This window comes from Carcharhinus amblyrhynchos, chromosome 8, assembly GCF_965287045.1.
Source record: "Carcharhinus amblyrhynchos chromosome 8, sCarAmb.v2.hapA, whole genome shotgun sequence".
Classification (NCBI taxonomy): Eukaryota; Metazoa; Chordata; class Chondrichthyes; order Carcharhiniformes; family Carcharhinidae; genus Carcharhinus; species Carcharhinus amblyrhynchos.
The window spans coordinates 49,984,234-50,093,475 of record NC_137331.1 but is presented as its reverse complement, the minus strand read 5'-3'; the positions used below and the strand labels follow the sequence as shown (position 1 = coordinate 50,093,475).

General features: G+C 40.1%; 1 protein-coding gene across 1 annotated transcript; it reads left to right on the top strand.

The window, feature by feature from the left end:
• The first annotated feature begins 13,451 nt into the window (after window positions 1-13,451).
• Window positions 13,452-104,131, top strand: zc2hc1a (zinc finger, C2HC-type containing 1A). The gene is made up of 9 exons (XM_080194055.1): window positions 13,452-13,517; window positions 16,472-16,539; window positions 20,749-20,865; window positions 38,618-38,759; window positions 50,082-50,224; window positions 56,515-56,614; window positions 57,702-57,819; window positions 94,132-94,245; window positions 95,612-104,131. The coding sequence occupies exons 1-9, from the start codon at window positions 13,493-13,495 to the stop codon at window positions 95,778-95,780; spliced, it is 996 nt and encodes a 331-aa protein (XP_080050181.1). The 5' UTR covers window positions 13,452-13,492; the 3' UTR covers window positions 95,781-104,131.
• The last annotated feature ends 5,111 nt before the right edge of the window (window positions 104,132-109,242 follow it).

Here is a 109,242-nt window from a genome sequence, read left to right as displayed (position 1 = left end):
CTAAATTACCTTATGATAACTGCTTGATCCCATTAGTTCCATTCCCAAAAACAATGCAACTACAGGGACTGTTGGAATATTGTTTCTCTGAAAGGAACATTAATAGGCTCTGCATCAAACTTCTGCCCCTCCACACACCCACTACAAGTAAATTGAACTCTCAAAACCCCAGTATTTGAAATTAAGGTAATTCATAGGGAAGAGATAGGTTGAGGCTTTGAACCTCAAAGTTATAGGGACAGGTATCCTTTATCTGTAAATCCAAAAACTGAACACATTCGAACACTGCACCTTTTTTCAACCTCATCGATCTTTAGTGCGGTAAGTCCAGTTGTTTGTCTGCACAGGTTATCTTGCGTTTAATGTGATGAACATGCCAAAAAGAAAATTATTACAGATAACCCTGCATTTATTATTCACTGATACATCTTACTTTTTATCCATTTTATTAATATTAGACTATTTTTAATGGGCATTTTTGACAAATATATGAATAGGATGGGAATAGAGGGATATGGTCCCTCGAAGCATAGTGAGTTTAAGTTCAGTTAGGCAGCATGGTCGGTGCAGGCTTGAAAGGCCAAAGGGCCTGAACCTGTGCTGTAATTTTCTTTGTTCTTTGTTCAATGGTCTTTTTCATGTTGTATATTTGTTTCTACATACGTTTTAAAAATTATATGAATTGTTAAATCCCATGTTGACATTTATAATGAGAAATGGAGGGGGAAAATCCTGTCCAGTGTTTTTAATATATCACAACCTCCCATGATTTTTGAAATTCATTTTACAGGACGTGAGCCAGTATTTATTGCCCATCCCTAACTGCCTTCTATTTCAGAGGACATTTAAGAATCAACCACATTACTGTGGGTTTGGAGTCACATGTAGCAAATTTCCTTCCCTAAAGGACATTAGTGAACCAGATGGGTTTTTACAACAATCAACAACAGTTTCATGGTCATCATTAGACTTTTTAATTCTAAGTTTTTATTGACTTCAAATTTCGCCATCTGCTATGGTGAGATTCAAATCCCGGTCCTAGATGTTGCCTGCATTATGAGTCCAGTGACAATACCATGACACCACTGCCTTCACTATGGGAAATCAAAGCATATGACCACTCTTATCTGTATCTGCTGCCTTTGTGTTGCTCGTTATTTTCTGTCTTTTCTCTTTTTCTTCTGTCTCTTTTTGTTTCTACTTTTCTTCCCTGAACTCTTGTTTTTTCTCTTTCCTTTCAGGTGGAGGGACGTTGATATTAAGGCATATAGCAAGGAAAGAAGGGCCGAATGACTGTAGACCACCTTTGTCATGGAAAAAAAGCACTAAGGACACATAGAAACATAACATAGATTCATAGAAGATAGATAGGAACAAGAGGAGGCCATTTGGCCCTTTGAGCCTGCTCCACCATTCACTGTGATCATGGCTCATCATCCAACTCAATAGCATAATCTTGCTTTTTCCCTATAACCTTTGATCCCATTCACCCCAAGTGCTATATCCGGGCAACTCTTGAATACATTCAATGTTTCAGCATCAATTACTTCCAGTGGCAATGAATTCCATAGGCTCACCACTCTTCAAGTAAGAAATATCTCTTCACCTCCATCCTAAATGGTCTACCTTGAATCCTCAGACTGTGACCCCTGGTTCTGGACTCCCCCACCATCGGGAATATCCTCTCTGCATCTACCCTGTATAGTCCTGTTAGAATTTTATATGTCTCTGTGAGATCCCCCCTCATTCGTCTGAATTCCAGCGAAAACAATCCTAACTTAGTTAATCTTTCCTCATACATCAGTCCCACCATCCCTGGAATCAGCCTAGTAATCCTTCGCTGCACTCCCTCAAGAGCAAGGACATCCGTTCTCAGAAAAGGAGATCACAACTACATGTGGCCTCACCAAGGCTCTGTATAATTGCAACAACACACCCTTACTCCTGTACTCGAAACCTCTCACAATGAAGGCCAATATGCCATTTGCCTTCTTTACCACATGCTACACCTTGCGTGCTTACCTTCAGTGACTGGTGTACAAGGACATCGCACTGCATATTCCCCTCTTCCAATTTACAGCCATTCAGGTAGTAATCTGCCTTCTTCTTTTTGCTTCCAAAGTGAATCACCTTACATTTATCCAAATTAGACTACACCTGCTATTGATTAGCTCACTCACCCACTTGTCCAGGTCATTTTGAAGAATCTCTGCATCATGATCACAGCTCAGCCTCCCACCCAAGTAGATATCATTTGCAAACTTTGAGATGTTACAGTTTGTTCTCTCATCCAAATCATTAATGTATAGTGTGAAAAGCTGGGGTCCCACCACCAATCCCTGTGGCACCCCACTAGTTAGAACCTGACAATTTGAAAAGCACCTATTAATTCCTATTCTTTGTTTCCCCTCTGCCAACCAGTTTTCTATCCATCTCAATACACTTCCTCCAATCCCATGCACTTTAACCTTGCATGATAATCTCTTATGCAAGACTTTGTCAAACACTTTCTGAAAATTTAAACATACTACATTGACTGGTTCCCCTTGTCAACTCTGCTAGTTACATCTTCAAAGAATTCCAACATATTTGTCAAGCATGATTTTCCCATAAATCCATGCTGACTCCATCTGATCCTGCCACTGCTTTCTAAATGCTCTGTGATAAAGGCTGTGATAATGGATTCAAGAATTTTCCCCACTACCGATGTTAAGCTTACTGGTCTATGATTCCCTGTTTTCTCTCTACCTCCCTTTTTGAATATTGGAGTGACATTATCTACCCTCCAATCTGCAGGGACTGTTCCAGAGTCTATAGAATTCTGGAAGATGACCACCAATGCATTCAGTATTTCTACAGCCATTTCCTTAAGCACTCTGGGATGTAGACTATCAGGCGCTGGGGATTTATCCGCCTTCAATGCCAGTACCATTTCTCGAATAATATTGATCTCACTCAGTTCTTCCCTCTCACTAAATCTTGTATTCTCCAACATTTCTGGCACCTGATTTGTGTCCTTTTTTATGAAGACAGAACCAAAGTATGTATTCAGTTGCTCGACCATTTCTTTGTCCCCTATTATACATTCTCCCATTTCTATGTGTAGAGGACCTAAATTTGTCTTCACCAATCTCTTTCTCTTCAGGTGTCTATAGAAACACTTACTGTCACTCTTTATATTCCCTGCAAGCTTACATTTGTACTGTATTTTCCCCTTCATTATCAATCCCTTGGTCTTTCTTTGCTGAATTCTAAACTGTTCCCAATTCTCACTTTTTTTTGGCCAATCTGTATGCTTCTTCCTTAGATTAAATACTCTCTCTAATTTCCTTTGTAAGCTATGGATTGGCCCTCTTACCCATTTTGCTTTTGTACCAGAAAGGAATAAACAGTTGCTGCAGTTCCCCCATGCGTTCCTTGAATGTTTGGCATTGTCTATCCACTGTCATCTCTTTAAGTAACTCACTCCAATCTATCAAGGCCAACTCACACCTCATATTCTCGTAGTTTCCTTCATTAAAATTCAGCACCCTAATCTCCGAATCAACTACTTCACTTTATATCTTGATAAAAAACTCTGTCATGTTATGGATCGCTCATCCCCAATGGGTCTCGTACAGCTAGATTGGCAATGATTTCCTTCTCACTATGCAGTACCCAGTCTAAGATGGCCTGCTCTCTAGTTAGTTCCTCCACATATTGGCCAGGAAAACCATCCTGAATACACTCCAGGAATTTCTCCTCAAGGGTATTGTGGTTAATTTAATTTGCCCAATCTATGTGTAGATAAATCACCAATGATCAGCGATATTCCCTTATTGGATGCATCTCTAATTTTGTGTTTAATGCCATTCCCAAATCAACACTGCAGTTTGGAGGTCTATATATGACACCCACTAATGTCTTTTTTGCCCCTTGGTATTTCTACCTTACAGACTCCACATTGTCAGAGCTAATATCCTTTCTCACTATTGTGTTCATTTCCTCTTTAACCAGAAGTGCCACTCCACCACCTTTTCTTTTATGCCTGTCCTTCCTAAATATTGAATATTGAAACTAATGGGATAAAAGGCTGACAGGTTCCCTGGACCTGATGGCTTGTATCCTAAGCTCTTAATAGAGGTACTCTCAGAAATAATGGATGCATTTGTTGTAATCTTCCAAAGTATCCTCAATTCTGGAAAGGTCCCAGTAAATTAGAAACTGCAAATGTAATAGCCCTATTCATGAGAACAGGGAGACAGAAAGCAGAAAACTATAGACCAGTTAACCTAACATCTGTCATTGTGAAAATGCTGGGATTCATAATGAAGGAAATAGTAGCAAGATAGTTGGTAAATCACAATAACATCAGAATGAAGATGGTTTTATGAAAGGAAAGCATATTTGATAAATTTATTAGGGTTCTTTTTAGAATTTAGCAAACTGGGTGGACAAAGGGGAATCAGTAAATGCGGTATATTTGAATTTTTAAAATGTGCTCAGTAAAGTGCCATCTAAAAGGTTACTACATAAAGCAAGAGTTCATGATAATGGGATAATGTATTTGCATGGATAGAGGGTTGGCTAACTGGAAATTGAGAATTAGGATAAATGGATGATTTTCAAGTTGACATACTGTGGGGTACAACAGGGATCAATGTTGGAGCTTCAACTATTAACAACTTGATGTTAGGCTAAATTAGGATAATATAAAACATATAGTCATGGATTTAAGAAGGCTAACTCAATACTGACTTAAGAGTGAGTGATCTTAAGAGTGCTGATGAGAGCTGTCATTATAGAAGACATCTCTAACTGAATAACAAGTATTCTTCATTTAAACATGGATTTTGAAATTATAAAATAGTTGCCGTTTGCTTTTCGAATACATTTTGTGAAACTTCAGCCAATGGCAAAATACAGCAGGGTGTGATGGGATGAGGTAGCACCAGGGCTCCCATTCCACGGGACAATGTTTCTATTAAATACGGCTACTTTATCAGCAGTTGTCAGGAATAAGGCGGCTACCAATGCCAGTTTGACGAATAGAACTATACGACTCCAAGCTGATAACACAGGTGCAAGGCAGACATAAGGATTTTCTCAGAGTCGGACAAATGTCATGTGAGTTTGAGTCTATGAGAATTATTCTCCCATGTCATTGTCCAGCATCCTGCATTGCTGGGCAACAGAAGGGAGGTAACACCTGTAATTAATGACAAGTCATATCCCATGAAGTCAGGATGTATATTGTTATTGGCTGGAATTAATGACAGTGATGATTATTGACTGATTTGTGTTAATGTTAACAGAATTATGCCCACTAGAAAGATGGAAAATATGGAAAAATGCTCTTTCAGAGGCATTGTTTTTCAGAGTGATATTGGACTGCCCACATTCTCTACCTGGAGTGCTGGACTACTTTATATCATTCCCCCATTCGATTGTTTGGTTAATAAAGTCACATCTTAAAATCAGTACACTGAGTTTCATCTGTCTCTGTACTTAGCTTAAGTTAAACAATACTTAGCCTCAAGAGAAAACTCCCATCAACACAATCTATATTAATGACTTGGATGAAGGGACAGAGAGTATTGTGGCCAAATTTACTGATGATACAAAGACAGGTCAGAAAGCAAGTTGCGAGACGTAAAGGATCTGAAAATAGATAGGTTAAGTGAGTGGGCAAAAATTTGGCAGATGGAATACAACATGGGAAATCGTAATTTATCCACTGTGGTAAAAGAATAGAAAAGCAAAATATTATTTAAATGACGAGAGACTACAGGATGCTACAACACAGAGATCTTGGTGATCTTGTACATGATAAAGGTGAGGCGGAAGCATTTGCAACAATCTTCAGCCAGATGTATTGAGTGGATGATCCATCTAGGCCTCCCCTGGTCCATATGATGTGAAGAAACTGCTGAAGACAGTGGTTATGGCCCTGACAATATTCCAGCAATAATACTGAAGACTTGTGCTCCAGAACTTGCCGCATCCCTACCAAGCTGTTCCAGTACAGTTACAACACTGAATGCACTTTTCGACTCACCCAGGAATCAAGCTCTCCCACCTGACTTGCTGATTGATTCCTCTCTGCAGCTGTCCTTTCTTTCTCATGTCAGCCTCATGGTTTCAGTATTTTATCTTTCTTGTTAATAGTTCTGCTTGCAGGTCAAGGTTCATCATGTCACATGGATCAGTATTCATTATATCCAAAAGTTATAACTGATTACTTCACAAGTGATACAAACTCTTAAAATTCCTATGCAACATGTTTTAAAACAATTACAGATTCCCCAAACATTTTAAAGTAATTATAAATTTTCCTGATTGTTATTGCTTCCAATGGCCATCGCAATAAATCACAATTAATGGGCTGATGAGACATCTTCTGAGAGATGTAAGATTGAGTAACTGTGTTTCTACAGGGCTGATGCTGGAGGTGCGGCACCAGGCAAAGGTGCATCCTGAGGATGCACAAGTAAACAAGTAAAGTACATCTTCCATCAGAGCATACATATACTCCTCAGTGAGATCTCGCTGTGGTTAGAATAGGTAGCACAAGGTGAGCATCATGCCAAACGTGAGAAGGAACAGGTGATGGAGGCAGTGGCAACTGGAGGTATTCCCCAGTGGAGGAATGAGAGTTGCCCCATCTATGCTCACTTGGCCTGAGATGTTGTGCCTAGGGTTTCATGCACAAAGTGGATGCTTGTGCAGCAGCAAAAGGAAATCATAGAATCCCTACAATGCAGAAGGAAGCCATTTGGCCCATCAAATCGGCACCAAATCTCCAACAGAGCATCTTACCCAGGTCCACCCCTTTGCCCTATTCCCATAACCTAATCCCCCTGCTAATCCCCCTAACCTACCCATCTTGGGACACTAAGGGACAATTTATCATGGCCAATCCATCTAACCTGGACATCTTTGGACTATAGGAGGAAACTGAAGCACCTGAGGAAACCCATGCAGACAAGGGGAGAACGTGCAAACTCCACACAGACCATTAGCCAAGGCTGGAATTGCAATGTGCAGCCATCTGTCAAAGTTTTGTAATGCAGTGCTGAGCCTTGGGCTGAGAAAGAAGTAAGCATTCATGTCTCAGGTTATGAATACATAAGTTCTTCTATTGAAAAACTAACCAAATCAATGGAGAATCATATGTGGATGTCCATCAAGTCAATGCAGGAGCAGCAGACTGACATGTATCAAATGCATAATACACTCTGCAGCATTGACCACTGCATTGCAGTGAGATTGTATAGATGCATGGACAGGCAGGCCAGTGCTCTACTGCTCCTGGTCAATGTAGAGGTCCAGGTGGGCTTCTGAAATGGTTGAGGGAGATAGGGATGATGTACATGTTGTTACTCCTGAAAGGATTGCATCTTCTGATATTGTCCGTCTCAATAGAGGCCAGTATCTTAAAAAAAGTCTGAAATCCTGGTTAGTTACTAAAAGAATGAATCCGCAACATTCCAAATTTAAAACATAAAAACTTTTACTACACAAGAATCAAACAAAGGAAATACTATATTCTAAAATTGAGAATCGACGTAAGTTACAAGTGAATTAACAGACAAATTGTGATTGATTATAAACTATAAATGTTACATTAAGTAGCAGATACAATGAAGACAGATTTTGCAAATTGGTTGAACCATCCACCCAGTTATCAAACAAAGAACAAAGAACAAAGAACAACCCAGCACGGGAAACAGGCCCTTCAGCCCAACGAGCCCGCGCCGCCGCATCTTCCTACACCTACCCTGCCCTGTGTGTATGTGAGTGGAACCCCTAATGTAGCCAGATTCAGGGGAGAATAGTGTCAATTTGGTACACCAATCAGCCTAAGAGCACATCTTTGGGGTTTGGGAGGAAACCGGAGTGCCTGGAGGAAACCTACGCTACCACAGGGAGAATGCGCAAACTCCCACAGACACAGGCCCAAATCCATGTATCTGCACAGCTAGCAGTGATAGTCACTGAGCTGAAGTGGCGCCCATCTGCTGGTCCAGGATTAAGCACACACAATGACACAAAGTACTAGGCCACTCCTGGAACCTCCAAGAGCAGCCCACGCACGACCCACCGTGTGCATGCCCCTCGTTTGACAACAAGGTGGACCGACCCTGTGGAATAAAAAGACAAAAACGTTAACATGTAATACTACATTTCCGGTGTCGTCCCGAGGCTCTGACCCTATTGAATACCCTCTACTATAAACCTCCATCCTTGTTTCGCTCATGAGTCTATCTAAGTAAACTTTAAACAAGTCCAACGTGCCTGCCTCCACCACCCTACTCGGTACCGCGTTCCATACCCCCACGACCCTCTGCGTGAAAAACCTTCCTCTCATATCCAAATTATACTTCTCCCCCCTCACCCTTAGATCGTGACCTCTCGTAATTGTCCCCAATCTAGGGAAAAGCCTACCACTGTTGACTCTATCTATTCCCTTCAGTATTTTATATACCTCTATCATATCCCCCCTTAATCTCCGTCTTTCTAAGGAGAAGAGCCCCAGTTTCTCCAACCTTTCCTCATAACTCAGTCCTTCCATGCCAGGCAACATCCTGGTAAACTTCCTCTGCGCCCTCTCCAGGGTCTCCACGTCCTTCTGGTAGTAAGGTGACCAGAACTGGACGCAGTACTCCAAATGCGGTCTAACCAACGTTCTGTACGACTGAAGCATTAGACGGCAGCTCTTATACTCTATACCCCTTCCTATGAAGGCTAGCATTCCATAAGCTTTCTTCACAACCTTCTCTACTTGTGTCGACACCTTCAGAGACTTGTGCACCTGCACTCCCAGGTCCCTCTGTATCTCTATACTCTTAATCGGTCTACCTTTTATCACGTAACTCCTCCCTGCATTATTCCTTCCAAAATGCATCACCTCGCATTTGTCAGGATTAAATTCCATCTGCCATCTATCTGCCCAATATACCAACCTATCTATATCCTGCTGTGTCACCTGACAGTCCTCCTCAGTATCTGCCAATCCTGCCATCTTGGTGTCATCCGCAAACTTGCTGATCACGCCCTCTTCCAAGTCGTTTATATATACTACAAAGAGGAGAGGTCCCAGTACTGAGTCCTGCAGCACACCACTGGTGACTGGCCTCCAGCCCGAAAAGGTCCCCTCGACAACTACTCTCTGTCTCCTATTGCCCAGCCAGTTTTCAATCCACCTAGCTACCTGTCCTTGTATCCCATGTGTCTTAACCTTTTCTACCAGCCTACCATGAGGGACTTTGTCAAACGCCTTACTGAAATCCATATCGATGACATGAACGGCTCACCCATCGTCAACCGTTTTTGTCACCTCCTCAAGGAATTCCACCAGATTCGTAAGGCAAGACCGCCCCCAAACAAAGCCATGTTGCGTATCCCTAATCAGATCGCAACGCTCCAAATGCTCATACATCCTATCCCTAAGAATTTTTTCCAATAATTTTCCTACCACCGATGTCAAACTCACTGGTCTATAATTACCAGGGTTATCCCTACTACCCTTTTTAAACAGCGGTACCACATTAGCTACCCTCCAGTCTTCTGGGACCTCACCTGTGTCCAAAGAAGAGACAAAGATTTGCGTCAGAGGCCCAGCAATTTCATCTTTCACCTCCCTAAGCAGCCTGGGATAAATACCATCAGGCCCCGGAGCTTTATCCGCTTTTATGCTACCTAAAAACCTCAGCACTTCCTCCCTCGTAATGGATATTTCCTTCCACTGATCTACAGCTCCCTCCAAGACACTACACGACACCAAACCCCTCTCCTTCGTGAATACCAACGCAAAGTATTCATTCAGGATCTCTCCCATTCCCTCAGTCCTGATACATAGCTCCCCTCCTTTGTCCCTAAGAGGACCAATTTTCCCTCTAACCACTCTCTTGCTCCTAATATAAGAGTAAAATGCTTTTGGATTTTCCTTAATCCTATCAGCCAAAGCCATTTCATGCCCTCTTTTCGCCCTTCTAACTCCCCTTTTTAGCTCCCTCCTACTCTCTCTATATTCCTCCAGTGCACTCTCCGTTCCCAGTTGTTTCGACCTAACATATGCCTCCCTCTTCTTCCTGACCAAGTCTTCGATACCCCCTGTAATCCACGGCTCTCTAATCCTGCCTTTCCCATCCTTCCTCTTTACCGGCACATGCCTTTCCTGCAACATTTTCAGTTTGCCCTTAAAAGCCTCCCACTTACCAAACGTGGACTTGCCAGCTAACAACCCCTCCCAATCAGACTCAGTCACAAGGTCCTTCAAAATCCTGTCTTCCTTATGAAGAGTTTCATCCTTCTAGGATGTACCCAAGGTGAGAGCAGCGCACAATCAACCCAGGTTCCACAGGCAAGCTCTTCATCAAAAATGGCAACACTTGCAGAACCTCCTCAATGCTTTCTAGATGGAATAAATACACCAATGTTATCTTCACGTAACAGAAACAGCTGCAGTAATTAGATATTTGCTTATTCTCAGCTTCTGGATGTAACATCACTATTTTTCAGCTTGCCTGTGTGTACTACTGGACTCATCAAATTCTCAAGAGCCTTGATTGATGTGTTCCCTTATATGCTTTCAACACAGGTTCAGTCCCATAGAATCATAGAATAAGATCATAGAATTCCTACAGTGTAGAAGCAGACCATTCAGTCCATCAAGTCTGCAACAACTCGCTCCGATAGAGCATCTTATCCAGACTTCATCCCCATAACGTCATGCATTTACCCTGCTAATCCCCCTGACACTAAGGGGCAATTTAGCATGGCCAGTCAACCTAACCTTCACATCTTTGAACTGTGGGAGGAAACCCCATGCAGATACAGGGAGAATGTGCAACCTGCACACAGACAGTGACCCAAGGTGGGAATTGACCCCAGGTCCCTGAAACTGTGAGGCAGCAATGCTAACCACAGTGCCCCTTGCCGCCCCCTCACATATTCTTCTCATAAGTTTTGGTTTCCAATTGCAGTTTCAGTACTTGTTTCCTTAGAAACTGGAAGGATCAGTTTCCTTTCTCAGTTTCCCTTTTCATTTCAGGTCCGTTCTCAGAAAAAAAGTGAACTTTGGCCACACATTCCATCACACCTCTTCTCTTGAGAAAAAGAAACCTGTACTGCAGTGAAAGTTTCTTTATAACAGTTTTAAATAGTGAAGGATCACTGCGAACATCTTAACAAATTATTCATTACATACAGTAGAGGTAGCCCTTCTCATTTTTCACAATATTATGTTATATTTATGAAATTATGAGAGTTTAACCAGAGCAAAAGCAAGTCAAGGTAACAATTAGAATTAGCAGCATTCAAACATCATAGAATTATAATTCAGAGCTTGTCTTCTCTCCTACACCCCTCCTTTAAACTCTGGACAGGGCATCAGCAATTACATTGATTTTCTTCAAATTGTGCTCAATTCTTAGACTGAATAGCTGCAGCATCAATATTCAGTGCAACAGCTGAATGTTCCTCATGCATGACTTTTCCAAAAACACCAGTGCATTCTGATAATTGTAAATTAATTTACCTCCTTGATTATTCAAAACAAATGTTTCAAATTTTTGAAGAGCCAACACATAAGTTAATGATTCCTTCTCATTTATGGAGTATTTTTGTTGACATTTTCTTGAGAGATAACTGACTGGAAGCTCTATAACAATACCATCACCTTATCGCAACACTGTTGCTACACCAACATCACCAGCATTAATAGCTGTTTAGAATGGCTTATTGAAATTCAGAGCAGCCAAACCAGGTTCATTTATCAATACAACCTTTAACCTCCCCAAGGTGGTCTGACAAGACTCTGTCCGGTTAACTTTTATATTTTTCTTCAATAAGTTTGTTGATGGGGGTGACTACTGTGCTGAAATTTGAGACAAACATCCTGTAGAATCCATACATCCTGAGAAACCAAAGTATTTTCTGTTTTGCTTTAGGGCAGGAAAGTCCATAATTGTTTTAAGTTTAGTTTTTTTGTGCAACACCCGACCTTGCCCCACATCATGTCACAAAAAGGTGACTTTGACCTTGGCAAACTCACTTTTCGCCAAGTTGATCACCAAATCATCTTTTTGTAACCCATCAAATAATTCACTTATGAGTTCCACATGTTCTTCCCAAGTATTACGTTGTGTGTAATCTGGCAACTACTTGCTTTCATAACCTGTTGCAATCTTCATTGCAAATGACTCCACCTTACATTCGCACAAGCCATCTAGGTTTAAGGGAGCAGAGATTTCTTTGCCTTAATCTGATATTGGAACTTGCTAATACCCTTTTAGCAAATAGATTTTACTCATAAAGTTTGAATTTCCAACTCTGTCAATGCAATCCTTTAATCAGGGGATTGAATAAGAATCAGATTTTATCACAAGATTAACTTTAATTTAATCAATGCAGGGATCTCAGTGATCCATCAGGTTTTAGTACTAGTATGACTAGAAAACTCCAGCTACTTTGACTTGGTTTGATTTAATTTAATCTCTGACTGGAACTAATTTTCCAGTATTCATTAACTATTTTGCTTGATGGGTGTAGCATTCCCCACATTAGCATCATAGATCCTAAAGAAGTTCACCCTAGTCTACATCAATACATGAGGTGGCGATGCCAGCGTTGGACTGGGGTGTCCACATACCTGATGAAGGAGCAGCACTCTGGAACTTGAGATTCCAAATAAACCTTTTGGACTTTAGCCTGATGTTGTGAGACTTCTTATTATATGAATACACATGATGCATATTTTATAAATAGCTTGGCTAAACTACCTTATAACTTATTTGGAAGATTTGGAAGAATTGTAATATAATTATTATTTATAAGATATATGAATTGTTATATTTATCTTAGGTCTCATATATGAAAAATACAGTATTCTATTTGTTGTATACTGTATTCATGCATAACATATCATATAACAAATATATAACAGTATATAATTATTATATAACAGAATAATGCATTTGTTATAATATTCTAACAAAATAAATATAAACATTTACATGTTAAATATAATACGTGTAACAATTATAATTTTATAACAAGTATAATCAATTATATATTTAATAATTTGTTATAAGTACAATAACATTATATAGACTTGTATAACATATACAATAAATGTAACAAACATAAATATAACACGGGGAATAATCGATATATTATTTTTATAATTATAGTTATTGTATATATGTCATATATTTATAAATGTCATGTAATTGTAATACATTGTAATTAAATATATAATTATATGTTATGCAATTATGAAAACAAACTATTAGAATTAAATAACAAACACATAAAGATTTAACAATTCTACAGCTTGTGTTATAAGTATACAATAAGTGTATCTGTTGGAAACAGTATGATCTTTAACAGAAAGGCCCCTGTGTGAACACTGGCCTGAGGCGGGGACAGGGCGGAGCTGAGTTAGCAGCCAATCAGATTGACCGATGTTTCCGTGTGCCGACCAGTTTGCGTTGCTAATGAGACGAAGATGGAGGCGGTGCCGGTGGTGGAAGGTGAGTGAATGAGCGGGCGGGGAGCTCTCCGAAAACTCCCCTTGTCCTGGGGCGGCGGGACCGGCTGCTGATGGTGCAGGGTGCCGGCACCCTCTGGGCTTCATCCGCCGCAGTGACCCCGGTGAAGGGCGAGTCCGCATCTCCCCAACCGCAGGGATGCGAAGGCCGGCAGTCCAGGCTCATCATCTGTCTCTTTCATGTTTGACAATGATTTCCCTGTATGCCGAATGCTGCTGGAGTTTTATTTATCTCCCATATGAAAACGTTAAAAACGATACAAGCGTGAATTCCATTTTTGAAGTAATTACTTGGAGTCAGCCCCTAACTGCGGTGATGTCCTTCCTGCCTCTGTCTCCGCAGCCACTCTTCTCCGCCCTGCACCGATTCATTTAATGAGTCTTATATGGACCATTTGATTTGGTATTCGCTTTACTAAAAAAAAACACTTTAAATGGTGCGAGCAGCTAAGTAAGGCTTAAACATACCCAATTCTATTATCATCCAAATCAAATTCCACTAAATAAGTTTAGTTAACTGAACTACTTTGTTTTAAAAGCTTTCCTTCCCACTTGTAGTTGAATGTAATATTGTGATAATTAATACTGTTACAGTATTTTGTGTGTATATTTATACATATGTGTTGCTGTATGTCCAAATTTGAGAAATTAAAAACATGGCATTTATATTGAGCCTGTTTTGTGGTTGTCCATGTGTTGGATTGGAAGCCTTTGTGATTAAAAAGGCAGTTAGTTGGCTGATGGTTGCCCTGATGGCTAATTTGCACTGAATCATAGCTGACAATGAAATGAAGAAGTACCTAATAGATGTTGCAGCTTTATTCGTACCCTGGTCCCATTACATTCATTATTATTGATGAGTCAGGACAAAGTCCTGCCAGGCATCCCTTTTGGTTTTGTCAGTGTATGTGAAACCTACACTGCACTGATTAAAACTTGCATTGTGCCCAAATTGCATCGTAGAACCCTGATTTACAATTTTGCAGCAAGAGACTTGTTAACCCCCTGATACTATCATAAGTATTGTGGCAGTTGGAAGGAGAATATTGTTTAATCCTTCACCTAATCCTTTCCTACCGGATCAGTAGAGTGGTTAAAATTTAGTTAGCCCGTTTGTGTCTGAATATATAAATCAACGATAAATTAGCCTTTATCCCAATGTTTTACTCTCCATCTCAGATGGGTTATTTTTTAAGTAATGTACCTTTTGTTATCCATAATTATCTGATAGTTAAACTGACAAAAGCATTATAGCATACTGATTTATTTTTGGGTGATGTGAGTTAGCAATAAACTGCCATACTGCCTTCTCTGCAGAGTTCTCAATTCAGGAAACCAGTCTGCCTTTGCACACCTCAGTGTGTGCATATTATCCTGCTTATTTCGTCTGTTAGCTTTTAATTTTAAAATACCATTTAGTTGACTTTGTGGATGTTAAAATTTAGATTTGTATTGGTTACTATTATGCTACTGTTGTATTACAGCTACTGAAAGTTAAATCCTAAACAGGTGGTGGCTTGCCAGTTGTCGTAGTGCATATTTTGTTTTGCTCCACAACTAAACCCCGTTTTAATGTCAAATGCAACACAACTGGCCTATTAGAGTCAACCTTCTCGATGGATCCACTAATTGTGTAATACTCAGCTGCAGGAATTAAATTGAAGAAAAACATATCAGCTACAATCAATGTACTTCAAAAATATTGGGGAAAACCATATGTTGGAAGATTAGTGTTAATTTGAAGAGCTGTATTTTGTTTTAGTTAGAGGAAGAGATTTTCTGGCTATTCGGTATTAATGGTGAGAAAGCATTACCAAAATGAATATTTCTCAAAACTGCCATCTGGGAACACTTGTTTACAAAGTGTCTCACTTTGTCTCAAAATCAATGTCTGAATTTAGCAATCAGACAAGTATCAGCAGCCTTCGCTGCTAACCACTAAAAAAGAGCTGACAAAGACGTAAGTGGGCTTAGAGCATCGATTTCCCATATTCAGACATGACTTTCAATCTGATGCCATTTATATGTGTGACATATAGCAACAGTGATGTTATCAAGCAGTTTGAGTAGCCACTCACTGAAGAATTGCCCCAGATAGCAAACCATGAATCAAAATGCATGAATTACAATTTCTTTTTTAATAACTTCGCAGAAAGCAAAATAAACATTGGGACATACACAAGGGATTAAGATAAAAGTTGAAAAATGAACATGGAATTTCTATTATGCAATGGCGCTGGAAGTATTGCAAATCATTGCTTCAAGGACTCACTGGTGATTTTAAAATTCCACATAAAGAACTGTGATAATTAAGTGCTCATTAAACACAAGTAGGACTTTGTGCTGTTCTGTGGCAAGATGTGTTAACATAAGTACGCATGTGTATATTGGGCTGGTAAAGGATTGGAAATTGCTTGTCCAGTTCAACATGAACTGCTTAGGAAATCTCTCAAGCAGGTGGTCAAAATAATACTTCACAAATGTGAAGTAAAAGACAATGGCTGGAATTTTCTGGCTGTTCCTGCCAATGCTGAATTCTTGCCGGGGGTTCCCTGGCAGCAGGGAGTTCGTACAATGGGAAACGTGCTATAGAGCTGCATGGAAAATCTGCCTAATGAAGGTGGATTGTATACCACATAATGGCACTGCCATTGACCACAAACAGATTTGTTGGTAAAGTACAGACAGCAATCTCCAGTTTCTTCATTATGTTCACTTTAAATGTAAATCTGTTGGTTAACAATGTTGCTTTACGACTCACCAGGCTTTCTACTTTAAATATAATAAAGTCACAAATGTTTAAGCTAGTATTTGATATCTTGAAAATCACAGACATCCATGTTTATGCTTTTTGAAGGACAAGAGTTATCCAATAGTGTAAGTCTGTAAATGAGTAGTCTTTAAATGTATTTAGATGTTGGTATTCTGTTCATGAAGGTGTAGCAGCAGAAGGTAATCTTATACCTTGCCGAATTTGTGGAAGAACGTTTTTGCCAGCAGTCCGGGTAAGTGAATGGTATCAAATGAATTTTCTCTCCTTTTCATACCCCAACCATTGTTATATTGCCCAGAAATGATCAAGCTGTATTGTTTCGTTCAGGACTAAGAAATGGATGTCATCATTAATAGAAGGAACGTTCAACAACAACTTAAGTTTAGTGCCTTTAACTTTAATGAAACATCCTAAGGTGCTTCACAGCATTATAAAACAGATCTTGAACTAGAGCAAAACTACGTGATGCACAATTTAAACCTATTCTGGGGAAAATATTTTCAATAGGTTGAGGTTTTATATTTAAATAAAACTTGAAATTGCTCGATTAGAAAACAGTTGAGTGTAAAAATTCATGTAATCAAATTATGTTCAATTATATAACTGCATTATCATTCAATATTGAAAGAATCTTCCATTAGGAAATGCCTCTAATACCAAAATCTTCTATTTTTGGGGGGAATTAAATGAAAGAAAAATGGTACTGAGATAGTTTGTCTGTAATATGTTGACATAGATTGCAATGATCTGCTTCAAATTCAAATTTGGCAGCACTTCCCTGGTCCTGGCTTCAGGCAAGCTTGTAATTTGAATTAGAATCATGCTGAAATAATTTTGGAGACTGTGACAACTAAATAATACTACATGTACTGCATGTTCTGCATGTCCCCTCATTTAGCTATGTCAGCTACTGTCTATCCAGATGTGTGTGTATATACTGTTAAGCTCTTTTTTTTTCTCTCAGCCTAATTTACAACACAAATTTGAATTAGTATTTTATTGAATACCAAGCCAAGAATGCAATGTGGGAGCAACTGCATTATTATGGGTAATGGGTCGGATCTCAAACAATGACAAGAAAGAGTACAGGAATGAGATAGAGAATCTGGTGAATTGGTGGGCAACAATAATCTCTCCCTCAATGTCAGCAAAACAAAGGAGATTGTCATCAACTTCAGGAAGCATAAAGGAGAACATGCCCCATCTACATCAATGGAGACAAAGTAGAAAGGTTCGAGAGCTTCAAGTGTTTAGGTGTCCAGATCAACAAATTGTCCTGGTCCTCCTGTGCCCGTGCTGTAGTTAAGAAAGTACACCAATGCCTCTACTTTCTCAGAAGACTAAGGAAATTTGGCATGTCCACTACGACTCTCTCCAACTTTTACAGATGCACCATAGAAACCATTCTTTCTGGTTGTACCACAGCTTGGTATGGCTCCTGCTCTGCCCAAGACTGCAAGGAACTACAAAAGGTTGTAAATGTAGCCCAATCCATCTCGCAAACCAGCCTCCCATCCATTGACTCTGTCTACATTTCCTGCTGCCTCAGGAAAATAGCCAGCATAATTAAGGACCCCGCGTACCCCGGACATCCCCTTTTCCACCTTCTTCTATCGGGAAAAAGATACAAAAGTCTGAGGTCAAGTACAACGGACTTAAGAACAACTTCTTTCCTGCTGCTGTCAGACATTTGAATGGACTTACCTTGCATTAAGTTGATCTTTGTCTACACCCTAGCTATGACTGTAAACACTACATTCTGCATTCTCTCTCTTTTCCTTCTCTTCAAACGGTATGCTTTGTCTGTATAGCATGCAAGAAACAATACTTTTCGCTGTATGCTAATACATGTGACAATAATAAGTCAAATCAAACTGTAGCTAACAGTGGTTAGCATTACTGCCTCACAGCGCTAAGAACCTGGGTTCAATTCCTGGCTTGGGTTACTGTCTGTGTGGAGTTTGCACATTCTCCCTGTGTTTGTATGGGTTTCCTCCCATATTCTGTTAGTTAGGTGCATTGACCCAAACAGGTGCCAGACTGGGGCGACTAGGGGAATTTCACAATAACTTCATTGCATTGTTAATGTGAGCCTTACATGTGACTAATAAATAATAAATATTCAGCTATAAAATGTCAGTATAGTAACAATGAACCTGAATTTAAAATGTCTAGCATTTTTAAAAATTTGGATTTCCAAAAGGTTACACTCTCCAAAGCCCCATATTAATCAGAGAAAGCAGTTTTGCAGCTGTCGACTACTTGGACGTCTGATCTGCGAAAGTGCCTGCCCATCATCTCTAGCAACTTGGATTGACTTCAGCCCAGGCTACTGGGCTGAATTCTGTAGACTGTCATGCAGAAATGCATTTGGGCAGAAACAATCCAACCGAAGTGCAGATGGATCCATATCTCAAACCTATCCTTTGTTCAGTTTAGTGCTGAATTACTATTTTCATTGAGAAGGCATAAGAATGTCTGATGTAAATACCTGGAAAAGTTCACATTGCACCTGCTGAGGTTATGCAAGTTACTGAATAAAACTTTTGTTCTATTTTTGTCTGTGCTTCATGCTCAGTCTGTAACAAAAATAAGAAATCAGCTCCATTATTAACATCACCGTTCTTCATCATCAATACTCAAATCCAGCAAAAATAAATATGATGACTTAGAGATTCCTGCCAGTGAACTTAACAAGTGTTATGTTCTGATCAGTCAACATGTATTAGATAGACAATGGAGCTTGGTGAATGTATCCAGAAACTAAAATAAAAACAAATTGCTCAAAATATGAAGATGTCTGTCAAATGAAAAGTTGTATAACTTAACATTTAGGTGACTATCTCTTATTAGTCTTGTTTGTTCAGAGATACTGACTGGTTTGTTGTGCATCTCCATCATTTTCTGTTATTTGGATTTCCAGAATTTGTAGATTTGTTTCTTTCTACCTAGAAATTGAATTATTTTAGAGTAGTTTTGTTTCTAGTCACTTCATACAGAACTTAAGTATTGCTGAAAAAAAGTGATGCATCTTTCATCAGAGTAGATGCAAAGATAGCAAACTGCAAAGAAAACGATAAATTACCCTGCTTGAGTAAAAAATGCTGATTGGTTGGTCGAGGTGTTTTCATGGAGAAAACAGGGAGCTATTGCTCCCCCTGCTTTTGTTTAATTTTAAAAAGATTGTGCTTCTTTTGAATTGAGCAAAAGCATAGGTAACAGTAGTTCCCCGGTATTCTTTTCATGGCAACGCCTTAACCAGCTAATCCACAATCTTTTCTCATGTTGCATGAATGTTGCTCCCTTTGAAATTTGGCATTCTTGTGTCTGTCCTGATGAGTATAAGATGAAAAGCTTCAACAATATGTCTCTTTTATCAGCAGTACTCAAGTTTTGTTCATCATTTGATTTGATTTTATTAACATTACATGTATTCGTATACAGTGAAAAGTATTATTTCTTGCACACTATACAGACAAAGCATTCCATTTATAGAGTACGTAGGGGAGAAGGAAAGAAGAGGGTGCAGAATTAAATGTTACAATTATAGCTAGGGTGTTGAGAAAGATCAATTTAATATAAGGTGACAGCAGAGAAGAAGCTGTTCTTGAATTGATTGGTACCTGATCTCAGAAGGTGGAAGAAAGGGTGCCCATCGTGCGTGGGGGTTCTTGATTATGCTGGCTGCTTTCCCAAGGCAGCAGGAAGTGTGGACAGTATCAGTGGATGGGAGGCTGGTTTGCATGATGAACTGGGCTGCATTCACAATCCTTTGTAATTTTGTGCGGTCTTGGACAGAACAGAAGCCATACCAAGTTGTGATGCTTTCTATAGTGCATCTCTGGTGAGAGTCGTAGTGGACATGACAAATTTCCTTACCCTCCTAAGAAAGTAAAGGCTTTCTTAAAGTGTCAGCTTGGAAGGACCAGAACAAGTTGTTGGTGATCCAGACACCTAGAAACTTGAAGTTCTCGACATTTTCACTTCAACCCTATTGATGTAGACAGGGGCGTGTCCTCCACTATGTATCCTGAAGTCAATGACTATCTCCTTCATTTTAGTGACATTGAGCAAGAGATTGCGCTATTTCACCAGATTTTCTATTTCTTTCCTGTACTCTGTCTCATCATTGTTTGAGATCCAACAAAAATTTAACATCATTGCAATCGAAAGATAACTGTTATTGATAAGGTTTTATGCATGAATGCAATAATGGGAGTAAGCCATCAAATGCAGAAATCTGATGATGGAAACTAATGGGACTTTCTGTATTCCATGGGTGAGTGACACTACCCATCAGATTCTCCAACAGTAAAAAATTTCTGAACCTGAATTGTTTGCATCAATGAAATGTAATTGCTTTTTGTAGGTAAATTGTAATTTCAAAGCAAATACTGCTCTGCATTCCAACACAACTTTGAGATTGCACTTTTTTTTGCAGTTAAAGCATGAACCCATCTGCCACAAAAGTGCTAACAAGAAAAGAAAAACCTTTGACTCCAGTAGGCAGAGAGCTGAAGGAACTGATATTCCCACCATAAAACCTCTGAAGCCCAAGGTAGGTAAATAAAATTTTCACTATTTTTAGTGGCTTTATTTTCAAACAGGTCAATGGATAGTAAACTGAATAAGTCAAATATCCCAACCTTTATTGTACCTTTGGCAGTGATTGTTTTTTTTGAAATTTGCCCTCACTTGGGAATCTCCCTGTTTTTGATGTTTATTTGTACAGATTTCTCTGTATTTTTAATAACTGCAAGTATAAGATTCTGTATATACTGTGTGGAGCTAAAAATGAGTTACCTTGGGGTTAAAATTTGAGATTTTGTATAGATCTTTGATTCTGTAGCTTAATTTAGGAAGTACACCCATCTGCCCCAGTTCAATCCTCACTCCTTCTACCCAGAGCTTCTGACTTGTCACTCATTATTCCCAACTACATGTTGTGAGGCAGCATTTGGAATGGGAGACATATACTTTAGCTTTCACCTATATGGAATAGTAGCGATTAAATTTTTAATGGTTGTCATAGATTTGTTTGCAGGTCTTGAACCTACTAAATAGGATTTGTGAACTTCCTTGTGCATGAGGTATATTTAAAACATATAGTATCTTTCTTTATGGTGAATGCCGTAAGCAACCTCCGAATTTTACTCTTTATATTGACTTTTGTTTCTTTTAACAGTCAGGCTTGAATTACACAATCGTTTGTTTGCCTACATAATTGTGTCTGCATTTTAAAAGACTAATTTGTTCAATGAAGCGTTTTGAACCACTCGTGAAAAATGCACCAGAGCAAATGTTACGCCTTTTGGTGGAATTTCTCTTATCGATTAAACAACACTTCTCTTTGAAATATTTTTTGAACTCCCCTCTCTGTAGTTCTTTATTTTGCATGTACATAATCTTTGGATATTGAAACTGTCGTGTCCGTATGCAACAAGACAAGGAGAACCAGGCTTGGGCTAAGTGGCAAGTAACATTTATGCTACTAAATTGCCAGCCAGTGACCATTTCCAACAAGGGAGAATCTAACTAACTTCCCTTGATATGCAATGGCATACCATCAGTGAATCCCCTACTATCAACATCCTGTGAGTTACCATTGACCAGAAACCTAACTGGACAAGCTGTATAAAGATTATAAGAGCAGGCCAGAGGTTGGATGTTCAGTTTCTGACCCTTCTGAGCCTGTCCACCATCTCTGAGGTACAAGTCACGAGTGTGATGGAATCCTATCCACTCTCCTGGATGAGTGTGGCCCCAGCAACATTCGAGAAGCTTGACACCATTGAGGATAAAACTGCTCACTCATCATCTTAAACATTCACTCCTTCCACCACTGACACATAATGACAGCAGTGTATATGATATACAAAGTGTACTGCAGCATTCATCAAAGTTCTTTCAACTGCACCTTCCAAACCTTACATTGGTCCAAATCTTGAGAGTAATGCAAGTTAAGCAAAGATCTCTACCTCTTCTATTTAAAAGGACAAGGTTAGCAAATACGTGGAGACACCATCACCTTCAAGCTCCTGTACAAGCCACATAACATCCTGAATTGAAATTATTTTGCCATTCCTCATTGTTGCTGGGTCAAAATCCTGGACCTTCTTTCCTAACAGCAGCAAAGATGTACTTACACCATGTGGACTGCAGCGGTTCAAGAAGGTGGCTTACAACTGCCACCGCCTTAATGGCAATTAATGATAAATAAATGTTAGTCTAGATACCAACACCCACATTCCATGAAGGAACTAGTAAAAACAAAATCCATTAAGGTCACGTTCTGCTTGGTAGTACAGATCTTCAATTTTGCTGAAAAGACGGAGAGGCTGCCAAAGCTTTTTGTCTTGCACTCATCATGACAACTGCAGGAATGCCAAATTCAAGCAATCACTGTGATCAGTTGTGAAGGTAACCCTGGATGAAGCATTATCCAGAAGAAATCAGCAAGGAACTATAGATTCCCTAAGCTCCCTTCAATTCAAAAAATGCACAAGGCTGAAACATTTTTCTTTTGTTTGCCCAAAACAAAATGTCTGCTATTGCATGCCCACAATTGGGCAGCGTTTGCTGAGCAGCTCCGAGAGCATTAATAATTTATGATCAGTTGAATTTGTAACAAGGCTCATTTATGTTTGCTCGAAGCAATATACTCTGCATACCCAGAGACCTGGACTCTGCAAATAAATGGAAAATGTTTAAGCCTTTCCCCTTTTTTCAATTGCCCAGGAGCATAGGGGACACAGTTTTCCGTTGTCATTTCCATGACACTGCTTTGGCCAATCAGAGCTGACTTGCCAACCAAGTATAACCCCTTTTTCCTGTTGTTTAAATTATTGTGATTGTTTGAAATTTAGCATTCTTGTGTTTGTCTATAAGATGAAAAGCTTCAGCGACATGCCTCTCTTTTCAGGAATATTCATATTCTGTTATATTATCCTGTATTGTAAGCACTAACTACATTAAATGTTGAAATATTGAAATGGTAAGGTCACAAGTGATTTTCTATGAATGATTTGGTCCATAATCTTGACAGTAATGAAAGTTAAGCAAAGGGAAGTTGTTTCTACCCAATACTGTGCTCAGTTCTGGTTGCCTCATTACAGGAAGGATGTGGAAGCTATTGAAAGGGTGCAGAGGAGATTTACAAGGATGTTGCCTGGATTGGGTGGCATGATGTATGAGGATAGTTTGAGGGAGTTTGATCTTTTCTCCTTAGGGAGACAAAGGTTGAGAGATGACCTGATAGAGGTGTATTAAGATGTTAAGAGGTATAGATCAGGTCGATTCTCAGAGGGCTAGAATGGTTGCTATGAGAGAACACAGGTTTAAGGTGCTGGGGAGTAGGTACAGAGGAGATATCAGGGGTAAGTTTTTCACTCAGAGCGTGGTGGGTGAGTGGAATCGGCTGCCGTCGGTGGTGGTGGAGGCAAATTTGATAGGGTCTTTCAAGAGACTTCTAGATGAGTACGTGGAACTTAATAGAATTGAGGGTTATAGGTAAGCCTAGTAGGTATGGATATCATTGGTGCAACTTGTGGGCCGAAGGGCCTATTCATGCTGTAGTTTTTCTATGTTCTACTTTCTAATAATTGCACCCATTTGACGTGGTCTAGAAATATTCGTATTTCCAGATCAGAAATAATGTGTCTGTGATTTTTTTGTTTCAATTTCCAAATATTTTTATCTTCAGCTCTCATCCTTGGTTCTATATCAGTGTAATTAGGTTGAGTTGCACACCATTCAGAATAGTAAAATAGTGCTTGAAATTAGTAGAATGTAAAATTAGTCAAATTCTTTTTCAAATTATTTTAACTTTACATATTTTGTAATATTTTGGGATGTGGGCATTGCTGGCTAGGGCAGCATTTATTGTCCACCTCTGTCCTTGAGAAGGTGGTGGTATACTCCTTTCTTCAACTGCTGTGGTCTGTGTTTTAGGGACACCCACAGTGCTGTCAGGACGGGAGTTCCAGGATTTTGACCCAGTAACTGAAGGAACGGCTGCAGTATAGTTCCAAGTCAGAGTGGTGGATGACTTGAAGAGGAACTTGGGGTTCCTGTGCGCCTGCTGGGTGGTAGAGGTCATAGGATTGGAAGATGTTGTCGAAGGAGCTTTGGGGAATTGCTGCAGTGCGTTTTATAAATGGTACACATTGCTGCCATACTGTGCTGGTGATGGAGGAAGTGAGTATTTGGAGAAAGTGGTGATTAGCGTACCAATCAAGTGGGCTGCTTGAGAGCTGTTGGAACTGCGCTCATCCAAGTAAGTGCAGAGCATTCCATCACACACCTAGCTTGAGCCTTGTAAATGGTGGTCAGGCATTGTGGAATCAGGAGGTTAGTTACTACCACAGAGTTCTCAACCCCTGACCTGTTCTTGTACCTACAGTATTTGTATGGCTGGTTAATTCAGCTTCTGGTTAGTGCTAGCCATCACTATTGATAGTGGACAATTCAACAGTGGTAATGCCAGTGGAAAGCTCAGGGGTGCTGGTTGAATTCTCTTTTGTTGGCGATGGCATAGCCAGGTTCTAAAGTTAGGGGGAGAGAACACATTTAAAAAAAAAAGTGCCACAACGCTTACCAAATAATTTTAAATTCATTATACACTTTTATTATGTTTTGATTTTAAATACAAAATAAAAGTTATTTAATTATTTTACATTTTAAACGTAAAATGAAAACAAAATGAAGCAATATGAAAAATTATCCTCGTGATTGCATGCCTTCCTCGCTGCCTGAAGTCCCCACGTCCGTATTGTAGTACACGGATCGAGACTTCAGATCTCCGGAAGAGATGTGATGGGCCCATGAGGAACACCCCGTTGAAAAGGTGCCACTTTTGAAGAATGTGTTCGGGGAGAGTGGTCACTCCCCCTCTAGCTACATCACTGCCACTACCAGCCCAAGCCTGAATATTGTCCACATCTTGCTCCCAGCGGATGTCAGCTCTGCGGTAAATGAGGAGTCGCAAATGCTGCCACACGTTGTATAATCATCTGCAAACATCCTCACTTTTGACCTTGTAATGCAAGAAGGATCACTGATGAAACAGCTGAAAATGGTTGGACCTGGGACACTACCCCTAAAGAACTGAAGTGGAACTGAGATTGACCACCAACAAACATAATCATCTTCCTTTGTGCTAGGTATGACTCCAACCGGCAGAGACTGTTTCCCCTCATTACCATTGACTTCAGTTTTGCTGGGGGTCCTTGATGTTGCATTCGATTAAATGCTCCCTTGATGTAAAGGCAGTCATTCTTGCCTCACTTCCACAGTTTAGATCTTTTGTCCATTTTTTAGATCAAGACTCTCACAAAGTCAAGAGCTGACTGGCCTTGGCAAGATCCAAACTAGCATGTTATTGCTGAATAAATGGTGCCTGATAGCACCACTGTCGACACTTTCCATGAGTTGGCTGATGATCAGGAGTAGACTGATGGATTTATGATTTACCAGGTTGAATTTGTCCTGCTTTTTGTAGACAGGGCATAGCTGGACATTTTTTTTATACTGCCTGGTAGATGCCAGTACAGTATCGTAGCTGTACTGAAACAGCTTGGCTAGTTCTGGAGCACAGGTCTTCAGTACTATTACTGGAATGTTGCCAGATTCCATGATCTTTGCAGTATCCAGGGTTTTGTTTGTTGATACCACGTGGAGTGAATTGAATTGGCTGAAGACAGGCATCTATGATGCTAGGGACCTCAGGAGGAGGCCAAAATGGATCATGCACTGGGCATTTCCAGCTAAAGATAGCCACAAGTACTTTAGCGTTGCCTTTTGCATTGATATGTCAGACTCCTCCATCATTGGTGAACAAAAGCGGAAAATGCTGGAAAACCTCAGTGGGTTTTTGTGTCCAACTGACAACTTCAAAGCTTCAGCTTGAAATGTTAACTCTGTTTATATTTCCATAGGTACTGCCAGACCTGCTGAGTTTTTCCAGCATTTTCAGTTTTCAGATTTCCAGCATTCATAGTATTGTGCTTTTTATATTAAGGATAGGAATATTTGGAGTCTCCTTCTCCCGTTTAATTTTCAACCATCATTCACGGCTGGATTTAGCAGGACTGCAGAGTTTGGAACTGATCCTTAGTGGGATTATTTTGCCTCTTTTGCATGCTCCTTCTGCTGTACAGCATGCAAGTAGGCCTGTGTTGTAGCTTCACCATGTTGACACTTTTTTAAAAAATATCATTTTTGGGACATGAGCTTCGCTGGTTGCCCAAGGACAGTTGAGTCAACCACGTTGCTGTGCTATGGAGTCACATGTTGGCTAGACTAGATAAGGATGGCAGACTTCCTTCCCTTAAGGAAATTAGTGGATCAGATGGGTTTTTCTACCAATTGACAATGGTTTCATGGTCATCACTAGATTGTTAATTCCAGATTTTTTTTTAATTGAACTCAAATTCCACCATCTGCTCTGGCAGGATTTGAACCTAGGTACCCAGAACATGAGCTGAGTTTCTGGATTAATGGTCTAGTGTTAATACCCTAGGTTATCACCGCTCCTCGTTTTTAGGTATGTTGCGTGCCACTCATGAAATGTCCTGCTGAATGCTTCATTGAACCAGTTTGATCCTGTAGCTTGCTCGTAGAGTGGGGATATGTTGCCCCATATGGTTGCAGATTGTGGTTGTACACAATTAAGCTGATAGCGCACAGTGATTTGTGGTTGGCCAACACTGAGTTGCTTGATCTGTTTGAAATCTATTCCCTTGAGTCTTGTGCTGGTGCCATATAACACAATGAAGGGCATCCTCAATATGAAGATGGGACTTCCTCTCCACAAGGAAAGTTGTGATCATTCCTTCCAATACTGTGATTGACAGATGCATTTGTCATCCCTCCCCTGAGTGGCTACCAAGCCATTCAGTGGCAAGGGCACTGAGTGGCTTGATAGCAACATGACTGACCTACCTAACCAAGTCTTAAAGAGCATAACTGCTAGACTGTGTCTTCAGCTGTTGAGAGAACTGACGAGGGAAAAGTCTACATTACCTCATCCTGACCAATTCATTTTTTGCACAAGCATTTGCCTGGACCTCTAGATTACTAGTCCAGTGACATTACCACTATGCCGCACCCCCACTCAACATCGCTGTAAGTATTCTGATGAAAAGTTTTGTTCAAGTAAGTTAGTGGCGGGAGGATGAAGCTTTAACTTACACAAGGAGAGAGGAGGGAAAAAACATTCCTTGGTGAGTTTTTATGATTTGGAGTGCACTGTCTGGGTGATGGAAGCAGATTTACTTACAATTTTCAGCCATAAAAAGGAAATGGATAAATAATTGATGCGGTGGAGAGGAGAATATTGATGGTTTTTAGGGCTGTGAGGAAAGAACAGGGTAATAGGACTAATTGGATAACTCATCAACGAGACAGAACAAACATTCATGGCCAAGTGGCAGCCACCTGTTAATGTTATGCTTTTGGTTTCTGGAATCGAGGGATATGGCTAGCAGACGGGAAAGTGTAGTTGAAGCCTACCGTCAACTGTGGTGATATTTGGCAAAATAGGTTTGGTGGACCATATGGTCTACTCTATTTCTTATCTTCATTTAGTCTTGTAAGAACACAAGAATTTCGAGCAGAGGTAGGCCACTTGGCCCTCGAGCCTACTCCACCATTCAATGAGATAACAGCTGATCTGATTGTGGCTGTTGTCTGACCTCCATAACTCGACTCTCTTCTTAATCAAAAATCTATCCAGCTTAGCCTTGAATGTGTTCAGTGACCGAGACTCCACTGTCCTCTGGGAAAGAGAATTCCACAGACTTATCTGCAAGAGATAAAACTCTCCTTTTTGTCTTGAATGGGAGACCCCTAATTTTTAAACTTTGTCCCCTAGTTGTGGACTCTCCACAAAAGGAAACATCTCGGTATCCATCCTGTCAAGTTCTCTCTGGATCTTATGTTTTAATAAGATACTCTTTCATTCTTCTAAACCCCAACCTGCTCAATATTTTCTCATACGCTAACCCCTTCATTTCAGGAATCAGCTATGCGAACTTTCTCTGAGCTGATCTGCACACAGTACTCGTGATGCAGTCTCACTAAGGCACTGTACAGATGTAGCAACATTTCCCTTATTTTGTACTTGATATCCTTTGCAATAAATACCAACATTCCATTTGTCTTTCGTTGTACTTGCGTACTAGCTTCTTGTGATTTATGTACCAGTATACCCCAATTCTTCTATACTGTAAAGTTCTGTTTTGTGTCTCTGTTTAAATAATGTACAGTTTTTCTATTCTTCCTGCCAAGCGGACAAGTTTATTCTTTCCCACATTATGCTCCATCTGCAGATTTTGGACCATTAACTTAATCTATCTGTATCCTTTATAGAATATGTCCTCTTGACAACTTATTTTCCTATGTATCCCTGTGTCATCAGCAAATTTAGTTACCATACATTTTGTCCCTTCATCCAATTCATTGTAAATAATTGGAGCCCCACTACTGATCTCTGTGGTACTTGATTAGTTATAGCTTGCCAATCTGAAAATGATTCATTTATTGCTACTCTTATGTCCTACAGGCTAACCAATCCTCTATCCATGCCAATATGTTACCTCTTACGCCATGAGCTCTTACTTACAAAGTAATCTTTGTAGCACCTTATGACTAATGCAAGTTGCTTTTTCATAACTAGTTTTCACAATGTGTTTGTTTAGGTGTGGTTCTGAGGTCTATGCTGGGACCATCTTTAATGTTGGACAAAATGAAAGGGACATGTGACCTATTCTAAAATCTGCCCAGTAGCAGGCCTGGATGGTTTGGTGGTTGAATATTAAATGGGGCCAGATGTTTTCCTGGGAAAAAGGTGATAAATGTTTAAGCTTGGAGACGCTGGGGGCAATTCGCCCAAAAAAATTCTAAGTGCTGAATTTGTGGGAAAACTGGTGTAAATCACGATTGTTCATTTTTATTTAATGGGAGTTCAGACTCGAATCTCCCATGCTCTGTGCAATGCAGAGATCACAACTATGAATATCATTAAAAGCTCGGAAGTTGAGGGGGCACTATTCATGCCATAATCTGGCAGTTTTGGAATTCTGTGCATGCGCAATGGCCCTCAACTGTCAGCCTTCCATTTGCTGGTCAGCTCAATTACTTGCTAGCATGTATAAGTATTGCTAGGAATTCTATTTTAATAGTGGTATTCTGCTCTTTCAGCTTCAGCATTATTCAGATCTGAAAAAATGTGAGCAATCTAATATTAATTTCAATCTTGCTGTTTATTTTTGGCTGAGAGGTTTCAAATGAAATGCTTAAATGAGACTGAGCCTAAAGTACAACTGCCTAAATGTTTGATATATACATGAGCAAGTTTATTAAGAGTTTGTGTTTCATATTGTGTGTGCAGTCTCTTCTTTGAATAGTAAATCTTCATACAGGTTCTTGGACCTTGCAGCAGATTGATGGGAACTTGTTAATATTGATGAAGATGGGAAAGAAATCTTTGTAATTTGATAAGTGATTTAATAAATGGAGTTTAAAACAAAAGTGAAAGAATATCGTTGATAAGCATTGGTGGAAAATGCAAAATGCTCAGTAAAGAGAAGCAATCCTAAGTGAAATTGGAAACAAAAATGAAAGACTATCATCAATAAACATTGATCAGAAGAAGAGAAATTAATGTAGTGACTTTCGGTCAGGTTGGGATGGAGTGGCATGCAAATGGTATATATTCAAATAGGCAGGAGATAAATATCCACTGGTGATGGAGAATATGATTTTAGTTAAATATTTATGCAGTTTACAGGAAGAAAGTACAAGACGCCTAACAATAGAATGAGGTTTAATGGTCGCCTTTTTTAGATTACTGCAGAAACTATATGACACACAACCTCTGAAGAAGGCAGTGTCTGGCATCCTGTCCAGAATGATTGCACTGCTGTTATATCAATGATATTTACCTCACTTTCCTAACAATAAGAAATTGCAAGACAGAAAATATAAACAAAGAGATTTTTGGTCAATATAATAAGGCAAAGAAATGAATATATTTAATACTAATATAAATGTCATACTCCTTTGATCACAAGCGTCAAAAATATGATAAATGCACTCTTCTTGAAAACTGCATAAAATTTTAATCCAATTATATTCTCCATCAGCAGTGGATATTTATCTACTGCCTATTTGAATGTACATTTGCATGCCACTCCATCCCAACCCAATCAAAAGTCATTGTAATAATTTCTCTTCTTCTGATCATTCTTAGTATTTTCTGTCAATGCTTATCAATGACATTCTTTCACTTTTGTTTCACATTCCACACAATAAATAAACACAGCCTGAGAATGAGACCTGGGAATGATAGCTAGACTTAACAGTTTAAATGTGCGAATAATATGATGGATCAGTGAGGAAGCAAGTGCAATGCTGAAGTTAAAAAGCCAGAGCAATTATGTACGCTTTTCCAGAGTCTCCTATAATGCAATGATCAAATTAGACTCAAAGTTCTTTTTTTTTTAATCGATCATGACATATAAAACACAGGTGTGTGAAATTTAAATTAGAGGAATGTCTCAACGTACTACCATTAAAGAAGTTAGTTAAATATAGTGAAAAGTGAATTTGAAGAGCTGTTGTATTTGGTCATAAATTATCGGAGAGTGGAGAAAATAGCAAAAATAGTGGATATGCAGCTGGAAGGTATAATGGGTGTTTTAGGAATGAATTTTGGGCCTTTTCTTATCCTTCACTTATGAAATGGTTGAATAAACGCTGATTTGTTCAGTGATCTATGGTTTTGGGGTAGGGGAAGATAGGTGATGACTGAGTAGGAGAAGAGGAAGAGTACGCAGATGTGAACAGGTTATTGTAAGCAGTTGCAGGTGTGAAACAAATGTTCAGGAAAGTACAAAACAGAACTGGAATTGGAAGTGAAAAATCAGCATTAGGATACTTGTGAACTAGCCTTGCTGTTTTAACCTTTTTCTCAGTTTTGTTTTCTTTCTTGTGTTAACAGTAATTTCCATAAAAAGACTAATCTTTAAAAGTATCGTTAAACTTCATATATTACCGTATCAAATTAGCTTAACTTGCACATACCGGGGTGTCCTCAGTCATCATATTAGTTCAAAAGCTAGAAAATTTTTGCAACACTGGGCTCCATTAAACAAGCTGTGCTTTTGTCTAGATTTATTATGGCAAAAAATACTATATTTTCTAATTTTACTATTTATACAACTGAAATAACTGTTCCATTTTGAACAGCTTCAAACAAAATGAACAGCTGCTGGTGGTGAGTGCATAAGCCTGTTCAAAGCCATTAGAGGGAGGGAATGTATCATATAGAAGTGCCTGAGTTCCTCCAAATATGATCAGTTTAAATTACATGTTTGGTTTCAGAGAAAACTGCTCATAAGAGTTCTGTGTAGTACTGTAAACCTTCAGGCTGGCTGATATAGGGTATTGTCAGCATAATGTTTCAGTGGATCAGAATCCTTTGTCTCTTCCCTGGTATAGCATTTTCCCTTCCTGCTTTAAGGGAAATAATAAGATCAACACTGTATGAGACCGATTTAACAAAGGAAGATCCTTGTTCTGTTAAAGGGATTTGCAGGGGGGAATTCACTGTCTGACATTAACCCATAGCATTTCTGCTTCATTCAGTCCATGTTTAAGTGGATTTTTTTAAACTGAGGAGGTCTGCAAACCACCTGAAACCAGAAATGCAATTGTTGATATTAACCCCTGCTCCATTTCTGTGGGAAGATTATCAAGTGAAAACCTAAAGCTTTACTGGTTATGTGAAAGCTCTCATTTTTTTCAGAGACATTGGGACATTGACAATTGAAATATAATAACCATTGATTTATTTGCAAAATATAAGGTGTCTGGGGGCAGATTTCCTCGTTACAGAATGAGATGGTTTAAAAATTAGTCTAAATTTACAGTAATAAAATATAATTAAGAAATTTGACTCATAATTGACTTTTAATTAGATCATGTATTAAATGTATAATTTTTTTAAAAAAGTTTCTGCTGGGTTGATTTATAGCGCATGTTTTACAAAACTAATAAAAGCATAATGTCTAAACATGCATGTTCCTAAATAAACTATTGACTATCCTGTTGTTTTCTAGGAACAAATTTAAAATTTGGCAAAACTTTCAACTTTAGTAATTTAATGGAAGAGAAATCCAAGTGGTGTGTGTAGCAGGTGACTGATCTACTGCCTGTTTTACACCCTTATCAAAGTTGAAAGTTCTGTTATACCCAATTTGTTAGTAAGTACGGGTGTATGTTACCCAATTCAGTTTTTTTGTGTCTTGCCTCCTATAGCTAAACATTGTAGCTGAGAGGTGCTTTCCCTTTCTATGACGTGTAACTTCTTCTTGTAATTTATCATTACAATTTGCTTCATTTACTGAGAGTTTATTTCTAACCTTGTGTTTAATAATTGTACCAGTGAGACTGAATAGTGTGGTGTGAATAGTGTTGAAAGACGTAGAAGCTATTGAAAGGGTACAGAGGAGATTTACAAGGATGTTGCCTGGACTGGGAGGCATGCCTTATGAAGTTAGGTTGAGGGAGCTGGGTCTCTTTTCCCTGGAGAGACGAAGGTTGAGAGGCGACCTGATAGAAGTTTATAAAATGTTGAGAGGAATAGATAGGGTGGATTCTCAGAGGCTATTTCCCCGGGTTGAAATGGTCGCTACGAGAGGACACAGATTTAAGGTGCGGGGAGGAAAGTACAGAAGTGATGTTAGGGGTAAGTTTTTCACTCAGAGGGTGGTGAGTGAATGGAATCGGCTGCCATCAGTGGTGGTGGAGGCGAACTCGCTGGGGTCTTTTAAAAGACTTCTGGATGAGTATATGGGGTTTTATGGGATTGGGGGTTATAGATAGGTCTATAGATTGGTAGGCGTTGATGTGATCGGCGCAACTCGTGGGCCGAAGGGCCTGTTTGTGCTGTAGTGTTCTATGTTTTGATGAAAACATCATAATATATGAATAAAGTCATTGATTTATTATTTAATCACAAAATTGGATCAATGTAACTGAACTCCATGCCTGTGGCAAGTTTGCTAATTAACGATATTCCAGAAGTTGACTGACTTCAAGTGTCAGTGTTACTGGCCTGCACTGATGCCAAACATGTTTCATTGCTATTTGTTATGCTGGTTATTAATTTAAGAAATATAAAGCATGAAATGAGAAGCCAGCCTCCATTTAATGCATTTTACAATATATACAATTTATCCTGTTGTTAACTCTGACCCATTTCTTGAACAACCAAGCATTTCTTGAGTCTGTGATCTCTCTCTTCCCAGTGTTTGTGCTGTCTGCCTTGCTTTTCTCTTCATCTCCTCCCATCTTCTCTCACCTGACCCCTGTACCCCATTACCTTATCTGTTGTCATTGCATATGTTGCCCTTGTGGCTGTCAGCTTATGCCTTGCGTTTCTTATCCTTCACTCCCTGTCTCTCAAGCCTCCACATCATAGGCCAAAGAGAAAAATTACAAATACTAAAGGCTGAGCTGTGGTCTAGTGAGTGAAGGAGATCTGCAGAAGATAAATCGAATCTAGCCTGGGAATATCTTTGATTATGCAACCATGTATGGGTAGTGAGAAGTTGCAGAAAGTCCTTTTACTTGGAATCGGTTGCGGAGACTATGTGAATAATGAGCACTTTCATAAGTAAGATCAAAAAGGATAAACTATGCAGGGTACTGTAAGAGGTGTAAGGAAAAATAGTATTTGGAAGACAAAGAGAAGAACAATTGAATTGTATAAATTGAAATGCAAAAAATCCAAAATGTGAAGTTTAAAATATAAAATAAAAATTCAATCTGGGATTTTGTGCCGTTTATAGAATGCCTACACTACAGAAGAAGGCCATTCAGCCCATCAAGCCTGCACTGATCACAGGCTCACCCAGGTCCTATCTCTGTTACCCCATGTATTTACCCTGCTAATCCCCCTGACACTAAGGACAATTTCGTCTGGCCAATCACTTAACCCACATATCTTTGGATGGTTTGACATCCATCTACTGAAACGAGCAATGCTCCTGCTTTTGAGCACAGTTAGCTTCTTCTGTTGCTTGTCTTCTTAAGCTTGCAGGTTCCCAGTTGGTGTTGTCTATTTTCAATGTTATTGGTATCACCTCCATCTGGTTGTCATCTCTTGCTACCCCCACAGGCTTGCTGCTTAGTTCTCTGCAAGCTCACTTATTCCTTTGTCCTGTTGCTAGTTCAGTGCCTAATCGTTGGCCTGACTCCAAATTCAGCTGGTTACCAGTTGCGTGGGATGGAAGAGTATGGAATATTGAAGAGAAATTTCTAACAAGTACTAAGAGGTGAGGGAAATGAGTTGTGGAGCTGCAATGATAGTGGTTGTTTGCAGTTCAGTGGAAGGCAAGAAAGAGGTCAATTAAGTGAGTGGCAGGAGGAAACGAAAGGGAGATTGAATTGCAATTGCTGAGACACTCAAATTAATGTTTTATCCTTTAAATTTCCCTCAGTTATATTATAATGTGAATGTTAATTGGCTTTTTATCATAAATGGTTACATAGGCCTCTTCTATTAAGAGGTTGATTTTAAAAATATTCTTCGCTCAAAGATCGTAAGTAGAAATGCTGTGGGCAACAAGTATATGAAACTGATATTCAAACTTTAACATTGCTCACAGCAAGTTAGAGGATATATGTTTTATAATAATTGAGCTATATATTACTATAGAACAGTGAATTTGATCTAAACAAAATCTTTAACCATTTTATCTTAGCTGCTTACTAAAGAACTGTTTAGGGTTTACAAGCCCAGTTTGTATCTAAGAGTGAATGATGCCAATCTGTCTTGCAATTCAGATCGGATATGAATTTATATTGACAGCTATCAATTTGGATACCTATAGGCTGTTGAGTAAACCAATCCTTTCTTGCTGACTCTTCAAAGAAAGGCACACAATAATATTCCTGAATATTTTGAAGGAAAAATGCTTTAGGGCTGTGAAGAAAAAGAAAAGGAGTGAGATTAATTTGACTGCACTACCAAAGAGCTGGTTCAGTAACAATCGGCCAAGTAGCCTCATTTGATGCTGCGTCGTTCTCTGATTCTACAGCAAATTATACCAAAAAAACTATATTGATTACAAATATCACAATTCTGAATGTTGTGTATTAGTACATACAATTAATATAATTTACCTAGCAATTTGAAGATCATAATTAATACTTAATTCAATGATAACAGGTTGTGAAGACAGTTTGTTGTATCATTGTTTCTGCATTAAATTGGTTGCTGATTATTAAATGGTAAGTTCCATAACTGGTATAAATTGGTGAGCTGAATGCAAGAGTAAACTTCTTGGATAGCTGACAAAGTTAACAGCATTAGATAGCCAATCTAATGGATACGTTGGAGCTTTTGGGCTGATGGTTAGAAACCTCTCCAGAGCTGATAACGCCTTTATTCTAATGAGTGACATCGTTATGTCTCACCTTTTTACTGGAATGATGATGCTTCTAAAATGTTGACTTGATAAGCAGCTTTGATGGCAATGTTGTATAACTCATGATGCTCTGTTTTGTCTGAATGTACTTTGCACATAAGCTATGATATCTGCTCCGACTAGCTTAACTTTTGTTCTCCTTGATCTCCTATGTAACACAGTTATCTCAACATATAACAGGCTGGTGAGGCTGTGCACAATGATTTTACTTGTAAAAGTACCTACTAATTGTGGTTACAGGCTGTCCTTGGACCTGAAACAATCGGTTCCTGAAAACTGCTTCATAAGTCAGAAACATTGTAAATTGGAACTGTTTTTCCCCATAGAACAATGTTATAAGTGGGAGGTTGGTTCCTAAACCAAGGAACGATACTCTATTTTTACTCTAGTGCACTTGTTAATGAAAAAATTGACTTGATGTTATTCCCTTTCCATTAACTTGTGGCCATAACATGATGAACAGAGGCATAGAAGCACCCCTTTTTATGTAGTTTTGTAAATTTGTTTCACTGGCTATTGTCCGTCAAATGCACTGTGCATTTATCAGTGACAGGTCAAAATGAGGTTTGTGAGCAAATGATTGCCACGTATTCTTCCTTGTTTCCTGCATATTAATCAGGGAAATTGGATAACCCGAGAGTCACAGATGAGATGCCTGAAGATTGGAGGATGGCAAATGTGTCTTTGTTTAAAATGGGCTGCAGGGAAAAGCCTGAGAATTACAGGCCAATGAGCCTTACATCTGTGGTGGGTAAGTTGTTGGAAGGCATTTTGAGACACAGGATCTACAGGTATTTAGAAATACAAGGACAGATTATGGACAGTCAGCATGGCTTTGTGAGTGGAAAATTGTGTCTCACATTTGATTGAGTTTTTTGAAGAGATAACCAAGAAGATAGATGTTGATGTTGTCTACATGGACTTTAGCAAGGTCTTTGACAAGGTACTGCATGGCAGGTTGCTGTATAAAGTTAAATCTCTTGGGATCCAGGGTGAGGTATCTCAATGGATACAAAACTGGCTTCTTAACAGAAGCCAGGGGATGGTTGTAGAGGGTTGTTTTTCAAACTGGAGGCCTGTGACCAGCGGTGTGCCTCAGGAATCAGTGCTGAGTCCACTGTTATTTGTCATTTATATTAATGATTTGGATGAGAATATAGGAGGCATGGTTAATAAGTTTGCAAATGACACCAAGATTGGTGGCATAGTGGACAGTGAAGAAAGTTATCTCCAATTACAACGGGATCTTGATCAATTGAGCCAGTGGACTGGCGAATGGCAGATGGAATTTAATTTTGATAAATGCGAGGTGATGTATTTTGATAGATTGAACCAGGGCAGGATTTACTCAGTTAATGATTGGGCGTTGAGGAGAATTACAGAACAAAGAGACCTAGGAGTTACAGGTTCATAGCTCCTTGAAAATGGAGTCACAAGTAGACAGAGTGGTGAAGAAGGCATTCAGCATGCTTGGTTTATTGGTCCGAACATTCAACACAGGAGTTGGGACATCTTGTTGAAGTTGTACAAAACATTGGTAAGGCCACACTTGGAATACTGTGTACAGTTCTAGTCATTCTATTGTAGAAAGGATATTATTAAACTAGAAAGAATGCAGAAAAGATTTACTAGGATGCTACCAGGACTTAATGGTTTGAATTATAAGGAGAGGCTGGGTAGACTGGGACTTCTTTCTCTGGAGCGTAGAAGGCTGAGGGGGTGATCTTATAGCGTTCTATAAAAGATCAACTAGATAGTCAATATCTTTTCCCAAACACAGAAGTCTAAAACTAGAGGGCATAGGTTTAAGGAGAGAGATACAAAAGTGTCCAGAGGGACAACTTTTTCAGGGTTGGTGGTTTTCACAGAAGCTGCCAGAGGTGGTAGATGCAGGTATAATTTTGTCTTTTAAAAAGCATTTAGACAGTTACATGAGCAAGGTGGGTATAGAGGGACATGGGCCAAATGCAGGCAATTGGGATTAGTTTAGGGGTTTAAAAAAAAGGTGGCATGGACAAGTTGGACGGAAGGGCCTATTTCCATGCTGTAAACCTCTATGATTCTGACCCATCTAGTAGTCACTCAGATGATTCATTGGTAAGTAAACTTAAAATTTTTGTAAACCATGCATCTGATCCACTAGTTTCCACTGAGTCAGTTAGTTTAAAACTGGGACTTTAGTCATGTTAAAGTTTGTGAGATGTTGCATCAGTAAAATTGTCTTATTTCCCATTGTATAATAGTGCCTACGCTTTCAAAGACATTTCTATATTTGAGAAGCAATTTGCCCTTCCTGAGGTTTTGAAAGGCGGAACATAATATAACAGTTGGTAAAGACCAAGGGACTGAGTATAAAGCATTCCATTATCTAGCTCACTTAACACTGCTGTTGTATGTTCAGTCTGTAGGATTTGCCTCCGTTTCAGAGTTACCATTTCTAGGCAAAAATATGAACTGTAGGTTTTTGGAAGAAGCTGGTACCTTGAAGTGAAACTTTAATGTAGGTGCTAAAATACGCAGAAGAAATTGTAGATAAGTTTAATTATGAGATTCAAATTTTGGTTCTTTTCTCTTCAAAACTTTGTGGACCTTACATGCCTCAGTTACTGAGGAGAAAATGGCAGAAAAGAATTGACCTCTTTCAAATTGACTCATTAAAAATCCATGACCATTGAAATGGTTTCCTTTCATGAAATATTGATACTACTTTGCATTTATACAGATTTATATTACTGAGCATGACACAGGAAATGAAGATGATGCATGTAGTGTATGTTGTATATAATTAATCACTATATTATTTCAATTTTGTAGCCTGAGCCTCCCAAAAAGCCCTCAAACTGGAGAGTAAAACATGAAAATTTTATTGCTACCATCAGAGCGGCCAAAAAGATTAACCAAACAATGAAAGATGGGGGTGCACTTCCACCACCACCTCCACCTTTATATGATCCAGGTATGGCATGCACAAAGTAGAATTATCACTTTAGTTTGAAGAAGGCTTGATAAATTATATTTTAAAATCAAAAGTCCTTGATATTTAATTATTTGGTCTGCAATGTTAATATTGTTGTCTGTTAAAGTTGATGAATCCAAAAGGTAAAATGTTGGTGGATCCAAATGATGGAATATTGGTGATACAAAAAGTTTTTCTCGCCATAGATGCTGCCCTTGCTGCTGAATGTTTCCAGCATTCTCTATTTTAATTTCATATTTCCAATATCGGCAATGTTTTGATTCTGTTCCACTATTTAAATAACTGCAGTAGTGTTCAATACCTGTAGAATATTTCAAGTGCCAAAATTCCACTGTTTTGATTTACCTACTGATTAAATGCATATTTCCTTTGTTACTGTGATGACTTCAGCCAGGCTACTGAGCTTGGCTTTCTAGAGTATGAACCCCTCAGTTAATTTGATTTAGTTTATTTGGTTGGTACAGAAAATAAGTACCTGGTGAGTCCTAATTAATGGTTAAATCAGGGAGCCTCATACTCCCTGTTTGAAGCAAGTGTAAAAAGTCTGACAACACCAGGTTTCAGTCCAACCGATTTATTTGATAGTAAACTCACTAGCTTTCGGGTTAGTCCCTTCGTCAGGTGAATAGAGGGTTCTGGCCTCAGACAGAGCATGTAAAGCACAGACAGTTTACAGATTACTGATTAGAATGCGAATCTTTACATTAGAATTCGCATTCTAATCAGTAATCTGTAAACTGTCTGTGCTTTATATGCTCTGCCTGAGGCCAGAACTCTCCATTCACCTGACGAAGGGGCTAACCCGAAAGCTAGTGAGTTTACTATCAAATAAATTGGTTGGACTGAAACCTGGTGTTGTCAGATTTTTTACTGTGTTTACCCCAGTCCAACGCCGGCATATCCACATCATGAAGCAAGTGTGTCAGACTCCCTGTCTGCATTTCAGCAGGGAGCAACTGGAGAGCTGTGTAGCGATGTATGGTGTAAATAAAGTAACTTGGTGACAGGACTTTCGCCCCCATGGAGTTATTACAGTTACACAGATTTTACAGCGCGTAAATAGGCCATTCTTTATTCAGAGAATGGTGAGAATGCAGAACCTTTTACACAGGGAGTGGTAGAAACAAATGTAAGATGCAGTAAAGGGGAGGCAAGATGTGCATTTAGGAGAAAAGGAATAGAGGGTTTACGGATGACTAAATGAGGATGGACATGAGAAAAATTGAGGGTAAACACCGCCATGGACTATTCCTGTTCTGGAGTGAAAGCAAGTGCTTTAAAGTTCACAAAAGATTGGCTTGTTGCGTGACCTCTCCAACTGCCTAATGTTCCAAATAAGGTCATGGCTAGTGTATTCCAGTTGTAACTTGATTAGATCGGGACTGAGAATTCCCTCTTTTGTTAGTGTCCAATTTTCCAAGTTATCGTGGTTAATGATTTGTCTCCACCCAGTTGAGTACCTAAATGATTGTCTGGTCTCTTTACTAATAGGATGAGAGAAGGCCCCCTTTCATCCTCTTTTCAAGGCCATTGTTCCTGCTGTGGCTTTTCAGACAGATTGTTTCAATTTCAATGGTTTGTGGAATGTAGAAGGTAAAGCGATGCAAATGTGCAGCAATCTTTGACTGTGATCCCAAGACACTGGAGTGATTAGTCTTTTTTAAATCAACTCTGGGGTTCCAGCTAGTAAATTCATTTTTTTAATATAAAGCATGGTATCACAACAAATCTACAGCCAAAATTTTAAAATAAGTTAGAGATGCATGCCCCTCTCAAAACAACAAATCATTTCTTTGTAATGTATTTCATTTTGTCAAACAGGCAGTTCGTGACTTCCCTGCAGCCGTTTAATTTGAGAGTTCCTTTCTCCACCATCTGTTTAAAGCCAGCAAAATCAGTTTAGTCTTTTTTCACATTGACATTTTGTAGGGTATACATTATCTCACAAGGAATGAATATCTGCACAATATTAAATGGATATACGGAGTGTGACCTCACTGGCTTGCCACACCAGTTAATCGGCTTGGTGAATCAGGAAGATTACATACGAGGCCAAAACCACAAACCAGTTTGGCTTCGCGTGCAAACTTCCCAGTCTTGTTTTGCTAGCAAAGCTCGAGTTAGGTCATGCCATGGTGGAGAGGTGGGGGGCTTATGCAGGGGGAGCTCTGCGCGTGAGTGAGCCAAGTATAGATGGTCCGCAGAGGAGGTTATGATAAGGTGTGCATTTCCCATTCTCATCTATCAGAAACCACAGTTCGTCTGTTCTGGCGAGCTGCACTGGAATATTCATTGGGAAGATTAGCATATCAAGTATTGCTTAAAAATGACTAGCTTCATATTATTTGGATGACCTAAGGCTGAAAACCCAAGGATAGATTTTAATAAATTTAACTTAATAATTTAAAGGCAAATAAAACATTATATTCTTTGAAGGTGCTTCATTGTTGGACTTAACTCCAACACATCAAAAGATGTAACTCGTCTCCCTGTGCGATGGTTAACAAGCCCAAGTACATATTTTCAATGCAGATTTATTCCCGTGTACTCTAATTCAAAAATCAACTGTAACAATGTTCCATTTATGTTGTCGTTTGAAACCCAAACTAATAATTAAATTTTTCACTATCTTGGATACTAAGCCAAATTTGACAATTAACTATAACTGTTATGTTTTTTTTTCCTGTGTTAGTTACCAACCGTGTTCCCCTGTAAATTGGTTACCAGGACCAATTGAATAAAATATAGCTTTGTTCCCCCATAGTACGCTTTAATGAACAAAATTTAACAACTGACTAAACTTTCTACCCTGAGTATTCATTACCAAACATAACTTAAAATTCAACAGTATTCCCTTTGTATTGAATTCAAACCCAATCCAATGATTAACTAACTGTGCCCTCCTGTGCATTAGTTATCAAGTCTAATCTAATAATTAGCTCACAATTAGTTCACTGAATAATGAAGTCCAAATTAACAATTAACTAATGTTCTCCTCTGTGTTATGAAGCCCAATTCTTTTAAAACTTGTAATGTTCTGCTTGTGTATTCATTCTCAAGCCCAATTTTACAATTGTGTCATCGTATTATCCAATATCCAATTTAACAATTAACTTCAAATTTGTACATTTTGTATTAATTTCCATCCCAGTTTAACAATTTCATGTAAATTTGTTTCCACCTGCTGGTTTGAATGCCAAATGTTGTCTGTGTGAATTGGTTGAACTTTTACACCTTGGTCTATTCCGCTATGTGTTGATGACCAAGCCCAATGTCTCACGTAATTGTTTTCCCCTAAGTATTGATTTAAGAAGTCTAAATTAATAATTAGTTCTATCTCAATACATTGTTTGTCGGTTAGCAATCCTAAGTTAATAATTAACTGCAACTTTTTTGCCCAGTGTGCTGTTAGCATTTCCAATTTAATAATTAACTGTAAAATTATTCCAGCGCATGGTTATGAAGCACAATTTACTTTAAATCACACCTGAAGCACCTTTTTAATTGTTCTGTACAGTCCTGGTATTTGTTTGGCCATTATTTTTGTTCCAGTTTTGTCTTTTGTTGAAATAGACGCTTCTGCTTAAAAGCTTTCATCCTTATATTGCCTGTTTCTTCCTTGTTATTTCTTACAATTCCTTCCATTGTATTGACACCTGGATTTGGTAGCTGGACTATTTCAAGACCTGATAATCATCAAGTCTCCCATGTCACTATGAAATGTCACATTTGCTTCTTAAAGGCTGAAGGAAATGACTATTTCCCAAGGAATTTTTTTAAGGCAATAGACACCTGATCCACCAGGGTCTCCTTTCTCTGAGAACCAAACATTAGTTAGAACCAATTGCCTGTTCATATGAGACACCCTGGTAATTTAAAACTGGTGCTTATCCAGGGATCCACAAATTGAATTTTGATAATTGTTTATACAATCTGTTCACGTTGATGATATCTTCAATGGAATTCCTGAAATCTGTCAAATCCTGACCATGTCTCACAGATTTAACAGTTCATTTTTCTTGTTGATTTCATCCGAGAAGATCCAAACAGCCTTCACTATCCACTTGATAGGTATCCTTCTCACAAAATACTTTGATTTTATTTCTTCTAGGGAGCAATAATGCCAAACCCATATTTGTTTTCTCTTTCATGAATGTAACTCATGTCCACAGATCTACTTCATTCCTTTACTGGTAATTGATTCAGACTCCCAGGATCATTGGAGGATAATCACATCCTGACAATTTACACTTGCTTTTTTTTGTTTAAGCACAAAGAGGCTATTTGGCCCATTGTGTCTATGCCAACTCGCTGTCAGAATACTTTACCTAGTACCACTCCCTTGCTTTCTCCCCATAGCCCTACACATTTTTTCTTTTTAGGTAATTATACAATTCCCCTTGAATGCTGCAATTGAAACTGCCTCCACCATACACTCAGGCAGTGCATTCTGGTTGTAATCACACTCTGCATGAAAAAGTTTTTGTTCATGTTACCATTTGCTTCTTTCACCAATTACTGTGTCTGCTGTTATGACCAGTTTAACAGGGATGAACTGACACATCTCTCTGTCCCACTCCTGAGTTAGTCGTAACACAGTTTGAACTTAGGGAGGTGATGTTTCCAATTTAATATATATATTTATTATAGCTCTGTATGAGAAATAAGCCAACCAAGTTCCTTATGTTAACAAGTAAGAGTTAATTTTATTGCTAAAATACACTCAGCTAATGATGCAGAAAGTATTGACAAAAGATTTAACGTGCAGACACGTCCAACCACTCACTAATGTACAGCATCCCATTCGCCTTCCTGACCACTTGCTGCACCTGCAAGCTGGGTTTTTGCGACTCATGCACAAAGACCCCAAGGTCCCTCTGCACCGTCGCCTGCTGCAGTTTTTCGCCACGTAAGTAATAATCCTTCCTACCATTATTCCTACCAAAGTGGACCACCTTGCACTTGCCAACATTAAATTCCATTTGCCATTTCCTGGCCCATTCGCCCAGCCTATCTAGATCCTTCTGTAGACTCTCCACACCGTCCGCACAATTTGCCGTTCCACCAATCTTGGTGGATTGAATATAAAAGTAGGGAGGTCTTGCTGCGGCTGTATAGGGCATTGGTGAGGCCGCAGCTGGAGTACTGTGTGCAGTTTTGGGCACCGTACTTACGCAAGGATATTTTGGCCTTGGAGGGAGTGCAGAGGAGGTTTACTAGGCTGATACCGGAGTTGAGGGGGTTGAGCTATGAGGAGAGGCTGAATAAACTAGGCTTGTACTCGTTAGAGTTTAGAAGAATGAGGGGAGATCTCATTGAGACGTATAAGATGATGAATGGGTTGGATAGGATAGAGGTGGAGAGACTCTTCCTGCTCAGAAAGGATAGTAGGACTAGGGGGCACAGCCTCAAGATAAAGGGGGGGCGGTTTAGAACGGAGTTGAGGAGGAACTTCTTCACTCAAAGGGTGGTGAATCTCTGGAATTCTCTGCCCGTTGAAGTGGTGGAGGCTACCTCGCTAAATATTTTTAAGATGCGGGTTGATGGGTTTTTGATAAGAGAGGGGATTAAGGGTTATGGGGAGAGGGCGGGAATGTGGAACTGAGCCACGACAGATCAGCCATGATCTTATTGAATGGCGGGGCAGGCTCGAAGGGCTAGATGGCCTACTCCTGCTCCTATTTCTTATGTTCTTACAAGCATACACAACAACTCCACCTCCCACCCCCAAGCATGCAAAAAAGAAGTAATAGTCTATAGAGTATCATATATTAAAACTTTGGCCAAGTAACCATTAAAATCTTTAAAAAAAAATGGAATGTTGAAATGTTTGGTCTAAAGTAGTTGGATCTTTGGATTTCTCATTAGAGACAGTGGTGTTGGTTCAGAATTCTTCTTTTGAAACATTGTTTGCGGCAATGAGGTCTTCTGTTAGGTTTTTCAAATTACAAATGGCTCAGTGTTAAGTTTTAGAAGAAACAGGGATTGAATAAGACTATTACCCAGTCGCAGTCTAACTATTGAATCTTTGTTAGATGCTAGATCATGTGATCTCTTTCTGAGCTCCATAGACTCTGTTCATTATGACAGCTTGTGTCTTGCAAATTCAGCATAGTAGCTGTGGTAAGTTAGTGTCCTTTGTTTAGGAAAAGAGGTCTTTTCAAAAAAAAATTCAATATGTATGTCTAGCTGATGATTTATAGATCAATATTTGATATAATATCTTCATTATACTGTGTCCTCTTATTCTCTATTTTCCACCAATGGGAACAGTTTTTCCTATCTAATGTTCAGACCCTTCATGGTTTTGAATACCTTTAACAAATTTCCTCTCAACCTACACCAAGGGAAAACAGTCCCAACTTCTCCAAATTATCTATGTAACTCAGTTCCTCATACCTGGGACCATTCTCATGAATCTTTTCTGCAAATGCACTCTGCATTTCTGTCCTCTGGGATTTTAGTTTACCGCATGAAAGGTTTTTCTTGGTTACCAAAGAAATCATTCTGTGCTATTGTATTCCACTTCAGAATGCCAGATGTTGAATAGAACTGAAGCCACTTTTTAACAGAAGTATTTATTTACAGAGATGCACATTACAAACGTTCACCCCATAACCTAACAGCCACATTCAGTCTGTTCTTAATCATCAGAACATAAATGAACCTCCAGTTAATGCCCATCACCTGCTGTTAGATATGGCAGGTGGTCATTACCAGGCTGCCCAAATCCCAAACTGAAACTTGATAAACCTGTCACGTCGGTTTGCAATTTGTTTTTTATTGCGAGAAGGTATGTGCACTGAAGTCAGAAGTAAAGATCCCAATGCCACTTTTGGAGATTTTAGAGATCGAGGGGATCACATGATGTATGTGTGGGAACAACTGTGTTTTCGAAGGCTCTGGCGCTACTCATCTTTTAATCCTTTTATTTATCCTGATGCGCAACCCGTAATTATTTAATCCTGGATTGTATACTCTGTGCTTTGCTCCTGGAAGATCCTGATTAAACTGAGGTGACAGGAAGCTGAATAAAGTCAAGAAGATCCTCGCTTGATCAAGGCAGTCGGAGATAGATGGGGCAGGGTCTTGTTCACACTGGTGGATTGGCTGATGAGTGGGTTCACGCTCTGCGATGTTATCGGCATCAAGGTGATGGCCTATAGTGGATAAAGCTGTGATTGACAGTCTCGGCTCCCCAGCAAAAAAACTTTGGGGCTTGCATTGATGCTCTTCCAAGATATCCAAAACAATGGATGAAGTGGAGGAAAGAATCCAGGCAGTCAAGTAGGCAATTACCTTAGTAGAGGCTCAGGTGAAGATGCTGCTGCATGGTATGTTGGATATCCTGGCTAATTTAGGGAGATTGGGCCACAGAAGCAATATCCATGTGCCTGATATCTCAAGGGGTGCGGAGGATAAATTTCTGACTGAATTTGAGAACTGACTGCCATACTTTGCAATTTGAAAGCTGGGCATTTCAAATTCAAGAAAAAACTATCAAGCCTTTGAGACCTGGGTTTGGAAATGGATCCCGATCGCTTGTTCTGCGTTGTTTTGACCTCTTGTGTTTGTTGCAGGGGGCTGGAGACAGCAGACACGGTTGGGCTTCTCCAGCTGTCAGGGCCCAGGTCTGTCTATCAGATCTTTTGGATAACAATGCAATGGAGGTGCAGTGGCTTTATGAAAGTACAGATGGATCCTTGATGGTGCTCGACAATCTTGCTAAGGCTTTGGTCTTTCGAAGCTTTGTGGATGGCTGTGTTATTTTGAAGTTCTTCATTAATCCTTGTAAAGATCCAGGCCAGAGACTCTCGTGCTTTATGAAGTTAGCCGAGACCTTGAGTTTTACGTTATTTTGAGCATAAAGTGTTTCATTCCAGGTATGGTTTAAGTGACCCACTAAGAAAAAGAGTTAGCATAATTTTGACAAATTACAAAACTTAAAACATGACACAGTATAATTCTTAACAGCTAACAATCTCTGTTCCTATTTAAAACAATATCTCACAGACGTACACACTTAGCACAAATGCAATATGCTCACGTATTGCTGAATTTTCAACTTTTAACACTTTTTGACGGGGATCCTAACAGCAGTTTTCAGAGAAGGATATATCCTAACAGTAAAACTTCAGAGAGACAAACTTGGTCTCTGGTAGCTTCCAGTCTCTAGACTTCAGAGAGAGAAAAAGAGAGCGATTGCGCTCTCTCTCTCTGTCTCTCAACTCAAAAGCAGCATCTAAAACAGCAACGTTTAGCAAAAACTCGAACTCCAGAGAGCGGGGGAGGCACTACTGTCTTTCTCAGTTCCAAGAAGCTTTTGAAAACAGAGATTAAAACTGGACTTCTCTTTGAACAGTAAGAAACCTCACAACACCAGGTTAAAGTCCAACAGGTTTATTTGGCAACACAAGCTTTCAGAGTCTCAGGCTCCTTCATCAGGTGAGTAAGGACTCGTGTTCACAAACAGCTCATACACAGGCACAAACTCGCATTCCAACCATTATCTTGTAAATTGAGTCTTTACAGGTAATCAAGTCTTAAAGCTACAGACAGTGTGAGTGGAGAGAGAGCTAAGCACAAGTTAAATAAGTGTGTATTGTCTCCAGCCAGGACAGTTAGTGAGATTTTGCAAGCCCAGGCAAGTAATGGGGGTTACAGAGAGTGTGACATGAACCCAAGATCCCGGTTGAGGTCTTCCTCGTGTGTGTGGAACTTGGCTATCAGTTTCTGCTCAGTGATTCTGCGTTGTCGTGTGCCGTGAAGGCTGCCTTGGAGAACACTTACCTGAAGATCAGAGGCTGAATGCCTGTGACTGCTGAAGTGCTCCCTGACTGAAAGGGAACATTCCTGCCTGGTGATTGTTGAGTGGTGTTCATTCATTTGTTGTCATAGCGTCTGCATGGTCTCCCCAGTGTACCATGTCTCGGGATATCCTTTCCTACAGCATTTCAGACAGACAGCATTGGCCGAGTTTCAAGAGTATGTACCGTGTACCTGGTGGATGGTATTCTCATGTGAGATGATGGCATCCATGTTGATGATATGGCACGTCTTGCAGAGGTTGCTGTGGCAGGGATGTTTGGTGTCATGGTCACTGTTTTCCAGAAGGCTGGGAAGTTTGCTGCGGACAATTTATTTGAGGTTGTGCGATTGTTTAAAGGCAAGAAGTGGGGGTGTGGGGATGGCCTTGGCGAGATGTTCCTCTTCATCTATGACATGTTGAAAGCTCCGGAGAAGATGTCGTAGCTCCTCTGCTCCAGGGCAGTACTGGACAACGAAGGATATCACAGTACGTACTCTTGCAACTCAGCCAGCTACCTGATACGCTGCAGGAAAGGATGTCTTGAGACATAGTATGTTGGTGAGACCATGCAGATACTATGAAAACAAATGAATGAGCACTGCTCAACCATCACCAGGCAGGGATGTTCCCTTCCAGTCGGGGAGCACTTCAGCAGTCACAGGCATTCAGCCTCTGATCTTCAGGTAAGCGTTCTCCAAGGCAGCCTTCATGATACACGACAACACAGAATCACTGAGCAGAAACTGATAGCCAAGTTCCGCACACATGAGGACGGCCTCAACCAGGATCTTGGGTTCATGTCGCACTATCTGTAACCCCCACGACTTGCAAAACCTTACTAACTGTCCTGGCTGTAGACATTACACACCTCTTTAACCTATGCTTCGTTCTCTCTCCATTCACATTGCCTGTACCTTTTAAGACCTGATTATCTGTAAGCACTCACATTCCAACCATTATCTTATAAATTGAGTTTCTGTTTGTGACCTGATTGACCTGTTTGTGAACAGAAGTCCTCCGGTATCAGCTTAGTAAACCTCCTCTGCACTCCCTCCAAGGCCAAAATATCCTTGCATAAGTGCGGCGACCAAAACTGCACACAGTACTCCAGCTGCGGCCTCACCAATGCCCTATACAGCTGCAGCAAGACCTCCCTACTTTTATATTCAATCCCCCTCACTATGAAGGCCAGCGTCCCATTAGCCTTCCTGACCACCTGCTGCACCTGCAGGCTGGGTTTTTGCAACTCATGCACAAGGACCCCGAGGTCCCTCTGCAACGTTGCCTGCTGCAGTTTCAAATTGGTAGTTGGAGATAAAAACAGAAAATGCCAGATAAACTCAGCAATTCTGGCAGCATCTGTGGAGAGAGGGAAACAGAGTTGACGTTTTGAGACAATATGGCTTAACTGTAAATGTTTCGAGTATTTGGGTAGTTGGAGATGCTGGCTTTTGGAGGAAATAGTGGAGTAAATTTGGGTGTCGCTAGCAAAGATGTGAAAGCTCTCAAAATTCTTCCACATAATATTGTTAAAGCCTTCTGTGTCGTCCACTCTTTTGGGATGGCATGGTGGTGCAGTGGTTAGCATTGTTGCCTCACAGCTCCAAGGTCCTGGGTTCAATTCAGGCCTCAGGCCACTGGCTGTGTGGCGTTTGCACGTTCTCTCTCCGGGTGCTCCAGTTTCCTCTGAGTCCAAAGATGTGCGGGTTAGGTGGATTGGTATGCTAAATTGACCCTAGTGTCAGGGGGATTAGCAGGGTAAATGTGGGGTTACAGGAGTAGGGCCTGGATGGGTTTGTGGTCAGCAGGCTTGATGGGCCGAAAGGCCTCCTTCTGTACAGTAGGATTCATTTAAGCTGTTAGTGCTGTTTTTGGAAAATATCTTGCATTGGACAATTTTGCTTCCTTGTGGCCATCGTAATGAATTGCTAGATGTATTGCATCAGTATCCTCTTGTTTGATTTAAAAAAAAATGCTTTTCAGAGTGTATTTCTGTTATATTTGCTGTCATTCAGATTGTTCTGATGTCACATTCTGTCAACATTCAATTTCAAGTGATTGGAAATTAATTAAGTTCCAATCTGCAATTATTCTTGGTTTGCCATGTAAACATAGTACTAACTGAAAGTTGATATATTGATGCAAGCAGTTTGTTATATATTGTCAAATTCAACCATTTTTAACTGGGAAGACAATATCATTGGAAACCTTAAACCTTGTCTGTTGCTTGGACTCTCCGGTGCCGCTGCAGTGAATGGAGTTTGGTCGAGGGCCGAATTGTACATTCTCACTGGCAGCGAGGTGGGAATGGACAAGATCGAGAATTCTGCCCTTTGTGTCGGTGCTCAGTTTAGTAGTTGAGCATGTTAAGATTTTAACATAAATACAGCCACTTCATGTAGAACATCATTAGTTTTGATTTCGCACCAGAAAAGTGTTTATAGGAATCCCAGTTCTCTTTAATGTATTTGTCCAATTTCTTTTTTTAACAGATTATGTCCAATGCCCATATTGCCAGAGAAGATTCAATGAGAATGCTGCAGACAGACACATTTCTTTCTGCAAAGAGCAGGCTGCACGTATTGCCAAGTCTAAACCTGCTGGTATCAAAGGGAAACAAAGCACTACAGCGCAGGTAAAACACACCAATGATGTCTTGTTTAAAGGTGATAAAATTTCTAGTGGTAACAGAAAATACTTATTTGGTAGTGCATATATAGTTGCCAATGGTTTGTATTTTGCAATCACATCTCACTATTCATTTCATTTGCCAACAAAATTGTGGTGGGTTTCTACACTGTGATTTGCTGTTATCAGATTGCCAATGCATCTTGGCATTGTCTACAGGGTATCTCTGATTTTTGTGAGCAACAACATCTCTTCAAGCAACCAAATTGAAGATTATTTATTGACACATGGGGTAGAATTTTATCAGTTTACCTCATCCATTGATGGGCGAGTGAGTCAGTAAAATCGCACAAGAGTTGAGAAATCAGGATCACACCCAATTTCTTGGCTCTTGCCATTTTACGGGAGCTGGATTTTTGACGAGGTAAGCCGGTTGTCAGAAATGGGCAAGAGGCTGAATAATTTATTTAAATTCACTTAAATCTTCATGAATCCTCTGGGCTCAGTTGCCCTTATGGCAAAGTCCTCTCAGGTGAGGAAAATACCTGCTTTCCATGAATGAGGCTCCTTGAGGAGGTCAAAGGCAAGGGGGGTGCCCCTTGGACAGTACCAGCCTGGCAATGCCACCTTAGTACTGCCAGCCAGGTACCTGGGTAATGCCCACTGGGCATTTTGGTATTGCCCATTGGGCAGGGCCTATGAGGGTAGGCTTGAAGAGGTGCCCTGATTAGGGGAGGAAGGGGTTTGCTGCCACTCAGATGCGATCAGTGGTGGGGGAGGTGCTGAGTTGGTCTGGTTGGGGGTGGGACTGCATTTCAGGCGATGGGGAGCTCATGATCACTGGGGGCTCCATGACTGTTGTGAGGGAAAGAGTTTATTAAGATGCCTGTAGCAGCAGGGGCCTGACAGCGCGCTCAGTCTGAGATCCCTGCTGCTATTGTACATGTGCAACATCAGAGGTCTGGACATGCGCAATAGCTCTCTGCAGGCTGGCTGCCTAGTAAATAAGCCCAGCCCGCTGCCTGCAGCAGGTAAAAATGGGCTAGCCCATATTTTCAATGACTAAATAAATAACATTGGGTATGAAAACTCGCCCAAAAAATGGATCAGGAACTCTCCCATTTTCACATTAGCTGGATACTTTGATTCAATCTTGTAAAATTCTGCCCCTGGAGTCTAAACCAGAAGTATAAGTTATATTTGACTCGATGTAAGATCATTTGCTGAAAGCAAAGTGGAAGAAAGATAAAATGAAGAGAGATAAGATCATCAATGATTGTGGAAAACTGTCGAGGTTCGAATGAAGAATGCAGGAATGCGTGCCAGGAGGACTACCAGGCATTTCAACAAAATGAGCTGTCAGCCTGGTGAAGTTAGATTGCAGGACAACAGAGTAACATAGAGCTAAGCAATCCCACTGCCAATGAATCAGATCATAGCTCTGCATTTTTTCCACATTCAGTCATGAATGGCTGTGGTTGATTAAAACAACTAACTGGAGGAGGAGCTCCATAAATATCCCCATTTTCAGAGATGGCGGAACTCAGTACATCAGTGCAAAAGGCAAATATTTACAAACATTTTGAGCCAAAAGTGCCAGTGTGTGATCCACCTCTGACTCCTGCTGAGGTCCCCAGCATCTCAGATATCAATTTCAATTTTCTCCAAATGATATTGTAATGACACTGCCTTTAAGAAATGTATTTTATAATTATGTTTCTGGGGAAAGTTGTGTCTATAGAATCATAGAATCCCTGCAGAGCAGGAGGCAGCCATTCGGCCCATCGAATCTATACTGACCACAATCCCATCTTGGCCCTATCCCCATAACCCCATGTATTTACCCCACCCACCAACACCCCCCCCCCCCCAAACATTAGGGTCAAGTATGGTCAATCAATTTAACCCACACGCTTTTGGACTGTGGAAGAAAACCAGAGCACCCAGAGGAAACCCATGCAGACATGGGATGAACGTGCCAACTCTGCACAGACAGTGACCCAAGGCTGAAATTGAACCCGGGTCCCTGGTGCTGAGAGACAGCAGTCCTAACCGCTGTGCTACCTAACCTATGATTTTATGATTATTCTTTGATTACGATGCCCATTATCTACAGTTGGCAACTCGCATGCAGAAGGTTAATTGCTCCTAATTATTGGAGTGTTTGTTTTAATCTGGGCTAATGCAGTTTAGTCATGTTAAAGTTGTCCTCTGGGGTTTTCAGAGTAGGGTTTGATTAGGTTGATTGATAAGCAGATAAATCATGAATGAGTGGAGCTCGGCTTAAAGAGAGGAGAAAGGCAGGTGGTTGCAGTTTGAATTTGACAAGGAACTAGCTCTTTATCTCTCTTTCTGGACACTGAAGTCTGGGGACCTGCTAAGAAATGGATAACTCTCTCTCCAGAGGTTTGCAAGAGGTGTTTTCTCCTCTCTCTCTCTCTCTGTGGAGTTCTGCTATGTGAAGATAGATTTTCCTCTGGAGACTGCTGTCTGAGAGTCAGAAGACAGGTGTGTCTCAGTAACTCTGTCCAGAGGGGTTAAAAGGCTGTAAGGCTAGGAATTCATGTTAGCAAGAATCAGTCTTGCTAACTGATTCAGAAGAGGAATTTATATCTGTAGGGATATTGCTTAAATTGGAACTAATATAAACAGCTGGCTGTTAAGAATTGTATCATGTCATGTTTAAGCATTTCAGTTGGTAAAAGTTATGCTAATTCTTTTCTTTATATTTTAACTGTTAAATAAAGTTTGTTTTAATGAAAGCTGCTTAGTAGGTCAATGGAATCACACCTGGCGTGAAACACCTTATACTCACATTAATGCCAAAATCAAAAATAGTTGGGGTGTAGGCTAACTTCATAATATATCTTGGAGTTTTTGAACTTGTCCCTAACAATAGCTGAAGGCACTGCGTGTAATGTGCACTGACAACATTCCGGCAATAGCATTGAAGACGTGCTCTAGAACTAGTTGTGCTCTTAGCGAAGTTATTCCAGTACTGGCATCTCCCTGACAATGTAAAAACACTTCAGTTTTTGGAATCATACTTAGCACAATTTAAAATGGTTGTGGTTGTTAGATGCAAGTCCTTTCAGTCCCAGGATATGGCTGACGGAGTTTCTTGGGGTTATCTCCTCGACTCAACCACCTTCAGTTGCTTCAACAATGCGCGTACGACAGACAGAAGATCATTGTCCAGCACCATTCGCAACTGCTGAGAGACTTAAGAACTCTGTGTCCGTATGCAGCAAGATCTGGCCAACATTCAGGCTTCAGCCAATAAGTGGAAAGTAACAGTCATACCACACAAGTCCCAGGCAATGACCAACAAGAAAAAAATCTAACAGTCTCCCTTGCTGAATTTCCTGCTATCGATATCCTGGAGTTACCATTGACCACAAACTTCACTAGACCAGCCATATAAATACAATGGCTACAAGAGCAGGTCAAAGGCTGGGAATTCTATGGCAATTAAGTTGCTTCCTGACTCCACAAAGCCTGTCGCCATCTACAAGCCACGAGTCGGAGTGTGATTGACTGCCCTTCACTAAACTTGCTGCGTACACCTTAAACAACACTGAAGAAACTTGATAACACCCAACACAAAGCGACCTGCTTAATTGGCACCCCATTTACCACCTTCATTTTCTCCACCGTAGACACACATGGCAGAAGTGCACCATCTGCAAGATGTTTGTCGAGCCTCCTTTAATAACATCTTCCAAACCCATGATGTTTCACCCAAAAGAATAAGGTGGTAGATGCATTGGAACACCACCATCTGCAATTTCTCCTCCAAGCCACTCTTCGTGAGTTGGAATTGTATTGCTGTTCAATTACTGTTGCTCTGTCAAAATCCTGGAACTCCCTTCCTAACAGCACTGGTACATAAGAGTGGGAGTTGGCAATTCAGCTCCTCAAACCTGCTGTGCCATTTAATATGATCGTGGGCTGATCTCATCTCTGCCTCCACTACACTGTCCTGCCTGTTCTGTAAGCACTTCAAACCCTTACTAATTAAAATCTGTCCACCTCTTTCTTAAATTTACTCAACGGTATACCTACATCACACGGACTGCAGGAGTTCAAGAAGGTGACTCATCAGCACTTTATGAAGAACATTTGGGAATGGGCAGCAGATGGTGATCTAACCTACAATGCCCACATCCTGTGAAAGAATAAATAAAAAAGTGAGGAAGATCTAGACAGCTGTTCAATGTTAGAGAAGTGATTCTTAAATTTCCTGTAGCAAGCCATCACAAACATCCTTTGCAATCAACAATGAGTTGTATTCCTATTCTTGTTTCTGCTGCTATTGCCTGTGTTCTTTTATTAGAATTTGGAGCTTTCCTCCTCTATGGCCTCCATGAAGACGTTTCTTTGTAAGACAGATGTTCTGTACAACAAACCTTGAAACCAAAGCCAGACTATATTGAATTTTGGTCCAGATGTCTGACGTTTTCCAGGAGTGACCTCTTCAATTTTACTGTAGTGACAAAATGGACTCTGTATAGTGGTGCTAGCTGATGGTCTCCAAAAAAACTTCAGTAGTCATATGTGATTATTTGAGTGATTACTACGTGCCTGTTATGCTTAGCTAACCTGACCTCTATGCTTTTCCTTCTCTTACTTTGAAAATAGCATTGGATTTATATTTTATAATGAAAAACCCACTGTGACCTGCTTAGAAAGTGAAGAACACAAAACTTACACATTTGTGCTTTCTGATACAGTGCTTTACGTTGAAATAGTTATCAGTGAAAATAATCAAAAAAGGAAGATGGATCATATATGAACATTTTAAGTGCATTTGATGTAGTCCTTCAAATTTACTTATTTTTAACTTGGGATTGTCATAATGGAAAATGTAACATATCACATTCTTTAACTGCAGTACTTTTCAGTTTTGGTCAGTTGAGATACAAAGGAAACATTCAGGCCCTGTAGGTGAAGTAGCAAAGTGCCTTGAGACTGACCCCTTTTATCAAGACATCAAGTATGAGGAGAAAGGCAAAATAAACTAATCTCTTTAGCTGTGAAAGAGTTGATTCAGATGAGACATTAATAGAAATGTACAAAACATTAAATTGTCTAGATAAAATGAATCAAAAACTTAATTTTGGAATACGAATTGTTTGATTATTGAGACACAGATTAAGTTTCGTGAAAGAGAAGTTTTAGGACCAGTGTTAGGAAGTGCTTCATGCTCAGTTGGTAGCACTCAAAACATTTGAGCATAAAAATTGTTTGACTAGCTTGATTAACTTCTTTGAAGCAACAAATAAGGTAGGGTGGTTGATGTGGACTTCCAAAGGGTTTTTGAAAAAGTACCACATTATAGGCTTGTTAGAAAAAATTATACCCATAGGATAAAGGGGAAGTGGCTGCATGAATGGAAAATTGCTTTCTGTCCATTGGCCATTTTAATTGCAGAGGGTTATTTTCTTCTGCAGATTGGAAGGAAGTGTGCAATAGTGTTCCCCACCAAACATCAATGTGGGGGCTGGGAGGATATATACTAGTAAAATGGGAAGATGCCAGTTGGATGATCTTTAATGTAGAGAATGAGAGGGGATTTATTTTAGTAAGAAGAGTGAGGAAAGACAATATAAATTAATGGAAAATTGAAGGAGGTTCAGAATAAAGACTTGTTGATGTGGGCACACAGATCATTGAAGGTGGCAGGACAAGTTGAGAAGATAATTAAAAAAGGCATAGGGGAACCTTTTCTAAATAATGAATGACATAAGATACAATAACGTGGAAACTTTGCTATACTTTTTATAAAACATCAGCTGGCATATTGGAGTTCATTCTGGACACTGCACTTTACGAAAGATGTCAAGCGTTGGGGAGAATTTGGAGGAGATTTGTGAGAATGGCATCAGGGGTGAAAGCCTTAAGTTTTATATGCAGAGACTGAAGAACCTGGAGTGATTTTTCTTTAAAACAGAAAAGGTTAAGAGATGATTTCATAAGAGGTATTCAAAACCTTGAAGCCTTTGATAGAGTAAAGAAAAAGTGGTCACAGTGGTAGGATAGTTGGTAACCAGAGTTCATTTGTAAATGAAACTCCTAGGGTGATATGAGGAGAAATATTTTTATGCAGCAATTGTGATCTAAACATAACGGGATAAGGGAGTTGGATAAAAATATGAAAAGTTAAAAGTTTTCAGACGTGACAAAGAAATTGGAGAGCTGATATAAACACAATAGACCAAACTGCTGCTTTCTGTGCTATATCATTCTGTGCTTTGTGAATAACTTGGTCTTTGAATTGTCTTTATCAATATACAGTACAAGTCTCCAGTGCTTAAGAAGACTAATTCACCAGTGTCAACACCTAGTGCATCAACACGCATTCCGCAGCCATCTGTAGGTGGGAAAAGTGTAGCTGGTAAGAGGATTTTGTTTTCATTTTGTGAATATAGTATTATTCAAACACATGCTTTTGCTTTATTTTAGCATAGGGTAAGGGGATCCAGTGCTCCAGATGATACTGAATCAAGTGGGAGTGTGGGGTGCTCATGATCTGCAAATCTTAGCTGTTTCCAATTTATATCTAAAGCCTGTAGATTTGGATAATTGAGGTGCTTTGACGTGGGATATAAACTCTTGTGTGAATAGCATTATTGAAATAAAGTAACTTGATACAGGCTGAAATTCTACATAGGGCCTTTCTTGGCTCAAGCAAATAGGCTAACTGTGGGGGGGAAATTGTGAAAGTTCTGGTTTAAAGTGTGCTTTTGCTTTTACATAATATGCTTTTTAAAGTTGGAAATGATGCACGTGCACTGTGAAAATCATAATTAGCTTGCTTCTGAAGCCCACGTGCTTTCAAATTTCAATTGGCACTGAATAATCCATTATATTGTGTACACCTTTTTATGATGTTTAATAATCATTTTATAATACTTGCTCTATTAGCTGTCCTCTTCATACAAATCTTGCTTGAGTGGGTATTCTAGCCTATGTAACAAAAATGGAGGTACCTACATAGTAATTCTAATTAATTCTCTGGTTTTCTTTGGATTTAATTTACCAATAGAAATGCTTAAATCATATGTGTTTATAGAAAATACTTGGGTTAATCTGATATGTGACACATCATTGTTGTGTACTAAATACAGAAATAGTAATGCTGTGATTTAGCTGTGTTTTTCTATCTAGGAACATCCAGCTATTTCTTGTACATGTTCTTGGAAAAAAAACTAGTGCCTATTAATAGTGCTGCAATTTTGAGCATGGTAACATTTTAGCTAAACTGCAGGCAAATTTCATGTCAGAGATTGACAGTTTATATAAGCCTCCTAATGGACATTTTCATGATCTGTGAACATTTGAATGTCATCTTCAGTCTGAATCTTGTACTAATGTTGAGAAAATGTTCTGGTACTTCAGTATGAGCCATTCATCATAAGCACTTGACTTGATTCAAACTGTCATAGTTTAACAAATGCCTGCATTCAATATTTTGTTGACAGGATTTTCTACCACCAAAAGTAACTTGCCAACAACCTACGAAAATAAATTTCGAGATGGGTCACCGGCAAAACGAAGTTCATCTGGTAATGTGTCTGGAGCACTAAGTCAACCAACTGGGTGAGGATGATGTTGAACAGTCTCTTATTTGAGTTTTGCTGATATATTTTAAATTGATTGCAGACTTGGGCATTCAATTATTCCAGAAATTGAAATCAAATGGGACAGAACATTGAGTTACATCACTGCACTTTTACCCATAGATTGTTGGTTTGAATTTTTCTATCTCTCTCCCTCTGGAAGGTTCTAAAGTGTTTTTGAGCAAATGCAGTCCATATTTTAGGGGACATGTCAGCACAACTAGTTTATAAAAATGCAAACACCACACTGGTGCAATAAATGAAGTTGGAACCTAACAGGAAGGTTCATTGCTCACTGTCTAATTTTTGCCCTCCTTGACCTTGGAATGGTTGATATTTAATAAAATCAAACATGTATTTTCTGCTCCTTGATGAGCACAAATTGATGTTCTCTGATCTAGTTCCATCCTGTTGATAATTTCCCCAATGCTTTGCTTTAGTAAGTTGCTTTAGTTTTTTTTTCCCTAAAGCTCTATCTCAGGCTTGTTACTAAGGTACAATGACTAATTTACACATGTTGCAGTACAGTTGCTGGACATTTGAGAGGTAAAAGAACATTTATTTTATCTGTTTAAATATTTTCATTAGATAATTGATATTTAAGTTTTTTAAGTTTATTTATTAGTGTCACAAGTAGGCTTACAGTAACATCGCAAATTAAGTTATTGTGAAAATATTGCCGCTCTCCAGCACCTGTTTGGGTGCACTGAGGGAGAATTTTGCAAGGCAATGCGCCTATCCAGCACGACTTTCAGACTGTGGGAGGAATTCAGAGCAGCCGGAGGAAACTGATGCAGACACGGGAGAACGTGCAGACTCCATGCAGACGGTGACCCAAGCTGGGAATTAAACCCAAGGCTGAAATTGAACTTAGCTCCCTGGTGCTGTGAGGCAGCAGTGCTAACTACTGTGCCACCATTTAAGGATTCAGCTGATTATAATCGACTGATTGGAAAACCAACACTTTTCTCAGCCTTAAAATCAAAACGTGAATTTTAACTATCCCGGTTGTTGCATTTATTGGATTATGTTTATCATGAATGTTGACATAAGTCCCTATGTAACACCTTATCAAAAATTTTTTTCAAGTCCGTGTTGGACGTACCCACTGCATTTCTTTCATCATCTCCCTAGTTCAGAAAAAATTGGTCAATTATAAACTTTTCTCATGGGTCTTCAATTTTACATTAACCCATTTATTGTTGATGCTGGTCAACAGATGTACTTGTTGTCTGCTGCTGTTTTGCTGCACAGGAGTCATGTGGTTTGATCATTTTAATCGTTGCCAAGCTATTATTTAAAAGTCTTTTTCAGCAACTGTATAATTCCCTTTTAAGTATACTTTTGATTCTGTTTTAACAGTTATATGACAGAATTCCATCTTCTAACATCTGTTTTTTTTCCTAATCTTTTTAATTTTCTCTTCTGATTATCTTAAATTTAGTGCCCTTTTGAATTATCTTTCCAGCTATCATATTTAGCTTCAAGTTAACACGTTGGCCTGGAGGTTAAATTATGTCTCCTTCCGTTCTGCTCTATTCCTGTAATCCCATGCATTTACCATGGCTAATCTACCTAACATGCACATCTTTAGACTGTGGGAGGAAACCAGAGCACCTGGAGGAAACCCATGCAGACACTGGGAGAACATGCAAACTCCACCCAGTCACCAAGACCAGAATCAAACCTGGCTGTCTGGCACTTTGAGGCAGCAGCGCTAACCACGATGCCACGGTGTACTGCTTTATTTGTACATATACGCACAAATATCAACAGGAGTTGAAAGAGACACTTAGGTGGCAGTGTTACCATTTTGATTCTAAGTGCTGAATCTGGGCATAATTCATATCTAACTTGGAAACCTGTTGTCAGGCATCCCCATACATACTTGGCCTGAAAAAAATTATCGTGAGTCTGAATCGCTCTGTGGGTGGGTTTTATCGCACCCAAAATGCTGCTACTCTGATCGGAGCCTCCAACTGTGCATGCGCAGTGAAAAAAATTTGAAAAACGCTTCCCTGTCACATTGCTCCTGGGCCACAAAAAGCAGATAAAACCGCCTAGGAGCAATGGCTCCCATAGACACCACCCCACCCCCACAATATAACTGTCCCCCTTATCCACCCCAAGACCATTCATGACTCCCTGCCGCCCCCCCCCCCCACCTCCATTGGCCCTCCTCTACCTCTCCCCCTAAACAGAGAACCATCTGGCCTCCCTCCTCTCCCACCCTTATTTTTGGGCCCTGGTAAAGTGGGAATCCATGCGGACATGGGCAAAGATTGCCCTATTCGCCTCACACCCAACTTGACCAAGTTTTCGCAACACAATGGTAAAATCGGGCCCTTAATTGATCAAATTGGTCTCTCGGCTGCCTATTTTCCCTCCACTGGCAAAATGGGCTTGCGCCTGGATGTCTTCCTATATCATTTTGCCAACCTTCTCACCTCCCAGTCAGTCAGCATTGGGGCTTGTAAAATCCCTTTCATTGTTTTAGTTAGTGAGTGGTATAGTCTCTTTGGGAAACTTCAGTTTCAGGGCAGGTTAAAGCAGTTTGTAAATGTGTTTCCTATAAATTAAAGCTAAATCAAAAAGTGCAGTGGCAGCATTTTGCTGGATCAGAATCCTGAACTCCCTCCCTCAAAGCACTGGATGGACCTAGACAAAATGGACTACAACATTTCAAAACGGCAACTCAGCATAACCTTCACTGAATAATTAAGGATGGGCAGCAAATGCTGGCCTTGCCAGTGATGCTCATATTGCATTGATTTATTCAAAAGCAAATTGGATTTATTTCACGCAATAATGCAATTGTTTGTTTATCATGTGACACAGCTTGGCAGATGCTGATTTAGATGGGCTTTGTTCTTTTGCTGAAATAGAGAAGTGCTGTTAAAATTCAGCTGGCCTGGCTACATCTTAGACCATAAAATATAGAGACAGGACTGTGCCATTTGGCCCTCAAGCCTGCTATTACTTACGAGGCGAAAAACTGCAGCAGGCGACGGTGCAGAGGGACCTCGGGGTCCTTGTGCATGAGTCGCAAAAACCCAGCTTGCAGGTGCAGCAGGTGGTCAGGAAGGCGAATGGGATGCTGGCCTTCATAGCGAAGGGGATTGAATATAAAAGTAGGGAGGTCTTGCTGCAGCTGTATAGGGCATTGGTGAGGCCGCAACTGGAGTACTGTGTGCATTTTTGGGCGCCGCACCTGCGCAAAGATATTTTGGCCTTGGAGGGAGTGCAGAGGAGGTTTACTAGGCTGATACCGGAGTTGAGGGGGTTGAGCTATGAGGAGAGGCTGAATAAACTGGGCTTGTACTCGTTAGAGTTTAGAAGAATGAGAGGAGATCTCATTGAGACGTATAAGATGATGAATGGGATGGATAGGATAGAGGTGGAAAGACTCTTCCCGCTCAAAAAAGACAATAGGACTAGGGGGCACAGCCTCAAGGTAAAAGGGGGGCGGTTTAGAACGGAGTTGAGGAGGAACTTCTTCACTCAAAGGGTGGTGAATCTCTGGAATTCTCTGCCCGTTGAAGTGGTGGAGGCTGCCTCGCTAAATATTTTTAAGACGCGGGTTGATGGGTTTTTGATAGGAGAGGGGATTAAGGGTTATGGGGAGAGGGCGGGAAAGTGGAACTGAGCAGCGACAGATCAGCCATGATGTTATTGAATAGCGGGGCAGGCTCGAAGGGCTGGATGGCCTACTCCTGCTCCTATTTCTTATGTTCTGCTCTCTTCTTCAATAGGATCATGGCTGATCCAACATTCCTCACGTTCACTTTCCTGCCCTTTCACCATAACTCTTGATTCCCTTACTGATCAAAAATCTATCTAACTCTGCCTTAAATACACTCAAAGACTCTCTCCACAGCTGTCTGGAGCAAGAAGTTCCAAAAACTTAATCCTCAGAGAAGAAATTCCTCCTCATCTGTCATAAATTTGTGCCCCTTTATTCTGAGATTGTGCCCTCTGGACTTAAGACTGTTCATGAGGGGGAACCTCCTCTCAGCATTTACTCTGTCAAGCCTCTTATGAATCCTGTATTCAGTGAGATCTGCAGAGAGTAACAGAGTTAATGGGCAAATTTTTTCCATTTTTCAGCAGACTGCGCCTGACAGGAAAACAGCAGGGAGGCCACCAACACCCATGGCAGCTATCCCTGCCTTATCATTCAGCTGATAATTGAATTAAAGGTTAAGGGCTGGTTCCACAACTGTAACTTCAGTTTGAAAAGATCAGGGTGCCATTTTTAGGGCTGCCTACATACAAGTATTAAAAATAGAGCACAAAATCCCAGCCAGCGTTTCTCTTCGGGACTGGACCTTTTTCTTGCTCCTTTTTGCCTATCAGTTTCTATGAATATTTATAGTTGCACACCTTCCTATAGGTTTGTTTTCTTTTATTACATGCTGTTTTGTTTTTGGGTGTTGGAAATGCTTGAACAGACACGTTGAGTTCCTGAACTGCAATTCACATGAAATAACATCACACAACTTGGTTTTCTCAGAAGCATTTTTTAGCTAGAAATTTGTGCCCTTCTGCAGTAATGACATGCACGCCCAACATTCAAAAGACAACAATACAGGCAGAACTTTTTGCATTGGAAACCCATCAATGTGAAACAGGATGTCAGGAAATACTTTAGTGGGGAATTTTCTTCCCCTGCTTTTGGCAGGCAGGAATGGAGGACAGGCAGAAAATCCAGCGAGAGTCCAAAATGGCTTTATGTAGAGAGATTTCCATTTGAGATTGTCCCCACCCCCGCCAGTGACTTATTGGGGTCAGAGGGTTTTGTGTCCGCAGGGTGTTCCTTTTATTTTTAATTCTTACATCGGTGCACCCATTAAAAAAGGTGCTACAATCTGACAGGAGCTGAGGTCGCTGGCGTGGCAGGAACCTCCAGGATTTTTTTTCCCCCTGAGGGTTTAAAATTTGGTGGGAAAAGGTAGTCGCGCAGCCGTAGGCTACACACTTCTTTTGCTGCCCGAGTTGACACTCCGGGGAGAAAATAGAAAAGAGAAAATCCTGCCCTTACTGACTAATGTAGTTTGTCGGTAAAATATTGTTATATTGTTTCAGAACTTCAAGATGATATTAGATTGGTTGATATTAGATTAGATGCATTGCTTCATGCTAGGCATTTTTGACCTTCACTGCATGAGTGCTCTGAAGTGCCAGAAAGCATCCCTTTGCCAGTCTTTGCTGAAAATCCTCTCATACTACATATGTAAGCATGGACACTCTCCTTGGTACTTTTCTGTAATAACTAAATTTTTTAGACAAAAATTCTTGTGCTGCTTGCAAGAAAACCACTTCTTTTAAATAGCCTATGTCGTGCTCGGGTGTATAACCCCGAATCTATAGACCCTTGCTGGGTGGAAAATACACATTGGGAACTCACTATAAACATCTAATTAGGGCTGACTGATTTAGTCAGGTTCAGGTGTGTGGAGTTAGGGTGAGCCTGTTTATAATGTCTGGCCCTATGCATGACCACCATGGAAAATCTGCCTTATTAGTGGTAAGTTAAGCAAAATACTTAATAGGAAGCAGCTAATAATTATCAAAACTAAACACATTCTTTGTTAACTTGGGCAGTGCTGTTATTTGGTGGATTGTGATCATGTAGATGTAGAAGTGCTGTTTTCTTTTGTGGGGGAATCCAGGACAATGGAGGTGCAATTTTGAAATATAAGCTAGGACTTGTGGGAGTGAAATCTGGAAACTCTTAATTCAAATAGTAGTGCAAATGTGGAACTCTCTTGCTTATGGGATGTGGATGCTATTTAACTTCGTTTATTAGTGTCACAAGTAGGCTCACATTAACATTACAATGAAGCTACTGTGAAAATCCCCTAGACGCCCACACTCCAGTGCCTGTTCAGGTACACTGAGGGAGAATTTAGCACAGTCAGTGCACCTAACCCACTCTTCTTTGGGACTGAGAGGAAACTGGAGCATCCAGGGGAAATCCACGCAGACGTGGGAGAACATGCAAACTCCACACAGTGACCCAAGCCAGGAACGGAACCTGGGTCCTTGGCACTGTGAGGCAGTAGAGCAGCACACTCAGTTTTCAAGATCAGGTGACAAATTTTTATTCGTAAAGTTTGAGCTGCGAGTACTAATCATCTATGATCTAATTTAGTTGCAGCATAACAACAAGCTCTAGGAGCGGAATGGCTTACTCCTGATCCCTTACTGTAATATATATATCTGAAAGTGAACAAGATTTCAGTTCATACTGGCTCTAAATGGATAGGAAACAATAATATAGAATATACAAAAATAAATAAGAAAGGATCTTCTGTATGCAGGATTTGGAAAAAGTCTATTCGCAGATTGAATGGATTCTATCGAATTATTTTGCAGTTTAAAAAAAAATTTATAAATGATGTCCAGTATGAATGTTATCTAACTAGTTAACCTTTATATTGCGTGAATAAAAACCCAGAACCTTAACATGAAAAAAGCTGCTGTTGGAACTAGGAAATCGAGCAGAAAGAAAATTGTTCTAAAGAGCACCTGGGTGGCCACAGTATGCAATTGCATTGTGACAAACAGGAAATAGGGACATAAGATTTTATAATTGCAGGAACTTGACCAAGTGTGTACCCGATAAAGAGTGCTGTTGAAATAGTTTGTTCAAACAGTATGTTTCAGAACCTACGAGGGAGCGAGCTATCTTGGATCTGATCCTGTGTAAGAGACAGGTTAACATTAATGATCTCCTTGTGAGGGATCCTCTTGGAATGAGTGATCCCAGTATGGTTGAATTTCTAAAACAGATGGGGGTTGAGAAAGTAGGGTCCCAAAGCAGTGCCCTCTGCTTGAACAAGGAGGAGTATGATAGGGTGAGGGCGGTGTTGGCTAATGTAGACTGGGAACACAGACTAGTTGGTGGAACAATTGAGGAACAATGGAGGAACAATGGAGGATTTTTAAGGAGGTTTTTCTCAGTACTCAACAAAAAAAATTTCAGTGGAAAAGAAGGAATGTAAGAAAAGGAATAACTAAGGAAATGAAGGAGAGTATCAAATTAAAAACCAATGCATACAGAGTGACCAAAATTAGTGGGGAACTAGAAGATTGGGAAAGCGTTAAAAAAAACAAAGAACTACTAAGAAAGCAATAAAGAAAGGAAAGATAGATTATGAAAGTAAACTAGCACAAAATATAAAAACTGATAGTAAAAGTTTTTACAAATATATAAAACGGAAAAGAATGGCTAAAGTAAATGTTGGACCCTTAGAAGATGAGAAGGGAGATTTAACAATGGGAAACAATGAAATGACCAAGGCCTTAAACAAGTTTTTTGTGTCAGTCTTCACAGTGGAGGACACAAATCGCATACCAATAATTGACGGTCTTGGGACTGTAGAGGGTGAAGACCTTAAAACGATCACTATTGCTAAAGAGGTAGTGCTGGGTAGGTTAATGGGACTAAAGGTAGACAAGTCCCCAGGTCCGGATGGAATGCACCCCAGAATACTAAAAGAAACGGCAGAAGTAATAGCAGATGTGTTAATTGCAATTTATCAAAATTTGCTGGATTCTGGGGAAGTGCCAGCTGATTGGAAAACACCTAATGTAACGCCACTGTTTAAAAAGGGAGGTAGACAAAAGGTGGGTAACTACAGGCCGGTTAGCTTAACCTCCGTAGTTGGAAACTTGCTAGAATCTGTCGTTAAGAAACAAATAGCAGGACACCTGGAAAAGAATGGTTCAATCAAGCAGACACTGCATGGATTCATGAAGGGAAAGTCATGTTTGACAAATTTACTGGAATTCTATGAAGATAAATCGAGTGCAGTTGACAGAGGGGAACTGGTGGATATGGTATATTTAGATATCCAGAAGGCATTTGATGAGGTGCCTCACAAAAGGTTGCTGCAGAAGCTAAAGGTACACGGAGTTGGGGGTAAAGTGTTAGTGTGGATTAAGGATTGGCTATCTAACAGAAACCAGAGAGTAGGAATAAATGGGTGCTTTTCCAGTTGGCAGTTGGTGACGAGTGGCGTGCCGCAGGGATTGGTGCTGGGGCCTCAACTGTCTACCATATACACAGACGATCTGGAGGAGGGACCAAGTGCAGGGTAACAAAGTTTGTGGATGACACAGATGAGTGGGAAAGCAAATTGCATGGAGGACACAAAGTCTGCGAGAGATTTGGATAGGTTAAGTGAGTGGGCAAGGATCTGGCAGATGGAGTATAACATTGGTAAGTGTGAGGTTATCCACTTTGGAAGGAATAATAGTAAAATGAACTATTATTTAAATGGTGAAAAATTACAACATGCTACTGTGCAGAGGGACCTGGGGGTCCTTGTGCACGAATCACAAAAACTCGGTTTGCAGGTGATCAAGAAGGCAAATGGAATGTTGGCCATTATCGCAAGAGGGATGGAGTATAAAAGCAGGGAGGTCTTGCTGCAATTGTACAAGGTACTGGTGAGGCCGCACCTGGAATACTGTGCACAATTTTGGTCCTACGTAAGAACATAAGAAATAGGAGCAGGAGTAGGCCAACTAGCCCTTCGAGCCTGCCCCGCCATTCAATAAGATCATGGCTGATCTGTCATGGCTCAGTTCCACATTCCCGCCCTCTCCCCATAACCCTTAATCCCCTCTCTCATCAAAAACCCATCAACCCACGTCTTAAAAATATTTAGCGAGGCAGCCTCCACCACTTCAACGGGCAGAGAATTCCAGAGATTCACCACCCTTTGAGTGAAGAAGTTCCTCCTCAACTCTGTTCTAAACCGCGCCCCCCCGCCTTTATCTTGAGGCTATGCCCCCTAGTCCTACTATCCTTTCTGAGCGGGAAGAGTCTCTCCACCTCTATCCTATCCATCCCATTCATCATCTTATACGTCTCAATGAGATCTCCCCTCATTCTTCTAAACTCTAACGAGTACAAGCCTAATCTATTCAGCCTCTCCTCATAGCTCAACCCCCTCAACTCCGGTATCAGCCTAGTAAACCTCCTCTGCACTCCCTCCAAGGCCAAAATATCCTTGTGTAAGTACGGCACCCAAAACTGCACACAGTACTCCAGCTGCAGCCTCACCAATGCCCTATACAGCCGCAGTAAGACCTCCCTACTTTTATATTCAATCCCTCTCGCGATGAAGGCCAGCATCCCATTCGCCTTCCTGACCACCTGCAAGCTGGGTTTTTGCGACTCATGCACAAGGACCCCGAGGTCCCTCTGCACCGTCGCCTGCTGCAGTTTTTCTCCACGTAAGTAATAATCCTTCCTACCATTATTCCTACCAAAGTGGACCACCTCGCACTTGGCAACATTAAATTCCATTTGCCATTTCCTGGCCCATTCGCCCAGCCTATCTAGATCCTTCTGTAGACTCTCCCCACCCTCCGCACAATTTGCCTTTCCACCAATTTTGGTGTCATCAGCAAATTTCAACACCCTATACTCGGTTCCCTCCTCCAGATCATCTATATAAATGGTAAATAGCTGAGGCCCCAGCACCGACCCCTGGGGCACTCCACTAGTCACCATCCGCCAATCCGAATAGCACCCATTGACCCCCACTCTCTGCCTCCTATTTGACAACCAGTCCTCTATCCACGCTAACACCCTACCCCCAACTCCATGTCCCCTGACCTTCTGCAATAACCTCTTGTGAGGTACCCTGTCAAACTCCTTCTGAAAATCCAGAAAGACCACATCCACCGGCTGTCCTCTATCCACCGCCCTAGACACATCCTCATAGAACTCCAGTAAATTTGTCAGACACGACTTCCCTTTAACGAAACCGTGCTGCGTCTGCTCTATCAAGCAGTTCCCCTCAAGATACCTCGCTATTTCCTCCTTGATGACGGATTCTAACATTTTACCTACAACAGATGTTAAACTAACAGGCCTATAATTCCCCACCTTTTGCCTGGCACCCTTCTTAAACAACGGCGTAACATTAGCCGTTTTCCAATCTTCCAGCACTTCCCCGGAATCCAGCGACGTCTGGAAAATAACCACCAAGGCATCCACTATCACCTCCGCCATTTCTTTCAGAACCCTCGGATGCATTCCATCCGGTCCTGGGGACTTGTCCACAATCAGCCCCTCCAGTCTGTCGAGCACCACCTCTCTAGTAACAGTAATGTCATCGAGACCCTCCAGTCCTATCACCTTTCCATCTCTAACATCCGGCAAATTATTCACGTCCTCCTCCATGAAGACCGAAACAAAAAAGTTATTCAAGACCTCAGCCATATCCCCATCCCCTACCACTAAGTCCCCCTTCTCATCCTCTGAGGGACCAACGTTCACCCTAGCCAGCCTCTTCCTTTTTATATATTTATAAAAACTCTTGCTATCCTTTTTTATATTGAGCGCTAGCCCAGCTTCATAGTTTCTCCTACCCTTCTTTATCAACTTCTTTGTCAATCTTTGTTGACATTTAAACCTCTCCCAATCCTCTTCTCGCCCACTACTCTTAGCTACTGTAAACGCCCCCGCTTTTAATTTAACACTTTCCTTCACCTCCTTCGTTATCCACAGCTTATTACCTCTCCTCCTACGGTCCTTTTTGATCATCGGAATAAATTTCTGCTGAGCACCAAGAAAGATCTCCTTAAAGATCTTCCACTGCTCCTCAGCAGACCTACCTTCCAACGCGCTCCCCCAGTCCACATTCGCCAATTCTTCTCTCATCCTACCGTACTCCCCTCTGTTCAAACAAAGAACCCGTGTCTGGGAACCCACTTTCTCCTCCTCCATCTGCACCAGAAACTCCACCATACAATGATCACTCTCCCCAAGAGGATCCTTCACCGCAAGGTCCCTAATTCTACCTGCCTCATTACATAGCACCAGATCCAAGATAGCTCGCTCCCTCGTCGGCTCCAACACACACTGTTCGAGGAAACTATCCCGGCAGCATTCCAAGAACTCGTCCTCCAGCCCACCGCGTCCAACATGGGTCGACCAATCAATATGCAGATTGAAATCCCCCATAATTACGGCCGTTCCATTCCTGCACGCCGCACTTATTTGCGCGTTAACAGCCCGCCCCACCACCAGATCATTATTGGGGGGCCTATAGACGACACCCACCAGCGTCTTCCTCCCTTTGCTGTTCCTAATCTCTACCCACAACGATTCCACGTTCTGCTCCTTGGCTCCAATATCATCCCTTGCTACCACCCTGATGCTATCCTTAATCAGCAGAGCTACGCCCCCCCTTTTTCCCTCCTGCCTATCCTTCCTAAACACTTGATACCCCTGGACATTCAGCTCCCAGTCCCTGTAATGGCCACCAGATCATATCCATTTGTGTCGATCTGCGCCACCAACTCATCCACTTTATTCCTAATGCTTCGCGCATTCAGATAAAGCACCTTCATCCCAGCCTTCACCTGGACCTTATTTGCTGGAACACCACCAACCATACTCACGCCCCTTACTCCCTCTATTATTGGGACATCCTCGGCCTCTATCCTTACCTGTACTGTCTCCTTAACTTTAGACCCCGTAATGTCACCTACCCTCACACCCTCTTCCCCCCCCCCCAATTAGTTTAAAGCCCTGTCTACAGTCCTCTTTACACGATTAGCCAGCACTCTGATCCCAGCACGGTTCAGACCAACCCCATCCCACCTGAACAGGTCCCACCTACCCCAATACTGGTGCCAATGCCCCATAAATTCAAACCCATTCCTCCCACACCAATCCCTGAGCCACCCATTCACTTCCTTAATCCTATCAACCTTACGCCCGTCTGCACTCGGTTCAGGCAGTAGCCCAGAGATGACCACCTTGTCGGTTCTGCTTTTTAATTCCATTCCCAGCTTTTCATACTCCCTCCCCAGATCCTCAGTTTGCATTTTGCCTACGTCGTCGGCACCCACACGAACCACTACGACCGGATTCTCACCCTCCCACTCCAGGTTCCTCTGCAGCCCAGATGCGACATCCCGGACCCGAGCACCAGGCAGACAACACACCCTTCTGTGCACTTTGTCGTTGTGACAAAGGACAGTGTCAATACCCTTCACCCCACTATCCCCAATTACAACTACGTTCCTTTTCCCCTTCTCTTTGCCTATGGCCTGCTGCATCACTGTACCGTGTGCAGTCTGCTCACCGACCTCACCTCCCTCGTTCTCGTCCAGACTGGAAGCAAGAACCTCAAACCTGTTATGCAGCTTGAGAGGCTGAGGCCTCCTCTCCCCACCCTCCTTCCTCCTCTCAGCAGCCCCCTCTTGTTCCTGACCCTTAGAGTTAGCCAGTCTAGGGGGAGTGGATGTTACTTGCTCCCCATTGGCAATGGCACCCTTTCTCCCCCTGATGAGCCTCAGCATCCGTAGCTCAGAGGCCAGCTCATCTACCTTGAGCTGGAGCTCCTCCAGCAACCTGCACTTACTGCAGACATGGTCACTGGGGAGGACCCTGGGGTCCACCAGTTCCCACATCATACAGAAACCACACATCACATGCCCCTCCATTATTCACTGCAGTAATTTTGAAAATTTCCGCACGAACTCACCTGGCCCTTTTTCTCCCAAGCCCTTTTGATATTAAGCCCTAATAGCTCACTCTACTTCCCTCTCACTCTGCTGCCTGCTGTCTACACCAGGCCTCCTTTTAAACCTGGCGCTGATTTAAAGCTGGCTGGCCCACAACTCCTTCTAACCACTCCCTCAGAATTCTTAAAGCAGTAAATGCAATAAATAAATGCTTTAAACAGTTCTACAAAGAACAAAGTGCTTTAAACTTATTTAAACAGGTTTTTAACAGGTAAAATCTTATCTCTCTCTCTGCTCCTTTACTCGTCTGCTCCAGTCCTCTTATTTAAGAAAGGATATATCAGCTTTGGAAGGGGTGCAAAGAAGGTTTACCAGGTTGATTCCGGAGATGAGGGGGTTAGCTTATGTGGAGAGAATGACTGGGCCTGTACTCGTTGGACTTTAGAAGGTTGTGAGGAGATCTTATAGAGACGTATAAGATAATGAAGGGGCTAGACAGGGTAGAAGCAGCGATATTATTTCCATCAGAATGGAAACAAGAACAAGACACAACCTCAAAATACAGGGGAGTCAATTTACAACAGAGTTGAGGAGGAACTTCTTCTCCCAGAGGGTAGCGAATCTTTGGAATTCTCTGCCCATTGAAGCAGTGGAGGCTACCTCGTTAAATGTGTTTAAGTCACAGATTTTTGACCAATAAGGGAATTAAGGGTTATGGGGAGCAGGTGGGAAAGTGGAACCAAACCACTATCAGATCAGCCATGACCTTATTGAATGGCGGAGCAGGCTCGAGGGGCTAGATGGCCTACTCCTGCTCCTATTTCTTATGCTCTTATAAGCTAACAAGAGCGAGAGGTGCACTTTTATCCCCTCCCAGCTCACTCTTGATCTTGTCAAATTTGCTATCTCTACAGTTATTCCAGTCTTCCAGATTTCTTTAATTTACCTCTTGCTTAGCTTATTCCAATTGTCTTGCAGTCTCGATTTCTATTTTCTCTAGAGTTGCAACAGACTATGATTAAATCAAACAATTAAACACTTGCAAAAGCTAGGTGTAAAAGTAGAAAGATTTAAATGTTCTAAACACAATCTCTACAGTGCAGAAAGAGGCCATTTGGCCCATCAAGACTGCACCAAACATAATTCCACCCAGGCTCTATTCCTGTAATCCCACACATTTACCCTGCTAATCTCCTTGACACTGGAGTCAATTTTGCATGGCCAATCAACCTAACCCATACATCTTTAAAATGTGGGAGGAAACCCACGCAGACACAGGGAGAACGTGCAAACTCCACACAGTGACCAGAATTGAACCTGGAACCCTGACATTGTGAGGCAGCAGTGCTAACTACCGTGCCACCATGCTGCCCATTGCTTTTCGATCAAAACATTTATTTTTTTAGTAGAGGTAATTTATTCCTTCTACCTGTAATTTTTTTCACTATTTTATGGGCAAAAAGCAATTGGTTTGGGCATGTGGTTTGGCTCATTAGTTCTGTTTTAAATCTCCTGAAAACAAGGTTCTCTGATCGACAACCTGCACTCTAATTGACTTCAGCATTCATTTTAAGAACATAAAGCCTTGCAGAAATAAACAGCAAATTCTGTTTTCCGGGAGTAATCTTTTATTTTTGTTTATGTAAGTAACTTCAGATAATCACATTTGAATTATGGATAATGTAGGAAAAATGGGGTGTTATGCTGGCTTGTTTATTAGATGATAGCATTAATAATTAAAGGAGGGGGTGCAGAAATTGTTAAATCTGCATTTAAAACCAAGATTAACCATTTGTTTTTAATCTGAAACATTTAAAACAACAAATGTCACTTTTTAAAATTTGAACTGTTGGCCATTTGGCATGAACATGATTCACTAACTGTTTGCCAGGGCACTCTTGGAGATGAAATAAAGGTGTATGTTTTTATAATTTAGATCTCAAATCAATCAGGTTTACAATATTGGCTGTTAGATGTCACAAATATATTAATTAATACGCAGAAATTAAACTTATAGTGGCATAATATTAATGTCACTGGATGAGTAATCCAGAGACCCAGGGTAATGCTTTGAGGACCTAGATTTAAATTCCACCATGGCAGATGGTGAAATTTGTATTCAATAAAATTCTGGAATTAAAGATCTACTGATGACCATGAAACCATTGTTGATTGTTGTAAAAACTCATCTGGTTCACTAATGTCCTTAAGAGAAGGAAATCTGACATCTTTACCTGGTCAGGATGACACATGACTCCAGACCTATAGCAATGACATTGACTCTTAACTGCCCTCAGGCAACTAGGGATGAGTAATAAATGCTGGCCAGCCGATAATGCCCATGTCCCATGAATGACTTCAAAAAAGAATTTGCACTATTTTTGCTAACTGACAAGCGCTATAGTTGAGTTTAATCGGAAGATTCAAATTTAATACGGTTCAGAGATTATCAGGCTGCAGACTTTCAAATCCCAGTCATCTGTTCCTACAACCACTTTTTGTTACCCTTTGTACATGACATTTAACAGCATTTCTTCAAGTTCTAATTCAACTATATACGATAAGAATTTTAATAAGTTACTTGTCCCTTGCAAAAATGCATTTTTTGTACAACTTCCTTTTTTTAAATCATCAATAGTTTCACTCGTTGCTATTCTACAAATTAAAACATCTAATTATAAATCTAACTCATTTCTTTCTAAAAGGGATGAAATATTTTCAGATGTATTCTGCTGCAAAACTTTAATCACAAGTATTTAAAGTTCTCTGAAATATGCACTGGAATGTTTTTTTCTATTTGTATTTATTGTGTAAACTGACCAATGGTTTAAGGCCAGTCTTAATGCAACAATTCCGTGTAGCCAAATTGACTTAACTTCTCATTTAATGATAGTGTCTTTAAAAAAAAATGTATTTGAGCCATGTTCTTGTGCAGGATCTGTTGTGGCAGTTGTATGTACTCAGAGGCATCCTGTCTACCGGAATCCTGTATTGTTGTTGCAGCATCCACATAATTGTTTCTAACGGCTAGGATGTTGGCATTAATCTGAACTAATGCTGTTCTGCTGTTTTTCCCTGGGATTTCACAGAGAGGGGCTTGTTTGGGATGACTGGCAGTTATGGTCAAATGATGGGGAAGCTGAACTTGCACACAATATTCAAGCTTAGATGCTGCTTTTGGAGTTGAGGGAGGGCAGTGTCTCTTTTTACCTCTTTTGAAGTTGAAGATGGGAATCTTTCAGGCGATAAGTTTCTTGGAAATTTTGCTGTATGAGTGCATCTTTCTCTGAGTTGTTTTGGAAACTGCTGTCTGGATCTCTGTCCAGAAGTGTTAAAAAAACTGAAAATCCATCATCACATTAGCATACTTTTTGTGCTAACTAATTCTGAAGAAGGGCGAGTGTCGATTGGCTACTGCTTTAAATCAGAACAACAGAGATAGCTAGCTATTGAGGGTTATACTTTGCCATGTCTAAGTATTTTAATTGGTAAAAGTTATGCTAATTTTTAAATTATATTCTAACTGTGTTCTTAAATTTTGTTTTAATAATATCACTGGATCACTTGAATCATACTTGGAGTGAAATACCTTATGCTCACTCTTCTGCCAAAATCAAATGTGAAAGTTAGGGTCTAGGCTAACTGCATTATATATCTTGGAGTTTCTGGTCCGAGCCTTAACAATGGATAAAAGCTAAAATTACTATTACTCTAATATAAAAATGAATACATAGCAATATAACATTCAGAATTCAGGACAAGCAGTCAAACCCTTTATTGCAAGCTGTTTGTGCAACAAATTTGAAAAAAAGCTTCCTTCATTACTATGCATTTAATGACCAGCATAGCACTGTTGTGTCTAAGTGAATATGTAGCTCTAAATATCGGTTAAGGGCCCCTTTTCTTCTTTCATTAAACGTGTTAATAATTATTGGTTGTACTATCCAATTGTGTGTTTATTGTGCATTGGAACTGTTGCACTTAATTTTAATTGCAGTGGTAGAATGTTTTGGATTTTAAGATATACTTGGGCAGTTTTAATATGGAAGTTATTTTCCTCAACCCTACTTTTTGTAAGTAAAAAATCTGGCTATGTGCTTTCACTGTCTTACTGAGATATAAAAATACTGCTTTATATTCTTTCTTTTGGAAGATAGCTGAGAGATTACTTCTTGAGTGAACCATTTAACATTATTCCTCTGTCTGTGGATTTGCGAGTTCCAAATCTACTGAAGAAGTTATTGCTTTCCCAAATATTGAACTCTAAATAGAATAAACTGTACATTTCATATCCAGAATTGATGATCCTGTCACTCTTTTTTCCTTTCAACTTTCCTCATAATTTAATCCTTCAACACTAGAACTTATGACCTTCTCTATAGCCCTTCCAGGGAAATTTGCTTAGATTGACTACAACATATAGGTATAATGTGCGGTCAGATCAGAGTGCTCTAAAGCTTTCAGGCTGATGACCTCACACTTGTATTCACTTATTTTGTGAAGTGATTTTTGTTCTGTAATATCTGTACATCGTTGAGTTGTGCACCATTGCAAAATTTTTCTCACTTTCATCAATTATATCTGAGTTGTTGAATCAAATACATAACATTCAAATGTTAAAACATCTTATTTCAAGCAGCAAGGATTTATCTTTGGACCACTCTACCTTCTCTTTGTTGACTTAAATAGTGAAAGATTTGTTTTTGCCATTTGTCAGAAAAGATTGACTGCCTACCTATCTCCCATAAGGAAGATAACATAAATTACTAGTAGATACAAAGAAATTTTGACTTTTTTTGTCACTGTCAGCAGTTGATATCTGTCCATTAATATAACATGATAGCTCTGTTGAACAGACTTTCATCTTTTATCACTCAAGTCCATTCACTGCAACATCATAGAGATCCAACATGGTAATCAGTTGTCCACAATATCTTGACTGGAGAATAATTAATCCAGTGTTATTGTCCCATAAGTACAAAGCTGGAACTCTTGAGCTTGTATGCAGAATAGAGTTACAAACCACTTATTCTGATGTTGCCCCTTCAGCGTAAACATTTGAGCTCTTTGTGTGCTGCAACAAGCAGTCAGTTCATTTTGTAACATTTCCTTGTTACAATATATATGTGTCTTCTGAAGACGCAAAACCAAACATAGATTTTCCATTCTGAAGTTAGTGCTGTTAAAATATGCAGTGAAAATTATTTTTCACAACATGTAATACATTTTTTCACTATTAATTACTATTTAGCATGAAACAATTGATCACATAGTGTAATGTTATATTCTACTATTTTCAGATGTTTTAATGACGAGATTCGCAAGAGAAACATCAAATTGATGGTAAAACAGGTCATAGCACCAAAAGACCAAATAGGTTAATGCCCATAAATAAGTGAGTATTTACTTAGTTTGTTCATTACTTTGGCATCTTCTAGCAGAACTTCCAATTTCATGTCCTTTGTGTCACAAAGACCACGTACTTCCAACTCCATAATATTGCCTGCCCCAGCTGACCAGTTGCTGAAACGCTTTGAAAAACACCCCTAAATATTACTTTAATTAACAGAAATCTATCAATTTCAGATTTAAAACTAACATTTGACCTAGCATAAACTATTATGTTGAAAGGAATTACAAACTTATACCATGTGCAGAAATGTTTCCTAACTTGACTTCTAATTTTTAGGCAATGTCCCCAGTTCTGAATTCCCCAACCAGTGGAAATATTTTCTCTCTCTCTCTCTGGCCATCTGTTGCCATTAATATCTTAAAAACATAGATCTAATTATGCAGTAATCTTATAAATCTTAAGCAATACATTTTGTGCCCATAATTGAACACACTACTCCAGGTGTAGTATAATCAAGGCTTATATCCATACATATAGCAATATGCTCTTGGAATTACATTCCTTATCCCTCTGCCTGTCCACCTTAAAATTCACATCTTTTGGTTACCTCCCCTAATATCTCTTTCAGCTTGGCATCAATTTTTGTCCAATTCTCTGAAGTGCTACATAGAAGCAAGTAGTCTTTGTTTCTATATTTAACCTCAACTGATTAAGTAGTGAGAAGTTCTGTAGAAATTAACCAAGCTGCTGCTTCAGTTTTTCCTGGATAATAATGAAGATCTGTTTTAAGATTTGGAATTTATTAAAATGATGTCTTTATCCTGGACATATGGAACCTGTTACTCATAGAGAACATTCATGAATGCTCACAAGGGATATCTGAGCAAAAATATTCATAATTAGGAATAGGAAGTCAAATGGGAATAGGATGGGTAAGTGAAAATATTTGTAAAGTCTCAAGAATGCAGATGCATTAAGTGCTCTATCAATTTGGTTATATTCTATGCCACATTTTATTGCTTTATGCAAGTAACAGATTGAGTTCTAAATACTACACTGCATTGATCAAACTCAGGCCAAAATGTTAATTGTTTAGCAGTTTGAAAGTGTTTCGAGTCAAGTACAAATTGTCCTTAATTGCCAAGTATTGTTAAACAAATCTAATTTAGATTGCCAGGTTGAAATCAAACTTCTCAATAAAATGGAAAACAGGACAATGTAATAAAAATTTGGCATAAAACAATAAATGAAGGATGAAATGTTGTTTCACATTGACAGTATTAAATGCTAGTATTCTAGCATGTTGCTTTGTTTGGTTCAAATATTAAATTTATTTAATTTTTTTGGTGTTGCTGTTAAACTGGTTTTGACACAGCAAAAAGTCTGACAACACCAGGTTTTAGTCCAACCTATTTATTTGATAATATACTCACAAGCTTTCAGGGTTAGCCCCTTCGTCAGGTGAATGGAGAGTTCTGGCCTCAGACAGAGCATATAAAGCACAGACAGTTTAGAGATTACTGATTAGAATGCGAATCCTTACACCTAACCTGCTGTTCAAGACCTGAAGTGGCTGATAATGTGAGTGGAAGGAGCACTGATCACAGGTTAAAGAGATGTGTATTGTCTCCAGACAGTACAGTAAGTGAGGTTTTGCAAACCCAGGCAAGTCACGGGGGTTACAGATAGTGCGACATGAACCCAAGATCCCTGTTGAGACCGTCCTCATGTGTGTGGAACTTGGCTATCAGTCTCTGCTCAGCGACTCTGCGCTGTCGTGTGTCGTGAAGGCCGCCTTGGAGAACGCTTACCCGAAGGTCAGAGGCTGAATGCCCGTGACCACTGAAGTGTTCGCCAACAGGAAGGGAACAGTCTTGCCTGGTGACTGTCGAGCGATGTTCATTCATCCGTTGTCGTAGCGTCTGCATGGTCTCCCCCAATGTACCATGCTTCGGGACATCCTTTCTTGCAACGTATTTTGGGGAGACCATGCAGACGCTACGACAACGGATGAATGAACATCGCTCGACAGTCACCAGGCAAGACTGTTCCTTTCCTGTTGGCGAACACTTCAGTGGTCACGGGCATTCAGCCTCTGACCTTCGGGTAAGCGTTCTCCAAGGCGGCCTTCACAACACACGACAGCGCAGAGTCGCTGAGCAGAGACTGATAGCCAAGTTCCACACACATGAGGACGGTCTCAACAGGGATCTTGGGTTCATGTCGCACTATCTGTAACCCCCGTGACTTGCCTGGGTTTGCAAAACCTCACTTACTGTACTGTCTGGAGACAATACACATCTCTTTAACCTGTGATCAGTGCTCCTTCCACTCACATTATCAGCCACTTCAGGTCTTGAACAGCAGGTTAGGTGTAAGGATTCGCATTCTAATCAGTAATCTCTAAACTGTCTGTGCTTTATATGCTCTGTCTGAGGCCAGAACTCTCCATTCACCTGACGAAGGGGCTAACCCTGAAAGCTTGTGAGTATATTATCAAATAAATAGGTTGGACTAAAACCTGGTGTTGTCAGACTTTTTACTGTGTTTACGCCAGTCCAACGCCAGCATACCCACATCAAAACTGGTTTTGTGCAGAGGCTGTTGGAATGGGTAACAAAGTATGTTGACGTTCTAATATATTGATAAGATTGAAATGCTGATATACCAATATGATTGACTATAGAGGAAGGCTAATTGTCTTCGTGTATAGCGTGTAAATATTATTGCTCAGCTGATTTTTCAAAGTCAGTACCTGTTCTTCAAAAGCATTATACATGTAAGGCAGCACTTAATGTGGTTAGAGCATTGTTTGTCTTGGCATCATAAAATTAGATAAAAGGTCCTTTTTTTTATTGTTTAGATTGCGTGTCAGTAAGTTTACTTCTCTTTCACTAAGACTGAAATCATCTGATCTGCTGTCTCTGCCATTTCCTTCCTTTCCTAGCCCACTGGGCCAAACTTCCCCAAGGCTCCCCTTCATCCTGACCAAAAGATTAACCTTCTGTCCTCTTGGACTTCTTCGCTCTAAGCTACCAACTGCCCAACTTTCCCTTCTTGGCTCCAGTTCTTTGAAATTGCTTATGGTTTCCTCAGATTCTATCCCCCCTCCTGCAATTCTGCTCTCATTGCTCCTCTGTTCAAATAAAAAAACTTTTTCTTCCATCTTGCAAACTAGTGCCCTATCTCCAATCTCCCCTTCTTTTTCAGAGTCTTTAAATGTGTTGTCACCCCCTAATTGGTGCCCTCTTCATGGAATTCCATATTTGAATCCCTCCAATCGGGTTTCTGGCCCTGTTGCAGTATAGAAACAGTTCTATTAAAGTCACAAATAACAACGAAATGACTGAAGATAATAAACAATCCTTCCTTGTTTTCTAGACCTGTCTGTACCCTTTGACGCAGCTGATCATGCCACTCTTGTATACTTCTGCATTTCTCATGATGCCCCTAGAGACCAATAACCGAAAAAGAAAGCAATCTCCAAACTACCCCAATGCAAGGAACCAATGCAGTTTTAAAATTTTTGCTGTAATGCTTACACAATTTATGCTGACTTTGGTTTATGTATTACCACCAAACACACATTATTTAAATGAAAACAAATGTCATTTTAAGTAGCTGATGCAAGAAGGATAATTCTCTCTCAATTATCAGCATCACTCCTCACACTTCCTTGGCATGTACTGTCTCAATGTCCTTTGAGACTCTGCCTCAAGGATTTACAAATTGATACCTATTTGGCCATGTTATGAATGGGCTACTTCCTTGGCCATCAGGTCCTGCTGTAGAACATGAACCTGTAGCTCCTTGCTCAGAGGCAGGGGTGCTATCCAATGACCTCCAACTTCCATTTAGTATAAAGGCAGCTAACTGGACTGTGTGTGTAAGAAGTCAAAGTACATTGTGCATCAAAGTTCAGGTTATATGCATGTGATAAAGTAGATGCCATAGGCTGCACTTAAGTAATTTGTGCAGAGACTTCCTTTGCTTTGGTAGAAGAACAAGATTACTTAATTCCCTCGAGTAATATTTAATGCCAAATTTTGAGAGCAGAATTTTGGTTAGTCTCTTTTATATTGTACTGGACAAAATAATGTTATGTAATTATTATGGACTACTGTTAATTTTGATGGTAGTGTTGAAGGTAGGATTAATAATATTGGTAACCAAGTGTTCTTTTACATCCAAGGACAGCAGAAAGCAACCCTTAAACCAGAATGTAACAGCTCACCTCAACAGGACATAAAAGCAGTTATTTGAAGGGGATGGGTAATGTACAGTTTGGAGGTTTATTTGGCCTGCATATTGAATCTTTTCAGTGGATCTCAGTGTGGCATACAAGGAAACCTGTAAGTGGACAGTCCTTCCAAGCCATCCTTGAGCCAACAGAATAATCTGAGGAGCAAAATTCAGAAACTTTGAGAGAGGAAGGAACTCCGATTTCCTGCTTATATCTGTATGGAGTAGTGACCTTGAATCATGTGGTCCAAGGTAAGCTAATGAGTAGGTTTTTTATGATGTAGGACCAGTGACAGGCTTTTTGTAAGATCGAAACTGTGTGCAGCTGTGGTATACAATGAAGGGAGCACTGAAAGCAGCACAAAAATTTACAATGCAAGTAAACCTGTATTCTGTTTTGAGCACTGGGATGTACTTCACTGAAGTGGTTAGAACTTCCAGTGAACACAATGTGTTATTAAGTATATCAATTACTGTGCCTAACCAAGATTTTAATTGACCCAACAACATACATTTATACAGTTTTGGTTTCTGTGATTTATTGCTCAATACTTATTTCACCCCAATCCATGACACAAAAGCAATATTTGGGGAATTTTGTATACACTGTTTATGACATTTGTAATTGAGTACTGATTTCATCGAATAATTTAATAATGCTTTACGTTTTGGTGCAACACTTCCATATTAAGTATTGTATAATGAGAGATTATTCATGAAGGTCCGCCTCCTCAACGTTGCCCCTTGCCTGAAGTCTGGTGATCCTTCAGTAAAATCACCACTAGTTACTATCTATGGTCATCTGAGACTATGGAAACTTTATCTTGTTATCTAATATAATTTAGATGGGATGTTGGTTACTAATCCAATCTAACTAATTTGGGAAGAACCAATCAAATCAAAAGCAAACAGATTTCACAGACAGCTGTTGTTAATGAAATTCACTATATGCATGTAGCCCTCAACAACAACTTAAAACTAGTTGCTGAAGTGGCTGAAAGAAAACCAAAGTTGCTCAATTAATAGTATTTTTGTGTCAAATTCAAGGAAAACCTGTGATGACTTCTAAAAAGTATTTGGTAAATGGGCATTCAGTACCTAACTAAATGAAAGAGAAACAAGGCCCATTAGTAGAATTATGTTGAAGTGAGGGGAGAGTATTAAGTGGGATGCCTCAGGGCATGGCTGTTTCTAACTTGGGTAGATGACCTAGATTCAGAAACTAAATGTACGGTGATTAAACTTACTGATGAATCCAAATTAGGAGAGGCAGCGGTTTGGAAATAGTCCACACAGATTGCAAGATGTTTTAAACAAACCTGTACCATGGCAACATGATGGGAGAAAGACTTTATTGTACATTTTAAAGAACTGCACATAGGGATGAAAAATAAACAAATGTGCTTCATTAATAAAAACAAAGCGCTGAAAAAACTCAGCAGATCTGGCAGTATTTGTGCAGAGAAAAACAGTTATTGTTTTGAATCCATAAGGACTTCTCTTATAGTTTTATAAGAGATTTATAGTTATTTGGAGTGTAATGAATTGATTAGAAATAGTCAGCATGGTTTTGTAGCGGGTAGGTCGTGCCTTACTAACCTTATTGAGTTTTTTGAGAAGGTGACCAAAGAGGTGGATGGGGGCAAGGCAGTTGACGTGGTATATATGGATTTTAGTAAGGTGTTCGATAAGGTTCACCATGGTAGGCTTCTGCAGAAAATGCAGATGTATGGGATTGTGGGTAATCTAGGAAGTTGGATCAGGAATTGGCTATCAGATAGGAGACAGAGGGTGGTGGTTGATGGTAAATATTCATCATGGAGTTCAGTTACGAGTGGTGTGCCTCAGGGATCTGTTTTGGGGCCACTGTTGTTTGTAATTTTTATTAATGATCTGGATGAGGGTATAGTTGGGTGGATTAGTAAATTTGCTGATGACACCAAAGTCGGAGGTGTGGTAGATTGTGAGGAAGGGTGTCATAGTCTGCAGGGAGACTTAGATAGGTTGCAGAGCTGGGCCGAGAGGTGGCGGATGGAATTTAATGCGGAGAAGTGTGAGGTAATTCACTTTGGTAGGAGCAACAGATGTGTCGAGTATAGGGCTAACGGGAGGACTTTGAATAGTGTGGATGAACAGAGGGATCTAGGTGTATGTGTACATAGATCCCTGAAAGTTGGGAATCAAGTAGATAAGGTTGTTAAGAAGGCGTACGGTGTCTTGGCGTTTATTGGTAGGGGGATTGAATTTAGGAGTCGCAGCGTCATGTTGCAACTGTACACTACTCTAGTGCGGCCGCACTTGGAGTACTGTGTGCAGTTCTGGTCCCCGCATTACAAGAAGGATGTGGAGGCGTTGGAGAGGGTGCAGAGGAGGTTTACTAGGATGTTGCCTGGTATGGTGGGGAGGTCCTATGAGGAGAGACTGAGGGATTTAGGGTTGTTTTCGTTGGAAAGAAGGCGGCTAAGAGGGGATCTTATTGAAACATATAAGATGATTAGAGGTTTAGATAGGGTGGATAGTGATAGCCTTTTTCCTCGGATGGAGAAAGCTAGCACGAGGGGGCATGGCTTTAAATTAAGGGGGGTTAGCTACAGGACGGATGTCAGGGGCAGGTTCTTTACCCAGCGGGTGGTGAGGGATTGGAATGCCCTGCCTGCTGCAGTTGTAAATGCGTCCAGTTTGGGGGCGTTTAAGAGATCTCTGGATAGGTTTATGGACGAAAAGGGATTGGTATAGGCTAGTGGGTCATTGTTTTTGTAACCGGTCGGCGCAACATCGTGGGCCGAAGGGCCTGTTCTGCGCTGTAATGTTCTATGTTCTATGTTCTTCAGAACTATATTCCATTAAATGTCGTGATAGTTTATAACTGAAGCTTAAAGATAGCCAAGAGCTTTAGTAGATTGAATAATGAATTCTTGTCCAACCAAGGCAAAACAAAACCAATGGAGTGGTTCACTACTTAGCTAGGAGAGCAGAATATATGGATTCAAATGAGGTAGTGATAATGTTATCATACTCTAGTTGGACTGAACCTTGACTGCAATATCATTTTCTGGTTGCTAGTACACAAGGGAGATATTCAAATGTCATGAGCTAGAATTCTAAGATGCAAGAAATACTGGAAAAGATTCCACTTCACATTCTTGAAAGAAGGCATTTGAGACGTGACCATATTTGGAGGCTATAGCTTGTTTAGATAATAAAGTAATTAAGGCATTGTTAAATTATTAAATTGCAAGAATCGAACGAGAGAACACAGGATCATGGAAGAGACCATGTCCAGGGCTCATAGGGTCCTTAATTATGCTGCCTGCTTTGCCGAGGTAGTGGGAAGTGTAGACAGAGTCAATGGTTGGGAGGCTTGTTTGCATGATGGATTGGGCTACATTCATGACCTTTTGTAGATCCTTGTGGTCTTGGGCAGAGCAGAAGCCATACCAAGCTGTGAATCTTGTAGACTGTACACACAACTGTCACTGTTTATCAGTGGTGGAAGGATGGAATGGTTGCAGAAGGGGTAGCAATGAAGCATCCTGGATGGTGTTGAATACCTTGTGAAGCTGCACTCATCATCCAGGCAAGTGGTGAGTATTTCATTGCACTCTTGACTTGTGGTTTGTAGGTGGTGTACAGGCTTTGGGGAGTTGGTGAATTACTCAGCACAGGATTTGTAGCCTTTGATCTGCTGTGGTAGCCACAATATTTATATGGCTAGTCTAGTTCAGTTTCTGCTCAATAGTTAAACCCACCCCCCAGAATGTTGAAAGTGGGGACTTCAGCAATGGTAATGCCATTGAATGTCAAGGGGCAATAGTTTGATCCTCTCTTGTTGGAAATGGTCATTGCCTGGTCATTTGTGTGGCACAAAAGTTACTTGTCATTTGTCAGCCCAAGCCTGGATATCATCCAGGTCTTTCTGCATTTGGACATGGACTGTTTCAGTATCTGAGGTGTCAATGTGCAGTTATCAGCAAACATCCCCACTTTTAACCTTATGATAGAAGAAAGGTCATTGATGAAGCAGCTGAAGCTGGTTGCACCTAGGACACTACCCTATGGAGTTCCTGCAGTTGTGTCCTGGAAATGAGATGATTGACCTCCAATCACCACAGCCATTTTCCTTTATGCCAGGTGTGACTCCAATGTGGAGGGTTTTCTTCTGATTCCTCTTGATTTCAGTGACGCTATACTTGATCAAATGCTGCCTTGAGGTCGGGAGCTGAGTGACTGTTGTGGACCCCAAGTTGAGAATCCGTGAGCAGGTTGTTGTTGAATAAGTGCCATTTGATAGCGCTGTTGGGGCGGCATGGTGGCATAGCGGTCAACACTGCTGCCTCAGCCCCTGGGACCCAGATTCAATTCCCAGCTTGGGCCATTGTGTGGACTCTGCATATTCTCCCTGTGTCTGTGTGGGTTTCCTCTAAGTCCTCCCACGCAGGCATGGGGAGAACCTGCAAACTCTACACAGTCACCCAAGGCTGGAATCAAACCCAGGTCCCAAGCACTGAGGCAGCAGTGCGAACCACAACCTAAATAATATACATAATAATTAGTTAAAGCATATGGTTTTTAGCTTCTCAATGAATAAAACTTGAGTTTGAAAAACTAATTCTAAAAAATGATTTTGGTTCGTATATGATATAGATTAGAGGAGAATAGAGGCAAAATTCATCTAATTATTTCCATTGTCTTAATTTTTTTCCCCTCCTAAAGGAAATTAATTTTAATGAAATAACATCCCATGCACAATGGAGCTCCCTGCAATCTTGCCCAGATGGCTCTACTTCATTTCTTTCAGGTTATTTGAATGGAGTAACACTAGTGGTAAGTCCAATCTGTTCTGGCCAAAGTTCAAATATAATGGTCGAGATCTTTTAGTCTCCAGGTCAGAGACCAAATGTACCCCCCAGGATGCATTTTGGGGCCCCGCAGAAGTCCACGCACTGACTCTGTGGTAATTGCCTAGAAAGTTCAAACTTCTGATGGGCAATGTCTTGCTTCCCAGGACTCTTTGAAAAGGTCTTCATCTCCGAGTTAGTTTCTATTTGGTTACTTGGATAGTTAACCAGGGAATGTTACAGAAAAATCATCCAACTATTGAATAACTATACAACTGAGCACACCACCACCCCCCCCGCCCCCAACTAGATCTTGCCCACTTACACATTCATTCATTTACTATTGCAAGTTAAAGCTGTTTAAATGACTAAAGCTTTTCAATGTGTTAGTAAACACTTGCCAGAATACAACAGCTTGTGCCATAAAAAGTCAGGATTGGAAGACCTGGCCAGAATACAAAGAACAAAGAGCAACACAGCACGGGAAACAGGCCAATCGGCTCAACAACCCCGTGCCGCCATTTTAACATTGAGTGCCCTCCTCTACCTATGACCTTTGTTTACGACTATTGGGGAAGATTGAGAAAAGACTAATTTAGGACAATTTGTTACACCAGTCAGCCTAAGAGCACGTTTTTGGGGTGTGGGAGGAAACCGGAGCACCCAGACAAAACCCACATAATCACAGGGAAAATGTGCAAACTCCCACAGACACTGGCCCAAATCCATGTATCTGCACAGCAAACAGTGATAGTCATTGAGCTGTCGTGTTGCCTGTCAGATGGTCCAGTTTAAGCGTACACTAATGACGTGAAGCACCAGGCAACTCTTGAAGCAACATCCAAGAGCAGCCCTCGCACGACCCACCGTGTGTATACCCCTTGTTGGACAACAAGGCGGATCAAATCACCTGTGAAGTAAAAGAAAAGACATCAATAAACATGCAAAACTTTGATGTACATTTACGGAATCCCCAGTAGCTCAGAAGTAAGACAAGTGAGCCATACATTATGTTGGAATGTCCGTAGGAATCAATTGATTCCCAGGGACGTCCCAAGCCTCTTGATCTTTATTTAGATCAGTCTCCTGTATCCCTCCATCTCTAGTCCGCTCATGTGCCTATCTAAGTAAGCCTTAAACAACTCTAGTGGCCTGCCTCCACCACCCTACTTGGCAGTGCATTCCAGGCCCCCACCACCCTCTGTGTGAAAAACCTCCCTCCAAAATCCAAATTGTACCTCGCCCCCCCCCCCCCCCTCACCCTAAGCCTGTGGCCCCTCGTAATTTTTGTTTCCAACCTAGGAAAAAGCTTACCTCTGTTCACTCTATCTATACCCTTCATAATCATATACACCTCTATTAGTTCTCTCCTCATTCTCTGCCTTTTTAAGGAGAACAGCCCCAATTTGTCCAATCTCTCCTCGTAGCTCAGTCCTTCCATTACCAGGCAGCATCCTGGTAAACCTCCTCTGCACTCTCTCCAGGGTCTCCATGTCCTTCTGGTAGTAAGGCAACCAGAACTGGATGCAGTACTCCAAAAGCAGGCGAACCAACGTTCTATACAACTGCAACATTAGACGCCAGCTTTTATACTCTATACCCCTCCCTATAAAGGCAAGCATACCGTAGGCCGCCTTCACCACCACCACCACCGCCACCTGTACTGCCACCTTCAAGGACTTGTGTACTTGCACCCCCAGGTCCCTCTGCATTTCTATACTCTTAATAGGGCTACCATTTATCGTGCAACTCCCCCCTACATTATTTCTACCAAAATGCATCACCTCGCATTTATCTGGATTAAATTCCATCTGCCATTTCTCTGCCCAATATACCAGCCTATCTTTATCCTGCTGTATTGCCTGACACTGTTCCTCACTATTAGCAAGTCCAGCCATCTTTGTGTCATCTGCAAACTTGCTGATGCACCATGTACACTCTCTTCCAAGTCATTTATGTATATTACAGATAGCAAAGGTTCCAGTACCGAGCCCTGCAGCACACCACTAGTTAGAGACCTCCAGCTAGAAAAGGACCCTTCCACTACTACTCTGTCTCCTGTTACCAAGCCAGTTCTCAATCCATCTAGACACCTGTCCTTGTATCCCATGAGCCTTAACCTTTTCCACCAACCTACCATGAGGGACTTTGTCAAACGCCTTACTGAAATCCATCCCCATCCACGGCTCATCCTTCGTCGACTGTTTTTGTCACCTCCTCAAAAACTTCTACCAGATTTGTAAGGCACGACCTCCCCTTAACAAACCCATGCTGCCTATCACTAATCAAATTGCCACACTCTAAATGCGTATTCATCCTATCCCTAAGAATCCCTTCCAACAACTTCCCTATCACTGACGTCAAACTCACCGGCCTATAATTACCCGGGTTATCCCTACTACCCTTTGTAGTGGAGCAAAGTCATGGAGCAGAAAAATAGAGAGAGGAACAGCAATCCAATGATTGTTACTTCTCCAAATATTTAGGCCACCCTTTCCTGCAGTGAGAGAAAACCAATGTATATCATGAGTTTTGCATCTGTTTCATCACCCCCACCCGTATTGGCCCCGCTGAGGTGCACTAAGTTGGTACAGATGGGAATTGATTTTTTTTTTCTGACTCGTTGTTCAACTAAATAATACATGTGAGTAATTGTCACAAGTACTGAGGAGAATAAAGAACTAGTTTAAAAGCCCAAATCACATACTTTGCTTTATATTATGTGGTATTTTGTTTAGTGTGTGACATATCCATGTATAGCATCTATGATTACTCTGGCAAACATAACAAAGAATATAATCATTTTCCAAAAAATACAACTTCTTTTGCCTAATTTGAAATTATTAGAAATACAAAAGACTGATTTGACATAAGAACAAATATTGTGCTGACAGTTTATTAGTAAAACTGTAATGTTGATTTATATTGCTGGCACTTGGTTAACACATGCTTTTTAACTTAATGAATAAAACTTTGATTTTTTTCAATATGTATTTTTATTTGAAACATATAGGGTGAGCATTTTCCATTTTGGGTGCAATTAGGGCATAAATCACATTTGTTTTATGAGTTGATTTTATGGTTTGCTGACACCCTTAGGGAAGGAAATTGCTGTCCTTATCTACTGTGGCCAATAATATGATTCCAGACTCTCAGCAATGTGGTTGATTTTTAACTGCTCTCCAAAATAGCCTAGCAAGTCTCTGTTATACCAAATCAATATAGAAAAGTTAACAATGAATAAAACAGAATGGACCACCTGGCATAAACTTTGCCATTCTGTTGGCTCTGCAAATTCTCCTTACTAACATCTAGGGGCTTGTGCCAAAATTGAGGGAGCTCTTCTACAGACTAATCAGCAATACCTGAAGTGATCACGATCATCAAATCAACTTATTGTCCCAAATATCTCTGTCACCATCTCTGGGTATGTCTTATCCCATTAGCAGGATAGACGCACCAGAGATGATGGTGTTATCGTATATATTCAGTTGACCTTAACATTGACTTGGGACCTGGTAAAGTCTTTTAAACCCTTCCCATATTTTGTGCGTATTAAACACTGTTTAAAAAGAGTAAGAAATAAAAATTACTGAAATGAAATGTTGCAATTCATTTAAAAAATCATTTCCTTCAATTCCATCTCAAAGCTTGTTATAATTTACAAATTACCTTTGAATAATTACATAATTTTCTCCTCAGACAGTTCCTTAGGTTGTGGGTGACTTTCTCCAGTTCAGTGAATTCTGAGAGCTGATAGGTCCAATGCATGATCTACAGACTCTGATCATAGAAACTAGAAACAGAGTAGGTAATTTGGCCCTTCAAGCCTGCTCCGCCATTCATTTTGATCATTGTTGTTCAATATTCTGACTCCTCCTCCTCCCCGTCCATTGATCCCTTAGCCCCAAGCTTTATATAAATCATACAGGTCAGGTTTGTGACTCCGCCTTGATTTCATCTCTGCACATTCCCATGAAGTGTCTAACTATACCTGGTGCTTTCCTAGATGATCCTTCTCCATTTTGGTGAATCATTAACCAGAGTTCCCATGAGTGAAAAGATCTCTTCGGGGATGCTTTGAGAGCATTGCTGAAGCTTTCCTGTTGTCTGGCTGGGAGTATCCAGTCACAACTGAGTTCCAAGTAGAGTAATTGTTTTGGAGTCTGATGTCAGGCATATAAATGATATGTCTTTCCTGACTCTACATTGCCATCAAGTCAAAAGATTAGTCCTGATTCAGTGATGAGTGCAGAAGTGCATGCCAGGAACAGCTCCAGGCATACCTGAAAATGAAATCTCAACTTGGTGATGCTACAATACTGAACAAATGGGATGCCAAGGAGCAGAAGCAACATGCGATAGAAAGAGCTAAGTAATCCCACAACTAGTAAATCCGATTGAATGGTGGTGGGCAATTAAACAACTTATGGAGGAGGAGGTTCCACAAATATCCTCAATGATGGAGAAGCCCAGCATACAAGTACCAAAGATTAGATTGAATCATTTAGAACCATCTTCAGCCAAGTAGATGATTCATCTCGGCCTCTTATGGAGGCCTGCAGCATCATAGGTGCCATTCTTCAGCCGATTTGATTAGTTGTATGTGACATCAAGAAGCATCTGAAGGCACTGGATATTGCAACTGCTATGGGAGCTGACAAAATCCTGGTACTGAAGACTGCAGTATTAGCTGTCTCTCTAGCCAAGCTGATCCAGCTACAGCTAACTAACCAACTATGTGGAAAATTGCCCAAGCTCATCCTGTCCACAAAAAGCAGGATAACTCCAATGCATCCAGTTAGCACCCATCGGATTTCTCTGCCTTTGACATCAAGGCAACATTTGACCAAGTGTGGCATCAAAGCTCCCTAGCAGAACTGTAATCAATGGGACTCATTTGTTGGAGATTGAATAATGGAGGGAAGCTCTCTACTGGTTGCAGTGATACCTAGCATAAATGTATCATTGGGGTTATTGGAGGCCAATCACCTCAGTCCCAGGACAGAGTTTCTCATGGTAGTGTTCGAGGCCCAATCATCTTCAGCCGCTTCATTAATGACCTTTCTATCATTAGATCAGAAGTGGGGATAACTGCTGTGCAATAATGTTTAGTACTATTTATGAATTCTGAGGCACTGAAGTGGCTCAAATCCATGTGCAGCAAGACCTGGACATCATTCAGTCTTGGCTTGTCGAGTGCAAATGACATTCCCTCTACACAATGCCAGGCAGTGGCCATCTCCAACGAGAGAATCTAACCATTTTCCCTTGACGTTCAATGGCATTACCATGGCTAAATCTACCACTGTCAATATTGTGGGTGTTGTCATTGATCAGAAGCCGAGCTGGATTGGCCATGTAAATACTGCGATAATGAAACCTGGTCAGAGGCAGCGAACTCTGAGGTGAAAAACATCTTCTTGCTGTCCAAAGTCTATCCATCATTTACAAGGCACAAGTCAAGTGTTTGATGAAATACTCTCCACTTGCCTGACGTGTGCAGTTCCAACAGCACTCGAACCTCAACACCATTGTGGACAAAGTAGCCCTCTTATTTGGCACCCCATCCACCATTATTGGGAATTTTTCAGAAGCTAAGTATTGAGCTTAACTTTAAGACAAAGACTCGCGACTATGGTATCCTGGTGAAAGATGTTCTTTTATCGACTAATGCACGCAGGGAGAGAAGGGCTGGGCAATTCGATACTTCTCTGAAGTTGCATCACATTGGCAATATAATTATACAATTTCCAAAATCATCTTGCACTCCCACTGTCTCATCTCAGTTGGAAATAAACCAATCATTAGTAGAGTTAGGTCATCGTTAGTAAATATTGTATACTTTGGCCAATTGCATTTATTGTCTGACTGCATGGGAACAGTGGTTATGAGTGATTTCTGACTGCCTTTCCCATGGTCACCTGTTGGGTTCCAGATCATCTTATCTGGTTTTGAGTCTTCATTAAGCTGTCTGAGTTTGCTAGCTTTATCCTTGGCTTATGAATTTTTTATTCATAAGGACTGACTAGAATCCATGAACTCTGAGTGGATTATTATAAAGAATATGGTTCACTTTACTGGACTATTTTCCCATGATGCCTTAGAACTCTATCATTAATGCACTTTTTAGAAATACATGTTTAAATTCTTTGACTGTGGTTATATGTGTTTCTATGCCGACAGGATCTCTAAGATGTATGTAAAAGACAGTCTGTGATTCTTATCCTAAATTAATCCACTCTGTTTTAATTGACTTTGTGTGTTTTATTCCCAGGGTATTTTGAATCTCTCTAACGGGCACCTTAAACATTCACACACTCCACCACTAATGCAGAGACAAGAGTGACATTTATGCACTGGGCTTCTCCATCATTGAGAATATTTGTGGAACTGTGTGCAGTTTTGGGTGCCGTACTTACGCAAGGATATTTTGGCCTTGGAGGGAGTGCAGAGGAGGTTTACTAGGCTGATGCCGGAGTTGAGGGGGTTGAGCTATGAGGAGAGGCTGAATAAACTAGGCTTGTACTCGTTAGAGTTTAGAAGAATGAGGGGAGATCTCATTGAGACGTACAAGATGATGAATGGGATGGATAGGATAGAGGTGGAGAGACTCTTCCCACTCAGGAAGGATAGTAGGACTAGGGGGTACAGCCTCAAGATAAAGGGGGGCGCGGTTTAGAACGGAGTTGAGGAGGAACTTCTTCACTCAAAGGGTGGTGAATCTTTGGAATTCTCTGCCCGCTGAAGTGGTGGAGGCTGCCTCGCTAAATATTTTTAAGACGCGGGTTGATCGGTTTTTGATAGGCAAGGGGATTAAGTGTTATGGGGAGAGGGCGGGAATGTGGAACTGAGCCACGACAGATCAGCCATGATCTTATTGAATGGTGGGGCAGGCTCGAAGGGCTAGATGGCCTACTCCTGCTCCTATTTCTTATGTTCTTATAAGTTGTTTAATTGCCCACCACCATTCAATCGGATTTACTGACTGTGGGATTGCTTAGCTCTTGTCACTGCGTTAGTGAAGGAGAGAGTGAATACAAAATGCACTGCAGCAATTCGCCAACCTTCCTTCAACAGCACCTTTCAAACCAATGACCTCTACCACCTGGAAGGACAAGGGCAGCAAACGTGGGAACACCATCACCTGCAAGCTCCCTCCGAAGTCTCACACCACCCTGGCTTGAAACAATGTCACTGTCACTGAGTCAAAATTCATGAACTTCTTCCTTCCTATCAGTACTATGCAATCCATCTAGTGCAGGTACACCCAGTGATTCAAGAAGGCAGCTCACCACCACCTGCTCAAGAGCCTTTAGACTTGAGCAACAGATGCTGGCCTAGCCAGCAACACTGCATTGCAAGAGAGAATAAACAAAACAGAAACTTCATCTTCCGTGAACCAGTCCTAGGCTGTATTTTGCAATTAAATAATATCTCTTGATATATTTAAGACCTGTAATCAGTTTTGTTAATATAGTTATATGCATTTACTGTGCCCATTCTACCACTCAAGTGAATTTCAGTGATTTAAAGTAACTTTTCAAAAAACTGCAGAATTATACACTGTTCCGTTAGTGTGCGATAGTCTGTTTCCTGAAGTTAAATATTTTGTATTTAAGTTTTAATAGATCATCAGTATTTCTGCACTTAAAATAAAAGCTTAATTTTAAGCATTTCCTCAAAAGCCAAAGGAAACTCGCTATGATGATAAGTTCACTTTGTTGGCACTGCCAGTTTTTAAAACCAGTACAAAAGATTATAGAAAATTAATTCATGGTGGAAAAATCTGCACGACCTGATGGTAGCTCTATTCCAGCACATGATGACTCTGATACTTGGGTAGTTAATTAAATATTGATGTTTTAGAAGATAGTCTCAAGGATACCTTGTTTGTACAGAGCTGTGCACAGTTGACTTCCTGTTATACAGATGTTTATTTTGAGCGCTAAAATACAATGGGGGCGATTCTCCCAAAAAAATTTCTAAGTTCTGAATTTGCGGGAAAACTGGAGTAATTCCCACCAATTTTTTTTATATAAGCATGATTTTCAGAATGAATCTCCCACACTCTGAGCATTGCAGAGTGATCTAGTGGGATTCACTCTGAAAATCAGTGTACGGGGCCTATTCCTGCTAGCGAGGCTGGTAGCATAGCACTGAGTGGGCCGCTGCACATGCACCAGTCTGGAGATTAGCACATGCACGGTGGCCCCTATTGACGGCCTCCAAATTGCTGGCCAGCCCTGTGCCCCGCCCCTCCACTGGAGCAGCTCAGCGGGCTGGGAGAATTGCCCCCTGTATCTTTAAGCCATTAAAAGTTGAATGCTCTTAATGTTTTGATGGGGGAAAGAAACTGAATTTTCTTAACCTCTTTCTTTTTTGTATGACATGCAACAGTTTAGCAATAGGAAAATTGTTACTGAATCATAGTGAATTCAAATTTAATTATACTTTTTTCATTTCCAGCTTGATGCTAAATATAAAAGTCAACAAATCATTGTCTGTTTTTGAATTAATCAAGTGTCAAAAAATTATTTTCTGTCGTCTTTCTTGTGCTCTTCGGGACGAAGTATGTTTAATACTGGGGAATTAAATATTGTTCCATTCCAGGCATTCAATGCAAGAATGAACCATTCCAAAAAACAACTCCTTGGACATTGTCTAGCAATATGCCAGTCCTATAGCTTCTCTTTGGTCTTGGTAGCTTTTTCTTTAATCCTAATTCCCTTCTCAGCCATGCTCCTTTTAACATCCTTACCTCCCAACAAATGCACATCTGCCTAATAACATACTTTAATATGTATTGCATATTATATTTTTCCCTCCATTTAACTTGAACTGGATTAGTTCTGACCTTTATATTTGTCACTCTGTTTTGGATTCCTGTCCTCAAAGGACTCTGCCTCTAACTAGGAAAAGATATTTCACAGCCATGTTCTTTGTAATTAATGTCTTATGAGATAAATGGGTATTTGGGAATCTGGTCTGCACCCTCTCCTTTCCTTCTCTATGAACAGTATGTCTGTATAGTGCACAAGAAATAATACTTTTCACTGTATACCAATATATGTGACAATAAATCATTTACACAGCACTTTTATTTGTCAATGTCAATTCCAGCATGACATTACTGGATCTAAAATGCCAGTTTACTGAGCATTGTAAAGAGATTGTTAATTCTTTCTTGTACTGAAAATTCTTGGGGTTGAGGTTTGATGCAGTCTTTCCATCAAAAAACAGCAGTGTATACCTTGAATGTTACATTTATTGATTAAAAAATAGAAGTCTGTTATGTTTCAAACATGTTATTCATAAATAATTGAGTTTATCTTTTTTAGTATTTACATTTCATTTTCAGGGGTTTGTCCAGTACCATCAGGTCTCGAACACAAACACCTCCCAGTGGAACTAGGAATGTTGCTGCAACAACATCTGTGAACAAAAAGACCTACAATGCTGAAAATTACATGAGGTAACATTATCTGTAACTTGAAAGGAAGGAAACTTTTATTTCAACTGTTTTACTCTTTTATTTTAAAGTTAAGTACACGAAAACCATAAGGTCACTAGAGTGCAGAAGGAGGCCATTTTGTCCATTAAATATGCACTGACACTCCGAAAGAGCATCTTACCCAGGCCCCAATTTTCTCCTCCCCATCCTATCCCCTAAATCCCACACATTTACCATGGCTGATCCGTCTGACCGGCATGAAACTAAAGGGCAACTTAGCATGGCCAGTCAACGTAACCCACAGATCTTTGGATAATGGGAGGAAACCAGAGCACCTGGAGGAAACACACATGTGGGGAAAATGTGCAAACTCCACACAGTCACCCAAGGCTGAAATTCAGCCCCAGGTTCTTGGCACTATAAGGCAGTAGAGCTGTGCCACCATGCTACCCACTTTCAGCTCATAGTTTTTACTTGGACTTCCACTTGAAGTTGGTCATACACGATTTCCCTCTTGTAAACATGTTGACTCAGCCTGATTGCATTGAGATTTTCATATTGCTCGCTCTATCCCCAGTATTAGATTCCAGCAATTTTGCTTTGACAGATGTTAGGCTAACTGGCCTGTAGCTTCCTGCTTTTTGTCACCTTCCTTTCTTGAATAGAAGAGTTACATTCACTACTTTCCAATCTGATAGAACATTTCAGAATCCAGTGAATTTTGGAAAATTAAAACCAATGCATCTACTATCTCAGCAGTTACTTTTTTTAAGACCTGAGGATGAAGTCCATCAGGACCTGAGGACTTATCAGCTTTTGGTTCTAATAATTTCCTTTCCCTGATGATTGTATTTGTTTTGAGTTCCTCCCTCTTGATTCACAATTATTTCTGGAATGTTATTTGTATTTGTTTATAATGAAGACAAATGTAAAGTATCTGATCAGTTCATCTGTTATTTCTTTATTTTCCATTACTGATTCACAGACATACAATATATTAAAGGTGATCTGTAAATATATGTTGTTGCATGTGTTACCATAAAGACCACCTGCTGTTGTTATGTGATTACACCAGTGATGTTTGTGAGTGATTTAAAGTGTAACTGTGACTCAGATTCTTGAAAAATAAACTCAAAATAATTCAAAAGCAAAATGCTAGAAATCTGAAACAAAAAGATACTCTGCAAGTCCAGCAGCATAGATGGAGAGAGAGTTAAAGGTTCCCTTCACTAATGCTGCCTGACCTGCTGAGTATTTATAGCATTTTCTGTTTTTTAATTCAGAGTCATACTGGATATTTTGAAATATTTAAAATATTTTAGAAACCTTTAATTGCTGAAGCTTAAATTCTTACCATTTCAGAATAAGTTGTACCTTTCTTCTGCAGGACTAGTGTGAAATCTGGTATAGACATGAGTGATGGAATTACGAAAGGCAGTGTCAGAAATTCAGCTGGTCAACAACTGCCAAGATTTTGCCATGAATGTGGAACGAAGTATCCTGTGGAATGTGCAAAGTTCTGTTGTGAATGTGGAGTGAGAAGGATGACCCTTTGATCATTCAGTATAAATATGTCAAGGAAAACATGCTGATGCAATTTTCAAAACTCATCATACCTGAGCACTGCACTGCTTAATATTACCAGGTTTAAGCAACTGTTAGTCAAAAATTCACACAACAGTAAATCCATTTTGCAAAAGAAAAATACTTTAATTTCTGGATTTTATGCTGTACAATGTAGCACACGTGAAATAGTGTGGAACACTAATTTTATTATGAATGATTCATTTCTGCATGGTTTACAAACGCCAGTCAGATTATAGCAGAGTTCTTGGATTTCTTTTCAGCTGATTGCTCTAAAATTGCAGTCAGTTTGGTGCCTTTATCATGAATCTTATAAGATGGGAGAGGCAAAGCATGTGGTCAGTAAGAGTTTACTGCGTGTAATAGAGAAAATTCTTTGAGGCAGATAAAAGCTAAATTCAGCATCTTTGTGCCTGGTGATTTGAATAATAGTATAATGAAGAAATGAAACAATTTATTTGGAAGGTAAAGCTTTCCAAACCACTGAGCTTTCACCCAAATGTAACAACAAATCTGCCATTCATTGAGTACAAGATTAATCTGGTGAACAAAAATGGAAATATTATACTGGACAATGAAAAATTAAAACTGAACATAACCATGAACATAACAGAAGATAGATGGAGTTAACTGAGCTCCTTCCAAATTATGTTTGAAATCAAATAATTCAAGTTTAAATGTTACCTCATGTATCTATTCATTAATTTAAATCTAGTGTACACATTATTTTTCATATAGAATGATTGAAAAACAAACTTGTTGCAGAAAATTAACCATATTCAAAATGATTGGGGTTTGAAATATATGTGGAAGTTAGTTGTATAAAGCTAATTGTGTTGGTAAATGTCCACAGCTGGCCTTTTTTTTTTGTTGAGAAATATTTTGTCATGTTATAGTGTATCTAAACTACTGACTTGTTTTTGTAATGATTTAAAATGATAAAGCATTTAGGCAGTATACAGTTAATGAAATTACTTGATAGCATTTTTCCGATTATTGTGACAACTCAGGAGTATAACAGAAGTCAAGGATCATCCAGGTGCAAAACATTGGCTCTGTTCTCTCTCCATAGATGCTGTAAGACTAGCTGAGATTTTCCAGCATTCTGTTTTTTGTTTCAGATTCTGCAGTAATTTACTTTTATTTTACTATAACAGAAGAGTGTACTTGGTCTCAAAAAATAAACTGCATTATACAGATATAGGTTATACAGTGCTGAAAAATTGACATTTACTCACTGATGCTGTTGAATCACAGTTCTTTTGTATTGTAATTTAACCTGAAGCTTGGAGTTTCTTTTCAAGGGTCTTAGTACTTATGCATGCCTGAGTTTATTTCACATGTAAAAAAATGTTTCATGTGAATCATTTGTTTTTAATGGGCAAAGTAAATCCAATGAACTGTGGATTTTCTTGAATAAAATAAAAGGTAAGAGATTTTTTTCTGAAACTCTTAAACTTTGTTGACTTTTCCCACATTGGCTTTCTTCTATGCAGATATTTACTATTAAGGATTTGCATACTACTTCATTAAGTTAATATCCAAAAATCAAAAGCTACATTCAAAAGAAAGGGATAAGCTGATATTTTTGTGTAGCGCAATTAGTTACAATAACTTTGTCTCTGTGGTAGCACACTCTGCTCTGAATCAGAAAGTTGTGGGTTCACCCATCACTCCCAAGATTTGAACATGTAATCTAGGCTGTCAAGTCAACACTGTCCTTGAGGGAATGCTCCATTCTGATGTTCTGAGCCATCTTTTGCACAAGACATTAAATCAAAGACCTGTCTGCATCCTCAGGCTAAAGTAAAAGATCCCGGTTGTGATTTTTCCTGCAGTGTCATGCCTGACACACAGCCCGTTAGAACAGAATGGGGCCGAAGGATTGTGGGTGAGTGGTTTAGTGCGTTCTGCGCCGGTGCCAAACCTTGTCAATGTCTTCTCATCCATCGCTTCCAAATGAAATCTGGTTCCCACCCTGGGCAGGACTACATCTGAAAAGTATTTTGTTGCCTATGAGCACAACTAGGATTTTAATGGAAAAAGAATTCAGTAATCGTTGGTCAGTAGCCCACTGTTCTGTCAGTAGAATCATTAAATGATGCCCTGGGAGTTGCGCAATGAACTTTTAGTAAAGAATGTATAATATATTTCAGGAAATTCATTCCTCTATCTTGTCGTTATAAGGGCAGAGGAAAGAATTTAAGTATTCATATGTTTTTACTACATGGAGTAATCTTGTGTTTCTGTTCAGCAGGGGCAGAATTTGAGTCACGATAAAGCTATTTGCACAAAGATATCTTTGCAGTTTCTCAATTGCTAGGGCGGAGAAAAACTCAGCTACTCAAATACTGAATGTTGAACATTGCTGAACATTATAATTTGCTTATGTTCTCTTAACATAGTAATCTATCTAAAACTTGTAAATTGTACACTCCCCCTGCAAGGTTTGGATATTTCTACACTCCTATTTATAGAGCAAACGTGACACGCATCAATCAGTGTCTCTGTTATCTCCCTAATTTCCTTGAATATGTAAGTGGGTTAATACCATCCAGACCTATGGCTTTATGGTCTTAAAAGTGTTAATTATCCATTATTTTTTCTCTCTCTATCCAAAGTACATTATTTGTTACTTTGTTAGAGAATAAGTTATCTTTTGTTAACTTCGGTAAAAATGAGGCGAAGTAAATGTTCAATACTTCTACCATTTTCTTTTCATGTTATTACAAGACCTTAAGGAATTAAATTAAGCTCAGTCATACATTTGGGAATTTCATAAACTACAATCTGGCCCTACGTGCCCAAGTTTAGAAGAGGGAATGTACTTGAACAGTTTAGATGTAAGAACTTTACATAGAGTCATAGAATTATAGAATTCCTGCAGAGTAGAAAAAGACCATTCGGCCCATCAAGTCTGCACCAACTCTCTGACAAAGCAAAGTACCTAGACCCTATCCCATAACCCCAAATATTTATCCCACTAATCACCCTAACCTACATATCTTCGGACACTAATGGGCAATTCAGCATGGCCAATGCTCTTAATTTGCACATCTTTGGATGATGTCAAGCAATTGAACGGGCTGCCAAGAAGCCAATAAAAATGGATAGTGTGGCAAAATTAAGGTAGGGAAAAAATAGTGTAGTTGGATAGTATTTGAGGGAGTGGCCATCTATTTAGTTTTTAGTACTGTCAAAGTAACTACAGACTATACTCCGTTATGTAATCTTTAAACTTTCTTATATAAATTATTTTACATGACTGTGTGGAGTTTGGATGTCCTCCCTGTGTCTGCATGAGTCACCTCCTACAGTTACAAAGATGTGCAGGTTAGGTGGATTGGCCATGCAAAATTAACCCTAGTGTCGGGATTAGCAGAGTAAACATTTGGGGTTGTGGGAATAGGGTCTGGGTCGGATTGTGGTCAGTGCAGACTCGACTGGCCGAATCGCCGCCTCCTGCGCTGCAGAGCTTCTATAAATAATCAACTATCATTAAATTTGAACCGCTTAACAGAAACATGTGAAATTTTTCTCCCCTTCTTTCACTTCACTCTTCCATCCAAAGAAGACAATTGGACTATTTATTACTTATTTTGGTACAGAATTACTATTCTTGCATGAATTCGTGCAGTGAAGACGACATTAATCACAAATGCCTTCGCCATGTAGTTTTGCCATGTTTCTATATTTTACTGCAGTAAAATTATGTACTTATTTTTCCACAATCCACATACCATATTTAGCCATGCTAAAATACTTCAAGAAATTCAGCATTATTTCTGGATTTCAATGAGCAGGTGGAAGCAGAGGCTTGTAACTTCAGAGGGAAGGTAGAGGTGCAGAGCTTTCAGCTATCATTTGATTTATTCTTGTCATATGTATTAGTATACAGTGTAAAATATTGTTTCTTGCATGCAAAGCATATACATAGAGAAGGAAAGCAGAGCGCAATATAGTGTTACAGTCATAGCTAGGGTGTAGAGAAAGATCAACTTAAGAGGTAGGTTCATTCAAAAATCTGATGGCAGCAGGGAAGAAGTTGCTCTTGGCCCAGTTGGTATGTGTCCTCAGAATTCTGTATCTTTTTCTCGACAAAACAAGGTGAAAGAGAGTATGCCCGGGGTGCGTGGGGGCTTTGATTATACTGGCTGCTTTTCCAAGGCTGCGGAAAGTATAAACAGTCAATGAAGGGAGGCTGGTTTTGGTGTTGGACTGGGCATCATTCACAACCCTTCGTAGTTTTTATTGTGTTCTTGGATGGAACAAGAGCCGTACCAAGCTGTGATACAAGCAGAAAGAATGCTTTCTATGGTGTAACTGTAAAAGTTGCTGAGAGTCATAGCGCGCAGGCCAAATTCCTTAGCCTCCTGAGAAAATCGAGGCTTTGGTGGACTTATCTATAGCGTCAGCATGGAGGAATCAGGACACGTTGTTGATCTGGACGCCTAGAAACTTGAAACTCTATTATTTCCACTTAGTCCTCATTGATGTTAGACAGGGACATGTCCTCCACTATGGTTCCTGAAGTCAATGACTATCTCCTTTGTATTGTTGACATTGAGGTAGAGATTATTGTCATCACATCAGTTTACCAGATTCTTGATCTCTTTCCTGTACACCATCTCATCATTGTCTGAGATCCAATCTGTTACTGTGATGTCATCAGCAAACTTGAAAATTGAATTGGAGGGGAATTTGGCTTCACAGTCATAGGTTTATAAGGAGTACAATAAAGGGCAGAAAACACCGCCTTGTGGGGCACTGGTGTTGAGGATGATTGTGGAGGAGAATTGTTGCTTATCCTTACTGATTGTGGTCTGTGGAAGTCTAGATCCAGTCAGAGGGAGAAACTGAGCCCAGGCCATGGAGTACATTTTGTTGTGTTGCTACTGCAATCATTCCTCATTTTCTTTACATTAGGAAATGTAAATACAATACTAAGGCTGTAGATATACTTTAAAGAAAAAACACTATTTCTATTTTTGTCTCCAAGTCTCAGAAAATTCCTACCATAAGCTCCCAATTTAAATAGAGAAAAATAGGGTGGGGCCTCAGACAGCCAAGACACCCATCTCAAAATGTTGCCATTAACTGAGCATCCTGGGGGGGGCGCTGATCTCCACCAGATGATAACCAGTCAAGATTACCATTCTGGGGGTGTAAAGGTACCTGGAGGCCCTGGGGGTTGAGGGCCAAGGCTGGGCATTACACAGCACCTTGGCAGTGCCATGGGACACAGTTTCTCACTGGGCATTGCTGGGGATTGCCCTCCTTTATTTGTGGGCGTGGTGACCACAGCAAGGAGGGAGGGGAGTGCTCCTCCCCATCAACCTCCCTGATACATTTGAAAAGGGTGGGGGGCGGGGGGCAGTGAGTCATCCCCAAAGCTTGAGGAAAGGTGTTCCACAGCTGGAGGGAATTGGGATTATTTTCTCAGTAATGGGTGCCCTGATCTCTGCTTGTACTTTGTTTTGGCAATGTCAGAAGATTTGGTGAGAAAACCTGGTTGTGTTTCTGGAAAAACACACTAGTTCTTAGAAACTGACACTTGTCATTTAGAACCATAGAAAATTACAGCTCAGAAACAGGCCTTTTTTGGCCCTTGTCTGTGCCAAACCATTTTTTGCTTAGTCCCACTGACCTGCACTTGGACCCTATCCCTCCACACTCCCCTCATCCATGAACCCGTCCAAGTTTTTCTTAAATGTTAAAAGTGACCCCACATTTATCACTTCATCCGGCAGCTCATTCCACACTCCCACCACTCTCTGCGTGAAGAATCCCGCCCCCCCCAATACTTCCTTTAAACTTTTCTCCTTTCACACTTAACCCATGCCCTCTGGTTTTTTTTCTCCTCTAGCCTCAGTGGAAAAAGCCTGCTTGCATTCATTCTATGTATACCCTTCAAAATCTTATACACTCATTCTATTTATACCCTTCAAAATTTATTTGGAAAATTCCACCCTTGGTATTTGTAAGTGGATATAGGTATGTCAACTCGTTGGGTGGTTGGGCCAAAATCTGGCAGATGGAGTATAATGTGGGAAAATGTGAAGCTGTTCACTTTGGCAGGAAGAATAAAATAGCAGGGTATTACTTAAATGGAAAACGCCTGCAGAATGCTGAGGTGCGCAGGGATTTAAGTGTTCTTGGGCAAGAGTGGAGCACGTATTCAAGAAAGATAATGGAATATTATCCTTTATTATGAGAGGAATTAAACATAAAAGTAACAATTTTATGCTTTAGGTATACAAGGCATCGGTGCGACCTATCTTGATTACTGTATGCAGTAATGGTCCCCTTATTCAAGGAAGGATGTATGTGTGGGAAATGGTTCAGAGGAGGCATATTAAATCCTGGAATGAGCAAGTTTTCTTGAGAGGATAGGTTGGAAAGGCTGGGCTTGTTTCCACTAAAGTTTAGAAGAGTGAGGGCTAACAGGAACATGGGACCCTTAGTTTTGTATATAGAGGCACAATACAAAAATAAAGTTCAGGTTGTAGAAGACCACAGATTGCTTTAGTAATTTTAGGCACTTTGTTATAAGGGTTTTTGTTTTCTTCTTTCATGGGATGTGGATGTCTGTAGCTGGTCCAGCATTTATTGTCCACCTCTAATTAAAGCAATAGAAAAGACTAGAATCTAGTTGATGCTGAGAGGTTATACTTACACAAAAAGACTTAGGCTTCTCAACTGCATTGATAAGTCTCTGAGTGATTTGATGGATTAAATTATAAAGGATACAATAAAGTGGGGAGCAATAGATTGGCTCCAAGCGTCAGCAAGATGAGCGTGAGGATGAAAATTTAGGGTAATAACAAGAAGTGTGGGGGGAGAATATAGTTAAACTGTTGCATAGAATTTGCGCTTTCTGCCATAAATCATTTGTATAGAGTAGTCCATTAACTATTTTAAAAGGGAATAGAAGATTACTCGAACAAAGAAATATTAAATAGTATGGTGGATGGGGAAAGAACAAGAGACTAGGTAATTCATGAAAAACACTGCTGCACTCAATGGGTGGAACAAACGATTTCTATAATCTATAATTCTTTGTACAGCAAACATTTTTCTAACTAACGTATGAATTATACATGTTCATTGTAACTGAAGTAAAAGTGTTATTTACACAGTCAGCATGAAGCAGAGCTATAGCCACGAAGTATATATTAAATTATGGAGAGTGCAGAATGTACAGACTGTGGTGCTTAAACCCAACCAGAGTTGAAGGGGAGTGGGATGGGAGAGGACAGAGATAAAAGGAAACAAGCCTCACAGGGGAACTGTTAGCCTACAGGATCTAGTAGAACACATATCAACATAGCATAATGGCAGCCACTTCTTGCTGAGATGCCAGTCAAGCTAAATCATAGCACCTCAAATTTTTTAAAAACATAATTGACATTTACGAAAGAAAAATGCACAAGTGCACAGCTGACAGTTTTAAAGAAATTTTGACACGAGGCTCCACAGCGTCATATGATATGGAAGCTATAGTAGTATTAAAATTAATTTTGGAATGCTTATTTGAATGCCACCTAGTGTTGAAGGTAATTTAACTGATGAGTAAAACAGCTAATTATCGACATTTTAACTGCTATGGAATGTCTAAGGTTAAGAATTTTAATACAAACATAAAAGCATTATTTTAATGAGGGCTTGACTCTAGGTGATAGTTGTCCTAAGCCAGCTCTGCCGAGATGAAATCTATAAGAAGATTGGGATAGTTATATTTCATGTTTGGTTTTATTTTGCTCATTTCATTTTGCACAAACATTGTATAATATAAAATAGAGAAACTCCAGGTGTGAAAGCCATCTAATGTTTGGATTGACCAAGTGACTGCTTTCTGTATTTTTTTTCACGTCAAGCATTCTGTAGTTGAGAGAGTGCATATTACATGCATTGCTCTTTTTCACTGTCTGCTTGCCTGTGTGGGTCTCACTTAGCACTCTTACACAAAAGCAGCTAATTAGAGTAAGTACATTTATTCAAGCATGTATTTGGGGAATAAAGTATTGTCTTTGCTGATCTGTGGTAAAATGTATATTTTATCTGAAATATTACTGTGCAAAGGGTTAATCTTTTCAATAATTATGCAGTGTATATTAATTATTTGTTGTAAACTGAAGTGTGTAATGTATGTATCTGTATTTTATGGGATCAGGTTTGTTCTAATGATGTATTTGATTGTTATTGTAAAGTAGCCTGTAAGAGACTAGTGTTTATTTGCAGTGAGTTCCATAACTTAACATATAATGAAAATTAGAAGCCATGAGTCAGATGAGCTTTCTAATAAATTAATGTTTTACTGAGAGCCAGCATGTGTTGTGATGTTAAACATATTTTTACCTCTTTCCTTTAGCCACTTTCCTCAGTGATTTTGTTTTTTTAATCGTCATCATGCGCATAATTTTATTCTTGCAAAAAATATGCTGAACAGAGATGGTGTTTAGTTTGTAATTTCTTCAACTGTACCCCATTAGCATTATAGAGTTGTTTTTAAATCAAACCAATCTCAAAGCAAATACATTTCATGGTAATTGAGACATTAAAATGTGTTTTCAAATTAAGTGTATTTTGTTTTAATATTTTTATTTTAAATTTTATTCTGCTATTAAGTACATTATCTTTTTTATATTTTAACGTGTCAGTAATAAAGTGCATGCTTCAATTTCCACCCATTTGTGTCTACAATTATTTTGTTATGGCAAACAGAAAACTCACCTAAATCTGAGAGGAAATACCATTTGTTTCTTGCTGAAACACCATCTTGTATAATTAATTATACATAACAATTTATATAATTTAAATGCACTTTTAGCATTTTGTTTGTATCTGGCATCCCTTGTTTTTATTTTATTTAATTTTTATCCAAGGATCTAACCTTGAACTGTCCTATTTCTCATCTATGTGCTGCTCCTCAGCAGCATCCAAAAGTATAGCATTGGTTTCCACACGAATGCTGACAATGCCTAACTCTACCTCACCACCTCTTGTCTCTAAAGTTGTCAGACTGCTTGTACGACGCCCAATACTTGATGAGCAAAATACAAATACTGGGAAGAGTGAAGGCATTGTCTAGAGACCCCACCACAAACTACTTCCCCACCAATTCCATCCTTCTCCCTGATGATCATCTGGGACTGAACCAGATTGTTCATCATCTCTGTGTCATATTTGACCCTGAGATGAGCTTTTAAACAATTGAACTGTCACTGAAGCTGTTTATTTCTACTTCTAACTCCTGTCTCCGGTTTTCTGCTTTTGAAACCTTTATTCATGTACTTATTACTTCTAGCCTTGACTAACGTACTCTTGGCTGGCCTCCACTGTTCTACCCGCTATAAAGTTGAGGCCATCCAAACCCTGCTGCCTATGTTCTAAATTGCAATGAATGTGATCCTACCATCATCCCGTGCTCATTGACCTACACAGATTTCCCATTAAATAATGCCTCAATTCTAAAGTTTCCTCATCCTTGTTTTCAAATTCTTACAGAATTTCCCTTCCCTGTAATCTCCACACCTATAATTCTCCAAGATATTTGTGCTCAATTACTGCATCTTGAGTCTCCCTGATTTTAATTGCTCCAGCACTGGCAGCTGTGTCTTCAGTTGCCTAGGCCCTAAACTCTTGGAGTTTCCTCCCTAATCCTCTTTGCCCCTGCACATCTGTTTTAATGCACTGTTTCAGGCTACCTCTTTTAGTCGCTTGCCCTGATATAACACCTTATGTGGCTTGGTGTTAACGTACTATAATGTCAGTGTTTTATTCCATTCAAGATCCATCATAAATACAAGTTGTTAATTGTATAAACCGACCTATGCACTCCTATCCAATGCATCTTTGTCAAGGTGTAGAAGTTGCTGACTGTAAACTGCCTGGGTGTTAAATTGGAAAACTGTTCTGCAGGGAGAGACAATCAAAAAGCATCAATTTGTAAGAAACCACAGGTGTTCTCTTGTGTCTGGGTTGTAAATGGTTCATCTGGCTGATCAGAAAGGAAAACTAAAAGTAGGATGCCTTTGTTGAAACCTGTTTGAACATCTCGGGTGCGATTTTCCCACCCCACGAGGGGAGGGGGTTGGGGCCAGCGATGTCTGTCAGTAGGGGATTGGGAGGGGAACCCAGGGCTGGCAATCGAGAGGCCAGCCTTCGGTGGAGGGTTGAGGGCAGTGGAAGAAAGCAGGGGGAAACATATCAACTGATCATCCTACAGTATAGCGGGAGTTCAGCACGTGCCCAATGGCCCACTGAGCAGTCTGCTGCCAGCCCCTTGAGTTCCCTCCCCCACTGACGTAAACGGCCTGATGTCCTCTGGATTGCCCAGAGTGCCAGAAATGATCAAAATTCAGCTTGTCAATAAAATGGCAGGAAAATGGACACTTAGAATTTTGGGGGGAAAATCATGCCCCTCATTTGTCGCATGAAACTCCTCACATTTTCCTCACATGCTGGGAATTACATGCGTAGAAGCACAAAAGAAAAGGTCTGCTGCAAATATACCTATCTAATCTGCCTTCTGGCTGTGTTTGCACTGGTATCCAATTTGTTTGCTTTCAATAAACTTATCATATTTATCTCAAGGTAATTTATAGCAAGAATGAAAGCACGCTATTGAAGATAATCTGTTGGCCATTTGATAAATGTGTAGCTGGTAGGAGCAGGGTAGGGTTGAAGATTTTATTCTCTGGCAGAATGCAGTAATTGGTATTCCCTAGTAATTTGCGCTGAGGCTTCAGCTTTTCATGTATATTGTTGACTTTACTGAAGGAGTCCAGCATTGTTTATCCAAGTTTATAATCGATGTTAAATTAGAAGGCATGGTAAATGTGTGGTGGAAGTGGATAGCAGGGTGAGCAATTCTTAAGGGCTATTTTGGCATGGGGGACTTTGCAAGCATGCAGGGGTTGCTGGTGAACCTGAGAGTGGGGTAGAGGTGTGCTGCTGAACCTGTCAAGTTGAGAACGTCTAGATGGTGGTGTACTTGCGTGAAATTTAAAGGTCTGAAATATGTGACACTGTCCCAGGTTATACAACATGGGACAGTAACTGCCTCAATTATAGCATGATCCCATAAAATGTGGGGCACTTCGATTTAAGTTTTGAATATTTCCTAAAGGACAAGATCGGTATTTGTTAGCTTCAAGAAGAGATCAAACTCCAGATAATTGGGTGGCATAGTGGTTAGCACAGCTGCCTCACAATCCCAGGGACCCAGGTTTGATTCCAGCCTTAGGTGACTGTCCGTCCATGTGGAGTTTGCATGGGTCCCTCCAGGTGCTCCAGTTTCCTTCCACAGTCCAAAGATGTGCAATTTAGATGGACTGGCCATGCTAAATTGCTTCTTAGTGTCCCAAGATGTATAGGTTAGAGCAATTAGCGAGGTAAATATATGGAGTTAGGGCCTGGGTAATGTGCTCTGCCAGAGAGTCAATGCAGACTTGATGGGCCAAATAGCTTTCCTTGGCACTGTAGGGATTGGATGATTCTAACTGCAGAAGAGGCTGTAATGGGAGGAGTCATTGAAAAATTAATATGGAGGCACAAATGTAGAAATCCCCACGAAAGAGAAAAATAATACTAAGTAGGTACAAAGTAATCATGTTGATCTTTTATCTCACTGTGGCTGGAATACAAAGAGAAATGATGCTTCAGTTGTACTGAGCCTTAATCAGACCTCATCTTAAACAGTGCATTTAGTTTTTGGCTACCTCAGGATATATTGGCCTCTGAGTTAAATCAATAAAGAATGACACAAGCTTAGCGATGCATGAACGTGGCTTGTATTCCCTGGAATATGGACGATGGGTGAGTAGTAGTCTGATCAAGGTAGTTAAAATGTTGGAAGGGTGTCAAAGCATAGGTGCAGCTGTGGCAGGTGAGGGAGTAGAGGATGTAATCAAGAATGAGGGTGTAAATCTTAAAATTAATACAAAGAATTCACTCGCAAAAAGCTTTGAGTACTATGTCAAAAACATTAAGATCAACAGATTTTTATACAGTATTGAGGGTTTTGAATCAGAGATGAGTAAGTAGAGTTAAGGTACAGATTTCCCGTGATCGCATTGAATAGTGGGAAAGATGGGGTGGAATGGGTTTAAATGGCTTATTCCTGTGCAATGCAATCCAAAAATTGATCACTCAAAGTAATACTTCCTTGTATTCTGCCTGAATCTGTTGATTCTCAGTGTATGCTGCTGTCAAATGCTCAATCCTATGCCAAACCAAAGTCTCCTGTCTGATCATCCATCTTAACCTAAAAACTTGAAAACCTAATCTAAAATCAGAAGATCCCTGATTTTAGATTAAAACAATCCCTGAGATTGTTTTGTCTCAGGTTTTATAGTGTACTTTCTTAATTTAATAGTTCAGCCTCTTGTTAAGCCCAGAAAAGTCCCTTCCGTTGTGTATATTCTTGGCTATATGCAGCACTTCAGCTATAGGCATACAAATATTTCTATTGCTTCAGGATTGCTTTGTCTGATTTTCATCCATTCCATATTATCAGCTCAAAGCTGTTTCATGGGAGGGTGGATGATGGGAGTCAGATTCTCATAGAATCATAAAATATAGCAATGTTTATAATGACTAAAAACTTTGAATTGCTAATGTAAAGTTACATATTTATAATCAGAATTATTTTCCCCTTGAACTAATTCTATGTCTTGTTTAGAAATCACATAGCGTCAGCTGGATTTTTCTCTTTTAAAATATAATGGCTTAAAAAGTATTGTATTACAATTAATTTTAAAATCTTTCAATTAGTTGTTTAGGCCAAAACCTGACACATTTTATTCAATTGTCATAAGGATTGGGTATAAATTAAAATACTAAAAGTTATAATCATTACAGAATGTTCTAATTTATAGGAAAAAAAATTACAATAAATGTTGGTTGGGAGTATTCAATTAGGAGTGAGTTTGAGTTTATTTTTCATTGTACAATGAATCTTCTGCGTCAATTTTTAGACCATTGGCTTTCTGGCCTGATTTTTACACCAGTGGATTTGGTGGTGGGCGGGAGTGGAGAATCTACCAAGAGCCAAAAAGTTAGAAATCCGCTGGTGTAAAAACCTGTTGCAATTCGCCCAATGGCAGGTTAATTTTGGGTCAGTTATCCAGTTGGCTGGTAGCACGAACAACATTCAGTTATTTGTACTCTTGAAAGGTCATTGAAAAAGCTGTTTGCCAGAATCTTGTCAGGCTTTCCAATCTTGTTTCATGCCAACAAGAAATTACATCAGCCTCAAATCCATTTGAAAAAGAGTGGTGTGCACAAGGCAGACTTCAGTTCACTTGAGACTTGAGATGAGTGCAACAGACTTAACACACCTGCCAGAGTGCTGCACTGGTCTTGTTGCACTGAATGCCACTTGTAACAACCCCATAATGTTAAATGTGTGAGCATTCCAAAACCCAGAAG

What these genes read in the sequence shown, in the direction of transcription:
- zc2hc1a (XM_080194055.1), top strand. Translation starts at nt 13,493, where the DNA reads ATGGAGGCGGTGCCGGTGGTGGAAG. An exon ending in GGCGGTGCCGGTGGTGGAAG is followed by an intron (nt 13,518 to 16,471) that starts GTGAGTGAATGA and finishes CTGTTCATGAAG; the next exon opens with GTGTAGCAGCAGAAGGTAAT. An exon ending in TAAAACCTCTGAAGCCCAAG is followed by an intron (nt 20,866 to 38,617) that starts GTAGGTAAATAA and finishes TCAATTTTGTAG; the next exon opens with CCTGAGCCTCCCAAAAAGCC.